Source organism: Microcaecilia unicolor, unplaced genomic scaffold (genome assembly GCF_901765095.1).
Source record: "Microcaecilia unicolor unplaced genomic scaffold, aMicUni1.1, whole genome shotgun sequence".
NCBI classification, from domain to species: Eukaryota; Metazoa; Chordata; class Amphibia; order Gymnophiona; family Siphonopidae; genus Microcaecilia; species Microcaecilia unicolor.
In genome coordinates this window covers 67,981-206,755 of record NW_021963914.1, presented here as the reverse complement: position 1 = coordinate 206,755, position 138,775 = coordinate 67,981, and the positions used below count along the sequence as shown (strand labels likewise).

Genomic DNA, 138,775 nt, shown 5'->3' with positions numbered 1-138,775 from the left:
AAGCCTGCCACCTGACACTACTGCCTGTGCACACTGATCTCTGGACATGCAGGGTTCTTTCAAGTATTATAGTTTCAAGGCTCAACTGTGTATTAAAATGTTTCCTGCTCAGTAACTTGACAAAGAGTCCTTAGTGATGCTCATCCTGTGCTGAATCCTCCAATCATACTTGTGTTTGGGCCTGCTGTCTGTCCTATGAGGGATGTAATTACTAAAAGGCTACTCAAAATCTGTCATACAGGTCTAAAGGCCAGTTGGATTTCAGGATAGCCCTAATACATATCATGAGAGAGATTTGCATATAATGGGGGTGACAGGCATTCAAATCTCTCTCATGCATATTCATTACTCCTCTGAAGTAACTACCCTCTCATTCTCTTATAACTCTTTATTGAAATACAACATTTTTACATAAAGTTTTAATAGCCCATAATGAAGAAAATGCCTCCCCTCATTATATTGCTCACACCATCACCACTCAGACTCTTACCAAATCACACAACCATCTTAAAATTGTACATATATTACACCATTTTAAAATGATTTTACATTCTCTCTGACCTGAATAATGAAAAAACTATAATACTGAAATTTTTCACAAATACAATGTTCTTGCTAAGAATGTACTTTTCATGCACCAGAGTGTCAGTTTCAAGTCCTCTCATTGCAGTCTTAGCATTTAGAAGTGATATATAAATCAGTGTGCATGTCCATGAATAACTCTGTGGTAACTGCTTGGTCTTCGAGCAGACCTCTGAAAATCCCAACTCCACTTGAATTAGCCATTGCTTCTGTTCAGCTCCCGTTTTGGTCATAAACCGTGAAGACTGGCTAATTCAAGTGGAGGAGTAGCGTAATGGTTAGTGCAGTGGACTTTGATCCTGGGGAACTGGGTTTGATTTCCACTGCATCTCCTTGTGACTCTGGGCAAGCCACTCCATTGCCCCAGGTACAAATAAGTACCTGTATATACTATGTAAACCACTTTGAATGTAGTTGCAAAAAAACACAGGTGGTATATTGAGTCCCTTTCCCTTTCCCTTTCCCAATGATAGGTCTTGAAAAGGAGACTGGTTTTTCCACATGAACAAATGACTATCTGAATTTCATTATTCAGGTCCAAGAGAGCATAAATGGTGTAATGTATGTGATACAATTTTAAGATGGTTATGTGGTTTGGTAAGATTTTGAGTGATGATTGTATGAGTGAGTAATACAATGAGTGGTTATTAAATTTATTTTATTTATTTATTTGTGGCATTTATATCCCACTCTTTCCTGCTCGATAGCGGGTTCAGTGCGGCTTTATGTAAAGATGATGTATTTCAATAAAGAGTTATAAGGGAATGAGATGGTAGTTACTTCAGAGGAGCATTTCTATTTGTAATTAGATTGAAATTTATTTGTACTTGAGTATACTAATAGTGCATATTCATTAGGGATATCCTGAAAACCTGACTTTGCCTGCCCCCTTTGAATACCCCTGAAATCCTATTTAACCGGTTTACTATTTAAAATGAACATGGGGTGCCCTTCTGTGACCTGGCTCTGTGTTCTCTAAGTTAGTGTGTAGTGGGGGCTGGGCAGCACCACGGAAAAGGGGAACCTGCAAGTCTAACAAAGCCAGGAGGAGCAGGTCCTCAGCTCCCAGCCTCAAGCCAATGCCATTTAAAGGGTTAAACAGGGTTTGCTTAGCCTTAAAGCAGCTATTTCATATGGCTACTCTTATGTTATGTTTGTGTTATCTGTGTCACAATGGGTCTGTGCTCAGATTTACCTTTTGGCTCCCTTAAGTCTGAATCTGGTACGTGTGAGGGATTTATTATGTTTTATTTCCATCTGCCAAATCTGAAGCAGTGTTTTCTGATGTTCTTTCATCTTAGAATGTTGGATAATGTGATGTTTTCCTTGGTCCTAGTCTTGTTCCTCCAACTTGTACACAGGTGGTCTTTGGTGCCATTTCTGTCATGTCAGTCTGAGGTGTTGATGATCTATAAACTGTCGTATTTTAAGGGTCGTAGTGCCCTGCTTCAGGGATTTTAGGAGAGATGTAGATTTTGTTTAAATTATCAATTTAGGTATTTAACTGTTTTTAGATATTTAACTGTTTTGTTATTTGAGGACAAGCTCCACCAGACATGAAGGCCTTTTTGAAGCACGCTATTCTCTTGGCGAAAATATAATCCTGCAACTGTGGTTAAGCTCTGAGTACCTGACGATTGCACATCGGTGCTCGCCTATGATTCATATGAGGTGTTTGGAGCACCCTGGAATATCGGACTTGTCATCTAAGAAAGGAGATGTGTTTTGCAGGATCTGGGTCCTATTTGGGGATTCACTGACCCCAACTTCTCGTAGTAAAATCTTGAATTCCTAAATGTGAGAATTGGGTTAGGGATTGGGGGGGGGGGGATTATTAAGATAGAAGAGGTTATCATGCTTGATAAGACGCTGTGTTTATGTATTATGAATACTGTCATTGATTCCAGAAGCAGTTTTGTTTTTTGATTAGAGCGATAAGTTATAACTTTTATCACAGTGTTAAAAAACATGAGATGGAAAAAAATTATTAATTTAGAAATCGGCCTGAAATATATTGATGAAGTTGAAATAAAAAGATGATGTGTACATTGGAATTTAATCTGGGAGGGACATTTTATGCATGGAAGGGGTTCTCTATAGGCATAAGTTTGAGGGGATTAGGGAGGGGATATCTTACACAGAAGGGGAGGAGGGCATGGAAATGCCATGCATTCGCATGCAGGAGGGGAAGCAAGCTATGGGCTCTCATCTGTGCTTAAGTTCCTTTAGGGATGGGACATCTTCCTACCCATGCCCAACCAAATTTTCCTTTTTGTCCAATCCAGACTGTATGAGTTATGCTTGTCAGGTGCAGACACAGAGCAATTAACTGCGGCCTGCAAACAAACACAAGTTTGAAAGTGAACACTTAAGGTGTAATATGATATTGTGCTCTCTTTTTTATTTCCTCTCTCCTTGCAGATTCAGACATGTCTACATATGGGAAGTGGCGTACCTAGGGTAGTTGACACCCGGGGCCGGTCATTTTTTAACACCCCAAATCCACTACTAGGCATGCCGAGAATACAAAACACTCAGGACCTATAGAGCAATTCTACCATACCATAAGCAGTCATTTCTACGAGTCACACAAGGAAAAGGAAAGCATCAAACACTACAGTGAGCACTAGAACATCAATTCACCTATTGTAAAACGAAACCAGACAGAATAGTACAGATCGTAGATCCTGCACAGTCAATGCCAACTGAAAGCCATGTCTTTTTCACAAACACAGATACACCCTAATCCACTATAGAATAAGTAATCATAAACTTTCTATTTAGACAAAAATTAAACTGAACCCCCCCAATGCCAGACTCTGCATACAATGCAACACCACAGAAACAGAAACTGTCCCCTAGTACTGTGCAAAATATAAAGACAGCAGATGTAAATTTGAAAAAAACTAACAAGTACCAATCACCACTTTACAAATTAACAAATAGAAATAAAACAAATATAGAAAGTAAAATAATACCATTTTATTGGACTAATACATTTAGCTTTCAGAGGCCAAAACCTCCGTCCTCGGGTCAGTACAGTATAGTGCTGTTACAGTATCCTATCCTGACCTGAGGAAGGGGGTTTTGTTCTCCAAAAGTTAGTCAAAATGTATTAAAATTAGTCCAATAAAAAGATTACCGTTCTATTATAAACATTTAACACATCTACAATACTTTATCCTAAAGCAAAAAAAAAATAAAAAAATATATTTTATTTACAGTTTGTTGTCTCTGGTTTCTGCTTTCCTCATCTTCTTTTCACCGTCTTCCTTCCATCCAGCATCTGTCTTCACTCTCTCTCTCTGCCATCCAGTGTCTGCCCTCTCTGCCGTCCCTTCCATCCACTGCCTGCCCTTTCTCTCTGCCCCTTCAATCCACCATTTGCCCTCCCTCTCCCATCCATCCAGGGTCTGCCCTCCCTCTCGCTCCCCCTTCCATCTAGGATCTGTCCCCTCTCTCTGCCCCTTTTTTCAGCCCCCAGTTCCAGTCCCCTTCTCCCCTCCCCTGTCTGAGACCCCCACCCCAGTCCCCTTCTCTCCTCTGAACACCCCCACCCCAGTCCCCTTCTCCCCTCCCCTTCTCCCCTCTGAGATCCCCACCTGAGTCCCTTTCGCCCCTCTCCTTCCCCACCTCAGTCCCGTTAAAACCGGCGAAGCAGCGTCGCAGGCAGCGCCTCGTGCCCTGCTTGTAAAAAAAAAAAATCAAATCTCCTTCCTTCTCCTCGTCTTGACGTTGACTCGGGCCTTCCAATCAAATTGATTGGAAGGCCCGAGTCGACGTCAAGACGAGGAGGAGAAGGAAGGAGATTTGATTTTTTTTTTTTACAAGCAGGGCACGAGGCGCTGCCTGCGACGCTGCTTCGCCGTTTTTTTTAATGTGCGGCGCCGCGGGAACGGCCACGGGAGGCGGCGGGAGCGGAGCACCCCCCACCCACTGGCACCCGGGGCGGACCGCCCCCACCGCCCCCCCCCCCCTTGGTACGCCACTGCATATGGGCAAAGGGGAGGAGAGACATGGTAGAATGTTTCTCAGTGGGCTAGGACCAGTTGTGGAAGTGACAGATGTGATTGCTGTTTGTCTATGGAAAGAGCATAGCTATGTGTTTGTGATAATGCATCTGGGAGGATGGGCTGAGCAGTTGTTTGGAGAGTTATGGGTGTGGTGGAGGGAGCGGGTAGTGGTTGTGTATGGTGGGGGAGGGTATCTAAATGGAGACAGGTCAGGAGAGTATGCATGTGTGTGTATACATATATTCCTCTGTGTGTAAACATGAAGGAAGGATTCTCTCCCCTATTCCTCCCCTCCCCTCCCTCTGTACTCTTCCCCTCCTTTCCTCTGTCTTCAATAAACTTACTAGTTTCTGTGGCCCCTTAGCCTCTTCGAGTAGCAGGCCTGGCTTCTCTGCCATTGTGTTGTTCAGGTGTGTCCTTGGCCACCTCGTTTACTGCTTCTAAGGTGGGCCCAGCCCAGCGCTACTGCACTGTTTTATTCTACTACTACTACTTGACATTTCTAAAGCGCTACTAGGGTTATGCAGCGCTGTATAATTTAACATAGAAGGACAGTCCCTGTTCAAAGGAGCTTACAATCTAAAGGACAAAGTACAGTCAGTCAAATAGGGGCAGTCTAGATTTCCTGAAAGGTATAAAGGTTAGGTTCCGAAAGCAACATTGAAGAGGTGGGCTTTGAGCAAGGATTTGAAGATGGGTAGGGAGGGGGCTTGGTGTAAGGGCTCAGGAAGTTTATTCCAAGCATAGGGTGAGGCGAGGCAGAATGAGCGGAGCCTGGAGTTGGCGGTGGTGGAGAAGGGTACTGAGAGGAGGGATTTGTCCTGTGAGCGGAGGTTACGGGCGGGAACGTAAGGGGAAATGAGGGTAGAGAGGTAATGAGGGGCTGCAGACTGAGTGCATTTGTAGGTAAGAAGGAGAAGCTTGAACTGTATGCGGTATCTGATTGGAAGCCAGTGAAGTGACCTGAGAAGAAGGGTGATATGAGTATATCGGTTCAGGCGGAATATAAGATGTGCAGCAGAGTTCTGAACAGATTGAAGGGGGGATAGATGGCTAAGTGGGAGGCCAGTAAGGAGTAGGTTGCAGTAGTCAAGGCGAGAGGTAATGAGAGCATGGACGAGAGTACGGGTGGTGGTCTCAGAGAGGAAAGGGCGAATTTTGCTGATGTTAAAGAGAAAGAAGCGACAGGTCTTGGCTATCTGCTGGATATGCGCAGAGAAGGAGAGGGAGATGACTCTGAGGTTGCGGGCAGATGAAACGGGGAGGATGAGGGTGCCATCAACTGAGATAGAGAGTGGAGGAAGAGGAGAAGTGGGTTTTGGTGGAAAGACAATAAGCTCGGTCTTGGACATGTTCAGTTTCAGGTGGCGGTTGGACATCCATGCAGCAATGTCAGATAAGCAGGCCGATACCTTGGCCTGGGTCTCCGCGGTGATGTCTGGTGTGGAGAGATATAGCTGGGTGTCATCAGCATAAAGATGATACTGGAAACCATGAGATGAGATCAGTGAGCCCAGGGAAGAGGTGTAGATTGAAAAAAGAAGGGGTCCAAGGACAGATCCCTGGGGAACTCCAACAGAGAGCGGGATGGGGGTGGAGGAAGATCCATGAGAGTGTACTCTGAAGGTGCGGTGGGAGAGATAGGAGGAGAACCAGGAGAGGACAGAACCCTGGAACCCAAATGAGGACAGTGTGGCAAGAAGTAAATCATGATTGACAGTATCAAAAGCGGCGGATAGATCAAGGAGGATGAGGATGGAGTAGTGGCCTCTGGATTTGGCAAGGAACAGGTCATTACAGACTTTAGAGAGTGCCGTTTCTCCTCAACCTCTTCCATTGGTAGGCCCAGACTCTACACCACCATGCTATTTCTTTGTTGTAGGCCAGTTCCTCAGCCTTATCTTCTGGCGTACATGGCCTCCTCACAATTGCACCATTTCATTATCTTGTAGGTTCCTCAACTTCTTTCAAGGGTGGGCCTGGACTCCTCCCCCTGCTCTTCTATAACTGGCTTTCTTCCCTCTTCTCTGTGCTTGTTGTGTGCATGGGCTCCTGAATCTCCACTTCTGGCCTTTTGATGGACTCTTCTTCTCTTTCCCCCCTCCCCACCCCAGTGGCATACACCTGTTTCTTTCCACATGTACAAAGAAGCAGATGTGTACAGACAGAATGACCCTCTGCAATAGGGCTCACACATGAAACATGCTTTATCAAGGGAAAGTACTAGGATTTCTGTCTCTCTGGTTAGTGAACCTCCAATGTTGGTTTAAAAAATAGTGAGAAATCTTGAGGAGGTAAAGAGTGTACCATTTATATGTTACCATTGTACCACCGCTATGCTGTCTACATAAACTGCACGCAAGCTCCTCCAGTCTGTAGTTAGTCAATCTCTGGATTTGCCTCTCAGGAAGAAAAAAAAGAATGTGGCATTCATGGGATGACCCTTGTATACCCCTAGTTTAGCTTCTGGTTCTAGGAATAATAGCTGTGGTACTCCAGCACAAACATCCATTAGTCCTGACTCAGTAAAACAATAAGTTCATACAGTGCATTTTTTTCTAGCAAAAAAAGTGCCAGTACTCACATGCTAGGCCACCTTTCAGGGGTGAGGTGATCACTGAGGAGCCCACCCCACACTAGCCAAGCCCCTTGCAACCAGTCACAGAATCTATAACAAGGCAGAATTGGTGTGTAGAGCCTGTGCTCTTTCATTACAACTTGGGGTCCATGGGTCAATTTTAGCAGATGATGGAATAGGTGCCGGTACTCAGTACCCCCTCAAAAAAAGCCCCGAGTTCATATGTCATGTGGCAATCCTTCCTGCTTGCAAACGTTAGTTAATATGTTACTGGTAGAGTCTAAGAATGGTGTGGGACTAGGGTAGTGGTTCCCAAACATGTCCTGGAGGCACCCCAGCCAGTCAGGTTTTCAGGATATCCACAACGAATATTTGTGAGAGAGATTTGCTTGCTCTGTCTCCACCTCATGCAATTCTCTTCATGAATAATCATTGTGGATGTCTTGCAAACCTGACTGGCTGGGCTGCCTCCAGGACCAGGTTTTGGAACCACTGGACTAGGGTGATTTATTTGTGGGTAGGTGACATATGGGTGTTGATAGTGCATACAGCTCTGTTTCTAAGAGGATCAATGCTAGTCTGTTGAGGCTAGCCTGGTTGAACTGGAGCTTTTAAGGCCATTAGGATTATAGGTACAGAGGGACAAATAGAACAGCCCTACATCTAATAAGATATAGTGAGCCTAATTTTATAAATCATTTTTAAGCATAAAGGGCTAGATTCTGTATATCATGCCTAAACAAATCGGCTCTGGAAAAAAAAATATGCCTAGGTGTATTCTATAATATTTAGGCGTGGTTTATAGAATATGCCTAGTGCCCCTCTGCGTGACTAAATTTAGTCGCGGACAGTTACACCAAATGCTGATATCTAAATTAGGCGCGGACCGGGTGTATTCTTTAACAACACGCATAGATTTTACAAATGCCCACAACCCGCCTATTCAGTGGCCGTGGCCATGCCCCTTTTTAAACTATGCAATTTAGAATTCATGTGCATCAATTTACAGAATATGTTTAGAAAGTTGTGCACGTAAGTTCTAGTTAATGCCAGTGTCAATAATTGCTTGTTAATTGGCAATTATCGGAACTGATTGGCATGTTAGCTAATTATGTTGCGCAAATCCACAATACAACTGAATTTGTTTGCGCAACCTTAGTTGCGCTATAGGGAATGCGGGGGAAAAGGCTGATTAACATATGTAAATGGTCTCATAAAATAGCTATATCATGCTAGTGTGTACAGGTGCAGAATTCAGGTGAAGTGTGGATGGAGCTTTCAGGTACAGATTTAGATGATAAAATACACAATCTGGACTAGATTCAATAAATAGCTCAGAAAAAATGAGCACTGTTCTTTAAATGACACTCAGAGTTGGGCGCTGTTTATAGAATCCTTGGTAAATCCAAGTTTATTGTGTCACTGTAAAGACTTGATACGGCAGTGTTTCAGCCAACCGGCCTGCCTCAGGAGTCTATAAAATCTCTCAGAGGTGTCTTGGATGAAGAGTACAAAATTGCTTGTAAAAAATGAAAGCCAATATACAGACTGGTATAATAGAGTCGTATATAGAACAGTACCTTTTGGCAGGAAAAGACCAAACTGTCAAATAATGACTAGAGAAACACTGCTCCGGATAAAACATCAGTCTTATCCGTAGCAGTGTTTCTCGAGTCATTATTTGTCAGTTTGGTGTTTTCCCGCCAAAAGATACTGTTCTATATATAAGTGATTTTGTCCTCTTCATCCAAGACGTTTAAGAGATTTTATAGGCTCCTGAGGCAGGCCAGTTGGCCGAAACACGGCCCTGTCAAGTCTTTACAGTGACGCAATAAACTTGGATTTACCAAGCATTGTCAAGAGCCTTATTTTTTGAGTCATCTTCGCTGTTTCTATTGTGCTTACGAGTGTGCAAAGATTTGTGTTCTGTGTCTACATTGGCTGTTTATAGAATATCACGTAGCGCCGGGATCTGCGCCCAAAGTTGGGTGTCAGGATTTACACCAACTGAAACCTGATGTGTAAATTAGATGCGGATCCCCTGCATTCTGTAATAATGCATGTATCTTTAGTGAATGCCCCTGACCTGCCCTTTCCCCTCCCATAGACGCCCCCTTTTTAGTTCAACACTCAAGATTTACACACACATTTTAATTTATGAAATTTGTAAATTTACAATAATTCAACAAGATCACTTGTATTAGAAATACATATTCAGCAGAAAAAAAGGAAAAGATAAAGTTCTCTATGCTTAAAGAAACAATTAGTGCACTACAGTCCACAACAAGGAGAAGAATCCAAAAGGAAATAAACCATTGAGACTAGGTTATAAAGGAAAGATAATGTATTGAGGACAATGTATTTCTCTCCAAATTACTTGAGCATGCTGTTCACCACCACTGCCTTGATTTTCTCTCACAGGCTATTCTTGACCCACTACAATCTGGTTTTCGCCCTCTCCACTCAACCGAAACTGCGCTTACTAAAGTCTCCAATGACCTATTACTGGCTAAATCCAGAGGTCTCTATATTCCATCCTATTAATAGGCCAGACAGGTAGCTTGTTTGGGGGGACAATGCCCCCCTCACCCCCCAAACTATGCCCATGACTGTGCCTCCCATGGGAGGGGGGCAGACTGTGGTGGAACTTCCTACCACAGGTCCCTCCCACCCCCTTTATAAAGTCACATAAAGCAGAAGCAGTTGGTGGTCTGGAAAGATGAATGTTGGGGTTCAGACATGGAAATTTTGCTGTAGGCGAGAACTGCCAAGGAACAGATATCAATCATTCTGTGTACACACAACAGGAATATGAATGTAATGTTCCTTCTGCAGCCTGTGTGCTTGTGTCGAGGTTGCACACTTGCTGTAGTGCTCTGCAGTACTGAAGCCACAGGAGCCAACTTTTCAGAATGATTGGGGTGCTAAACCCAATGGAAATTGCCCCTCCCTGGACACTATCAAGAAGTTTGCTCAATATTGAGGGTGCTCAAGTACCCACAGAGTTGGCTAGTTTGACTGGTCTATTTTCCCACCTCAGGATCTGTGTGTGTGTATATATATACAGTGGTGGAAATAAGTATTTGATCCCTTGCTGATTTTGTAAGTTTGCCCACTGACAAAGACATGAGCAGCCCATAATTGAAGGGTAGGTTATTGGTAACAGTGAGAGATAGCACATCACAAATTAAATCCGGAAAATCACATTGTGGAAAGTATATGAATTTATTTGCATTCTGCAGAGGGAAATAAGTATTTAATCCCTCTGGCAAACAAGACCTAATACTTGGTGGCAAAACCCTTGTTGGCAAGCACAGCGGTCAGACGTCTTCTGTAGTTGATGATGAGGTTTGCACACATGTCAGGAGGAATTTTGGTCCACTCCTCTTTGCAGATCATCTCTAAATCATTAAGAGTTCTGGGCTGTCGCTTGGCAACTCGCAGCTTCAGCTCCCTCCATAAGTTTTCAATGGGATTAAGGTCTGGTGACTGGCTAGGCCACTCCATGACCCTAATGTGCTTCTTCCTGAGCCACTCCTTTGTTGCCTTGGCTGTATGTTTTGGGTCATTGTCGTGCTGGAAGACCCAGCCACGACCCATTTTTAAGGCCCTGGCGGAGGGAAGGAGGTTGTCACTCAGAATTGTACGGTACATGGCCCCATCCATTCTCCCATTGATGCGGTGAAGTAGTCCTGTGCCCTTAGCAGAGAAACACCCCCAAAACATAACATTTCCACCTCCATGCTTGACAGTGGGGACGGTGTTCTTTGGGTCATAGGCAGCATTTCTCTTCCTCCAAACACGGCGAGTTGAGTTCATGCCAAAGAGCTCAATTTTTGTCTCATCTGACCACAGCACCTTCTCCCAATCACTCTCGGCATCAACCAGGTGTTCACTGGCAAACTTCAGACGGGCCGTCTCATGTGCCTTCCGGAGCAGGGGGACCTTGCGGGCACTGCAGGATTGCAATCCGTTATGTCATAATGTGTTACCAATGGTTTTCGTGGTGACAGTGGTCTCAGCTGCCTTGAGATCATTGACAAGTTCCCCCCTTGTAGTTGTAGGCTGATTTCTAACCTTCCTCATGATCAAGGATACCCCACGAGGTGAGATTTTGCGTGGAGCCCCAGATCTTTGTCGATTGACAGTCATTTTGTACTTCTTCCATTTTCTTACTATGGCACCAACAGTTGTCTCCTTCTCGCCCAGCGTCTTACTGATGGTTTTGTAGCCCATTCCAGCCTTGTGCAGGTGTATGATCTTGTCCCTGACATCCTTAGACAGCTCCTTGCTCTTGGCCATTTTGTAGAGGTTAGAGTCTGACTGATTCACTGAGTCTGTGGACAGGTGTCTTTCATACAGGTGACCATTGCCGACAGCTGTCTGTCATGCAGGTAACGAGTTGATTTGGAGCATCTACCTGGTCTGTAGGGGCCAGATCTCTTACTGGTTGGTGGGGGATCAAATACTTATTTCCCTCTGCAGAATGCAAATAAATTCATATACTTTCCACAATGTGATTTTCCGGATTTAATTTGTGATGTGCTATCTCTCACTGTTACCAATAACCTACCCTTCAATTATGGGCTGCTCATGTCTTTGTCAGTGGGCAAACTTACAAAATCAGCAAGGGATCAAATACTTATTTCCACCACTGTATATATATATATATATTTTTTTTTTTATATATATTTTTTTCCCCTCTCTAGCTATACAGTAAAAGAGCAGTTGCCTGTATTTTAATTCCAACTATCCTAATAAGTGGGTAGCACAGCACCTCATCTTTAGGACACTCTCAGCCTCTGTAAAAGCCTAGCTTCCTTTAAACCTGCACCCATCAGTGCAGTATGCTCTCATCTAGAACAGCATTTCCCAACTTCTTCAAGCCAAGTACTCCCTGTCAAACAAATTTCAACCGAGTACCCCTGGCCTCTGGTCAGCAGAGATTAGTGAGCTCTCATTTTGAGGGGACCGTGAACATAAAGGAATTTGGTGGACACAATATTTGTGGTCACTGCAATATTACTTCATCAAGCTTGCATAAAGCAGGCAGATAAGGATTACAAGTGTTCACATCTAGCGAAGAGTAGATTGGACTCCATTAAGGTGATCTGCCGTAACATATTGAATGGTTTTTAGAACAATATGCCCATTACAGAGCACTTCTTTTTCACTCTGCTTCTGCCCAAAACCTCAGCCTGGCCCTTAATCCCTACTTTTAATTTAATTTCATTGATTCAGTTTCTAATCCGCTTATTGAGAGCTGAAAGTGGAGGTACAGTCAAGCATCACGTTAATGATTTAAAATAGGTAAGAACATAAAACATTTTAAATCCATGAAAACATTTGCCCAATTCATTTCCTATGAGCTGCTTTTTTTTTGTTTTCCAAGAACCAAGTTGGCTCTCATTGGTTGTAACAAGGCTCAAGATAATATCTTTCCTACTCTAATCAGTGCAGAGATTTTTCCTGGAATAGATGATAAATATACTGGTCTGTGGTTATCAGGGCTGGTGTAGACATTTATTTTTAACTTTGCTTTAACTGCCCTCTTCCAATCTCACGTAACTATATCTGATCATATGGATTCCCCTGCATCACGGGTAATAATGCAGGGGAAATGGTTTGATCAGGTATGGGAAAATATTTTTTCACCCAATGCATAATTAAGCTCTGGAATTTGTTGCTGGATGATGTGGTAAAAGCAGTTAGTGTAGTCGGCTTAAAAAAGTTTTGGATAGGTTCCTGGAGGAAAAGTCCATAAACTATTATTAAGGTAGACCTGGGGAAAGCCACTCCTTATCCCTAGGGGTAGGTAGCATGGAATCTTGTCACTTTTTGGGATACTGTCAGGTGCTTGTGACCTGGATTGGCCAGTGTTGGAAACAGGATACCGGGCTTGATCAGTATTGCAATACTTATGCACTTACCCTTGGATTCTATGTAGTGCATCTAGAGATCAATGCCAAAATGTGTATTCTGTGTATTCTGTAAAAATGCGCGTAACTTAATTGGCTTAACAAGCTAATTAGCATTGATAATAGCACTTAACAAGCAATAATGAGCACTAATTGGCAATAATTATAATTTATGCACACAGCTCGCTAAGCGTATTATGTAACGCAGTGTGCCTAACGTCTAGTGTGCACAGGCAAAAAGGGGTGTGGTTATGGGTGGGAAATGGATGTTTCATGGCCATTCTGAAATTTACACGTGTAGTTATAGAATTATGGCCCAGTGTGCAAAAATCTATACACCGGGATTTACGCCATGTTTTCATTGATGTAAATGGAAGTGTGTAGTTTTAGGTGGTGGGATATCAACTAAGCGTATTCTATATACAGTGCCTAAATCTAGATGCCGATTATAGAATATGCTTAGTTGGCAATGTTTTCTGCACAGAGTTTTTTGGTGCCATATATAGAATCTCCCCCTTATCCCCGGATTCTATATAGCACGCCTAGAGTTATATGTGGTTCCATGCATAAATCTAGGCTTATTCTATACCTATGTGTGTAGATTAATTGTTTTAACAAGCTGTTAAGCTTTAACAGCTCTTAGCAAGCAATAACAAGCACTAATTGGCAAACATTAGAATTTACGTGCGTACAGTGCTATGCGTATTCTGTAATATACTGCTCCTAAATTCTAACGCGTGCAGGCAAAAAGGGGCGTGCTTAGTGGAGTGACCGACCTCATAGTCCTGCCAACCAGAAACACAACCCGATCATCATGAGCATACTTAAATCTTCACCACCCTAGCTGCAAAGGACTCAAGTACAAATCAATTTACGGATCCAGCTTCTCCTAAGCACGCAACTGTGGAATGCACTACCGAAAGCCATAAAAACAATGTACAACCACCTCATCTTCCGGAAATCACTAAAGACCAACCTGTTCAAAAAGGCATACCCTACTGATCCAACCTAAGTGCCTGAACCCAGCAACACAACGAAACCAAAGCTCGTATTGAACTCCTCATCCCTACGATTCCCAAATGTGTCCTTATTTGACAATAACATCACTTTGTATTTGTTTCATCACCGGAGGTGGTTAATGCCTCACGGTACTATGTAAGCCACATTGAGCCTGCAAATAGGTGGGAAAATGTGGGGTACAAATGTGGGGTACAAGCTTTCCGGAATTTGGTGCAATCCGCTGTACTTACCCATGTCGATTACTGTAATAGTATCTTCTTAGGTTGCAAGGCCCATATCCTGAAAAAACTTCAGACTGCCCAAAATATAGCAGCGAGACTCATTTTCGGCAAATCACGTTTTGAGTGCGCAACCCCTCTTCGTGCAAAACTTCACTGGCTCCCTATCAAAGAGCGAATCAACTTCAAGATCCACACATTAATCCATTGATCCTTTCATTGTTAAGTGTTGAGTTTAAACCTAAGTACTTTGTGCTTTCTGATCCTTTTCTGCTGTGTTGTTATGTTAAATAAGTTTGATGAAATGTTTCAGCTTAATGAGTTCATTAATTAGTTGATGTCCTGTGTGGTCTTATGACGTAAGTATGGATCTACAGCAAGAAATGTCTTGTCTCCTTCTCTTATGCATGGGCAAAAACTGACGATGGAGAACGCGAGTTAAAAGTATGTAAGATAGGAATCAGATTGAAATATTTTGACAGTAACATTGTCCCAGTCTCTGGATAATTAAGAGAGCATGGGAGTCAATCTTATTATTTTCTTAAGCAACTGGAATTTCTTACTGATGCCTCAGCACGTTGCAAGCAATCACTAAGTCTCTGTCGCTTATAATCCGGTTTTTGCTCAGGGCCAGAGATTAGGTGACTCAGGAGAGAACAACATCCCAGTTGAAAAGGGTGTACATATGTTCAAGGACTGAAAAACTGCAGTATTTGGTCTGAACAGCTGAGCAAATGTAGGACAATGCTTGGAAATCAGAACTTCTCTGTGCTCTGAAAATCACCAAGGGCAATGAGGGCATTGGTGAGGAGACGATCAAGCCTCTCTGCAAACCTGAAAATTGGTGAGCGGACGAGGACGGTGGATGAGCACTCCTTTCTATTTGCACAGGCAAGTTCAGTGAAGCCTTGGAGATCCATGCAAAACCTAGAAGGAAGGTCCCAGCAAAAGCATGGCACACCTCCAGCATCTGCCAGAGACAGCTGCTGCTTCCTCAACATCAATGTTGGAGGGACTGTATTCCAACTGGATATCTACATGTCTGCTCATTACCCCCTCACAAGAATTGGAAGGCTGGTTGCCTGTATGGACCCAATCAAGAAATTAGACCTCTGTGATGACTTCATTGTTGAAAGTAATGAATATTTTTTTGATCGTGATCCCATCGTCTTCTATTATATTATTCATTTTTACTGTACTGGGGTCCTGTGGATTATGGATGAGCTTTGCCCAACCAACTTTATTGAGGAAATTGATTACTGGGGAATCCCTTTGAGCTATTCTCAGAGCTGCTGCCACAATCTGTTCAGGGAACACCAGGATGAGTTGAAAGAATATCTTAAGATCCAAAGGGAGCTGCAAGCCGAGCTGGAGCCCCTTAATCAAGAAGAGCACTTTGAGGGGATGTGGCTGAGCGAGCTTCGAAAAAAGATATGGAATCTTTTGGAGAATCCCTACTCTTCAGTCTCTGCAAAAGTCATATCCATCCTTTCCAGCATCTTTGTCCTAGTTTCCATTGTGGCCATGTGCCTCAGCACAGTGGAGGAGCTGCAGCAGCTCCACATCCATGGGAAGTCCTGCATGGAGCAGGTGGAAGCTTTCTGCATAGGGTTCTTCACTGTGGAGTATCTGGCGCGGATGCTTTCCACAGCAGACATGAAGAAGTTCCTGACCACGGCCCTAAATGTTGTGGAATTGGTGGTAATCCTCCCATTTTACATCCACATTGTCTTTGAGCAACTGTCAGAAGAGGTGGAACTGGATGTCCACCATGATGACATCAAGAAAGTGGAGAGGGTAGGGCAGCTGGAAAAAGTAGTGAAAATCGCCCGGCTCATGCACATTTTCCGGATTCTGAAGCTTACAAGGTACTCCATGGGGCTGAGGGCTTTCGGGATCACCCTACGGCAGTGCTACCAGCAGGTGTGCTGCCTCTTCCTCTTCATCACTATGGGCATCTTCACCTTCTCATCTCTCATGCATTCAGTAGAGCACGATCATCCTGGCACCAACTTCACCAGTATCCCTGAGACCTTGTGGTGGGCAGCGGTCAGTCTGATCCAATTTCATTATCCTTGATCATAATATTTCAGAGTATTGCCAAGGATGATAACAAAAATGATGTGCTTATTAAAATCTGTCCCCCTGATATTCAGCCAGTGGTGGTTACCATTTTGCTGCCCGCCGCTGGTGTTATTGCCAGATATCAGTGCTGTGCCCTATCTGGGCTTCAGCATTGAATATCTATTTTTTTTGAGCCGGCTAACGCATAGTCGATTAAGTCAATATTTAGCCCTTGACCGCATAAGCCATACTGTTCAAAAAGATAGGACTGCTATTCATTTAAGCGGTTTACTTATGTGGTGAGAGGCTGAATATCGGCAGTTAACCACTTTTTAATTCAGTGCTAACTGGTCATTATCAGCGGAGATAACTACTTAAAGTAGTACTTAAAGTGACCGGATAGTCGCGAACAAAGCGATTCAACCAGTTGGTGACCATTTCCAACTGGTTAAATCATTTTGAATATTGTCCAGTGTATGTACATTTTAATTAAGCTAAATTATCTTGAGTTTTCAAAATACATTTGATGTAGTCTTCCATGAAATTTCAGAAAATAGGTTTTGCTAGTACCATTTGCAAGTGGATGAAGAAGTAGCTGAGGTATCGGCACTAGCTGTTCATAATTAACTGTTCAGATTTCAGTTGTTAAGTCAACCTTTTAAATTAGTGCTCAAGATCATTACAGCATTATTTGTATTCCAGTACAATAAGTCCCAACTAAGGTCTTGTGGTGCAAATGGTAGGTTGCTTGCCTACTGTGCCCATGACCTGTGTTCAAATCCCACACTGGAATTTTCCATCAGAAAGCCAACGTCTGGCCAACTCAGCCATCCATCCACTGGTGTGTAAAGATGATTGGGAAGGCGATGGCAAATCACCCTGCTAATAGTCTTCAACTTTGCAGACCCCATAGGTGAAACCCTTATGGAGAGAGGTTTTGAATGAGACAGGATTTGTTTGTTGAAGGCATACTGAGAGTTAGGCTAGTTCACTGACAGGCAGGGAAAAAGTTACATTCATTCTGAAACCTCAGTGTGGAGCTGAGGAGAAGGGTCAGTGGTGTTCCTAGCTTGTTCGCCACCTGGGGTGGGTCACCACAGTGCCCCCCTGTCCGGTGTACCACACCCCCCTGAAGTGCATCACCTGTCCTTTTCTCCCAGCAAGGGGGTGCACGGAGCAGGTGTGTGGCTGCCGGCTCTGCCGGTACCCTTGCCCTGGAACAGGAAATAACATTTGAGGGGGCAGAGGAATGGCAGAGCTCACAGCCGCACGCCTGCTCTGCGCACTTCCTTGCTGCCTGCACCCGGGGCGGACTGCACCCACCATCCCGCCCTTGGTATGTGTCACAAAACGCCTAGCCACCTTCATGGGGTTACTCAGTGGCCACTTAGAGGGTCTATCCCCAGCATAACTCAGGTCCACCTGCACCTGCTGCTTGTGCTCTACAATAGCTCCCTCCTGGGTCACAACCGCCTCTGGGTGAGTCTCCTGCTGTCGAATTATTATCCCTTAAATGAGTTTGAGTGATACCACTGGGCGAATCCATTTCTTTTTCTTCAGGTGCAGTGCAGTACTGCTGTCCATGGAGAATTATTTGGGGATTGTTGACATGGGCTGGGGCAGTTTGTCCTTAGAAAATAGAATGGAGTTGGAGTTCTTAGACAGTGGGGTGTGGCTGCTGTCCTGCTGTATGTGAAGGATAAAGTTGTCTCTAAAGAATGAAGCAGGGCCTTTGAATCTGGTGGGGGGAAGAGGGGGAGGTGTATGACTTTTATGCTGATTCTTCAGTGGGTCAGCAGCAGAATACACAAAGCCTCATATCCTATACCAAAGAAAAGTAAGCCTTGAAGTTAGTACTTGGGATTGCAGAATATTCAGTTATAACCATGTTGATCCATCATTCTATTATAATAAGCTGACTATTTTCAGATAACTATAATAATATCCAGGGTTGGTCCAACTATTAGGCAAGACTATGTGATTGCCTAGGGCAGCAGCTTCTTAGCAGCAACAGAGCAGCTTTTGTCTAAGCAAAACAATTGATCCTAAGAGCCACACGAACTATCAGCACATACTTTAACCAGCATTTTGATAGGATCTTTGTGTGATGATCATTATTACTCTGTTTAGTCATCAACGTCCTGAGGAGGTTCCCTTATTTGTCCTGTTTGTCTGTCCTGATTAGCAGGGACTGTCTCTTCATGTTCAATGTACAGCGCTGCGTATGTCTAGTAGCGCTATAGAAATGATAAGTAGTAGTAGTAAGGCTACTGGCTAGGGTCCTGAAAGCTAATTGACGTGGGGATGGGGTGGCTGAATGTTTACCTAGGGCACCACTGCCCTTGAACTGGCACTGACAGTAGCTTGGCATAGATAGCCAGATAAATTGTTTCAAAAAATTAAAAAAAATAAATCTAATTAAGATGACATAGCATGCACATTGCAATAATTCAGAAACCATGTAGGCAGGGAATTCCAACTCCTGTGCCTGAATATAGCATAACACTATAATCAACACCCATATTTCTCATGAAATCTCCAATACTTGCCCCATCCTTGATCATACATATCAGATGTCCCTGAAAGATATGAAACAGTTTTTCAATGGCTGCAATTTCTGCAACCTGTGTGAACCAGTATGTTAGAGGCGGGCATGTCTTCTAAAAAGTGGGTATCATAAACCTAGTGGGATGAACAGATAGATTTTGTCACACAGTGATGAGGGACTGAGGAAGTTAACACTTCTCATTTTCTGCTTTCAGGTCAGTATATCCACAGTGGGCTATGGTGACTGCGTGCCAGAAACGTTGCTGGGGCGAACTGTTGCTTTCCTCTGTATCTCCTTTGGTATCATCCTGAATGGAATGCCCATTTCCATCCTATACAACAGATTCTCTGATTTCTATACCAAGCTCAAAGCGCATGAAACTCCCAAAACCAAGAAACCCAGCATAGCAGTTCAGTTCCAGAAGTGCATGCTGGACCGGAAACTCAAGCCTAAGGCAGTGAAAAAGGCCAAGGAACCCTGAGACAGCAGGTGAAGTAGAACAATTAGGCAAGCAGAGTTTTCCGTGCATAAGCAGGGGCTGCAGAGATGCCAAGTTACCCAGTCCCAAGCTGGAAATATTGGGACAGTCCTGGATTTCTGACCACCCCATACTGTTGCACTAAGGGACTTGCAGCACTGATTTCAATGGGCAGGATCAGGCACTATTTATTTTATTTATCAGGATTTATTTACTGCCTTTTTGAAGGAATTCACTCAAGGCGGTGTACAGTAAGAATAAACAAAACATAAGCAATAGACAATTACAGCAGTAAAAATATTCAAATAACAATAAAAGTATGGCATAATATACTACTTACAATGTCAACACAATACGTAATAGAACATTTTAATTGACAATGTAGGGTATAAGCAAAAAATGGAACATATAGATAGGTAAAAGAGAGTAAGAGGAATTAGAAAATATTGTGACTAATTTAAAGAAAGTTGCACATGAGATCAGAGAGATGGTTAAATATTATCTCAGCTAGGGTAGGAGTGGATAAACAAATCGCACACAGCTTTGGGATGTAAATTTAAAACCAGGACTGACTCAAAATCTCCAGCCTGGAACTGGGTAACTTTGGTATTTCTGTCTGTTGTAGCATTACAAAGGGATAGCATGTTGGTAAGATGGTGACAGGTGCAGCACTACCATGGGATCTCATTCAGATGGTGCAGTTGCAGTAGTGATGTGCGTCTCATCCTATACTGCGAAGGTGGCACTTCTTGAGGTAGAAATCATGATGAGTGCAGTACTGCCATAAGATTTTATGTCATTTCACATAGCAGCTCTCAAAAACTCTTCTTGTTTTTATTACATTCATTTTTAAACCTTTTTTCTTTTATAAATTTTAATTCACTTCATTTTATTTAAAGGCTGCTTCCTATTTCTTTTGGGCTTCCAGTTCAATCAGAACTGGCCTCTTTTGCCCTGGGGATTTTCTCATTTTGACTTCCTCTCACTTAGCCCATCCTCAATGCAATGCTGGGTCAGCAGTAGGTGGCGCCATTGCACAATGCTTGGAACATCGTCCTGGGGATTTGCTTGTGAACGCTGCCTACAGAGCCCCAGCCAGCCAGAGGATCAGAAACCAGATCCAAGAATCAAGCCCTGGTCTCCTTCATGCTAGTGAGCAGATTGTTTAGACCCAGATATCCAAACAGAGATACCAAGTTACCTAGTTCCAGGCTGAATATTTTGGTACAGTCCTGGTTTTAAATTTACATCCTAAAGTTGTGTGGGATTTGTAGTGCCTGATCCTGCCCATTGAAATCAGTGCTGGAAGTTCCATGGTGCAAGAACATGAGGTGGTCAGAAATCCAGGACTGTCCTAAAATCTCCAGTCTGGGACTGGGTAATTTGGCATCTCTGTCCAAAGCATATTTTTTCCCATGGTCAGATGGAGGGTAGTTTTATTACAGGACCAGGCCCTGAGGCTGTCAGAGTTCAAAGGTGTATATGATTCTGTTATATAAAGGTAACATGTACCCCTATGAATCTTTATATAGTTACCCCAGGGAAAGCAGGCAGTACACATTTACACCTGGCCCAGTTGTATGCACCAGAGAATGGAAAAAATGGATGCTCTGGGGGGAAAACAGTGTTTGATGTTGGCACGGATGTTGAAGATCTGATTTCATCATGTGAACATCTTCTCACAAAGTGCTAGGAGTACAGGAAAAGTAAACTGTAATTATGTGGAGTGCTAGCTAGTAAATATAAATGAAATGCAAACATGTTTTATTTAAATGGGTCAGTTTTAGAAATATTTTTAGAAAACAACATACGACCACCTAAACTTCCGGAAATCACTAAAAACCAACCTGTTTAAAAAGGCATACCCTACCGATCCAACTTAAATGCCTAATCTCTGCAACACAACCAAACTAAAGCACATAATGGACATAACACAACTCTTCTGTTCTCTGATTCCCTAATGTGGCTGTGGCACATGAACTTGATCTTACCACAACATCACCCTGCATTTGTTCACACCGGAATCTGCAAAGGCCTCTCTGGTACTATGTAAGCCACATTGAGCCTACAAATAGGTGGGAAAATGTGGGATACAAAAGTAACAAATAAACAGGGTAAGTATTGACACTTGAGCACTTGCTCTCAGGCCTGATTGAGTTTGGAAGTGACCTCTTTGCAGCCTGTTCAGAGCAAAAAGAAAAAGATGCTCCTGAATTTTATTCCAGTATAATACGCCTTCTGTTTTATATCTGTTAGAAAAAGTCTAGCTACATGAGTGGAGGAGTGGCCTAGTGGTCAAAGCACTGGCCTTGAAATCCAGAGGTGGCTGGTTCAAATCCCACCACTGCACCTTGTGATCATGGGCAAGTCACATAACCCTCCATTGCCTCAGGTACAAAGTTAGATTGTGAGCTCTCCAGGGGCAGAGACATGCCCAGTGTACCTGAATGTAACTCACCTTGAGCTACTAGTGAAAAAGGTGTGAGCAAAATCCAAATAAATAAAATAAATCAGGCCATGGGGTTTATGTACTTCAAATGATAATGTGTTCTCTTCCTAATCCCTTCAGTTCTTTCATTTTTTTTTGTACTTATCCATGTTGTGTACCATTATGTGTACATATTAATGTAACCCTAAGGGGTTAAAATAATCTTACCTGAGCTCCTCCAGATGAAAAAAAGAAGGGTTCAATAGTGACATCACTCTGGGACAACAGCTGAGCAAGCTGAGACCTGGTTGCCTTGGCAACAGCTTGCTAGTCAGTTGAGAGTTAGGCAGGAAGAAGCTGCAGCACTGAGAGTGAAAGGATGTGTTTCTGAAGGGTCTGTGAGAGAAATAGAAAAAAAGTGGGAAAAGCTATCTAGGAAAGTTGTAGTGTGTAAGGGAATAATTGGGACCTAATTTGAGGGTGACTTGGAAGAGAGTTTAATTGTGTTTCAAGACTGTAAGTACACTGAATGAGAAATAGTTGAGTGTGACTGGGTGGAGAGAGAAAGAAAACGGGTTTCTGATTGGAATAGGGAACAGAGTGAAAGTGGGTTTTAAATTGAGGGGGGAAAAAACTGTTACTGGACCAAATCAGTGTGATAGTTGGTCTGAGGGTACCAGGGGCGTAGCCAGACCTCACTGGGAGGGGGGGCGAGAGGCCGAGGTGGGGGACACTGTTTAGCCACCCCCCCCACCATCGCCCCCACCAGCCGCCGCAGCCGCCACATTGGACACCCCCCCGCCACCAACCCCCCCCGCCGCCGCAGCCACATTGGACCCCCCTCCCGTCACCAACCCTCCCCCGCCACCATCACCGCCGCCGCATCAGATACCTCATTTGCTGCAGCCGAAGAGAGTCTTCTTTAGTTCAGTGCCGGAGTAGCGCCTTCATTCAAGGAAGTTCCTGCTGTGATCAGCTGTTTCTGACGCCTTACGTGCAGGACATAAGGCATCAGAATCAGCTGATCACAGCAGGAACTTCCTTGAATGAAGGCGCTACTCCGGCGTTGAACTAAAGAAGACTCTCTTCGGCTGCAGCAAATGAGGTATCTGATGCGGCGGCAGCGGGGTGGGCGGCGGCGGCGGGGGAGGGTTGGTGGCGGGAGGGGGGTTCAAGGGGATCGTCGCCAGGGCCAAATCTACGGGGGCCCAGGCCCCCTCAGGCCCCACGTAGCTACGCCACTGGAGGGTACTAAAAAATTAACAGTGACAGTAGATTGGAATATTCAGCACCTGGATGGTACAGTAAGGCTGAATTTCCTGGAAAAGGGGAAGAGAGTTTAAGCACTAATGTGATGATAAACAGAGTTTTAATCAAATTCTGTCAGACTTCTTTCTTGAGAGAAATCTTCTGGGGGTAATGAGAGATTTTACAATAGTTGGATATACTGATTGAGTGATAGAATGTTGAGTGACAGATTGAAAAGGGAAGGTTGTGCTGTGGGAGAAGCATGGAGATTGTGCTAAAGCCTTCTGCAGTACCTTAGAATAGGGACACAACAGTGAGAAATAGGCTTTGAAGTGAGAAATCCTTTAACTTATTTTGTTTTAATTAGAGTATGTGGCCACAGTATTGAAAGTTGATTAAAAGTCACCAGAGAGGAGACAGTTCCTGGACAAAGACAAGAAGTTTAAGGTTTTGCCTCCCAGTTTATTTTCTTTACAAGTCAGGTTTAGGGAGAAGAAAGCCGTGAAGTATTCCACACTCAAGACTTCTACAAGGGCCCCCCACACAAGAAAGAATCTGCTCTAATTGGCTACAAACTGATTTACAGATAAGTGCCAATTCTAAAGGAAAATTTTATTAATTTGAATTTGCATAAAGAAAAGGAGAAAGTTAATAAAATACTTACCTGAAGTGAAGATGGTTCTCTTCCAGAAGTGAAGGGGGACTGAAAGAAAAGAGTTACACAAAGAATCAAATTCTTGACAGATTCTGAGGAAAAGTGAAATAAATAAAAAGGTTGAGTGTGTTGTTCTTAAAAGGGAAAATACTTATCTGAGAGAGGTTGGGGGATGAGCTTGGTCCTGTAAAAAAAAAAAAATACAGATAAGATTAGATGAGAAATGTTACATTCCAAATTTCACATTGTTATATTCTGAGGAATGCTAGTTAAGGATTAGAAATATTGTTATTTATTCACTGTTCAGCCATAAATGTTAAAGTGTTGCTGGTTTTGGCATGGAATGCATGCAATAAGTATTTCATTATTAAAAGTTCTTTACTTGACTGAGAAGTGAGAGGGTGCTTATTACCAAAAACTGGAAAAATTCCTAAATTTAGCTTATTTTCCTCTCTTGCTTTCTTGAGGGCAAGAGACGGGGTTAGTATTCTTTTGTCCCCTCTCCACTCCTGAGCACTGGGTTTCTGGAAGCGCCGCCACGACTATTGACATCAGGTGAACCAGAACCTAGTGATCACCATAAATTTAACCCAGGCGTGGGGGAGGGGTAACATTAAGGGCGTGGAAGTAACATATTTTCATTTTCTTTAAATTAAAATATTAATATTCCACCAAGCCACATGTTCTAAGTAGATAATTGTTTATCTACTTACTTATAATGTATTTTTATATTTTCTGTACTTTAAATGTTATAATATTTTGTATTTCTCTTTCTGGAATGGCGATCACCATTACGGCACAATGTAAGCCACATTGAGCCTGCAAATGGGTGGGAAAATGTGGGATACAAATGCAGCAAATAAATAAATAAATAAGCAGAGGGTTACCTCCTAACAAATGATTTGCTAACAATACAACATATACGTGTTCTGCTAAAGCAGGCGTATACCAAGCAGAGGAAAACGTCTTTGTTTTAACCTTTTTATAAGGTGATATCACATCTAAAAGCTTAGCACACGCCAACTGTGTAGATGCCTATAATATTCCTACACAGCATGTGCTAAAAACGCCAACGCAGCTTAGTAAACAGAGCCGTTAGTAACTTCTATTTGCCAGTCTTTGATCATACTATCAATGTTTGTGGTGGGTAATTTGTCAAACAGTTGTCTAGCTTGTGCAATAAAAACATCTTTATTGAATCCTGTTCTAACCTTTTTCACACTTTCCTTATAAACTCGCTATGTAGGATTTGGAGGTAGATATAGAGTAAATTCAAGACAATAATGGTTAGACCCAGTGCGTTTTTTCTAGCGAAAAAGGTGCCGGTACTCAAATGCTAGGCCACCCTTCAGGGGTGGGGTAATCACTGAGGGACCCACCTCACAATGGCCAGCCCCCCTGCAACCAACCAGTCACAGAATCTATGGCAAGGCAGAATTGGTATGTAGAGCCTGAGCTGTTTCATTTTAGCAGACAATGGAAAATGTGCCGGTACTCTGTACCCCCAAGTACCCCCTAAAAAAAAGAAGCCTTGGTTAGACCATATAAGTGGATTAACAGCTGACATGTCTACTAGTGGATTAGTATTAGCTGGTGATTTTTCACGTCACTTGTTAGGATATCATTGTATAGTTAGTTGGTATGTGTTTACATTTGTAATTTACTGATTTTATTTGTAAACCATCTAGAGATAATGGTAAGGACGGTATATAAAAATCATGTTATGTTATAGGTGTACTAGCCGTTAAGCCCGTTAAAACAGGTGAGTATTGGTCTGTTCTATTTTCACATCTAATTCCCTCCCTCCCTCCCAGGAGCCTTCTTCTCTCCCTCCCTCCCAGGAGCCTTCTTCTCTCCATTGGTTAGCCTTGCCCAGGGACATTGCGGTTTTCTCCGTTGTTTAGCCTCGCCCAGCTCGCCACAGTGGCTCCGCCCAGGAACATCGCGGTTCTCTCCATTGGTTAGCGTCGCCCAACTCACCGCAGCGGCTCCGCCCAGGGACATGGTGCTTCTCTCCGTTATTTAGCCTCGCCCAGCTCGTCGCAGTGGCTCCGCCCAGTAACATTGGGCATGATGTGGCGCGCACTTGCGCCACCACCTTTGACCCCCCCCCGGCGTCGAACCCCCCTCTTTCCGCCGTCGCCGTGTTACCTCCCATGAGTCCTGTCATCAGTTCGCCTCCATTGCTCCGTCCCTCTCAGTTCCGCCCCCTCCTTCTCTCCTTCCTCCTCCGATTTCCACACCCATGTCCAAGACCTGCTCCCTATTGGGCTGTACTGCTGGTGGAGGCGGGGCTTGGACTCTATAAACGTTCGGTCTCTACTGCGCATTTGCAGGTGAGTCAGTCACGTCTCATTTATATAGATTGATATTTTATAAAATGTCAGTCTCCATTCCTGGGAACTCCTAGGTGTATATCACATACAAGTGTCTAAACTTGCAAGTCTGTTACATTGAACAGGAGACTCCCACTTCAGAGGGCAAATAAGGAAACTCCTGCAGAACACAGGAGGCTCTGGACTGGCCACTCACTTTTTACTCTCCTGTATGCAACCCTGAGCAATTTTAAATCTCGCCACAGTCACTTTCTACTGCAAGATTAACAGGCATGAGGTGTCCACAGGGGGAGGGATATAATCTGGATTGGAAAGTGAGTTCAAAATCTCCTATTTAAAATCCCCCCCCCCCCTTGGTATCTCTGCTTGTCTGTGTACCTACTTTGTGTGTTTCTATGCCCCCCCCAAGGCAATTTTATAAGCACCTAGCAGGCTAAAAAACACAGTTTGACACTGTTTGCGCCTGTTCCTGCTGCCCGCAGAGTCCAATCAGGCCAGCAGTACTACGCAGACAAATCCTCTTAACTGGTATCTTTAGAAACTCTGACAGCTGGATTACGCCTTTAAAACAATAACAAAAGAAAAGAGAGCCGAGGAAGCTTCCTGGGGTTAACACATGTTTATTCTTTATCCAGAAATAGGACAAAAAATAAGAAATAGAATAGATCAGAATAGAAAGAAGAGCATATTATAGAAATTGAAATACAAGGAAAATGGGAACAGGACATTCTTTCAGACTCCCTGGCTTGGGAGCCAAAAGAGATGTACACTGTCCATCTTTCCTGCCTTACAAAAAGGTTTAAATAGGGGTTTCTTTCCTTACAGCACAGAGAGCAAGAGGGAGGGGAAGACGTCTCCCCTCCTTAATTAGCATCTTACAGTCAGTCAGGATTTCCTGTCAATAAAGAAATACATAGCATCTGTTTACATTTCCTTTGAAGATGCAGTTGGTCTCTTGTCCAAATGTTTTGGATATTATATCTCTTCTATTCATCTTTACAGCTTTTCTCACACAAGAATATATTTCTCAGAACCTTTGATCTTTTAGTATTTCTTTTATATCCTTATTCTAAAAGTGGAGACAAGAGTTAAACTGTTTCCATTCAGATGTGATATATTTCTCACCTGATAGCCCTGCCTCTGTGTTTTGGAAAACATGTCAGAGAAGTTCAATTGCCTCTCCTTTGTGAGATACAGTATTGATCTTTTGTTTTAGACAGAAAGATGTCTTCTGCAAGTGTTATGTGTTATGTCCTCTTATAGTTACAACAAAAAGAGTAATTCTCTCCTGGATTGAAGTAGCCTTACTTCAAAGGGCATGGGAAAGAATTCTGTCTCCTGAGCTCCCTGAGGCCTGACCATATTCAATGGGAGAGATTGTGGGCAATCAGGTTCAATTACCTGATTTGGCAAGAGGAGGGGTAGAGAGTAATTGCTATTCCAGCAAGCTTTTCCCATGATTAGAAAGAGAGAAACCTCCATTTCTCTCTGTTCAGAAATATGAGGAATTAATTCTGTATATTAAATAATTGGAGGCCTTCCACCTCCTACAACAACACACTCAAATTCTGTACAAAATTACCTCCAAAAAGGGGAAAAAAAACCTTTTGGTATATCTCTTCCTTATCTTAAATTAAACTAATCCAAGCATTTTTGGCCACGCATACTGATATTTACACAACCAGAGTGAAAAGATCTACTTAAAGAAATCAGAAAGAATGGTTTCCCATTACAAATGTTCACATTATTATTATTGTTTCTCTTTTCTGTATTTAACAAAAGGGACAACATTTATGGATGCACGTCCTCTGTTACACTCAGAAAGATTTGCTTTGAGGTTTAAAAGGTAAGCACTAACACATGCTTACCACAGCACAAAATGGCTTACTGTGGGGTGTGCAGAGGCATAACATAAGTACATAAGTAGTGCCATACTGGGAAAGACCAAAGGTCCATCTAGCCCAGCATCCTGTCACCGACAGTGGCCAATCCAGGTCAAGGGCACCTGGCACGCTCCCCAAACGTAAAAACATTCCAGACAAGTTATACCTAAAAATGCGGAATTTTTCCAAGTCCATTTAATAGCGGTCTATGGACTTGTCCTTTAGGAATCTATCTAACCCCTTTTTAAACTCCGTCAAGCTAACCGCCCGTACCACGTTCTCCGGCAACGAATTCCAGAGTCTAATTACACGTTGGGTGAAGAAAAATTTTCTCCGATTCGTTTTAAATTTACCACACTGTAGCTTCAACTCATGCCCTCTAGTCCTAGTATTTTTGGATAGCGTGAACAGTCGCTTCACATCCACCCGATCCATTCCACTCATTATTTTATACACTTCTATCATATCTCCCCTCAGCCGTCTCTTCTTCAAGCTGAAAAGCCCTAGCCTTCTCAGCCTCTCTTCATAGGAAAGTCGTCCCATCCCCACTATTATTTTCGTCGCCCTTCGCTGTACCTTTTCCAATTCTACTATATCCGTGGCATGCCGTGGTCATTTTTGGATGTGTGCACACTACCCTTAGCACTGGAGGTGGATCTAGGGTTGGAGAGTGGGCGTGTTCTGTGCTAATCAGTGAACGTAGCTACATTGCCATGCACTAAGGGACCCTTTTACTAGGCTGAGGTAAAAGGGGGGCCCTGTGCTAGCGGTGGTGGCCATTTTTCCCACACACCAAGGCCTCTTTTACTGCAGCAGGTGAAAATAGCCAAAAATGAAATGGCCGTGCGGTAAGTTTGCACTTGCTGCGCAGCCATTTCAGGGGGGGAGCACTTACCACCACCTGTTGAGGTGGCGTTAAGGCAGTGGCGTAGGAAGGGGGGCAGGAGGGGCAATCCACCCCGGGTGCATGCCCTGCTGGGGGGTGTCAGCTCCGCTGGTTCCCTGCTCCCTGTGCCCCGGAACAGGTTACTTCCTGTTCCGGGGCAGAGAGAGCAGGGAACCAGCGGAACCGACGCAGCTCCCACCAGCAGGTAAGAATGCACTCCGGGGGGGGGGGTGTCGGGCTGCACCTGGGTGGGGGGTGCACAGCGGCGAACCACCCCGGGTGGCAGCCGCCCTCGCTACACCACTGATTTAAGGGCTCCTACATTAACCCGGCGGTAACCAGGCCCAATTACCTCTGGGTAACTCCCTGCAAAAATATTTTTTCAATATTTACATTAGCGCCGGAAATGGCTTACGCTGGGGGAGGAACTACCGCTGGCACCTGCATTGGGCTGGTGGTAGTTCTGGGTTGCCATGAGCCAACCCTATAATAAAAGGGCCTCTAACCAATAAGCGCATACGTAGCCCATGAAACCATACCACCAAAAATGGGTGGAAATAGGGGCTCACATGCTAATGGCTATTGAATCTTTTACTAAGCTGCGGTAGTGTTTTTAGCTTTGCGGTAGAAATCAGTTTGCGGTAAACACCGAGACACCCATAGGAATATAATGGGTGTCTTGGCATTACCAGCAGCTGATTTCTAATGCGAGCTAAAAAGGCTACTGTGGCATAGTAAAAGACCACCTATGTACTAATGAAAAAACACTTGGCCATTATTAGGGAAAATAGAAAAAATCATTCATTTTACCCTGGTGGTAAAAATGGTCTTAGTATGCAGTAATGTCCCACATAAGGATGTGCAGTTTGGCAAAAGGGCCCCAAACTATTATGTGATGAAATGTGAAGTGAGTTTACCTTTATTAACTGCAGTCATAAAAATGACCTCTTTTGTATTTTTGTATTAATGGTCATGAGTGCACAGCTATTAAAAAAATTTACTATGTGAACACTGATTGCCACTTCAAAGGGCATGGGAAAGAATTCTGTCTCCTGAGCTCCCTGAGGCCTGACCATATTCAATGGGAGAGATTGTGGGCAATCAGGTTCAATTACCTGACTTGGCAAGAGGAAGGGTAGAGAATAATTGCTATTCCAGCAAGCTTTTCCCATGATTAGAAAGTGAGAAACCTCCATTTCTCTCTGTCCAGAAATATGAGGAATTAATTCTGTATATTAAATAATTGGAGGCCTTCCGCCTCCTACAACAACACACTCAAATTCTGTACAAAATTACCTCCCAAAAGGGGAAAGAAAACCTTTTGGTATATCTCTTCCTTATCTTAAATTAAACTAATCCAAGCATTTTTGGCCACGCATACTGATATTTACACAACCAGAGTGAAAACATCTACTTAAAGAAATCAGAAAGAATGGTTTCCCTTTACAAATGTTCACATTATTATTATTAATTGTTTCTCTTTTCTGTATTTAACAAAAGGGACAACATTTATAGATGCACGTCCTCTGTTACACTCAGAAAGATTTGCTTTGAGGTTTAAAAGGTAAGCACTAACACATGCTTACCACAGCACAAAATGGCTTACTGTGGGGTGTGCAGAGGCATGCCGTGGTAATTTTTGGATGTGTGCACACTACCCTTAGCACTGGAGGTGGATCTAGGGTTGGAGAGTGGGCGTGTTCTGTGCTAATCAGTGAACGTAGCTACATTGCCATGCACTAAGGGACCCTTTTACTAGGCTGAGGTAAAAGGGGGGCCCTGTGCTAGCGGTGGTGGCCATTTTTCCCACACACCAAGGCCTCTTTTACTGCAGCAGGTGAAAATAGCCAAAAATGGAATGGCCGTGCGGTAAGCTTGCACTTGCTGCGCAGCCATTTCAGGGGGGGAGCACTTACCGCCACCCGTTGAGGTGGCGTTAAGGCAGTGGCGTAGGAAGGGGGGCAGGAGGGGCAATCCACCCCGGGTGCATGCCCTGTTGGGGGGGTGTCGGCTCCGCTGGTTCCCTGCTCCCTGTGCCCCGGAACAGGTTACTTCCTGTTCCGGGGCAGAGAGAGCAGGGAACCAGCGGAACCGACGCAGCTCCCACCAGCAGGTAAGAATGCACTCCGGGGGGGGGGGGGTGTCGGGCTGCACCTGGGTGGGGGGTGCGCAGCGGCGAACCACCCCGGGTGGCAGCCGCCCTTGCTACACCACTGATTTAAGGGCTCCTACATTAACCCGGCGGTAACCAGGCCCAATTACCTCTGGGTAACTCCCTGCAGAAATATTTTTTCAATATTTCCATTAGCGCCGGAAACGGCTTACGCTGGGGGAGGAACTACCGCTGGCACCTGCATTGGGCTGGTGGTAGTTCTGGGTTGCCATGAGCCAACCCTATAATAAAAGGGCCTCTAACCAATAAGCGCATACGTAGCCCATGAAACCATACCACCAAAAATGGGTGGAAATAGAGGCTCACGTGCTAATGGCTATTGAATCTTTTACTAAGCTGCGGTAGTGTTTTTAGCTTGCGGTAGAAATCAGTATGTGGTAAACACCGAGACACCCATAGGAATATAATGGGTGTCTTGGCATTACCAGCAGCTGATTTCTAATGCGAGCTAAAAAGGCTACTGTGGCATAGTTAAAGACCACCTATGTACCAGGGGCGTATTTGCGTGGGGCCACAGGGGCCTGGGCCCCCGCAGATTTCGCCCTGGCCCCCCTCCCCGCCGTCAACCCTCCCCCGCTGCTTACTTTTGCTGGCGGGGGGCCCCAACCCCCGCCAGCCGAGGTCCGACCCGCAATCTCCCTATTTCGTCTTCCTCCGTGGTCATGTGCTTCAAGGAAGTAACGCTGCAGTGCTGATTCGTTGAATCCAGTTCGGCGACGTCAGACGCTGAACTAAATTCAACGAATCAGCACTGCAGCGTTACTTCCTTGAAGCACATGGCCACGGAGGAAGACGAAATAGGGAGATTGCGGGTCGGACCTCGGCTGGCGGGGGTTGGGGCTCCCCGCCAGCAAAAGTAAGCAACGGGGGAGGGTTGACGGCGGGGAGGGGGTGGAGAGAGGGGGTGGAGAGAGGCGGCGGCGGCAGGGGGGGGGGGGAGGGAGGCAAAAATGTGCCCCCCCCCTCTCTGGCTCTGGCCCCCCCTACCGCCGGATTCCAGATACTCCCCTGCTATGTACTAATGAGAAAACACTTGGCCATTATTAGGGAAAATAGAAAAAATCATCCATTTTACCCTAGTGGTAAAAATGGTCTTAGTATGCAGTAATGTCCCACATAAGGATGTGCAGTTTGGCAAAAGGGCCCCAAACTATTTTGTGATGAAATGTGAAGTGAGTTTGCCTTTATTAACTGCAGTCGTAAAAATGACCTTTTTGTATTTTTGTATTAATGGTCATGAGTGCACAGCTATTAAAAAAATTTACTATGTGAACACTGACTGCCACTCATTTTGTAGGCGTTAAGGGCTCGCAGGCTTTCCGTGCACTAGCCAGTTAGCGTGTGGTAATGCAGCTGTGCTGATTATTCTATTCTATTCTAGTGCTTATGTCCCGCTTATATCTACTCAGGAATCAAAGCGGGTAACATAAAACAGATACCAAAGCAACTCATTTGCCATAAGAAAAGAACATAGATCAAAATTAAAATTCACTAGTTAAGATCATAGAATTTACTAAACAGAAAGGCTTTTAAATCCTTGTGAAATTGAAAATAATTAGACAAAGATCTAATTTGCAAAGGTACCATATTCCAAATCTTACTGGACAGATAACAAAAAGAGCTCACATGAAATTGTTTCAATTTAATATTCTTAACCAATGGAAATCCCAATTTGAGTGTAGAACTAAAATGAGAACTTAGTCTCGTAGAGGGGAAAGTATCACGCTTTCATAACAGGAACTAAGTTTGTGAGCCCTTGGGCCACTGCCGAGGAGCGGCAGCGGCAGGCAAAACCACTCCACACCAGAGACAGGGCAGAACTCTAACGAACAGTTAGGCTTCACCTGCACATGGCCACCTTTCACCAGGAGTTGAGCCCCTGGCTGCAGGCGACCAGCAGGACTTATAGGACAGGGTAGGAACAGGATCCCAACTAGGCTGAACAGGGACGGAGGGACATAGGGGAAAAGAATATACAGGGGCAGCAAGGCAGGGAAGGGATAAGCTAGGGAACAGAGACTAGAAGCTGCAAGCAGCCACTAAGACAGGAAACAAACACTAACAGACAAGAGAAAGAACTAAAAGCTGCAAGCAGCCACTGAAGACAGACAACACAGATAACTTAAGCACTACACAAAGAACTGCAAACAAGGAACAAGACTAAGAAACAAGCAAACCCTAAACTAAACATAGACTAACTAAAAACAGACAAGAATTTCAGGCAAGAACTTAACAGAAGTGCAACAAGCACCAACTACCAGGGCCTGAGGCGATGCAAAGACAAAGCAGAAAGGGTTCAAAATGGCTAATAACCCCAGCAGCAGCTGAGACTCAAGCTGCAGCAATCACCAGGCAACTACGGGTGCTGTGCAGGTTCAAACAAAAAGAGCAAGTCTGGCAGTCTGGAAGATCCGGACAGGACTGAAATCTGGAATGGGTGACAGTAACCAGACAGTCCATTGCAGCCACCAGGTCTGGCCACCAGGTGGCGAGAAGGAGAGCACGAAACATGGGCACAGCCGTGACAGAAAGTTAATAATTCAGTAAGAGATAATGGACAATTTTCCAAAATATACCCAGCATGTTACCTTGAACTCCACCCTAGCTTTCAACCAATATCGTTTACACAATAACGGAAATGCCCGCTCAAACTTTTTACAACTATAAATTAATTTTGCCTCTGTGTTCTGAAGAAGTTGAAATTTATATAAAAATTTATGATGTAATCCAGTATAAACAGCATTACAATAATCAAGCTGGGTCAAAATCAATGCCTGTACTAAGATTTGAAAATCCTCCTGAAAAAATAAAGGCCTCACTGTTCTTAACTGACATAATTTATATTAAAAAAAACCCCTTCCTACTGAAGTTATTAACCTGATTTTACACAGTTGGAATCCAGAATAAACCCTAAAATTATTGAAGAAACATCAAAAGGGAGTTCATCATCTGATTGTAATTTTATAGACTTAGGACTATCTGAAACTGAGGTACCAAAATATAACAATTTAGTTTTGGTGGTGCAAGAACTGACACCCCCCCCCCCCCCCCCCCCCACCACAAAAAAATATTTTTTAGTGCACAGTTAGCACACACATTTGGCAGTTAGAAATCAGCACGTCCCGAGATATGCCATTTTAAGCTGTATTAGGTGCACGTTAGTGGGCAAAGCAGGATCCCTGTCTCCCCCACCCCCTCTTTGAGTGCACAGAAAAAAAAGATGGGGAAGGGAAGACTTCTGAGAACAGTAGAGCTTCCAAAAGGAACCAGTTTTTTCAGTGGCAGATTTAAGGCGTGCCCCCTGCCCATCCAAGCTCTGCCCAGCCCCACTCATAGCTCCACCCCTGATACACCCCAATGGCAGCCTGCAACACCAATAGTTGCTTTCCCTTCCAGTGGCGGCAGGAGACATCTTAATAAAACATCATCTCCTGCTGCTGCTGGACCAGTCCCACTGTTCTTACCACAAGATTGGGTCAGTGGCAGCAGGAGATAACATAGTTGTCTCCTGAGGTTGCTGGAAGGTGAAGATGGTTTCTGGAACAATTTTTAAAAAGGTGTAAAACGACAGTGTTACTCATCGGCTCTTCCCTGGGAAAATTCTCATTAAAAAAACTGATCTAACTGAAGAGAACTAGCACATACTATTCTGCACTATTCTGGTATTGCACACTAATTGGCAGTAAACAGCAGGCCTCAGGTTCATTTATTACCAATTGTATAAATTGGTAACAAGAAAATTTGAACAGTAGCAACCCCAGCTACACTTAAAATATTATGACACAGACATCCACACACACTGGATTCTCACCTTGCCAGGCTTGAATTTCATAGCTCCACCTTGACAGCAAAAGTCCTGGAGCAGGCATGGGACCCTATGCACGGTAACCGGGTCTTGCGATCCACCATAATAAAGCATATCTTATACCTCGCTTCTTGTTATGACTCGTACCTCACGAGTCACAACCCCTATAAATTCGGGTGTCCACCCATTGTGACAACCCGAGCCACAGCCCCCTAAACACATACACACACACCCACACCATCCCCCCCTGATCCCTGCTCTACAAACTTATATCTTACAGACGCTTTGGAGTCCACCGGGACCTGGAGTCCCTCAGGAGGCGGTTCCGCCGTGTGAGGCGGGAGAGGCCCGACCTCATCCGGGCGGTGCGAAGGCACCTCAGGGCTCGCCGTAAGTATTCAAAAACAGGACACCTGTACAGATTAGTAAATACATTTCTTGAATAATGCAAATGTGTTGTACAATATCAATTCCCATGTGCCTAATAGCCAACTAGTAAGTAATAACATATCTGTCCCAGATCAAGGATGCAGGTTGCAGGGGTTCTCCCATGAGTGTGACTGCAACTTCCGACCATCCCCCCAAGATGAATGAGATGATATGCCTCACTTTACTATTTCCCTTTCTGTGGTGGCTTATTAGTGTGTCCTGGTAGACCTGCCTGAGGCCCTACTTTTACTGCATGTCATGGCCTAACTCACATAAAAGATTTGTGCTCAACACCCTTCCCACTGCTCCCCCCCCCCCCAATAAATCCTACAACAACTGCCCATCAACCCCTCGTTGCATCTCACAATGCAAACATGCTGGTCAGCAATGAATTTGGTATAGCAACATGTCCTGTGTGGTGTGTGTCAGAGGAGGTTCCAGGGTTCTTTGTCATGTCATCTGATGCAGCTCATTCCCCATGGGCATAGGCTACGCCTTACCACACCCTGCCCCATCTGTCATGACTCTCGGGGCTTGGTAACTAGAAGCCCCAATATCATAGAGCATAACCCTGGCGCAGCAATCACCTGAATTCTCTATTATTTTATAAAGTCTCTTTTATTGAATAAATCACAGATAATTTACTCACAGATAGATGTTCAGGATACAGAGACTTCTTAATCTGGAGGCTGTGGGAGGTGGAGATCTGAAGAGAGGTAGTTGTATTGCAGGGGGAGGGGAAGATAGTTGAACAGGCAGAAATAGTCCAAAGCTGGGTGACTGCAATGTGCGATATCTCATTTGGAAGGAGATATTTACAGGGTAAAAAATCCAGGTTCGTTACAGGGATTTTTAGCCGGACAGAGCTGTCTGGAGCGAGATGGGGTCATCTCCATGCCCCTGGCTGGATGGTGTTAGCATACCTCATGGCTGAAAGGACAAAGAGGTGATGGGGCTTTTTACAGGCTCGGGGGGGGGGGGGGGGTGCAGATAGAGGCCAATGGGAACAGAGCTTGCCATCGGGTGGCAAGGGGTGGTCCTAGAGATAGGAAGGAAAGGTCATACCTGGCTGACCTCTTAGGACAGAGATAGTAAGGCTGAACAGGAAATGGTAGCAGGGAGACAGAGGAGCCAAGTTTGGCAGAGAGAGAGAGGGGAGGTCCAGGCAGCCTTACAACCAGTGGTAACAACTCTTGCACAACCAAGCAAGTGTGGCTGCACTGCCTGTGAACTACATTAACCACAGTGCCTTGCTCATATATCTTTACAATGAGAGACTGCAGCAGCGAAAGTTCTTAGAAATGAGAATACCAGTAAAGACATTACTCACATTTTAGGATCACGTTATGAACTAGTGCAAGGCTGTCAGGGAACAGAACACTCCTCGCCTGATATCGGTAGATATCATCATCATTATCACAATTTATTAAATCAATCGCATGCGAGGTCCATTATTAACATTCAGGTTGTCCATCGGCTGTCGTGACACCAAGCTTGAACGGACAGTCACAAACTCTGGAACAGCGTGAGTCCTTGGCCTATTGTCGTCGGACAGCAGCAAGAGGCAAACCTCCCAGGCAGGACTGGACTGACGAGCTTGGCTTGGCTGGAACAGGTTTCAGAATACTCGAACGAGCTTGGCAGGAACGGGGTCCAGGACTTTCAACGAGCCGGGTAGGCACAGGGTCTGAAACGAGAGACAGACAACAACAACACAAGAGAGAGAGAGAGAGAGCCTTCGAGTCTCTGGTCTTCACAGGAGGTGGCAGATCACAGTGCTCGCGCCTCTTCATGTGGTACGAGGAGCACGACTTCAGCGATGGGTCTGCAGAAATTCTTCGCTATTCCTTGTTTCCCAGTTCTGACCTCGACCTTTCTGACATTTCCATCTTCGCTAGGGATGGCTCTGGTAACCACCGCCAAGGGCCACTCGTTGCGTTGGGCCTGGTTGTCTTTGAGTAAGACAATATCGCCTTCGCGGATGTTGCCCTTGCTGATCTGCCATTTGCTGCGGGTCTGTAGGGTCGGGAGGTACTCTCGTCTCCAGCGGCTCCAGAAGGTATTGGCCAAACTCTGGACTTGTCTCCATTGCCGTCTGCATAGGTCTTTCTCATAGAAATCCCCAGGCGGGTTTGGTGGCACACCTGTCTTTTGCGTTAGAAGTGTGGCTGGGGTCAAGATCAAGGGCGACTCTGGATCTGAGGACACTGGGATCAGAGGTCTCGCATTGATGATAGCAGATACTTCTGCCAGAAGTGTGGTCAGCACCTCATGGGTGAGGCGATTAGCCCCTGCTTCAGATAGCATAGAGTCGAGAATGCGACGAGCAATCCCAATCATGCGCTCCCAAACTCCTCCCATATGCGAAGCATGGGGGGGGGGTTGAATATCCACGTGCAGTGGTGATCGTTCAGGTACTTTTCGATAGCTGGTGTGTTGATCTTCTCTGAATGTATTTTCAGCTCTTTGCAAGCACTTATGAAGTTAGATCCACAATCAGAGCGAATCTGCTTGGCTGGGCCGCGGATTGAGAGGAACCTCCTGAGAGCGTTTATGAAGCTTGAAGTGTCCATCGACTCTATGACTTCGATGTGGACAGCGCGTATGCTCATGCACGTGAACAAAACGGCCCATCGTTTGCTGCTTGCACTTCCTCCTCTGGTTCGTCTCGAGACAACTGGCCAAGGTCCAAAGATATCCAGTCCCACATAGGTGAATGGTGGGTCAGTGCTCAGCCTTTCGGATGGCAGGTCTGCCATTCTTTGGTCTTGGTGTTTGCCTCGCAGTTTTCGGCACTTGACGCATCTGTGGATGGTTGCAGTGATGCACTGCTTCGCTCCGACGATCCAAACTCCTGCGGCCCTGATTGCTCCCTCGGTGAAGTGTCGACCTTGGTGCTTGACCTGCTCGTGGTAATGGCGCACGAGCAGGTTGGATACCGGGTGCCGGCCTGGGGTGATCAAAGGGTTCCTTTCGCTGTTGTCTATCTTGGCATGGGTGAGGCGGCCGCCTACCCTTAGCGATCCATCCTCATCCTTGAAGGGATCTAGTTTCCAGAGGGGGCTGTCCTTTGGGATCGTCTTCCCTTTGCTGATGCACATGTACTCTGCAGCGTATGCTTCTTGTTGTACCCAACGTAAGACTACCTTCTCTGCCCGGACAAATTCTTCAACAGCCAAGGGCTTGGAACAGAGATGCCAGTGATGACACTTGCCTGTTCTTCTATCGGGGCTCTGCTGGAAAGAACGCATGATGTGGATAAGGTGGGCTATGGCTCTTCTCAGCGTCACCCACCGTGAGAATCGGTTGAAGCGGTGCGTTCCCGGGGTGTCCTTGGGTGAGACACTCGTGGCGAGGACCTTGACTATCGGACGGACTTCGACATCATCTTCTGGGTTCACCAGTTCAAAGGAGTTTGTGGTAGTTGTAGTGGCGCTTTTTGGTTGCGTGAGGAATTTCGGCCCTGTCAGCCAAGTCGTTCGCGTCAGGTGCGTTGCTGGGACAGCCCTTGTGGCATGGTCCGCTGGGTTGTGGTCGGTTGACACGTAATGCCATTGGTTAGGTCTGGTGGATTTTCGGATGCGTTCCACTCGGTTACTCACATATACATGGAATCTTCTGTTCTGGTTGTATATGTAGCCGAGTACGACCTTGCTGTCTGTGTAGAACTTGACTGAGTCTATGTGGGTATCCATCTCGCTTACAACCAGTTCGGCTATTTCTACTGCTAGGACTGCTCCGCAAAGTTCTAAGCGTGGCACGGTCTGCCCACATTGCGGAGCTAGCTTTGATTTGCCGAAGATGAATCCCGCACGGATGGCATCGCAAGCATCTATGGTCTTCAGGTACGCCACTGCAGCTTTGGCTTTCTCCGAGGCATCAGAGAAGACGCAAACCTCCTTGCGGCGGGCGTTCGTGAGAGACACTGGGACATATGTCCGTGGGATGTGGAGTTCTTCAAGTGTCTTTAGGGAGTTTCTCCATGTGTCCCACTCTTGCCTTTTTCCTGGCAGCAATGGGGCATCCCATTCAGTTGAGCTTGAGGAGAGTTCGCGAAGCAGTGACCTCCCTTGGATGGTGACTGGTGCTACGAATCCTAGTGGGTCATACAGGCTATTCACCGTAGACAAGATGCCTCGTCGGGTGTACGGCTTCTCTTGCGTGCAAACTCGAAAGGTAAAGGTGTCTGTTTTTAGGTCCCAGCTTAGGCCGAGGCTGCGCTGTAGAGGAGGGGTGTCCACTCCTAGGTCCAGATCCTTCAAGTTCGTAGCGTGGTCTGCTGGAGAGAACGCTCTCATCACATTGGCGCTGTTGGTTGCGATTTTGTGGAGTCTCAGATTAGCTCCCGCTAGCATCTTCTGTGTCCTTTTCAGCAGGTCGATGGCTTCTGTTTCAGTGGGTAAGGACTTCAACCCGTCGTCCACGTAGAAGTCTCTCTCCACGAACTGCCTTGCATCAACGCCGTGTTCCTTCTCTCCTTCATGTGCTGTCCGTCTGAGCCCGTAGGCGGCCACTGCTGGTGACGGGCTGTTTCCGAAAACATGTACCCGCATTCTGTATTCCACCACGTCTCCGTTGATGTTGTCGTCATGGAACCACAGGAACCTTAAGTAATTCCTGTGGTCTTCGTGGACGGTGAAGCAGTAGAACATTTGCTGGATGTCAGCCATCACGGCAATGGGCTCTTTTCTGAAGCGGATTAAGATTCCCAGTAGGCTGTTGGTTAGGTCGGGCCCAGTGAGCAGCATGCTGTTCAGTGAAGTCCCTTGGAACTGGGCGCTAGAGTCGAACACAATTCGGATTTGTCGTGGCTTCTGTGGGTGGTATACCCCGAAGATAGGTAGGTACCAGCATTCCTCGTTATCTTTCAACGGTGGGGCGAGCTCCGCGTGGCCGTTGGTGAGCATGTTTTGCATGAAGGCTGTGAACTGTTGTCTCATCTCTGGTTTCCTCTTCAAGGTCCTTTGTAGCGAGGCGAGTTGGGAGAAGGCGTAACTCCTGTTGTTTGGGAGTCGGGCCCTGGGCTTACGGAATGGAAGGGGCGCTACCCAGCCGTTTGACTCGTCTTTCTCTAGGCCTTTGTCCATAATGTTCAGGAACTCTTTATCTTCTATAGAGAGTGCGAGTCTGTCATCGTCTTTAGTGGTCTGGAACACCGAGCTCCCCGGATGTTCTCCTAAACCTGCTGCGGAGCTGGTTTTACGGAGTGAGACGACGTTATGTTCTTTGTGTTCGTGAACCTCTTTGGTAGTCAGGTGATTGGCGCACGATTCAAATAGCATGGCGCGTCCACCTTCTAAGACACTGGTGGAGAGCACACGGATGTTCGGTCTTATCGTCCGGTTGAGGCAGACGCCGCCCACTATTGTCCATCCCAGATCGAGACGGTGCGCGTAGGGAGCACCCCGTGGGCCTCTGCGTGATTCTTGGATGTCCAGGAGTTCTGGTGCGTCACGACCCAGCAAGAGTAGGATCTCAGCGTCTGGATCCAAGGGTGTGAGTTGGTTGGCTATAGGTCTCAGATGAGGGTGACTCCACGCGACCTCTGGTGTAGGAATCTCATCCTTGTCATCTGGTATCTGGTCACATTCCATTAGTGCAGGTAGTTTTGACTTGGTGCTTCCATCTATTGCTTCTATCGTGTAGCCGCTTGCTACTCTCCCCAACACTTGTGTGACTCCTGCGCACGTTTTAATGCTATATGAGGAGTAGCTCTGCTGGATTCCAAACAGGTCGTAAAACTCTGACCTTGCAAGAGATCGGTTGCTTTGCTCATCTATGATAACATACATTTTGACTGCCTTCTCCAGCCATCCCTCGGGATACACTTTGGCCAAGCATATCTTGGTGCAGGATCTCCCTTCGCGGCCTTTACCGCATATTCTCGTGCACTTCGGCGTGGCTTGGAGTGCCTGTGGCCCTACCTCTCCCGTCTCCTCGCCGTGATTCACTTCGGGGTTGGGATGCAGTTCGGCATCACCCGGGCGTGAAATGTTGGTTTGCTGGCCACTGCCGCGTTCTGTATACTTGCTAGGTGCTCTGCAGTCCTTGGCGATATGGTCTGAAGAAGCCCAGCACCTGTAGCAAAGTCTGTACCTTGTGAGCAGTTCTCTACGTTCCTCCCACGGTTTCCTTAAGAACTCTCGGCACTTTCTGAGTGGGTGGGGCATCCCATGTATAGGGCATGGTTCTTTGGGATCCTCTACGTTCTCCGTGGTGAGAGAGGGGTCAGCCGATGTAGATGTTGCGGGCGACACTCCTGTCTTGTGCACAGATATGGGTCTTCGGCCTAGTTTGGCTGTTTTCCCTTCCAGGGATTGGCTTGATTCACATGGCTCAACCATGAACCATGGATCGTTTCTCCTTTTGGCTATGTCTCTTATGAACTTTGCGAAAATGTTGAAAGGGGGATATTTCCCCTGATTCTCTTCCTTGTAACGTGTGCCAACTACTGACCACTTCTCCCTTATGTCATATGGTAACTTCCCCAGGATACTTTTGGTGCCTCGAGGTGTGTCTAGCTGGCTGAGGTTTGGAAAGCTGTTCTCGGCCTTGACTGCTTCCAGCTCATGAAGGAGGTTTCCCAACTCTTGCAGCTTGAGGTTGTCTCTGCCGGATACCGCTGGGAATCTGTCCAACCTATTGAACAATGAATTTTCTATGGCTTCTGAGCTGCCGTAATACTCCTCGAGTCTTCCCCACATCTCTTTTAACCCCTCAGACGGGTTATTCAAGTATGAATGCTTCAACTCCTCCACACGTGCGGCTGTTCCCTTTTCCAGCCAATGTAACATCATGTTCATCTCTTGCTTAGGTGTGAGTCTCATGTCCACGATAGCGTCCTTGAAGTCTGATTTCCATGCTCTGTACCGCTCAGGACGGCCGTCGAACTGGGTAAGCCCTGAGCCCCCCAGATCCTTGCGTGCCAGATATCTCACTAGTTCATCTCTGGTTGAGGTTCCGGGCTGGTCAGTCATAACCATTGCGGGCTGGCTGGTCTCGGTCTCAGTGGGAATAGGTGCAGAATATGGCCACCCTGCCATTTCTTGTTTGTACGAAGTGCGTGTAGCTGGCGCTCTTCCGAGAGACGGTGACCCAGACTCTCCTTGCCTCTGGCTGCCGTATGGCACTGGAGCCCGTGGCTGGGGTGGGACATCCATTTCATCGGCTGCTCCCAGGGCATAAGCCAGCGGCGATGCATCGAAGCTTGTACGAGTGTGTAAGCTGGTACGGTGAGGCTTGATTCCCTTGGTGTGCTGTACTTCCGTGTTTGAGGGCTCATCGAAATTGAGCCGTTCCGCTGTCCTGACAGGCAGTGGGGAGTGCGTTGACACGTAAGTTTCGGTTCTTAGAGCAGGGTCTTCAAACCCGAGGTGGTTGAGTCGCTCGACCTCAACATGCTGTCCCACAGCATCCTCGCGGGCGTTAGCTCTCGCCTCCAGTTCGACCAATTCTCTATTTAGCCGGAGTGCTTCTATCATGATGTCTAGCTCAGATTTTTTACGAGCATCCTTGGCCTTTCTGTGTGCTTCCTCAGCCTTTCTGTGTGCTTCCTCAGCCTCTCTGTGTGCTTCTTCAGCCTCTAGCGCAACTCGTTTTAACTTCAGGGTGGTTTCTTGTTGAATGAGGGCCTTTTCTTGGGAGGTCACCTCGCTGATTTTCGACTGGTTGGAGCGATTTGTTGTAAGTGACCTGGAGGATCTTGAGCTTTTGGACGAATGTTTGGAAGAGTGAGAGCGCACGGAGATGCTGTCTTGTGCTTCTACAGTTGCATTTGTTGTTATCTCTTCGGCTTTGGCTACCTCTGTATAGCGCCCATGATCCATGGTCTCTTGTGTGTCTGGCGCGGAGGACGCTTCCTCCGGTACAATTTGTGAGACATTGAATTTTGCCATCGTGTACTGGTTTGCTTATCTGTCTTTATTAAGTGAAAAGTTAACTCTTGTGTGCAGGGGGGCTGGGGATGTAAGGATTACCCAGCACGAAGCAGTTTGTCTTTAAAGCTGTTGAAATCAACTGGATCAAGTTTCACTGTTATGTTACTGGGCAAAGGAGGAGGGAGGGGGGACTGGAGAGAGTAGCTCTGAGTCAGGGATGTGGCTTCAAGCAGTAACCTAGCAACAGATTGCTTCCCGCCCTCCTTGCCCAAAGACCTTCAGAGCTCAGATTTCTTAGGCTGGAGGGAGAGGGAAGGGGGACCTTCCAAGTGTCTTCAGTGATCACAGAGGTGTGATATTCAAACAAAGAGCTAGCTGCACATTCTTTGGCTCACTCTGATGTCTTGCTTGAAGGTTAAACGTTCACAGGTTTGTCAACACAAAACATTTTTCTTCTCTCTCTGACCTTTTAGCTGCTGGCTTCATTTACTGATGACCCAGAAAAGGGGGGGGGGGGCTGCTCTCGAGCAGGAGAGGACAATAGGACAGTGCTTTTGACTTAATGGCTCTCTGGAATGTGACCCATTGCTAGCACAGTCTTTTCAAAGCTTTGGTTTTGAAAACTCTGCAAATCCACTGCTTTTTCACAACTAAGTTCTTCTGATAAATGCTTTTAAACTTTAAACAGTCCAATGTTGCTTTCTTTAGCTGCAAGTTCACTTAAATGCATTTCAATTAACATAGTCAGTGCTTACTGGTGAGCCAGATGAGAAGGGGTCCCTTCTGTGCAGGAGAGGGTATTTAAATTAATCACTATCAAGAATGCAGGCAGACACTGGATTCAGTTTAAACCTCCATGATTTTCTGCTTCTTTCACAAGCTCCACTTATCTAGTAAATGCATTTTAACTTTAACAGAACATCCAACATTGCTTTCCTTATGGCTTCACTAGAATGCAGATCAATTAACATCCAGACAATGCGCAGTTACTGATTTTCCTTTTCTTTTCCACACACTTGACCCTTCTGTTCTCTTAAAGGCACAGTTGTCCTGCTCCAAACTTTCCTCACAGCTATTCAGTTATAACCACTGGATTTTTTACTGTCATGACTCTCGGGGCTTGGTAACTAGAAGCCCCAATATCATGGAGCATAACCCTGGCGCAGCAATCACCTGAAGTCTCTATTATTTTATAAAGTCTCTTTTATTGAATAAATCACAGATAATTTACTCACAGATAGATGTTCAGGATACAGAGACTTCTTAATCTGGAGGCTGTGGGAGGTGGAGATCTGAAGAGAGGTAGTTGTATTGCAGGGGGAGGGGAAGATAGTTGAACAGGCAGAAATAGTCCAAAGCTGGGTGACTGCAATGTGCGATATCTCATTTGGAAGGAGATATTTACAGGGTAAAAAATCCAGGTTCGTTACAGGGATTTTCAGCCGGACAGAGCTGTCTGGAGCGAGATGGGGTCATCTCCATGCCCCTGGCTGGATGGTGTTAGCATACCTCATGGCTGAAAGGACAAAGAGGTGATGGGGCTTTTTACAGGCTCGGGGGGGGGGGGTGCAGATAGAGGCCAATGGGAACAGAGCTTGCCATCGGGTGGCAAGGGGTGGTCCTAGAGATAGGAAGGAAAGGTCATACCTGGCTGACCTCTTAGGACAGAGATAGTAAGGCTGAACAGGAAATGGTAGCAGGGAGACAGAGGAGCCAAGTTTGGCAGAGAGAGAGAGGGGAGGTCCAGGCAGCCTTACAACCAGTGGTAACAACTCTTGCACAACCAAGCAAGTGTGGCTGCACTGCCTGTGAACTACATTAACCACAGTGCCTTGCTCATATATCTTTACAATGAGAGACTGCAGCAGCGAAAGTTCTTAGAAATGAGAATACCAGTAAAGACATTACTCACATTTTAGGATCACGTTATGAACTAGTGCAAGGCTGTCAGGGAACGGAACACCATCCCCTGCCTCACGCCACCCAGCTACTGCACTATGCAAGCCATGTTGTATGCGCTGATCTCAATCACACTCCTTTTACATACACAGGGCTCCACCAGCAGCAAGCCGAGCGGGCAGATGAGGAGGGCCACCACCTCCAGGAGGAGGAGGAGGAGGAGCAGGAGCAGGAGGAGCAGGAAAGCCAAGAGGAGGAGGAGGCGCCAGCGCCTGCACAGGAGGCGCAGGGGGAGGAGTCATCGGGCTCGGAGGAGGGGGTCCTCATCATAGATGAGGACTTTATGGAGGCCCCCTCCCCACCTGTACCAGCAGCAGAGCCCTCTCCCTCCCCTCAGCCATCCACATCCCCTGCGGCAGCAGCAGCACCATCACCTGCCCCACCGTGTTCCCCTGGGTCTGCTCTGTCCCCTGGGCCTGCTCCAAGCCCGTGCCCCACCTCCAGCAGCCCTAGGCGCAGGGGCCATGATGCGCCTCCTGCAGCAGCTGGTTGATGGCCAGCAGCAGCTTGTAGTTGGCCAGCACCAGCTGCTGCAGGAGGTGAGAGCCCTACGGCAGGGCAATGAGCAGCTCCAGGGCCCACTAAGGGTACTGCTGGGCCTGCTCATTGCCCTGCTACAGAGGGCCTTAGTCAGAGGGCGTGCCCGCCCTTAATTTAAATTGGGGGGGGGGGCCTGTTGGGGTTGTGTGTGTGGGGGGAGGGAAATGTTGGGGTTGTGTGTGGGGGAGGGAAATGTTGGGGTTGTGTGTGGGGGGGGAGGGATATGTTGGGGTTCTGTGTGGGGGGGAGGGAATTGTTGGGGTTCTGTGGGGGGGGGAATTGGTGGGGTTGTAGGGAGTTGTGGGGGGGAGGAGGGCATTGTTGGGGGTTATTTTGTAGGGGTGGGGGTGGGGGGAAATAAATGTTTTTCTTACACTATAACTATCAGGGTGTGTGTGTGTGTTTGTCTCCCTTGTGCATTACATATCAGCAAATGGTGCTGTTGAGTTGAGAGGAAGGAGGCAGCAATATGCATAGCATTAAATGTGCTGTGTGAATGAGAAGGTGATGTATGTCTGAGAATGTTGCCCATACAGAAGGCCACCTGTTCATTCCAACCTGCATGGCCATATGTGTAGGGGGGTTGGGCCGGGGAGCCTGGATGGATATTTGTGTTCATGAATACAAATGGCCAGCCAGCATCTCTCCCTCCCTCCCCTCCCCTCCACCATACTGACCCACAACACAGAGTGCCATCAATAAGAGATTAATAGTGTACCACGTGTGATCTGCCAAGTAGACACTTCCACATAACCCCAGGTAGCACATACACAGTGTTTGCTGTCTGACGGTCACATATCCTTACCCACAAGCCACATTGGTGGGGGGGGGGGGGGGGGGGGCCAAGAAGGACCTACAAACAGCTGGCTCATATTTTCACATTCATTACATCAGCTATGGTATATAATGCTGAGGAGAAAAGGGAAACAATGGGAAACCCAATAGATGGATGGTTACTTCATCACAGTTGCAATGTAATACTTGTGTTAGAGAAGGGCACAAATAAAAATGGTGCTCATTACTTTCTCCAGTAGTAGATCAAGGTGTGTTATATTCAGGTATTCTGGGTTTGTGTTAAAGTTTGTCCCTGAAGTGACTTGCCTTAGGTGGGATTTGAACCAGCAACCTTATGATTATAAGGCTGGTGCTCTAACCACTAGGCCACAGCAGCCACCAGGCTTTAGCCACCTGCAGGTACTTTGGGTTGAGACCTGTACACACACCCCTCTCCCTCACCACCACGTCTTAGGCCTCAGTGGCAGTACCTGTAGCCACCTTGAGCATTTTGTCCAGGCTACCGATTAAAAACAATGTTCATGTTCCCTACTACCTATGGAGGAATTTAGGAAGGTGTTCCATAATGTCCTAAACACATCCATTGCATAAATCATTCTCCCCTCCCCCGCCTATGGACCTTGAGAATGGGTGGCCACTTCATAAATGGGGTCTGGGGTACACCACATAAACAAGGAAGTTGGAACCTACCGGGAACCAATACAGCAGTTCCAACAGCTGGTCCACACCACTGAGGACCTGCCAACCCCACAGTACAGTGCACAGGAACCTGGTGAAAAGAGAGGTACCTAAGATCTGACTCCAGACTACATACATACAGTGAATGCACACTCCTTGACTATGAGCACAAAGAGAAGAGGTGGCAGACAAATGAGAGCTTACCATGAACGTCTGTTTGAAGACTGTGTAGTGCGCCTTTTATCTTCTGGAACATTAGCTGCACATCTCCCTGATTGAAATGACCCTTACCGAGGGGTGCTTGATTTGGGGCGAGTGTAGCAAATTCGTGGCCCCCACACACTGCCTGCTACAACTAGGCAGAGAGAATGGGAGAAAGGAAGGGAGCATCAGGGGATGTGGAAGAGAGGAAACGGAAGGCGTGGTGGCTGAGGGCCAACAATAATTCCCCCCCCCCCCCCTCTAAATACACAGGTGTACCCAAGCATACATTGCTAAACACAAACCTTAATATAAGTGAGGGTAAAACCCTGTAAATGATTATTACGAACAACCAGCAAGGTCTCAGTGCAGGAAATGGCAGGTTAAATGGCAATGAAGAAAGGGAAGGCAGGTGGAGCCCATACTTATCTACTCATAATCGAAATCATGTGCTCCTATTCGCTATCTCAGCTGGGCACGCTTAGGAATTATGTGTATAATTGAAAAACAAACGCCCATATCAGAAACGCCTATTCCCCCGTCTCAATGGGCGTTCTTGGCGACTATATAAACGCCCACTCCGTATTTTCGATAACCCCATTGGTACAATGCCACCGCGTATGCCCCCGACCCGGAAGGATAATTTTTCAGAAGGTGAGGCGGAGCTCCTGGTGCAGGAAATACAACAGCGGCACCGGAGTCTGTTTGCTCCCACAGGGCAGAGGCTGGCTGCAACCACAAAGCAGCGTGAATGGGAGGCAGTACGGGACAGCCTGAATGCTGTGTTCCATGCTGGGAGAGACGTGGAGGATTGCAAGAGGAAGTGGCGGAAGCTGAGGAGGGATGTTAGGAGGAAGGCGGGGGCCAATCCCCCAGGACATGACACAGCCAACCTCACCCCCATGGAGCTGATGGTGCACTCCATCCTACCCCAGGAGGGAATCCACGGGATTGGCTCCCTCGACACCTCGGCCCAGGCTGAGGACTCAGGTAGGTGTTTCATTATGCAGTTGGGGTATTTGTTGTGCTGCAGTACACTTGTGTTATAGAAGTTGGGGCCAGGGGGAGGGAGGTGAGGAGTGGGGGGCAGGAGGAGGGAGGTGGGGGGGGAGTGTCTCTGGCTGTCTTTATGTACATTAACAGGCCACCTTTATGATGCTGTTGTGACCTGGTAACCCCTACTCACTAGCTCTGTACCCTTACTCCCTATCCCTGCCGTTGTCATTGGGTTTCCTCTTACTTGTCCTGTGTGCGCATCTTAATTGAATTGTAAGCTCTATTTGAGTAGTGGTAGTGTTCATGTGTGTTATAGGAGCAGACTGGGTGGGTGCTGTGGGTGTGTGAGCACCCCCAATATTGAGGAAAGATCATGTAGCTGTGCAGGGAGGAGTTTTGTGCACTGGGCTTAGCACCCCCAATAATACTTTCCAGTTGGCTCCTATGGGTGTGTGTAGGTTACTACTGTGGCACAACTTTGGGGGCCTTCCTTCCCTACTACTCCCTCCTATTTTCCCATTAACAAACTGTGCCTAGTTCCTTCTGTCACCTCTGTGCTCTACTGAGTGTGGGCCACATGCATTCAACTGAAGGAGCCTGTAATGGGGGTCATAAAGCAGTTCTATGCAGTCTAGCAAGTCAGTAGTAACACAACACATGCTGCAATGTTCTTCAATTTAACAATTATACAACAAATAGCTTGTCCACAACGTTGTGAGTGGTGTCCTTCTCTTGGCTGATCATCCACCACCTCTACCCAGCTGCCTGTGGGGCTCTCTCTTTCACACCGGTGTCAATTCCATTCCTCCTCACCATCTCTTTGCTGGGTCATCAGGTTGGGGGACATGCCAATGTATATGAATGCTGAAAGACAAAAGTGGGTTATTTGCACCAACACTATTCCTCACTCTTGTGCTATACAGGTGATGACTCAGAGGAGGCTGGCCCTAGTGGCCTGCAAGGCCAACGCCCTACACCAGCAGTCCAGCCTCAACCTCCACAGCCTGCAGCACCAGCAGTCCAGCCTCTGCCTCCACCCCCTGCAGCACCAGCAGTCCAGCCTCCACCACCTGCACCAGCAGTCCAGCCTCTGCCTCCACCCCCTGCAGCACCAGCAGTCCAGCCTCTGCCTCCACCACCACCTGCACCAGCTGTCCAGCCTCTGCGTCCACCACCACCTGCACCAGTCCAGCCTCTGCCACCACCACCACCTGCACCAGTCCAGCCTCTGCCTTCACCACCTGCAGCACAGGCACATGCACCACCAGCAGAGGCCGCACCTCCAGCACCGGAGGACTTTGGTGAGGAGGAGGGGCCAGCTCCTCGCCAGAGGCCATCCGGCCAAAGGAGGCAACTCCTGCGGCTGGCCACGGAATTACTCCGCCACAACGTGCGCTTGGAGGAGTACCGGCACCAGAAACTCGAGCTGCAGCGTCAATCACTGGAGGCACAGCAGCAAGCCCACCAGGAACTCCTCCAGGCGCAACGTGAAGGCCACCAGGAGGTGCTCCAGCAACTGAAACGGCTGGAGCAGAGCATCCAACACCTGCGCCCTCAGGGCACAGCACCTACTCCACAGCCCCTGCCATCAACGTCCTCCTCCACTGACCACCAACCACCAGCTAAGAGGTGGGCGTTGCGATCATCGGCCTCCGCACCCACTCCTGCAGCACCCACCAAATCTGCTCCTATTCTGGGTCCTGTGGCCAGACTACAACCAACAAGGTGGCCCGATTTCCACGGTGCAGCCGAAGCCGCAGGCTGCTGTGGGGATAGGGAGGAGGACACTGGGAGCAGTAGCTCAGAAGAGGGTGAAGAGACTTCCCGTGCAGCACCAGCTGCAAAGGAAAGGCGTGGGAGGGGTAGGAAGGGACGGGGGAAGGGAAGGGGAAAGTGATGGGACATGCTGTAGGGTGAGGGTTGGTGGGAGGGGGGTGGGTGTGGGAGGGGGTGGTGGTGGTGGTGGGGTTGAACACAGTAACACATGCACTTAATGTAAATAAATAAATGTTCACTTACTTTCACCTAAAACTTGTTTCAATGAGTCTTTGTCTTGCTCTTACGCCAAGCTGGTAGGCATTGAGCTCTGCTCTGTGGGCTGGGGGTGGAGGGGGCTCCTCTTCCAGCTCATCTGGGGCCTCTTCTGGTGGTGGCTTTGGCTCCTCTGGGAGAGGCTGTCCTCTGCGCTGGGCCAAATTGTGTAACATGCAGCACGCCACAAAGATCTTGGCCACCTTTTCTGGACTGTAGAGCAGCTCTCCTCCAGACCGGTCCAGACAGCGGAACCGGTTTTTCAAGAAACCAAAGGTGCGCTCAATGATCCCCCGGGTGCTGCGATGTCTCCTGTTGTAGGTTTCTTCTGCCCCAGGTTGTGGGTGGATCAGGGGGGTCATGAGCCATGTCCTCTGCGGGTAGCCTCGGTCACCTTTGGAGAAAAGCAGAATGAGATAGATGAGTGTGTTGCTTGGAACAGGTACAGGGGGGGTGGGGGGATTTGGATAGTGGGTTGTGGAGTGAGGTGGAGGAAGCCAGGGTGGAGGGTTGCCCAGTGGAGGAGGTATAGTATGGGTGGTACATGCATGTTGCACTTACCTAGTAGCCATCTACCAATGAACTCCCCTCGCTCGAACCTGCGGAAGATGCCCGAGTGCTGTAGGATGTAGGCATTGTGGGTGGACCCGGGGTACCTGGCACACACGTCTAATATCTCCCCCTGGGCATCACATACAACTTGCATGTTCATAGAATGAAATGCCTTCCTATTTCTGTAGGTGGCTTCGTGTGCCCGGGGGGGTCTGAGGGCTACGTGTGTGCAGTCTATCACACCGATGACCGAGGGGAATCTAGCAAGAGCATAGAAGGCGGCCATGTTGTTGTGCAGGGCCTGGGGGGTGGTGGGGAAAGTGATGTAGTGTGAGGTGTGAGTTATAAAGGCATCCAGGAAGTGGGTGAGACAGTGTGAAATAGAAGCCTGGGTGAGGCCTGTGTTAGCAGCTAATACGGATTGAAAACTGCCAGTGGCCAGGACAGAGAGTGAGGAAGTGATTTTGAGGTGGGCAGGGATGGGGTTATTCCTACGTGTCTGGGGCTGAAGGAGGGGTTTCAGCTGCTCACACAGCTGACGAATGGTGGCCCTATCAAACCTGAACCTTGTTAGACACTGCTGGTCAGTGAGTTGTAGGAAGGTGGTGCGGGGCCTAAACACTCGGGGCCGTGAATACCTCCTGCGGTGGGTGGCCTCTTCGTGTAGCATGCATGCCACAAGTGCATTAAGTGCATCCATATCCCCACCACCAGTGCAAGTATTAGGACTAGTAGTCAAACACCAACACACACAGATCTGTCACTTCCAGCCACCACGCCCTCTGGCCACTCACTCGCCAAACAGTACAGGAACACAAACGGAGGTCAGGGAATAGAGTATACACGTGGGAAGAGTGAATGGGGAGGGATAGGGGAAGGGAAGGGGGCAATGGAGCAAAGCAGTAGGAGTAAGGAACGGTCAAAGGGTAAGACACAAAAAGAGGCAGGGCACACAGACGAACGTCACAGGTACTCAGCACGCTCGGCTTTCTCTCTGCAACCACCACTTCAGCTCTTCCACCAACAATGTCGCCACTCTCCAACTACGCACAATCGCTAATGGGTCTAAAGACGATTTCCCCCTTGCTCTGGTCGCTTTTATTTCGGGTCCATCATATTACGCCCATCTTCCCGCTCAACCAGAGCCATTTCGCTATTCGTTATACGTTGTACACGCCCACGTCGTATCACCGCCCCTAACACGCCCCCGACACGCCTCTTATTTGGACGTTTTTACGTGAACGTACGAGCGACACGGACGCACTGAAACATTCGTTTCCATTATATTGATTTACTCGTTTTTGTGAGATTTTATTTATTTATTTATTGCATTTGTTTCCCACATTTTCCCACCTTTTTGCGGGTTCAGTGTGGCTTACAATATGAGTTGAATATTGGAAATACAATTGTTACAGATAGTTGTGGATAATATTATGCAGGGTTATGCGAAACAATTGGGGTGTCGTTAAGGAATGTAATACTGGAACATAGGCATTGCAACTTTGGAAGGAAACAATGGGAGCTTAGAGGCGATAGAAAGGCATGAAGTCATATGGTATATAACTTTCTGTGAGAAAAGGTATGAGTGATGTGATAATACGGGGAATGGAGTTCCGAGGTGAATGTACGATGCATTAGTGAACAGTAAGTGTGGACTTTATGTGTTTTGTTTCAATCCATAGACTTGTTCGAAAAGATGAGTCTTCAATAATCTGCGGAAGGAAGCTTGCTCGTTGGTTGTTCTTAGGTTGCGCGGCAGTTTATTCCAATACTGCGTGCTCCTGTGAGAAAAGGTTGACGCGTGCAATGTTTTGTATTTCACGCCTTTGCTATTGGGGAAGTGGAGGTTGAGGAAGGTTCGGGATGATCTTTTGGCATTTCTGGGTGGTAAGTCTATTAACTCAGACATGTAGGATGGGGCTTCACCGTGAATGATTTTGTGGACTAATGTGCATACTTTAAAAGTGACGCGTTCCTTGAGTGGAAGCCAGTGCAGTTTTTCTCTTAATGGTTTTGCACTTTCATATTTTGGCTTTCCAAAGATGAGTCTGGCTGCCGTATTCTGGGCTGTTTGAAGTTTCCTCAGTGTTTGTTCTTTGCAGCCTGCGTATAGTTAGTTGCAATAATCCAAATGGCTGAGCACAAGGGATTGCACTAGGCTGCGAAAGACGGATCTTGGGAAGTACGGTCTTATCCTTTTTAGTTTCCACATGCTGTAAAACATCTTTTTTGTTGTTAGCATGAGTTTCAAGCGTTAGGTGGCGGTCGATGGTGATTCCAAGGATTTTTAGCGTTTCTGAGACTTGAAGGTTCAGGTTTGGAGTGTTTATGGTTGTGAATTCTTTTGTGTTGTATTGAGATGTGAAAATCAGGCATTGAGTTTTTTCTGCATTTAATTTTAGTCGAAATGCATCCGCCCATGTGTTCATGATGTGTAGGCTTTGATCAATTTCGTTGAGGATTTCGTTTATGTCCTGTTTGAAGGGGATGTATATTGTCACATCATCAGCGTAGATATATGGGTTAAGGTTGTGGTTTGATAGGAGTTTTGCCAAAGGGATCATCATTAAGTTAAAAATGGTTGGTGAGAGAGGTGATCCTTGTGGTACTCCACATTCAGGTATCCATGCCTTAGATGTGGTCGAATTTGATGTGACTTGATATGAACGTTGGGTTAGGAACCCTTCGAACCAATTCAGGACATTACCTCCAATGCCAAAGTATTCGAGTATGTGTAATAGGATTCCGTGGTCAACCATGTCAAAGGCACTTGACATGTCAAATTGAAGGAGGAGTATATTGTTGCCAGTTGCAATTGTCTGTTTGAATTTGGTCATAAGGGTGACTAATACTGTTTCTGTGCTATGATTCGACCGGAATCCTGATTGGGCGTCATGTAGTATTGAGTGTTTGTTTAGATAGTTTGTGAGTTGTTTGGTTACCATTCCTTCTGTTATTTTGGTTATTAAAGGTATGGATGCTACTGGCCTGTAGTTGGTTATTTCACTTGTGCTTTTCTTTGTGTCTTTGGGGATTGGGGTGAGTAAGATTTTTCCTTTTGGGAAAAGTCCATTTTGTAGCATGAAGTTTATGTGGCTCGTTAGGTCTGTTATGAATTGTTGAGGAGCAGATTTCATGAGGTTGTTCGGGCACATGTCTAGTTTGCAGTTGGATTTTGCATATCTTTTGAGAGTTTCAGATATGAGGTCTTCAGATAGTATTTCGAATTCGGTCCAAGTTCTGTCTGCAGGGTATGTTCCTTCTTCTGGGTCTAGACAGTCTAAAATTGTGGCGTACTCAATAGGGCTGGCAGGTATTTTGAGTCGTAGTTGTATAATTTTCTCCTTGAAGTATTTCGCAAGGTTGTCCACATCTGGTACATCTTTGCCATTGTTTGTAACTGGTGTGGTGTCTAACAGTTTGTTCACAAGGTTGAAGAGTTTATGTGTGTCTTTGTAGTTTGGTCCTATTATTGTTTTGTAATGTAGTCTTTTGGTCTGTTTTATGGTGTATTTGTATTTTCTCCGAAGTAGTTTCCATGCGTTCAGTGTTTGTTCGTTTTTTTTTTTTTTCCATTCTCGTTCTAGTTTTCTGACTTGTGTTTTAAGTTTTTTCAGCTCTTCGGTGAACCATGGATTTGTTTTCTTCCTGTGTGATGTTCTGGTTTGGATTGGGGCGATTTTGTCTAATGTTGTACATAGATCGTCCCATTCTTGGAGGAATTGGATGTTGTCAGTGTTTGTTGGCCATTCGTTCTGGTAGATCTTTTGCCAGAATATTGTGGGGTCTATTTTTCCTCTCGTTGTGTATGTTGTTCGCTCATGTTTATTGATTGTGTTAGTGTGTGTTTTTCGCCAGCAGAGAGACATTTGCTATCTCCCGATTTAGGTCGTAATATAGGCGTTTTTGTCTTTCGATTATAAGCTGGATAAAGTACCATCCGTGGGAATGAGGGGAAGCTGAACCAGAGCTGGATCATTCTTGCTCCTGGGAGGCATGCTGATTGCACACCTTCACACTCTAGAGTCGAAGGCTGGCTAATGTTGCAACTTTGGGGGGAGGGGGTACCCAAGCTAGAAGCACCTTCAAAGGAGGCCTTAGCATTCACTGGGTGGTCAGTGTTAGATCTATGCTCTCAAGTGCAGACCTGGGGGTTCAGGTTTCTTTATTTGCGACCCAAGGTATTTTGGCTAATCCGTGATTAATGTTTTATTGCTCGGAGAAGATACTGTAACAGTGGTGTGCTGGTAAATTTTTAACAACAGGTTCTCTCCCCGGTCCACCTCGGCGCCACCCCCCCTCCACCTCTGCACCCCCCCCCCCAAAATTGCAGAGCTGGCTATAACCCGGGGGGGGGGGGGGGGAATGCATTACTCTCTCCAGGAAAAAAAATTAAATGATCCCAGGTTCCAATCTAATTCATGTTTAATGTGGGATAAAATGCCTTAAATAAGTAAATAAATATAAACTTTTAATGTTGAGCACCTGATTCTCAAAGTGAACATATTCCAAACACTATAATGAAAATAAAATGATTTTTTTTCTACCTTTGTTGTCTGGTGACTGTTTTTCTGATCATGCTGGCCCAGTATCCGATTCTGCTGCTATCTGTCCTCTTAACTCCGTTTCCAGGGCTTCCTTTCCATTTATTTCTTTCCTCCTTTCTTCTTCATTTCTGGTCCTCAGCTTTTGCCTATTTTCTTCATCCATGTGCAGTTTTTCTCCTCTCTTCCTTTTCCCTCATCTCATCTCCTTCCTCACTCTTTTCTCCCCTCCATCCATGTCCAGCATTTCTTCTCTCTCCCCTCCTCTCCCCTGCATGCACCCATGTCCAGCAGTGTACCCTCCTCTCCCCTGCCCTGCATGCACCCATGTCCAGCAGTGACCCTCCTCTCCCCTGCCCTGTATGCACCCATGTCCAGCAGTGACCCTCCTCTCCCCTGCCCTGCATGCATCCATACCCAGCGACCCCCTCCATCCACCCATGCCCAGCAGTGACTACCTTTCCCCCCTGCCAACCCCTCCCGAGTTGTTTCGCAAATTCTTCTCCTCCCTCCCCGATCCCTCACCACCTGCTTGTTTTTTGAATTCTTCGGGGCAGTCAGTCTTGCCTGCCTGCTTCCAGCGCTGACTGTGCTCCCTTGCCGATTCGCGCTTCAAAATTGCCGCCGACACTTTAGCCGAAGCCTCGCGAGGCCGCCTCTGGTAGTCTCGGTGGCCATTTTTAAAGCGCGAATCGGCAAGGGAGGACAGTCAGCGCTGGAAGCGGGCAGGCAAGACTGCCTGCACCGAAGAATTCAAAAAAACAAGCAGGCGGTGAGGCAGATCAGGAGGGAGGGAGGAGAGCCAGAGCTGGCTCGCTATTTTCAACAACCGGCTCGCAAGCCGGAAGAAAATTTAACAACCGGCTCTTGCGAGCCAGCTCCAGCACACAACTGTACTGTAACCACCTTTGAAGAGAAGCTGCAGCTTTGTGTTTTATACCAATAAATGCTTGTTAAAGTTAATGAAATTTTCTAGCCATTTACAGTGGTTTAATTATTTTCAGGTATAGGAGATGCCTGGCATCCCCTGTTAAGGCTTTTCTGGCCTTAAGATGAGAAATGCTATCCTTGGTGGTGGGGGTGTCATTTTTGCTGGCATATCCTTGTTAATGTATGATAAAATACCTGGGTGCAAAATATATGTATTTTCTGCCAGAGCAATAAAGAACCATACAGGACTTAAATTAAATCACAACAAGAGAGTTAATTCTCACTAAGGCCTTTTGGTGTTATTTAGAAAGTTACATATATAATCTCCTTATCAATTTGTTACTCCCCTTTCCTTTTTATGGGCTGAAAGGATTTGATACATTTTTTTTCTTGTGGAGATTGCTTTCTTTCCTTGTTTTATGTTTTGTTTTAGCAAGTGTTAACTTGTACATTATTTTCTATGAATGCACCCCAGGCAACACTTGAGCACCTAAACTAGGGTTTTGATTATTAAGACAACAAACGTTTAATAGGTTTAATACCAGGATAGTGCAGGATAGTATGTGCTAGTTCTCTTCGGTTAGATCCGTTTTTTTAATGAGAATTTTCCCAGGGAAGAACCGATGAGGAACGGTGTCGTTTTACACCTTTTAAAAAATTGTTCCAGAGAGTTTATATAAATGTAGAGCCAGAGATCGCTTTAATTTTCACAAATCAAAATGTTTGTTTTATTTTTTGGGAGCTGAAGAAGACTGAAGGAAGCAGTTAGTGCGCTCTTTTCAACGTTATTAGCCCACATCTAGATCACAAACCACGGTTTCTCCACACTGTAAACTCTTCTTTTGAGATCCGAATGAGAATGTTTGTGGAAATGAAAGTCATTTTGTTATAAAAACATAATTTCGGGTGCTGAAGAAACACAGAGCTAGAAGAGCTGTAGACTAGTGACTGTAGTATGCAGGCATTGAGTGGGCAGCCAATCAGAGGGCGGCTGCTATTATAAATAAGAGGAAGAGCGGGGCGGTTCTAGTTCAGCAAGTGAAGTGAAGGAAACGCGGAGCTTTAGTAATTTGCTTTTTCTAGAAGTCCGACTCCTTTTATTTTGTTGTTAAAAAGGGAGAATGGCAGAAACGGCTCCAGCGGCAACAGCTGCACCAACGGCGGCTCCAGGCGCGGCCAAGAAAAAGGTGAAGAAGCCGGCTGGAGCGGCGAAAGCGCGCAAGTCATCATCGGGCCCCAGCGTCTCCGAGCTGATCGTGAAGGCCGTGTCAGCTTCAAAGGAGCGCAGCGGCATGTCCCTGGCTGCCCTGAAGAAGGCTCTGGCGGCGTCGGGCTACGACGTGGAGAAGAACAATAGTCGCTTGAAGCTGGCCGTCAAGAGCCTGGTGAGCAAAGGCAGCCTCCTGCAGACCAAGGGCAGCGGAGCTTCGGGCTCCTTCAAACTGAACAAGAAGCCGGAGAGCACGAAGAAGAGCGCTCCCAAAAGCAATAAACCGGCCGTGAAGAAGCCGAAAAAGGGGGCATCGGTGGGAGTGAAAAAGAGTCCGAAGAGAGCCAAGAAACAGTCAGCAGCCGCTACCAAGAAAGTAGCCAAGAGCCCCAAAAAGCCCAAAGCGGTTAAAGCCAAGAAAGTAGCTAAAAGCCCGGCTAAAGCAGTAAAACCGAAGGTGAAAAAAAGTCCAGCAAAGGCTGCGAAACCCAAAAAGGCCGGAAAGGGGGCGCCTAAGAAAAAGTGAAGCTTTCAAAATGTGTTCATTCTCATATAAACCCAAAGGCTCTTTTCAGAGCCACTACCACACAGATCAAAGAAAGAGTAAGATGAGTTTGGTTCTTATTAAATGACATGGAAAAGCCCAAAGCGGTTAAACCCAAGAAAGTGGCTAAGAGCCCGGCTAAAACTAAAGCAGTGAAACCGAAGATGAAAAAAAGCCCAGCAAAGGCTGCCAAAGCCAAAAAGGGGGCACCTAAGAAAAAGTGAAGCTGTGCGTCTTTCTTGATTCTCTTATAAACCCAAAAGGCTCTTTTCAGAGCCACTACCACACAGATCAAAGAAAGAGTAAGATTCTTACTAAATGGCTTGGAAAAGCCTGCTTCTGCAGTTATGTATTATAGAAGCGGAGCTTCGGTACACCAAAGGATATGCGTAGCCACCACCAAGTTGGTTTAATTCAGCAGAAGCAGGTACTCTCTGAATAAAAGTTACGCTCCTTTGGCCTTTTCTCTGCACAAAAAAAAAAACCCATTGCCACAATTCAGTAGAGGAGAACAGCCCAAGGGAGGGAGCAGGGCTTGTTCAATACTGTAGTTGGGAGGGGGGGGGGGGGGGAAGAGAGATTGCAAGATGCTGCCTACAATCCTTAAACCTCCAACAGCCTGGAAATCGGGAGCTTAATAACCATAGAGCAGACTGACTCGTCAGCTCTTTTTGTGTAGGGATGTGGTGGCTCTTAAAAGAGCCTTTTGGTTGTGTGTAGCTGGAGCATAATGCTTTCTAAGCCCTCTCACCACGAATACGACGGGCCAGTTGGATATCTTTGGGCATGATGGTGACTCTCTTGGCGTGGATAGCGCACAGATTGGTATCCTCGAAGAGCCCCACCAGGTAAGCCTCGCTAGCCTCCTGCAGGGCCATGACAGCCGAGCTCTGGAAGCGCAAGTCGGTCTTGAAATCTTGCGCGATCTCTCGCACCAGGCGTTGGAAGGGCAGCTTGCGAATAAGTAACTCAGTAGACTTTTGGTAGCGGCGGATTTCCCGCAGCGCTACAGTACCCGGTCGATAGCGATGAGGCTTCTTCACACCGCCTGTGGCTGGGGCGCTTTTACGAGCGGCCTTGGTCGCCAACTGCTTACGAGGAGCTTTTCCTCCAGTAGACTTACGGGCAGTCTGTTTAGTACGGGCCATGCTGGACACAAGCTCTTCTGAATACTCTTCTGCTTTCAAAAGATACCACCCACTGTATAAAAGCAGATCGCACCGTTCTGCTCTTTTATAGGTTGCTCCATGGCTGCTGATAGGCTCCGAGAACCGTTAATGAAGGTATGAAAAGCCCGCCCTGTAGCGGGATTGGTGCTTTGCTTAGTGGTGCATCTCGCCCTTTTAGAACACGGCTCAGAAACCGTTTGGGTTCACGTTTGGTATGCTTTTTGTTTTTAGTGAACCTGATAAAAGAGCGTCTTACTTAGTTTTGTTTTTTTTTTTTTTTTTGGGGGGGGGGGGGTCGTTTTTGTTTCGTATTCTCCACATTCTTATATTAAGGTAACCATTTTGAAATCTTGTAAACGAATGAGTAGGCCGAACCCGAGGTTTGAAATTCCCGCCCTTTGCAGTGATCGGAAAGAATCTCTTCTCAGTTACCAGCCGCAAACCTGAATCCCGGGGACCAACAAATGTTCAAACGTCTTGGGATGTTGCTGTTAAGTATGCTTACCGAAGGGATTTTTCTTATTTTAGGTCGTGGGGGGAGGTGGTTGCACCTGGACATAAAAATGAAGTCTTGACAACTATCTTATTCGCTACAACAGTGTTAGAAGAGGGAATTGGTTGTTAAAATGTGCAAAAGTTGTGCACAGAAGCAAAGTCTGCCTTGTCTTCCCCTGATACCCTTTTTTTCCGGGCTCAGTTCTAAAACAGATAAGGAAGGCTCTACAAGCAAAATTCACAGACCCTATCTGCAAAAGTTGTGCACAGAAACCGTGTTTCTACGAAGTATACTTGGCATGCACCCTACTTTATTTGCACTGGCCCCATTCAGCTTTTGGCAAAAACTAGCCTTTGGACCAGCAGAAGCCAAGCTTGCCTTGTCTTCCCATGATACCCCTTTTTTTCCGGGCTCAGCTCTAAAACAGATAAGGAAGGCTCTACAAGCAAAATTCACAGAAAGGGACTTTCTGCTGGATAGCAAATCAAGGCTGTTAGATGGTAGGTATGACCCTATCTAGCCCATTATATGGGCTGAGGCCAGTAGGTGGAGATTGCCACCATTTTCGCTTCCCCAAAACAATAGCAAAAGATTACTAGAAATAAGGGGCTTCCTATATGTAGATATTTAATTTTTTATTTCATGATATTTATATCACCACAGCTTAAGATATTATTGTAGCTGGTAGAAACAGCAGTTATAAACTCTGTATTTTGTGCTCATTTTTCTACACTGTTCAATACAATACAGATAGCGAAATGTCATTGAGGATATCCTGTTTACTGATGGGTTCATCTTAACAATTGTTGTAATCTACCTTGGGAAGCCTGTATTATAAAGATGGAATATATGAAATGGAAGTAAAATTAAACTCTCCTTTCATTGGGACACATGGAATCACAACCACAGCTAATGAAAACTGAAACTAAAAACCAGAGTGTTCTTTTACAGTGGCTGACTTTGCTTCACAATCCAAGTCACAGCTGATTTCATAACTTCATGCCAAATTTAGGACTCCTTTTACAAAGCCATGATAGCGATTCTGGCATGTTAAATGCGACGAAGACCATAGGAATGAAGTGGGCTTCTTCACATTTCTGCCCTGGAATCACTAGTGTGGCTTTGAGAATGGAGCCCTGAAATTCCTGCTACAATTTTGTATCAAAGCAATGATTTGGAGCACTCTATTTAACAAACTATTGTGCGAGATTAAACCGGCATTACTTAAAAATAAATACAACCCCACCACCCCACAAGAATACAAAGAATAGCCCCACCCACCCTGGACTACTTGATAATCTCAGGTGGTATAGTCAGGGCAGGAGCGATTTTCCAGCTCCAGTAGACATTTTGAGTGCAGTCAGAATGGGCAGGAGTAAATGGGGATGACCCCTTCCCCAACAACACCCTTAGACTACCAGGGATTGTAAAATAGACCAAAGGGGCTTACAGATAACGGAGGGGGAGGATGAAGGGAGACAATCGGGACAAAGCATATATTTCCGGTCAGAACTGAAATTAACCGAAAATTAAAATAACACCTTAAATTGAATCCCTTGTCTCATTCACACCCCTGATGAAGCTCCTCCATAGACTCTTGTTTATCACTTTCATATACTCTTTGATCTTTTTGTTCACAACCCACTGCCCTTGGAATATCTTGTCATTCTCTTCTTATCTCCGTCCTGTCCTCATTTATAGGTGCCCCGTATCCCCCAGAGCCCCAAACATGACCTTTCACGGACACACTGCCTCTCCTAGCCCGACTATGCTGTTTCTCTATTCCTCTCCTTTTATGCACTGCTGCAATGTAGCACAATATCCCACCCATTGCACCTTGCTGGGACCACGGTAATAAACAAGCAAGGCAGATGCGCGAGACTGTGGCTCTCTACCTGCTGCTACTACCGTTTCCTGCGCCTGTCTTGCTTCCTTTGAGGTAAACCTCAGGGGCCTGCACAGTAAGCTGTAGTGGCAAGCAGAGACCAGCGGTACCTCACCTCAGCCTTGCTCATTTATTAGCGCAGACCCGGCGAGGTACAATAAGTGAAATGGGAAATCTGGAATAAGGGGAGAAAGAGAGTAATATTAGATTGAGGGAGGTGAGGGAGAGATAGACAGTGCAATACTGATGGGGAAACACTAGATGTGCTGGAGAGCAAGAGACAGAGGGACAGTACTGCACAGTAGGAGGGACAGAGGTGTATTTCTGGATGCGGTGGAATAGATTGGCATATGCAATTCTAAATGATTGAGTTGTGGGGGGGGGGGGGGGGGGGGGGACGAAAACAGAGACATGAGCATTGCTGCATGCCAGAGGTTGAGAAACAGGTAATGTTGGATGGGCTGGCGAGAGGCTGCAGAGAGAGGAAATACTGCATAGGAGGGGAAGGGGGCAATGTTACCTGAGGAAAGAGAGATAGGCAGTATCAATGCTGAATGGTGGGGAGAGTAGAGAGGGGAAGGGAAGAAGACAGGGTCAGGGGAATCTCCATTGAAAAAAAGAGACAGATAAATAGGTAATGCTAGTTGATGGGGATAGGGTGGGGGAGGGAAGGACAGGGGATATATTGCATGGGGGGGGGGGGGTGAGAGAGAAAGAGAGATAGGGCAATGCTTGATGTGCGGAGAGAGAGAGGGCAATACTGAATGGTGCACTATTCAGCATTGCTACTTCCTATCTCTCTTTACCCTTCATGGAGTATAGGAGCAGCACAAGGCCTCTACTGCATTTTGATCCCCCTTCTCCAGTGGGGCTTGGGGTGAAATGTCCTGCCTTTGTGCCCAATTGGGTGGCAGAAGGTGAAGAGGATTGTGGCAGAGGCAGTGGAAGGAAAAGAGATGAGTAGAGAAATTCCCAGTCTGTCAGCCACTAACTCCGCCTGCTGTGTACCATGAGTTCAACTGGCATCTCATCTATGTAATGTGATCAAGGCTGATGGGGTCTTTTTTTGCACATAATTTTCTGTGACGTGCTCTGGGCAAAGTAGTACACATTCATAAACCACCCTAGAGGGCTCCTTCCGCAGTAGGGGTGAATTAACAGAAGGTTTTGAGGTAAAGGGCCAGTGAACTCTCAACCTGATAGAAGAGAAGCCTACAAATCAGGAGAGTAAGTTGATCTTATGTAAACTCTACACTAGAGGGTATCACGTTTATACCTCTCATTCTCTGGATATTGGCACATTTTGGTTCAGACTTTTTAAAGTCATTTTCATCTACGCTGGGCCTCTACCACTTTGGAAGCTTGAAAGCTGGTCTGAAATGTGGTATGGAGATGCTACAGCTGGAAGAATCTCTTCAATCCCCTAAGGCGCGCCTCTAAAATCCAGCAGTAGGAAAATACTGTGACATTAACAATGTACATATGACACCCAGAGGCGGGGCTGGTGTTTGGGGGGCGGGGATAGTGCTGGGCAGACTTATAGGGTTTGTGCCCTGAAAAAGACAGGTACAAATCAAGGTAAGGTTTACACAAAAAGTAGCACATATGAGTTTATCTTGTTGGGCAGACTGGATGGACCGTGCAGGTATTTTTCTGCCGTCATCTACTATGTTACTTTGTATGAAAGGAAATTTTTAAAGAAAGCCTTAAATGTGATGAAGGATTTGTCTTCAGGTAGAAGCTTATGGAGTTGGTTCCATATAAGCGTTGCCAGGAAATAAAAAACACTCTGCTGTGTAGTAGCAAGCCATACCAACAATGGGGATGGAAAAACAAGGTGATGGTCATTGAGAGGGTCAGTACTGCAGAGGGAACAGTTCAGGAAGCCAAATAACTGGGGGAGTAATCACGAAAAGTCCTGAAAGAGGAAGAAGCTGGTACTGTAATCAAAAGACAATGGATAACCAAAGCAGACCAGCAAATAGGGAAGAGACACACTCAAATTTACAGGCACCTCATAAGAAACATAAGAATAACCACACTGGGTCAGACTAATCATCCATCTAGCCCAGTTTCCTGTTTCCAGCAGTAGGCAATCCAGGTCACAAGTATCTGGCAGAAACCCAAATAGTAGCATCATTCCATGAGACCAGTTCCAGGGCCTGCAGTGGCTTCGCCATGTCTGTCTCAATACCAGACTATGGACTTTTCCTCCAAAAGTTGTCCAAAACTTTTTAAAACCCAGATATCTAGTTTTGCAAGTAGGTGAACATTAAGGCCTGTGGTTTACTGCACACAATACTGGTTGTGCTCTAAATCCGAACGTGACATTAGAGATATGCTTTCTTGGATTGCTGCACCCCCAGTTGCAGAGTCCTCTTGGCATTTAAATCGTGGCCTCCCTGCTCTGTGAGTGTCTTTTGTGAGGCAAATTTGATATGATTGGCATTACCAATTTTTATTCCACATTTTTCCTGAAAGCAGATAATAGTCTGCTAATACCACATTTGAGAATATTGGAAAAATAAATCAGTTTAAAGCAGCAATGGGAAAAACAAGTAGAGAACAACAAAAGAAGTTTTAGTATGGAATGAGTGGAGACTGAGGAAGGGCAGGTTAGATGGTACTTTATATGTCCCTACTCGTCCTCATATTCCATGTAAATATCCTTCACGAGGCTTCTAATATAGCAACATTTTATGTGAACGGTATGTACACATAAAATAGACATACGGCATTGGATCAGTTAAGTTCATTTCTCTTCTTCTCACATGAAACCTTGAAGAAGTTGAAGAATGAACAAAGAGTCGGAGGCACGAATTGTGGGGGAGGGGAGGATTCAGCAGTCCCGCCTTTGTTTCAGGATCCAGTTCTCCATAAGGTCCGCTTCACCTCTATATTAGTGGCAGTTGGAAGTCTCCGTTTGTCATTTCTGTAGAGCTTTTCAGTTTGCACTGCAGGCTTAAAATGTCTGGTCGTGGTAAAGGTGGGAAGGGTTTAGGGAAAGGGGGTGCTAAGCGCCATAGAAAGGTGTTACGCGATAACATCCAAGGGATCACTAAGCCCGCTATCCGGCGCTTGGCTCGCCGAGGCGGAGTCAAGCGTATCTCCGGTCTCATCTACGAAGAGACTCGTGGGGTGCTGAAAGTTTTCTTGGAGAATGTTATCCGAGACGCCGTCACCTATACTGAGCACGCCAAGAGAAAGACAGTAACAGCTATGGATGTGGTGTATGCCCTGAAGCGCCAGGGCCGTACCCTGTATGGTTTCGGAGGCTAAAGGACCTGACTTATTTGAATCTATCCAACCAACCCAAAGGCTCTTTTAAGAGCCACCCACACATTCAGTAACAGAGCTGTGATGTTAGCTTTTTCTTTAAAAGCTGTTATATTCAGAGTGGGGTGTGGGAAAGTAAAAAACTCTTCCTCTTCAGCAATAAGGTAAAGGAGTAGTGCTAGTGTTAGCTTTTTCTTAATTTTGTCCGTATGTATGTTGAATAATTTTAGAACACAGTTACGATTTCATGTGTAGCCAGTTCTGAAGGGAAAAGTTTGTTATATTTGTGGTGCGTGGGAATGTGGGAAAGATATGTTTGGAAAGTGAAAAACTCGATCTCCTTTCCTCTTTAGCAATAAGGTAAAGGAGTAGTGCTAGTGTTGGGCCAGCTCTACTCGGTCGTGCAGCAAAATTTTAACGCTTTAGATAGAGTAAATTGGGTGGCTCTGAAAAGAGCCTTTGGGTTGTGTGTGTGCGGAAGCTGTAGGCTGAGCCCGCCATTACTTGGAGCTGGTGTACTTGGTGACGGCCTTGGTACCCTCGGACACGGCGTGCTTGGCCAGCTCACCGGGTAGCAGCAGACGCACTGCGGTTTGAATTTCCCTGGAAGTGATGGTAGACCGCTTGTTATAGTGAGCCAGGCGGGAGGCTTCTCCAGCGATGCGCTCAAAGATGTCATTCACGAAGGAATTCATGATATTCATGGCTTTGGATGAAATGCCGGTGTCGGGATGAACCTGCTTCAGCACTTTATACACATAGATAGCATAGCTCTCCTTCCTGCTTCTCTTGCGCTTTTTGCCGTCCTTTTTCTGGGTCTTGCTAACGGCTTTCTTCGATCCCTTTTTGGGCGCGGGAGCAGATTTGGCTGGTTCAGGCATGACCACAAGCTCAGCAAAGTCGCTATCTAAAATGGACAAAGCACAGAATCGATCGTACTAGTGGAAAAGCTTGTTCGGATGGCAATTTATAGGGTCCCCATTCAAATTGCTGGCGCTGAGTTTCTCTCCTTGCTTTTTGGTCTAGACCAATGAAACGTCATCAGACCGCCTGGCAGCCCTGGGATTGGCCTATTTGCCTGCCCATTATGATAATAGCGGAGACAGGCAGGTTTCAGGACGGTTGGTTCTTAACCAATCGCGAAGGAGTGTAAGAAACAGTGGTAGAGAGTATAAAAGCGGTTCGATCTGTGAAAGCTTCAGCTATTTTTTCTAAAAACAACTGATCGAAATGTCTGGACGTGGCAAGCAAGGGGGTAAAGCTCGGGCCAAGGCTAAGACTCGCTCGTCCCGAGCGGGGCTGCAGTTCCCCGTGGGGCGTGTGCACAGACTGCTGCGGAAAGGTAACTACGCTGAGCGTGTGGGCGCCGGCGCCCCAGTCTATCTGGCGGCAGTGCTGGAATATCTGACCGCCGAGATCCTCGAACTGGCTGGTAATGCTGCGCGCGATAACAAGAAGACCCGCATCATCCCCAGGCACTTGCAGCTGGCCATCCGCAACGACGAAGAGCTGAACAAACTGCTTGGGAGAGTCACTATCGCGCAAGGCGGCGTGCTGCCCAACATCCAGGCGGTGCTTCTGCCTAAGAAAACCGAGAGTCACAAGGCGGCCAAGAGCAAGTAAAGCTGTCCCGCAGAGAGGACGAAACCAGGAACCCAAAAGGCTCTTTTCAGAGCCACCTACTTTTTCTCGTAAAGAGCCAGATTTCAGCGGATTATTAAGTGTTTCTCTAGGTTAGGTATTCCCCTTAGAGGCTGGTGATAATAGCCCTGAGTACCTGACTAGGGGGAAAAGAAATCAATGATTTGAGAACACACGGAGTTAAAAAAAAAAAAAAAAAAGGTATGCCGGGAGTTCTGAGACGACCAGTGAAGACAGAAAATTTGAAATAAAAGCTCCTAATACAGCTTTTGGACAGGTCCCCTCCGCGCTCTCCTAACTCCCAGCATTTTTAAGATCTCGACCTGGAAAGATTTTCTGACCAATCCCTGCACAGGGCGGCCTTTTCAAACTTTGCCACTTTTTCGCTCTGCATATATGAAACAGCTGTGTGTGTGAGTGAGAGAGAGAGAGAATCCAGAGAAGGAATGTACATGTGATGACATTTCAAACTGTGTGCAGAATTGCCTAATTACTCTGATCAAGGGATTAAAAGATATAGCATAGTGAGAGAAAACTTGCATTGGAAAATCATGTAATTTGATCTTCTGTGATCCAGCCAGCCTCCGGAATTTTAGGTCAAATGCCAATTCTCGCCAGACCCTCTTGACCCCATTGGGCACGTGTCCTTAAGGGGTGGGCTGTGGGGCAAGAATACTTAAGCAGCCCACTCTGTGGATCAGGGCTTTCCAGCTCCTTGAAGGAGGCTTGCCCACCCCCCCACCCCCTCCTTTTGTCCTGGGCCTGGTTTCTGAACTGATGGGAAGGGTGTGGGTGTGTATGTGTTTAGGTGGGGGTGTGTGTGTGTGTGGGGGGGGGGGGTTTAGGGTTGTCACTATGGGTGGACACCCGAGTTTATAGGGGTTGTGACTCATGAGCTACCAGTGATAACAAGAAGGGAGGTACAAGATATGTTTTATTATGGTGGGTCGCAAGACCCATTACCAGGCATGGGGTCCAATGCCTGCTCCAGGACTTTTGCTGTCAAGGTGGAGCTATGAAATTCAAGACTGGCAAGTTGAGAATCCAGTGTGTATGAATGTCTGTGTCATAATATTTTAAGTGTAGCTGGGGTTGCTACTATTCAAATTTTCTTGTTACCAATTTCTACAATTGGTAATAAATGAAACTGAGGCCAATTAGTGTGCTGAAGAAGAAAAGCTATGAGTGGGTGAGGGGTTCACGTTAACCTAAGGTGTGTAATAGTGGGGGTTACAGTAAACCGTAGGTAAGTCAGTCCCAGCTCCACAGGTTAAATACTTTATGGGAAGAGGTTGAAGGATCCCCACTGACCAAATAAGAGAACAATGGGAGGAGAAAGTTGCACCCTGAGAGACCTCACAAGCTCTGTATGTGATAACTCACAAGTGACGTCCCATATGAATGGTGGACTGCTCGGAGATGCAGAGATGGGAAAAGCGCGTGATGCCTTTTCATCGCTAAACCGGGAACTTATGCACTTTGCTGTTCATAACAGGGGCGTAGCCACGGGTCAGGCCCGCCCAGCAGCACAGCGATTCCGGAGGCTCCGGTCCCCATCATCATCCATTCCCCCGTGGTGCCGCAACTTTCACCCCATCTTCCCTCATCCTCGCAGGCCCGCCCAGCAGCGATTCCGATCGCAGGCAGCTCCTTCGGCTCGCACACGCTGCCTGCCAGCTGCCGCTCAAATCTCCTTGCAGCTACTAGCAGCGCTAACCCGGAAGCTCAGAGGAGAGGCATGAAAAGGTAAATAAATGAGATATTTTCCCATAATTCTTCTTCCCACAAACGGTAGTAGTAACCACGATTGTGTAGACAAAGAGCTTTCAATGAGAAGTGCATAAAAAGTGTTTTTATTTCCCCTCTGCTAGACCTCTATCTGACTCCTTCACACGGAGGACTAATAGTACCTATTTCATATATCAGGTTCTGTATAGTTTCTCTAACCTCCATTGTCACCCAATCATAAGGGGGTCTGTTCTGGGGTGGCATTAGGAGCCGTAATTGAAAACTAATTCCCATAACTACTGCTTTCTGTTTTTCTAGATCTAGGTATATTCTGGACCATTTATGTTCCCACATAAATCTTATTAAACATCTGTCTAAGTTTCTGCAAAGACTGAGTGTCACTTGTATATGATCTACCTTGTAGGCTAAATGTTAAGTAAAGAGAAGACAGAATCTATAAAAATAGAGACAGAGATAGGTTTAGATAAATAGATACATTTTATTTCTTACCCAAAGACAAATCTTCAAATTGGTACAAATACAGACATCAGATTCTGGTTTCAACCGCACAGGGCTTCGCCGTCTGACTGAAGCCTTGGAGAAGAGACTCTCAAACTGAGCCAAACTCTCCCCTCTTTTATACTCTATCTTCTCCATAGAAGTGAATGGTGAGATACCTAGCTCCTAATATGTCTCAACTTCCGGAGATCATACTTTCCCATGTGATCTGCTATCTGATGTGCCCACCTCCTTCCGTTCTCAGCTACTGCTAATTATCAACATGTTTTGGGAAGCGTTGAGATAACAGTTTCACATCTTCCGGCTGCAATACTTTTCATACCTTTCTCATGAACTCTGTATTACCTCTGTATCATTGTATACCAAAACTAATAAGCTCCATTTTATTCATCTGATCCATCATTCTTTCATTACAAGTGCAGTATTTGAATTAAAAATTGTACCAATTTGTGGCAGGACTCATTGTTCAGACCTGCTTTTTGCAGATTGTCAAATATTAAATCATTTACTTGTTGTTTGGCCTAGTCAGTACTTTTTCAGTTGTTTTAGCTGTTAAAGGTATGTAAATTGACCCATCACTATTCCAGTGGATGGATCCCAAGCGGGGACACATATTAACTTACAGGAAAAGCAAGTCCTTGCGCAGCCAGTCATAGATTCTTAAACCTAGCTGGTATTTTTACAGCCTGAGTCCTAAAATCTGGCCTTCCACCCTTCCGGTGGGCATCTTGCTGTAGTATAATTATACAAAAGGTAAATAAATGAGTTATTTTTCCGGTAATTCGTCTTCGCACAAAAAGTAGTAGTAACCACGATTGTGTAGACTAATGATGTGCATCAGACAAAGAGCTTTCAATGAACCATCTAGGCTGATGAACTGTCAGGTCGTCCAGTAGCAATCTGCTATGGGTCTTTGTCTTGTTTACTGACAAATTCTCTCTTATGGAGACAGCAGACCATAATTGGAGGTTTGACCCCCCAGAATTATGTAATAGCCAAATCCCTGACTAAGAAGAGGCTATTCAACACCATTTCTTGGTCACCAGAAGGTAAAGCACTCTTTTCAGTTCCAAAGACCTGCATTGGTGACTGCTCCAGTACTGGCTAATGCTGAACTTCATCTTAAAACTCATGTGATACACACTTGCAGCTGAGATTATGCCATTAGAAAGTGCACTTGGGCAAACAAACCGATATGGAGAAGAGCATTCTGTTGTGTACCTGAGACACAAAATAGAGGTACCCTTGGTCGCTATTGAGAAAAGTGACTGTCCTTGATGCGATCAGACTGAAAAGCGTTTACCTGCTGGTCCTCCATAATCTTTATAAGGAAAGGACTATGCTTGGTGAGTCCAGTAAACCCTGCATCTCCCGTGAACTGCCTTTCTGTGCGACGAGGAGAGGATTTGCAAATTATGTACGAGTCCTAGGTGGGACTTTAAAGTGCCAGCACAAACAGGACAGACCATAGATCAGTAGGGAGATAAATGTATCCCCCCATCTCCTCCCCACCCAAGGTCATAAAACATGGTGCTAAAGCCGTACAGTTTAGCACTAGTATTTTCGCTCTTCAAAATTTGGTACGCGGTTAGCTGCCTATATTTGAATTCAGGTCTGAGGACTCCACCCTTTGCTGCTAGAATGTGAGACACTCATTTGTGGTTTTTCACATTTAAGGCTCTGTCTATTTTCAATTTCTTTCCTTTTTTTTTCTTTTGTGGTGGAGAGTTCTGGCTCTGACTCATTTCATCTAATAAACCTTTTTTGTGTGTGTTTATTTAAAAACAAAACAAAAAGGTTATGTCTAGGAAATTGATCCATTACGGCAAGGACACTTCATTAGAGGAGTCCATAAAAGGTACCCTAGGCATTTAAAACTCATTCAGAACCAAAAGAAACTATTAGTGTCGCTCTGTCCAAAACCTCAAAGATGTTTCTTATATTGCTGACAAAACAGCACAGAGAGGTTTCAAAGCACAAGGCACAGTCCAAAAAACAAAAAATGCACCAAGAGCCTCCAAAATCGGGACAAATTCTTTAATTCCACAGCAAAGATCTAAATGGTACATCAATTTCCTACAGGGGTGGTTGGATATATGGTTTCTAATGATAAAGAACCAGCTGGAAAGCTTAGGTTCATCAATAAAGAGGAATTTATCCCAGCGTAACTGAAGCCGAATAGGGCCAGGAATCTGCTGACACATTTAGAGCCTCCGATCCAATGTCTAACTCCATCGATGTTCTTCTTGGCATTTCTTTCGAGAGAATATAGTAAAAGCAGTGATGAGGCTGTTCTTTCAAAATTCTGAGACTTTAACCAAACAAACACAAGAGCGTAGAATAAGGGCGATTGGCCAGTCTGGGACCCGCAGTCGATGGGGGTGGATTGGGGCGGTGTGAGCATCTCTTTATCTCTGACAACAGCCTAGGTGGATGCGGAGGTATCCGGCTTAAGACCTCGCTTGCCCAGGCAACTGGAAGAGTAGCATGTGTCAGGGATGGGATAGTATCGTTCAAGCTGGCAACACCCTCGAATAGCGGCTGTTTCATATATGCAGAGCGAAAAAGTGGCAAAGTTTGAAAAGGCCGCCCTGTGCAGGGATTGGTCAGAAAATCTTTCCAGGTCGAGACCTTAAAACTGCTGCCTGGAGTTAGGTTAGAGCGGAGGAGACCTCTCCAAAAGCTGCTGCTCTGTATTAGGAGCTTTTATTTCAATTTTTCTGTCTTCACTGGTCGTCTCAGAACTCCCGGCATACCTTTTTTTTTTTTAAACTCCGTGTGTTCTCAAATCATTGATTTCTTTTCCCCCTAGTCAGGTACTCTGGGCTATTATCACCAGCCTCTAAGGGTAATACCTAGCCTAGAGAAACACTTAATAAAGGATTCCTTATTTTATTTTAAGGCGATACTCCGCTGAAATCTGGCTCTTTACGAGAAAAAGTAGGTGGCTCTGAAAAGAGCCTTTTGGGTTCCTGGTTTCGTCCTCTCTGCGGGACAGCTTTACTTGCTCTTGGCCGCCTTGTGACTCTCGGTTTTCTTAGGCAGAAGCACCGCCTGGATGTTGGGCAGCACGCCGCCTTGCGCGATAGTGACTCTCCCAAGCAGTTTGTTCAGCTCTTCGTCGTTGCGGATGGCCAGCTGCAAGTGCCTGGGGATGATGCGGGTCTTCTTGTTATCGCGCGCAGCATTACCAGCCAGTTCGAGGATCTCGGCGGTCAGATATTCCAGCACTGCCGCCAGATAGACTGGGGCGCCGGCGCCCACACGCTCAGCGTAGTTACCTTTCCGCAGCAGTCTGTGCACACGCCCCACGGGGAACTGCAGCCCCGCTCGGGACGAGCGAGTCTTAGCCTTGGCCCGAGCTTTACCCCCTTGCTTGCCACGTCCAGACATTTCGATCAGTTGTTTTTAGAAAAAATAGCTGAAGCTTTCACAGATCGAACCGCTTTTATACTCTCTACCACTGTTTCTTACACTCCTTCGCGATTGGTTAAGAACCGACCGTCCTGAAACCTGCCTGTCTCCGCTATTATCTAATGGGCAGGCAAATAGGCCAATCCCAGGGCTGCCAGGCGGTCTGATGACGTTTCATTGGTCTAGACCAAAAAGCAAGGAGAGAAACTCAGCGCCAGCAATTTGAATGGGGACCCTATAAATTGCCATCCGAACAAGCTTTTCCACTAGTACGATCGATTCTGTGCTTTGTCCATTTTAGATAGCGACTTTGCTGAGCTTGTGGTCATGCCTGAACCAGCCAAATCTGCTCCCGCGCCCAAAAAGGGATCGAAGAAAGCCGTTAGCAAGACCCAGAAAAAGGACGGGAAAAAGCGCAAGAGAAGCAGGAAGGAGAGCTATGCTATCTATGTGTATAAAGTGCTGAAGCAGGTTCATCCCGACACCGGCATTTCATCCAAAGCCATGAATATCATGAATTCCTTCGTGAATGACATCTTTGAGCGCATTGCTGGAGAAGCCTCCCGCCTGGCTCACTATAACAAGCGGTCTACCATCACTTCCAGGGAAATTCAAACCGCAGTGCGTCTGCTGCTACCCGGTGAGCTGGCCAAGCACGCCGTGTCCGAGGGTACCAAGGCCGTCACCAAGTACACCAGCTCCAAATAATGGCGGGCTCAGCCTACAGCTTCCGCACACACACAACCCAAAGGCTCTTTTCAGAGCCACCCAATTTACTCTATCTAAAGCGCTAAAATTTTGCTGCACGACCGAGTAGAGCTGGCCCAACACTAGCACTACTCCTTTACCTTATTGCTAAAGAGGAAAGGAGATCGAGTTTTTCACTTTCCAAACATATCTTTCCCACACCCCACTCTCTAACAGCTTTTATTATAGAGCAAAAAAAAGATATATTTCCCACACACCACAAATATAACAAACTTTTCCCTTTAGGCCTCAGAACTGGCTACACATGAAATCGTAACTGTTCTAAAATTATTCAACATACATACGGACAAAATTAAGAAAAAGCTAGCACTACTCCTTTACCTTATTGCTGAAGAGGAAAGGAGTTTTTTACTTTCCCACACCCCACTCTGAATATAACAGCTTTTAAAGAAAAAGCTAACATCACAGCTCTGTTACTGAATGTGTGGGTGGCTCTTAAAAGAGCCTTTGGGTTGGTTGGATAGATTCAAATAAGAGTCAGGTCCTTTAGCCTCCGAAACCATACAGGGTACGGCCCTGGCGCTTCAGGGCATACACCACATCCATAGCTGTTACTGTCTTTCTCTTGGCGTGCTCAGTATAGGTGACGGCGTCTCGGATAACATTCTCCAAGAAAACCTTCAGCACCCCACGAGTCTCTTCGTAGATGAGACCGGAGATACGCTTGACTCCGCCTCGGCGAGCCAAGCGCCGGATAGCGGGCTTAGTGATCCCTTGGATGTTATCGCGTAACACCTTTCTATGGCGCTTAGCACCCCCTTTCCCTAAACCCTTCCCACCTTTACCACGACCAGACATTTTAAGCTCGCAAAGTGCAAACTGAAAAGCTCTACAGAAATAACAAGCAGAGACTTCTAACTGCCACTAATATAGAGGTGAAGCGGACCTTATGGAGAACTGGATCCTGAAACAAAGGCGGGACTGCTGAATCCTCCCCTCCCCCACAATTCGTGCCTCCGACTCTTTGTTCATTCTTCAACTTCTTCAAGGTTTCATGTGAGAAGAAGAGAAATGAACTTAACTGATCCAATGCCGTATGTCTATTTTATGTGTACATACCGTTCACATAAAATGTTGCTATATTAGAAGCCTCGTGAAGGATATTTACATTGAATATGAGGACGAGTAGGGACATATAAAGTACCATCTAACCTGCCCTTCCTCAGTCTCCACTCATTCCATACGAAAACTTATTTTGTTGTTCTCTACTTGTTTTTCCCATTGCTGCTTTAAACTGATTTATTTTTCCAGCATTCTCAAATGTGGTATTAGCAGACTATTATCTGCTTTCAGGAAAAATGTGGAATAAAAATTGGTAATGCCAATCATATCAAATTTGCCTCACAAAGGACACTCCACAGAGCAGGGAGGCCACGATTTAAATGCCAAGAGGACTCTGCAACTGGGGGTGCAGCAATCCAAGAAAGCATATCTCTAATGTCACTCTGGATTTAGAGCACAACCAGTATTGTGTGCAGTAAACCACAGGCCTTAATGTTCACCTACTTGCAAATCTAGATATCTGGGTTTAAAAAAGGTTTGGACAACTTTTGGAGGAAAAGTCCATAGTTTAGTATTGAGACAGACATGGCGAAGCCACTGCAAGCCCCGGAACTGGTCTCATGGAATGATGCTACTATTTGGGTTTCTGCCAGATACTTGTGACCTAGATTGCATACCACTGGAAACAGGAAACTGGGCTAGATGGATGATTAGTCTGACCCAGTGTGGCTATTCTTATGTTTTTTATGAGGTGCCTGTAAATTTGAGTGTGTCCCTTCCCTATTTGCTGGTCTGCTTTGGTTATCCATTGTCTTTTGATTACAGTACCAGCTTCTTCTTCTTTCAGGACTTTTTGTGATTACTCCCCCAGTTATTTGGCTTCCTGAACTTTTCCCTCTGCAGTACTGACCCTCTCAATGACCACCACCTTGTTCTTCCATCCCCATCGTTGGTATGGCTTGCTACTACACAGCAGAGTGTTTTTTATTTCCTGGCAACGCTTATATGGAACCAACTCCATAAGCCTCTACCTGAAGACAAATCCTTCATCACATTTAAGCCTTTCTTTAAACATTTCCTTTCATCTCTTTTCCTGCTACTGCCTCTGCCACAATCCTCTTCACCTTCTGCCACCCAATTGGGCACAAAGGCAGGACATTTCACCCCAAGCCCCACTGGAGAAGGGGGATCAAAATGCAGTAGAGGCCTTGTGCTGCTCCTATCCTCCATGAAGGATAAAGAGAGATATGAAGTAGCAATGCTGAATAGTGCACCATTCGGTATTGCCCTCTCTCTCCGCACATCAAGCATTGCCCTATCTCTCTTTCTCTCTCACTCACCTCCCCCCCCCATGCAATATATTCCCTCTCCTTCCCTCCCCCACCCCATCCCCATCAACTAGCATTACCTATTTATCTGTCTCTTTTTTTCAATGGAGATTCCCCTGACCCTGTCTTCTTCCCTGCCCCTCTCTACTCTCCCCACCATTCAGCATTGATACTGCCTATCTCTCTTTCCTCAGGTAACATTGCCCCCTTCCCCTCCTATGCAGTATTTCCTCTCTCTGCAGCCTCTCGCCAGCCCATCCAACATTACCTGTTTCTCAACCTCTGGCATGCAGCAATGCTCATGTCTCTGTTTTCGTCCCCCCCCCCCCCCCCCCACAACTCAATCATTTAGAATTGCATATGCCAATCTATTCCACCGCATCCAGAAATACACCTCTGTCCCTCCTACTGTGCAGTACTGTCCCTCTGTCTCTTGCTCTCCAGCACATCTAGTGTTTCCCCATCAGTATTGCACTGTCTATCTCTCCCTCACCTCCCTCAATCTAATATTACTCTCTTTCTCCCCTTATTCCAGATTTCCCATTTCACTTATTGTACCTCGCCGGGTCTGCGCTAATAAATGAGCAAGGCTGAGGTGAGGTACCGCTGGTCTCTGCTTGCTGCTACAGCTTACTGTGCAGGCCCCTGAGGTTTACCTCAAAGGAAGCGAGACAGGCGCAGGAAACGGTAGTAGCAGCAGGTAGAGAGCCACAGTCTCACGCATCTGCCTTGCTTGTTTATTACCGTGGTCCCGGCAAGGTGCAATGGGTGGGATATTGTGCTACATTGCAGCAGTGCATAAAAGGGGAGGAATAGAGAAACAGCATGGTCGGGCTAGGAGAGGTAGTGTGTCTGTGAAAGGTCACGGTTGGGGCTCTGGAGGATATGGGGCACCTATAAATGAGGACAGGACGGAGATAAGAAGAGAATGACAAGATATTCCAAGGGCAGTGGGTTGTGAACAAGAAGATCTAAGAGTATATGAAAGTGATAAACAAGAGTCTATGGAGGAGCTACATCAGGGGTGTGAATGAGACAAGGGATTCAAATTAAGGTGTTATTTTAATTTTTGGTTAATTTCAGTTCTGACCGGAAATATATGCTTTGTCCCGATTGTCTCCCTTCATCCTCCCCCTCCGTTATCTGTAAGCCCCTTTGGTCTATTTTACAATCCCTGGTAGTCTAAGGGTGTTGTTGGGGAAGGGGTCATCCCCATTTACTCCTGCCCATTCTGACTCTGCACTCAAAATGTCTACTGGAGCTGGAAAATCGCTCCTGCCCTGACTATACCACCTGAGATTGTAAGGTAGTCCAGGGTGGGTGGGGCTATTCTTTGTATTCTTGTCGGGTGGTGGGGTTGTACTTATTTTTAAGTAATGCAGGTTTAATCTCACACAATAGTTTATTTGTTAAATAGAGTGCTCCAAATCATTGCTTTTATACAAAATTGTAGCAGGAATTTCAGGGCTCCATTCTCAAAGCCACACTAGTGATTCCAGGGCAGAAATGTGACGAAGCCCACTTCATTCCTATGGTCTTCGTCACATTTAACGTAAAGGAATCACTATCATGGCTTTGTAAAAGGAGTCCTAAATTTGGCATGAAGTTATGAAATCAGCTGTGACTTGGATTGTGAAGCAAAGTCAGCCACTGCAAAAGAACACTCTGGTTTTTAGTTTCAGTTTTCATTAGCTGTGGTTGTGATTCCATGTGTCCCAATGAAAGGAGAGTTTTGTTTTACTTCCATTTCATTTCAGTATATTCCATCTTTATAATACCAGGCATCCCAAGGTAGATTACAACAACTGTTAAGATGAACCCATCAGTAAACAGGATATCCTCAATGACATTTCGCATCTGTATTGTATTGAACAGTATAGAAAAATGAGCACAAAATACAGAGTTTATAACTGCTGTTTCTACCAGCTACAATTGTGCTTTTTTTGTGTCGGTACGCAACGGTACGGCGTACCGGCACCTTTTTTTTTTTTGCTCCCCCCGCCCCGTGAGTCCATGTCCTGTTGAGCAGCAGCGGCCGCTACACAAAGAAAAAGATTTTAAAAATAACTTCAAACCTGGCTGAAACGCGGCACCCCGGCACTGTAGACAGCCATTAGGCATTGGCTGTTGCCCCGCAGCCGCTCCTCCTCTTGCCTCTACGTCACTGCGCTCCTCCGGGGTCTTCCTCCAGGGGCAGTGACGTAGAGGCAAGAGGAGGAGCGGTTGCGGGGCAACAGCCAATGCCTAATGGCTGTCTACAGTGCCGGGGTGCCGCGTTTCAGCCAGGTTTCAATTTTTTTTTAATCTTCTTTTTCTTTGTGTAGCGGCCGCTGCTGCTCAACAACAGGAGAAGCAGCAGCGCCCGGAAATAGGGGCTGGTGCTGCGTGCGTCGCGTCTTCGCGCCAAACATGGCAGGGAGAGGGAAACCAACAGAGGGAAGGATTGGGGAGAGAGAGAAAGAGGGAAACCAACAGAGGGAAGGATTGGGGAAAGAGGGAAAACAACAGAGGGAAGGATTTGGGAGAGAGAGAGAGAGGGAAAACAACAGAGGGAAGGATTGGGGAGAGAGAGAAAGAGGGAAAACAACAGAGGGAAGGATTGGGGAGAGAGACAAAGGGAAAACAACAGAGGGAAGGATTGGGGAGAGAGAGAAAGAGGGAAACCAACAGAGGGAAGGATTGGGGAGAGAGAGGGAAAACAATAGAGGGAAGGATTGGGGAGAGAGAGGGAAAACAATAGAGGGAAGGATTGGGGAGAGAGAGAAAGAGGGAAACCAACAGAGGGAAGGATTGGGGAAAGAGGGAAACCAACAGAGGGAAGGATTGGGGAGAGAGGGAAAGAGGGAAACCAACAGAGGGAAGGATTGGGGAAAGAGAGAAAGAGGGAAAACAACAGAGGGAAGGATTTGGGAGAGAGAGGGAAAACAACAGAGGGAAGGATTTGGGAGAGAGAGGGAAAACAACAGAGGGAAGGATTGGGGAGAGAGAGGGAAAACAACAGAGGGAAGGATTGGGGAGAGAGAGGGAAAACAATAGAGGGAAGGATTGGGGAGAGAGAGAAAGAGGGAAACCAACAGAGGGAAGGATTGGGGAAAGAGAGAAAGAGGGAAAACAACAGAGGGAAGGATTTGGGAGAGAGAGGGAAAACAACAGAGGGAAGGATTGGGGAGAGAGAAAGAGGGAAACCAACAGAGGGAAGGATTGGGGAGAGAGGGAAACCAACAGAGGGAAGGATTGGGGAGAGAGGGAAACCAACAGAGGGAAGGATTGGGGAGAGAGGGAAAACAACAGAGGGAAGGATTGGGGGGAGAGAGAGAGAGAGAGGGGGAAAACAACAGAGGGAAGGATTGGGGAGGGAGAGAAAGAGGGAAAACAACAGGGAAGGATTGGGGAGAGAGAGGGAAAACAGATGGAAGGATGGGGATAGAGAGAGAGGGAAAACAGGGAAGGATTGGGGAGAGAGAGAAAAGGAAAACAACAGAGGGAAGGATGGGGAGAGAGGGAAAAACAGATGGAAGGATTGGGGAGAGAGGGAAAAACAGATGGAAGGATTGGGGAAAGAGAGAGGGAAAACAGATGGAAGGATGGGGAGAGAGAGGGGGAAAACAGATGGAAGGCTGGGGAGAGAGAGAGGGAAGATGCTGGATGGAAGAATGCAGAAAGAAATAGGGGAGACACTGGAAGGATGGGGAGAGAAAGCAGAGCTGCTGGATGGAAAAGGGGAATAGAGAAAGACTGGCGAATAAGAGGAAGGGGCATGGGGAGAACAAGGGTGAGGAAAAGATGAAAAGCCACAGGTAGATGAAGGAAATTAAAGAATGGATAGTAAGAATGAATTAAATCTGGACAGAGAGAGAGCCTGAAAAATATTGAAGAAAGCAAAGAAAAAGGAGACAAAAATGACAAATGGCACAGAAGAGTTAAGCGAAAAGAAAAGAAAGCAGAATCACAGACTGGGACCAATATGGAAAGAAAAACAGTCACCAGACAAAGGTAGAAAAAAATCATTTTATTTTCATTTTAGTGTTTGTAATTATGTCCAATTTGAGAATTTACATTGGCTGTCTTATTTTGCACTGGGTATACTGGAGCTGTAAGAGCTTACAGAGATTATTTATAATGAAAAAAATCACGTTATTTTTTTCTCCTATAGTACTATAATATTTTCAATGATGTCTGTTTATATGCGCCATGGCTGGTATAGGGGGTGTGGTTAATGTGGGTGTGGCTATCAGGGGTGGAGCCATATGTGGTGACCCCGCCCATAATGAGTACCGGCACCTTTTTTTCTACAAAAAAAGCACTGTATAAATATCATGAAATAAAAAATTACATATCTACATATAGGAAGCCCCTTATTTCTGGTAATCTTTTGCTATTGTTTCGGGGAAGCGAAAATGGTGGCAATCTCCAACTACTGGCTTCAGCCCATATAATGGGCTAGATAGGGTCATACCTACTGTCTAACATCCTTGACTTGCTATCCAGCAAAGTCCCTTTCTGTGAATTTTGCTTGTAGAGCCTTCCCTATCTGTTTTAGAGCTCAGCCCAGAAAAAAGGGGTATCAGGGGAAGATAAGGCAGGCTTGGCTTCTGCTGGACCAAAGGCTAGTTTTTGCCAAAAGCTGAATGGGGCCAGTGCAAATAAAGTAGGGTGCATGCCAAGTATACTTCGTAAAAACACGGTTTCTGTGCACAACTTTAAGGAGGCAAGCGAAGCGAATGCGGAGCAGCCGGACATAACATGGCGGCTGCCGCATGCTTGCCCCCTGGTCCGAATCGCCCCCCGCTTCCGGCTTCCCCGCCATCCCAGGTGACGTAGCGGGGTCACAGCGGGTGGGCTCCAGACATAGGTTAAAAGACTGCCGAGGGGGCCTGAGCGGGTCTTTTGAAGCAGACGGTACACAAGTTTTTCTTTTTGTTCGGTACATGGGCGTACAGCATCTTTGTTCTTTGTTTCCCCACGTGCAGTGAAGGCACCGGGAGTGAGACCAGCAGACTACGATCGCAGCAGCTCAGCAAGTAAAGAATTTTACTTTCGTTTTCAGCTGAGCCCCGTGGCAGATCGGCAGGAAAAAGGTTTTCTTTTCCTTGCAGCTCAGCAAGTAAAGAATTTTACTTTCGTTTTCAGCTGAGCCCCATGGCAGATCGGCAGGAAAAAGGTTTTCTTTTCCTTGCAGCTCAGCAAGTAAAGAATTTTACTTTCGTTTTCAACTGAGCCCCGTGGCAGGTCGGCAAGTAAGAGGTTTTCTTTTCCTTTTGAGTGTCTGGCTTTTTGCGCCCGTGCTAGACCTTAGACTCGCGTTTTTTGTTTAGTTTTGTTTTGTTCGAGTGTTTAGTCGACGGGCATTGCGCATTGCTGTTGGACTTTCTTTAGAGGAGCCCTCAGACTTTTCTGGACTTTCTTTAGAGGAGCCCTCAGACTTTTCATTGCACCATGCCTCGACGTGTGCAAGCTACTCAGCCACCCCCAAGTCGGGCAGAGGAGGGACTACCCGAGGCAGCAGTCACATCTCCCCGCATATCAACGAGACGCCGGAGGCACCCGGAGAGATACATTGATTTGGCTGACCTGCCCCTGCCACGTGCATCCGCGCCTGCAGCTACAGAGGCCCGCGGTCGACCGCCTGCTTTGCCACTACAACCTGCGGAGCTATCCTTCCCAGAACTGCCTGACCTGCACAGCACGGACAATGCTGCTTCAGCCTTGACATCTCCAGGCAGACGGGGGGGGGGGGGGGGGGGGGGGGGGACACGGCGCAGAAGATGGTCCTTCTCCAACAGCAGTTCAGATGGGTCTCGGCGTACCGATCAGCATCCCCAAGTTCAGACCCCCCGCCTGCTTCAGGGTGCAAGATCCAGCAGATCCAGGAGCAACACAGGGAATCACAGATCAGCCGAGCGGCCCAGGAGCCAACGATCCCGCTCCCGTCCTAGACGGTGTAGATCACCGTCGTACTGCAGGCTCCGACACCACTGTGGATACCACCCAGCTTCACGCCTGTCACGGGGACGACCATTGCAGGTCACCTCCTGCTTGCTTTGCCCCCTGTGGACATGCACCTCATCGCGGACTCCCAACGACAGCTACCCAGTCTGAGGGAGACAAGGTGGCACATGGACCTACAGCTTCACCCCACTGCAGACCCATGACTGATGACGCCCGTATGGTACGACACGACCCCCGGCGCACACCGGGCCGCGAGGCGGTGCAGGAAGTAGCGGGGACATCAAGCAGCCACCAGGTGGCCCCCGGAGTGACTCCCAGGGGCCGCACCCTATCTGATGGAGACAGCAACCTCCACTTAGCAACACGGAAGCACCGGGAGGTCAAACGGAGGAAGAAAGGTAAGAAACGTAGGCGATCTGGTCGCTCCAGTTCCACATCGTCTTCTGACTCCTCCTCCTCTTCTTCCTCGTTTTCTTCATCTTCTTCCTCTGTCTCCCCTACCGGAGACACTAACGCGCTCACCCACGGTGTCCCCACAGAGCGGCTATGGCAGAGAGTTCCCAAGTCCCTTCGAAAAAAGGTCATGCGTCGGAGGTATTTCGACATTTTCAAGCTGGTAGAGGACGGACGCAGGCGACATGCGAAGAAGCGAGCAAAAAGGGGCGACCTGTTACCAGACCACACCAGAGAGCTCCCACGGAACCTTGCGTGCTGTGTAATATCCTATGCACGCATGATGAGCATCGTGTACAGGAAGCAGCGTGATCAAATGGACCCCATGCTCTGTTACCTAGAAACAGTTTTAATCATCTACCGTGAACACGAGGGTTATGCCTGGTTAGCATATGACGAGCACTTTAGGGACAAGATGGAGGCAAACCCTAGGAAGGCTTGGGATAGACGACGGCGGCTTGTGGCTGCGGAATGTCCTCACGCGACCCCACAACGCACCGAGGCATGCCCCCCAGCACAAAGCACCCATGGCAGGGAACAGGCATGGGAGGCCTACCACGCTTTCTCGAGAGGTCTGTTGGAAGTACACAAAGGCACCTGCAACATTCACGACTGCAAATTCAAGCACCTGTGTGCCACATGCGGAGCCCCTTGCCGTTTGCCCAAGAAAACCAACACAAAGGCAAGGAGGCCAGCAAAAACCTTGAGCTATTCACCAGGGCCCCCACCCCCACCAGGCTGAATGCCATGATGCCTTGATTGGAGAGGTACCCCAAGCGGCAGGCCGCAACATTACTTTTGCAGATTTTATAGACCAATTCCCTCTTCTAACACTCCTGTAGAGAATAAGATAGTTATCAAGACTTCATTTTTATGTCCAGGTGCAACCACCTCCCGGCCACGACCAAAAATGAGAAAAATCCCTTTGGTAAGCATACTTAACAGCAACATCCCAAGACATTTGTTGGTCCCGGGATTGGCTGGTAACTAAGAAGAGTTTCTTTCCGATCACTGCACAGGGCGGGAATTTTAAACCTCGGGTTCGGACTACTCATTCGTTTACAAGATTTCAAAATGGTTAACTTAATCTAAGAATGTGGAGAATACGAAACAAAAACGAACCCCCACCCCCTCCAAAACTAAGTAAGACACTTTTTTTTATCAGGTTCACTAAAAACAAAATGGATACCAAACGTGAACTCAAACCACGGTTTCGAGCCGTGTTCTACGAAGGCGGCCATTTTCTAGCAAGAGAAAGAGATGCGCCTCTATGTAAAGCACCAATCACGCCACAGGGCGGGCTTTTTATTCCTTCATTAACGGTTCTCGGAGCCTATCAGCAGCCATGGAGCAACCATAAAAGAGCAGAACGGGGGGGATTGGTATCTTTTCTGTTCTGGCGCTTTACCCAGTGGTATCTTTTTGAAAGCAGAAGAGAACTAAGAAGAGCTTGTGTCCAGCATGGCCCGTACTAAGCAGACTGCCCGTAAGTCTACTGGAGGAAAAGCTCCTCGTAAGCAGTTGGCGACCAAGGCCGCTCGTAAAAGCGCCCCAGCCACAGGCGGTGTGAAGAAGCCTCATCGCTATCGACCGGGTACTGTAGCGCTGCGGGAAATCCGCCGCTACCAAAAGTCTACTGAGTTACTTATTCGCAAGCTGCCCTTCCAACGCCTGGTGCGAGAGATCGCGCAAGATTTCAAGACCGACTTGCGCTTCCAGAGCTCGGCTGTCATGGCCCTGCAGGAGGCTAGCGAGGCTTACCTGGTGGGGCTCTTCGAGGATACCAATCTGTGCGCTATCCACGCCAAGAGAGTCACCATCATGCCCAAAGATATCCAGCTGGCCCGTCGTATTCGTGGCGAGAGGGCTTAAAAAGCATTCTACTCAAGCAACACACCCAAAAGGCTCTTTTAAGAGCCACCACATCCCTACACAAAAAGAGCTGACGAGTCAGTCTGCTCTATGGTTACTACTTAGCTCCCGATTTCCAGGCTGTTGAAGGCTTAAGGATTGTAGGCAGCATCTTGCAATCTCTCTTCACCGCTCTCTTCCCCCACCCCCTCCCAACTACAGTATTGAACAAGCCCTGCTCCCTCCCTTGGCCTCTTCTCGTCTACTGAATCGTGGTAACGCCGCCCCCCCAAACCGCTGTTCAGGCTGCATTATTGAAACACCCGTGTTCCCTTGCTCTGTTCTCGTCTGCTGAATTGTAGCAATGGGGATTTTTTTTTTTTTTTGCGCCCAGAAAAGGCCAAAGGAGTGCAACTTTTATTCAGAGCGTACCTGCTTCTGCTGAATTAAACCAACTTGCTGGCGGCTACGCCTATCCTTTGGTGAAGCTCTGGCTTCTATAATACATAACTGCAGAAGCAGGCTTTTCCATGTCATTTAATAAGAACCAAACTCATCTTACTCTTTCTTTGATCTGTGTGGTTGTGGCTCTGAAAAGAGCCTTTGGGTTTATATGAGAATGAACAAATTTTGAAAGCTTCACTTTTTCTTAGGCGCCCCCTTTCCGGCCTTTTTGGCTTTGGGTTTCGCAGCCTTTGCTGGACTTTTTTTCACCTTCGGTTTCACTGCTTTAGCCGGGCTTTTAGCTACTTTCTTGGCTTTAACCGCTTTGGGCTTTTTGGGGCTCTTGGCTACTTTCTTGGTAGCGGCTGCTGACGGTTTCTTGGCTCTCTTCGGACTCTTTTTCACTCCCGCCGATGCCGCCTTTTTCGGCTTCTTCACGGCCGGTTTCTTGCTTTTGGGAGCGCTCTTCTTCGTGCTCTCCGGCTTCTTCTTGTTCAGTTTGAAGGAGCCCGAAGCTCCGCTGCCCTTGGTCTGCAGGAGGCTGCCCTTGCTCACCAGGCTCTTGACCGCCAGCTTCAAGCGACTATTGTTCTTCTCCACGTCGTAGCCCGACGCCGCCACAGCCTTCTTCAGGGCAGCCAGGGACATGCCGCTGCGCTCCTTTGAAGCTGACACGGCCTTCACGATCAGCTCGGAGACGCTGGGGCCCGATGATGACTTGCGCGCTTTCGCCGCTCCAGTCGGCTTCTTCGCCTTTTTCTTGGCCGCGCCTGGAGGAGCCGCCGTTGGTGCAGCCGCTGGAGCCGTTTCTGCCATTCTCCCTTTTTAACAACAAAGGACTCCAGTCGGACTTCTAGTGCAGAGAAAAAGCAAATTACTAAAGCTCCGCGTTTCCTTTACTTGCCTGAACCGCCCCGCTCTTCCTCTTATTTATAGTAGTAGTCGCCCTCTGATTGGCTGCCCACTCAATGCCTGCTTTCTACAGACTCTAGTCTACGGCTCTTCTAGCCCTGTGTTTCTTCAGCACCCGAAATTATGTTTTTATGACAAAATGACTTTCATTTCCACAAACATTCTCATTCGGATCTCAAAAGAAGAGTTTACAGTGTGGAGAAACCGTGGTTTGTGATCTAGATGTGGGCTAATAAAGTTGAAAAGAGCGCACTAACTGCTTCCTTCAGTCTTCTTCAGCTCCCAAAGCCATAAAACAAACATTTTGATTTGTGAAAATTAAAGCGATCTCTGGCTCTACATTTATATAAACTCTCTGGAACAATTTTTTAAAAGGTGTAAAATGACACTGTTCCTCATGGGCTCTTCCCTAGGAAAATTCTCATTAAAAAAAACCTGATCTAACTAAAGAGAACTAGCACATACTATTCTGCACTATCCTGGTATTGAACCTATTAAACGTTTGTTGTCTTAATAATCAAAATCCTAGTTTAGGTGCTCAAGTGTTGCCTGGGGTGCATTTATAGAAAATAATGTACAAGTTAACACTTGCTAAAGCAAAACATAAAACAAGGAAAGAAAACAATCTCCACAAGAAAAAAATGTATCAAATCCTTTCAGACCATAAAAAGGAAAGAAGAGTAACAAATTGATAAGGAGATTATATATGTAACTTTCTAAATAACACCAAAAGGCCTTAGGGAGAATTAACTCTCCTGTTGTGATTTAATTTAAGTCCAGTATGGTTCTTTATTGCTCTGGCAGAAAATACATATATTTTGCACCCAGGTATTTTATCATACATTAACAAAAATATGCCAGCAAAAATGACACCCCCCACCAGCGCCACCAAGGATAGCATTTCTCATCTTAAGGCCAGAAAAGCCTTAACAGGGGATGCCAGGCATCTCCTATACCTGAAAATAATTAAACCACTGTAATTGACTAGAAAACTTCATTAACTTTAACAAGCAGCCCTCAGGGTAGCAATCCACATTTGCATGACCTGCACGATGAAGGTAGCTCTGTGCATCGGGAGCCCTTGGGGCTTCTTAAGCAAGAATGAGCAAGCATTAACAGAAAGGTGAGAAAGGGTAGCAGCTGAGTCATAAAAGGGGGAAGGAATATGGGTATAGCCAATGATTTGTCAACCGTATGCATGCAAATCACACAGCAGGCAACCGGGTAATCCAGCCTCTGCCGCAGCACTTGAGGTGGAGACATGCGCGTGTTATAAAGTGAACAGTATCACAAAGAGCAGCAGTGGGATATGAAGCCGCCACCTTTGTACTGCAAGACTTGTGCTCTAACCAAAGATCACAAGGAGCAGCAGTGCGCTATGAACCCGCTACCTCTGAATTGCAAGACCGGTGCTCCAACCAAAGGTCACAAGGAGCAGCAGTGCGCTGTGAACCCGCTACCTCTGAATTGCAAGACCATTGCTCCAACCAAAGGGGACAGGAAGGAATACGGGTATAGCACGATTTGTCAACTGTATGCCTGTAAACCCACAGAAAGCAACCGGGTCACAGCAAGCCTCGGGCGTAGCACTTGAGGCGGAAACATGAGAGTGTTATAAAGTGTACGATATGAAAGGAACCCCTGCTAGAGATACACCTGTAAATTGGCCCAGATGTAGAGGTGGCTGAAGCAATAGGGAGGGGCTGCATGGGAAAATTTCTGGCATGCAGGAGAATTGCTCCCATGTTCCCATACCAGGCCGAAAGCATGGTGACCCTGGAGAAATACGTGGCAACGGAACATTTATCCAAGTACAGAAATTTATCCAAGTTGGTAATCAATACAGTTACTTTGACGCCCCAACCAGACCCCGAGGAACTGAAATTTATTGTGGCCATCTGGTGAGGAGCCGGCAGGTCGACAGACCTAAGGGCAGGGCCTAATGGCGCCGCATCCAACAAGAGCTCCTGAGCCTTGGGTGGTCACGGTCCTCACCGCGTCTTGGGGACCGCGAGCAAAGAGGGGCGGAAGAGGCGAGCGGCCATCCTGGACCCTCCCCAAGCACGCGCAGGAGGTGAAGGCACCGGAAAAACAAAACGCAACTTCACTGGAAAGAGCAGGGGGATGAAAGCGCGAACTGAAGCAACTACTACTACTATTTAGCATTTCTATAGCGCTACAAGGCGTACGCAGCGCTGCACAAACATAGAAGAAAGACAGTCCCTGCTCTACCTCATGGTCTGCCACACACGAGGTGGCCCCCCCGGCCAGGCCCTGACTGTGGACAAAGCGCGCGGCCGGCCTGTGGCACGAGCAGGACGGGGCATGCTGGCCCCAGAGCCAGGTAGGATCGAGGGGCATGCTAGATGGCTGAAAAGGAGGGCTGCAAGGGGAGACCGCTAAAATGCACGACTCGAGACAAATCCACAAAGAAACAGCAAATGGCCGCAATGTACAAAAGCATTAGTGGGATTTGAGCTCACCACCTGAAAACGGGCAAAAGACGCCTGCGGAACCGGGTTGTCAACATACGCGCCCGCGAAGCCGGCCAAAGTGGACGGCATTGGGGAAAACGCCAAATGGCCAACCATGCGAAGAAACCGGCCAGTATAAAGGCGGCTGCGAAACCAGCTGAGCAGAATGGGTGATCGCAACCCCTCTTAACCAACATCTGACCTGATCCAATGCTGACCTGATCACGCGGCCAACGGAGAGCGCAGTGGTGGACACAGCCCGTGACCCACAACCATGTGGCAGGCCAGAAAAAGACCCGACCGCATGGCTGCAGGCAAGGAGCTTGCGGAGCCAGCTGTAGCCGCTGCAAATAAGTGCCCACAACCACGTTGCGGTCTCACAGGACTCCGGTTTTGGGGTGCGGGAGAACTGCGAGCAAATACAACAGGGCCGGATCACCCTGAAGGCTGACTTCGAACCTGCCACCTGAATCCGGCGCTGTTCAAGCCCCGACCCAGTGTCCGGTTACCAGAGGATTAGCAGCACTCACCTGCAGCGACCCAGGCACCGACAACCACGTGAAAGATCTAGTGAAAAGCACGGATTGGTTGAGAGGCATCGGAAGAGCCAGACTAGGCCGACCAACAACGACACGAGTCACATCTACCCGGTAGGGTCTATTCCTAAAGGAGGCACTCGTGCGATCGAGAGTCCAGCCGGAGGACTGAAAGGTCCAAAGCCATGCGATCTGACCGGACTTTTCAGGTCAGCTAAAAATTGGGGCTGAAAATTCCCGCACCGCTAACCACCGACCAAGAGACTCCCATTGTCTCGTTGGCGACCCTTAAGCAGTGCGAGAGGGCGTCCCCTGAAGCCCTGCCCCTTCCAGCCACCCAGCCAATGACGGGTGAGGTTCTCCCCTACGTCATTCAGAGGGAAGCCGGAAGGGAAGGGTTGCTCGGTTCGGGGAGCTGCTGCGTGGCAGCCGCCATGTTATTGGCGGCTGCTCGGCATACTCCTCGCCGGCCTTCTTTACTGACTGTGTTATAAGAAATGATTTACTTGGGGAAAAGAGCACTAGAGCACTCGCTACTGTTTATAATTTAAGAGCAGGTGCTGTATTTATAAGTTTTAGGATATTAATTTCTCCACCAATCACCAAAGGTGATAATTGCAATAAATTAAATAAATTAAGTATATATAAAAGATACCATATACTCAGAACACAAAGAGACCATATTTTTAGCTTCAAAAAGGTTGATTTAATATACAATTGCACACGAGAGGTAGGTTTTTTAAAGAGATCTTTACAGATAATCTGTGCTTAAGTAAGGTAAAGTAGAGTAGCAGGTCTAGATCAAAAGTTATAACTTACAAAGCAGTCTGTTGCAAAGCATTTTGTGGTCCATTGAAGAGCCATGAGGCAGGTGGACTGCAGATCAGGAGCAAGGCATCTGGATTGGTGCTGAAGAGAGAATCTCCTGGAGGGAGAGTCTTGAAGAGAGAAGAGAGTCTCCTTCTTGGGGAAACAGCTTGTCCTTTTATACTCTTATTTTGCAGGGAAGCAGGCCATGTGCATCTGGTTTCCTGGTTTCCACACGACCCTTGGGCATTTGCAAAGCATTGTGGTATCTTGGTCTCATGTCTTATGACATCACAAGACTTGCTGTCTGGATTTTACTGACAAATGGTTTATTGTAGTGCAGGGTTTGCCCCTGCTTGAATCTCTGTGATAGATATTCTGATAAGATTTGTCTGGGGCGGCCAGCAGGTGTACTTTGTTTTTAGTAGCTGTATTTCATACCTTTCCCACCTGCTTGTCTCCTTGCCTCTACTGGATACCTTTTATATTTGTTGTGTTGATCAGCCAGGCTTTTTTGATCAGAGGAAGAGAGTCAATTTAGCCTTGAGGCAGTCTCTTACTTGAGGAGTCTTTTGTTAAAGGGGGAAGTGAGGTCAGTAGTACTTTTGTCTTTTAAATGTCTTTTAAATATTCCCCAAAGGGAGAGGGAAGAGGGCTTTTGGAATGAAAGCCAGTTCTGCTGCAGTGTCAAATATATATTTTTTAAAAGCTGCACAAATATATTGGTGTATATATAGGTATCTGATCCAACACAACATCATGCTACACATTTAATTCTGATGATTGGCTTATACCATAACAACTGGACCAGGGAAAATCCACAGTGCCAGGAATAGCATCATAGAATGTTGCATGTCTGGAAGCTGGCCAGGTGCCCTTGGAGGGACTGGTCACAGTCGTGGACAGGATGCTGGGCTCGATGCCCCCCTTGGTCTTTCCCATTTTGGCATTACTTATGTACTTATGACTGTCTACCAACCACTATTTTATATTGCAGGGTGAAATGTTGGACACTCGGAAACACATGGTGGGATTGGCCGCCGTCATAGACAGGATGCTGGGCTCGATGGCCCCTTGGTCTTTACCAGTCAGTGTGGCATTACTTATGTACTTACAACTATCTACCAACCACTATTTTATTTGCAGGGTGAGATGTTGGACACGCAGCAACACATGGCGGGATTGGCCGCCGTAGTGGAAAGGGTGCTGGACTCGATGGCCCCTCGGTCTTTCCCAGTGTAGCAGTACTTATGTACTTATGATTATCTACCAACCACTATTTTACATTGCAGGGATAGATGTTGGACACTCAGTAACACATGGTGGGATTGGCCGCCAGTTGTGGCCAGGATGCTGGTACTTATGACTGTCTACCAACCACTACTTTATATTGCAGGGTGAGAAGTTGGACACGCGGCAAAAATTGGGCAGCTCTCGGACCGTACGGCGTAAACTCGGCCTGAACACTGAAGGCGAAGGAGTAAGAACACACGAGACGGGAGTCAGAGGGACATAATGGGCCCAGGGCTATCCCCGTATCCCAGTAATCCAACGCCGGCAGGCCCAGAAAGAAAGTGAATCGGAAAATCGGCATGTGACGCACGATCGGGCAGAAGAGATCTGCCCAGGGTTCTTTCAAAGAGATGGGCCCATCTTATCTGCCAGTCGGAATGACCTGTTGCAGAATGTGCTAGACCCTGTTAATTGGCACAACTGGCCGCAGCGGTGGTGGGGGGGCCCGGGGCAAGCTGTGCTACCCCGGGCTGGTGGCGGGGTACCCAAGCCTGATGGTATAAGCTAGGCAGCTGGGGTAGCAGCGCTTACGGTTGAGCTCCCTTGCTGTGCGGCGGGGAGCTCTGTTTACGATTGGTCAGTCTTGCTATGACGGCGGACTGGGTTTGGATAATGAGCCAGAGGCTGGATCGGCTTGGGTATACCCATGGTTATGATGTTTTGTATATAAATAAAGCTGCGGCCGAGTTGTGCCATGTTAAATAAATAGGTTACAATTGTGTCATAGCAAAGTGATACAGAAGGAATGTCCAGGGATATTCCCAGTGGTGTGATACGGTGAGGTAGCTGAGATAAGAATGCCTGGGGCGAGTCTTTATTCCCTACACAGTGATACACTGAGATAGGTTGGAAATGCCAGAGGGTGAAGGGTTGGCGGTTTTTTTTCGCCACTATAGCATTTTCACAGGACTCCGGAGTCCCAACGTGTGTATGAATGTCTGTGTCATAATATTTTAAGTGTAGCTGGGGTTGCTACTATTCAAATTTTCTTGTTACCAATTTCTACAATTGGTAATAAATGAAACTGAGGCCAATTAGTGTGCTGAAGAAGAAAAGCTATGAGTGGGTGAGGGGTTCACGTTAACCTAAGGTGTGTAATAGTGGGGGTTACAGTAAACCGTAGGTAAGTCAGTCCCAGCTCCACAGGTTAAATACTTTATGGGAAGAGGTTGAAGGATCCCCACTGACCAAATAAGAGAACAATGGGAGGAGAAAGTTGCACCCTGAGAGACCTCACAAGCTCTGTATGTGATAACTCACAAGTGACGTCCCATATGAATGGTGGACTGCTCGGAGATGCAGAGATGGGAAAAGCGCGTGATGCCTTTTCATCGCTAAACCGGGAACTTATGCACTTTGCTGTTCATAACAGGGGCGTAGCCACGGGTCAGGCCCGCCCAGCAGCACAGCGATTCCGGAGGCTCCGGTCCCCATCATCATCCATTCCCCCGTGGTGCCGCAACTTTCACCCCATCTTCCCTCATCCTCGCAGGCCCGCCCAGCAGCGATTCCGATCGCAGGCAGCTCCTTCGGCTCGCACACGCTGCCTGCCAGCTGCCGCTCAAATCTCCTTGCAGCTACTAGCAGCGCTAACCCGGAAGCTCAGAGGAGAGGCATGAAAAGGTAAATAAATGAGATATTTTCCCATAATTCTTCTTCCCACAAACGGTAGTAGTAACCACGATTGTGTAGACAAAGAGCTTTCAATGAGAAGTGCATAAAAAGTGTTTTTATTTCCCCTCTGCTAGACCTCTATCTGACTCCTTCACACGGAGGACTAATAGTACCTATTTCATATATCAGGTTCTGTATAGTTTCTCTAACCTCCATTGTCACCCAATCATAAGGGGGTCTGTTCTGGGGTGGCATTAGGAGCCGTAATTGAAAACTAATTCCCATAACTACTGCTTTCTGTTTTTCTAGATCTAGGTATATTCTGGACCATTTATGTTCCCACATAAATCTTATTAAACATCTGTCTAAGTTTCTGCAAAGACTGAGTGTCACTTGTATATGATCTACCTTGTAGGCTAAATGTTAAGTAAAGAGAAGACAGAATCTATAAAAATAGAGACAGAGATAGGTTTAGATAAATAGATACATTTTATTTCTTACCCAAAGACAAATCTTCAAATTGGTACAAATACAGACATCAGATTCTGGTTTCAACCGCACAGGGCTTCGCCGTCTGACTGAAGCCTTGGAGAAGAGACTCTCAAACTGAGCCAAACTCTCCCCTCTTTTATACTCTATCTTCTCCATAGAAGTGAATGGTGAGATACCTAGCTCCTAATATGTCTCAACTTCCGGAGATCATACTTTCCCATGTGATCTGCTATCTGATGTGCCCACCTCCTTCCGTTCTCAGCTACTGCTAATTATCAACATGTTTTGGGAAGCGTTGAGATAACAGTTTCACATCTTCCGGCTGCAATACTTTTCATACCTTTCTCATGAACTCTGTATTACCTCTGTATCATTGTATACCAAAACTAATAAGCTCCATTTTATTCATCTGATCCATCATTCTTTCATTACAAGTGCAGTATTTGAATTAAAAATTGTACCAATTTGTGGCAGGACTCATTGTTCAGACCTGCTTTTTGCAGATTGTCAAATATTAAATCATTTACTTGTTGTTTGGCCTAGTCAGTACTTTTTCAGTTGTTTTAGCTGTTAAAGGTATGTAAATTGACCCATCACTATTCCAGTGGATGGATCCCAAGCGGGGACACATATTAACTTACAGGAAAAGCAAGTCCTTGCGCAGCCAGTCATAGATTCTTAAACCTAGCTGGTATTTTTACAGCCTGAGTCCTAAAATCTGGCCTTCCACCCTTCCGGTGGGCATCTTGCTGTAGTATAATTATACAAAAGGTAAATAAATGAGTTATTTTTCCGGTAATTCGTCTTCGCACAAAAAGTAGTAGTAACCACGATTGTGTAGACTAATGATGTGCATCAGACAAAGAGCTTTCAATGAACCATCTAGGCTGATGAACTGTCAGGTCGTCCAGTAGCAATCTGCTATGGGTCTTTGTCTTGTTTACTGACAAATTCTCTCTTATGGAGACAGCAGACCATAATTGGAGGTTTGACCCCCCAGAATTATGTAATAGCCAAATCCCTGACTAAGAAGAGGCTATTCAACACCATTTCTTGGTCACCAGAAGGTAAAGCACTCTTTTCAGTTCCAAAGACCTGCATTGGTGACTGCTCCAGTACTGGCTAATGCTGAACTTCATCTTAAAACTCATGTGATACACACTTGCAGCTGAGATTATGCCATTAGAAAGTGCACTTGGGCAAACAAACCGATATGGAGAAGAGCATTCTGTTGTGTACCTGAGACACAAAATAGAGGTACCCTTGGTCGCTATTGAGAAAAGTGACTGTCCTTGATGCGATCAGACTGAAAAGCGTTTACCTGCTGGTCCTCCATAATCTTTATAAGGAAAGGACTATGCTTGGTGAGTCCAGTAAACCCTGCATCTCCCGTGAACTGCCTTTCTGTGCGACGAGGAGAGGATTTGCAAATTATGTACGAGTCCTAGGTGGGACTTTAAAGTGCCAGCACAAACAGGACAGACCATAGATCAGTAGGGAGATAAATGTATCCCCCCATCTCCTCCCCACCCAAGGTCATAAAACATGGTGCTAAAGCCGTACAGTTTAGCACTAGTATTTTCGCTCTTCAAAATTTGGTACGCGGTTAGCTGCCTATATTTGAATTCAGGTCTGAGGACTCCACCCTTTGCTGCTAGAATGTGAGACACTCATTTGTGGTTTTTCACATTTAAGGCTCTGTCTATTTTCAATTTCTTTCCTTTTTTTTTCTTTTGTGGTGGAGAGTTCTGGCTCTGACTCATTTCATCTAATAAACCTTTTTTGTGTGTGTTTATTTAAAAACAAAACAAAAAGGTTATGTCTAGGAAATTGATCCATTACGGCAAGGACACTTCATTAGAGGAGTCCATAAAAGGTACCCTAGGCATTTAAAACTCATTCAGAACCAAAAGAAACTATTAGTGTCGCTCTGTCCAAAACCTCAAAGATGTTTCTTATATTGCTGACAAAACAGCACAGAGAGGTTTCAAAGCACAAGGCACAGTCCAAAAAACAAAAAATGCACCAAGAGCCTCCAAAATCGGGACAAATTCTTTAATTCCACAGCAAAGATCTAAATGGTACATCAATTTCCTACAGGGGTGGTTGGATATATGGTTTCTAATGATAAAGAACCAGCTGGAAAGCTTAGGTTCATCAATAAAGAGGAATTTATCCCAGCGTAACTGAAGCCGAATAGGGCCAGGAATCTGCTGACACATTTAGAGCCTCCGATCCAATGTCTAACTCCATCGATGTTCTTCTTGGCATTTCTTTCGAGAGAATATAGTAAAAGCAGTGATGAGGCTGTTCTTTCAAAATTCTGAGACTTTAACCAAACAAACACAAGAGCGTAGAATAAGGGCGATTGGCCAGTCTGGGACCCGCAGTCGATGGGGGTGGATTGGGGCGGTGTGAGCATCTCTTTATCTCTGACAACAGCCTAGGTGGATGCGGAGGTATCCGGCTTAAGACCTCGCTTGCCCAGGCAACTGGAAGAGTAGCATGTGTCAGGGATGGGATAGTATCGTTCAAGCTGGCAACACCCTCGAATAGCGGCTGTTTCATATATGCAGAGCGAAAAAGTGGCAAAGTTTGAAAAGGCCGCCCTGTGCAGGGATTGGTCAGAAAATCTTTCCAGGTCGAGACCTTAAAACTGCTGCCTGGAGTTAGGTTAGAGCGGAGGAGACCTCTCCAAAAGCTGCTGCTCTGTATTAGGAGCTTTTATTTCAATTTTTCTGTCTTCACTGGTCGTCTCAGAACTCCCGGCATACCTTTTTTTTTTTTTTTTTTTTTAAACTCCGTGTGTTCTCAAATCATTGATTTCTTTTCCCCCTAGTCAGGTACTCTGGGCTATTATCACCAGCCTCTAAGGGTAATACCTAGCCTAGAGAAACACTTAATAAAGGATTCCTTATTTTATTTTAAGGCGATACTCCGCTGAAATCTGGCTCTTTACGAGAAAAAGTAGGTGGCTCTGAAAAGAGCCTTTTGGGTTCCTGGTTTCGTCCTCTCTGCGGGACAGCTTTACTTGCTCTTGGCCGCCTTGTGACTCTCGGTTTTCTTAGGCAGAAGCACCGCCTGGATGTTGGGCAGCACGCCGCCTTGCGCGATAGTGACTCTCCCAAGCAGTTTGTTCAGCTCTTCGTCGTTGCGGATGGCCAGCTGCAAGTGCCTGGGGATGATGCGGGTCTTCTTGTTATCGCGCGCAGCATTACCAGCCAGTTCGAGGATCTCGGCGGTCAGATATTCCAGCACTGCCGCCAGATAGACTGGGGCGCCGGCGCCCACACGCTCAGCGTAGTTACCTTTCCGCAGCAGTCTGTGCACACGCCCCACGGGGAACTGCAGCCCCGCTCGGGACGAGCGAGTCTTAGCCTTGGCCCGAGCTTTACCCCCTTGCTTGCCACGTCCAGACATTTCGATCAGTTGTTTTTAGAAAAAATAGCTGAAGCTTTCACAGATCGAACCGCTTTTATACTCTCTACCACTGTTTCTTACACTCCTTCGCGATTGGTTAAGAACCGACCGTCCTGAAACCTGCCTGTCTCCGCTATTATCTAATGGGCAGGCAAATAGGCCAATCCCAGGGCTGCCAGGCGGTCTGATGACGTTTCATTGGTCTAGACCAAAAAGCAAGGAGAGAAACTCAGCGCCAGCAATTTGAATGGGGACCCTATAAATTGCCATCCGAACAAGCTTTTCCACTAGTACGATCGATTCTGTGCTTTGTCCATTTTAGATAGCGACTTTGCTGAGCTTGTGGTCATGCCTGAACCAGCCAAATCTGCTCCCGCGCCCAAAAAGGGATCGAAGAAAGCCGTTAGCAAGACCCAGAAAAAGGACGGGAAAAAGCGCAAGAGAAGCAGGAAGGAGAGCTATGCTATCTATGTGTATAAAGTGCTGAAGCAGGTTCATCCCGACACCGGCATTTCATCCAAAGCCATGAATATCATGAATTCCTTCGTGAATGACATCTTTGAGCGCATTGCTGGAGAAGCCTCCCGCCTGGCTCACTATAACAAGCGGTCTACCATCACTTCCAGGGAAATTCAAACCGCAGTGCGTCTGCTGCTACCCGGTGAGCTGGCCAAGCACGCCGTGTCCGAGGGTACCAAGGCCGTCACCAAGTACACCAGCTCCAAATAATGGCGGGCTCAGCCTACAGCTTCCGCACACACACAACCCAAAGGCTCTTTTCAGAGCCACCCAATTTACTCTATCTAAAGCGCTAAAATTTTGCTGCACGACCGAGTAGAGCTGGCCCAACACTAGCACTACTCCTTTACCTTATTGCTAAAGAGGAAAGGAGATCGAGTTTTTCACTTTCCAAACATATCTTTCCCACACCCCACTCTCTAACAGCTTTTATTATAGAGCAAAAAAAAGATATATTTCCCACACACCACAAATATAACAAACTTTTCCCTTTAGGCCTCAGAACTGGCTACACATGAAATCGTAACTGTTCTAAAATTATTCAACATACATACGGACAAAATTAAGAAAAAGCTAGCACTACTCCTTTACCTTATTGCTGAAGAGGAAAGGAGTTTTTTACTTTCCCACACCCCACTCTGAATATAACAGCTTTTAAAGAAAAAGCTAACATCACAGCTCTGTTACTGAATGTGTGGGTGGCTCTTAAAAGAGCCTTTGGGTTGGTTGGATAGATTCAAATAAGAGTCAGGTCCTTTAGCCTCCGAAACCATACAGGGTACGGCCCTGGCGCTTCAGGGCATACACCACATCCATAGCTGTTACTGTCTTTCTCTTGGCGTGCTCAGTATAGGTGACGGCGTCTCGGATAACATTCTCCAAGAAAACCTTCAGCACCCCACGAGTCTCTTCGTAGATGAGACCGGAGATACGCTTGACTCCGCCTCGGCGAGCCAAGCGCCGGATAGCGGGCTTAGTGATCCCTTGGATGTTATCGCGTAACACCTTTCTATGGCGCTTAGCACCCCCTTTCCCTAAACCCTTCCCACCTTTACCACGACCAGACATTTTAAGCTCGCAAAGTGCAAACTGAAAAGCTCTACAGAAATAACAAGCAGAGACTTCTAACTGCCACTAATATAGAGGTGAAGCGGACCTTATGGAGAACTGGATCCTGAAACAAAGGCGGGACTGCTGAATCCTCCCCTCCCCCACAATTCGTGCCTCCGACTCTTTGTTCATTCTTCAACTTCTTCAAGGTTTCATGTGAGAAGAAGAGAAATGAACTTAACTGATCCAATGCCGTATGTCTATTTTATGTGTACATACCGTTCACATAAAATGTTGCTATATTAGAAGCCTCGTGAAGGATATTTACATTGAATATGAGGACGAGTAGGGACATATAAAGTACCATCTAACCTGCCCTTCCTCAGTCTCCACTCATTCCATACGAAAACTTATTTTGTTGTTCTCTACTTGTTTTTCCCATTGCTGCTTTAAACTGATTTATTTTTCCAGCATTCTCAAATGTGGTATTAGCAGACTATTATCTGCTTTCAGGAAAAATGTGGAATAAAAATTGGTAATGCCAATCATATCAAATTTGCCTCACAAAGGACACTCCACAGAGCAGGGAGGCCACGATTTAAATGCCAAGAGGACTCTGCAACTGGGGGTGCAGCAATCCAAGAAAGCATATCTCTAATGTCACTCTGGATTTAGAGCACAACCAGTATTGTGTGCAGTAAACCACAGGCCTTAATGTTCACCTACTTGCAAATCTAGATATCTGGGTTTAAAAAAGGTTTGGACAACTTTTGGAGGAAAAGTCCATAGTTTAGTATTGAGACAGACATGGCGAAGCCACTGCAAGCCCCGGAACTGGTCTCATGGAATGATGCTACTATTTGGGTTTCTGCCAGATACTTGTGACCTAGATTGCATACCACTGGAAACAGGAAACTGGGCTAGATGGATGATTAGTCTGACCCAGTGTGGCTATTCTTATGTTTTTTATGAGGTGCCTGTAAATTTGAGTGTGTCCCTTCCCTATTTGCTGGTCTGCTTTGGTTATCCATTGTCTTTTGATTACAGTACCAGCTTCTTCTTCTTTCAGGACTTTTTGTGATTACTCCCCCAGTTATTTGGCTTCCTGAACTTTTCCCTCTGCAGTACTGACCCTCTCAATGACCACCACCTTGTTCTTCCATCCCCATCGTTGGTATGGCTTGCTACTACACAGCAGAGTGTTTTTTATTTCCTGGCAACGCTTATATGGAACCAACTCCATAAGCCTCTACCTGAAGACAAATCCTTCATCACATTTAAGCCTTTCTTTAAACATTTCCTTTCATCTCTTTTCCTGCTACTGCCTCTGCCACAATCCTCTTCACCTTCTGCCACCCAATTGGGCACAAAGGCAGGACATTTCACCCCAAGCCCCACTGGAGAAGGGGGATCAAAATGCAGTAGAGGCCTTGTGCTGCTCCTATCCTCCATGAAGGATAAAGAGAGATATGAAGTAGCAATGCTGAATAGTGCACCATTCGGTATTGCCCTCTCTCTCCGCACATCAAGCATTGCCCTATCTCTCTTTCTCTCTCACTCACCTCCCCCCCCCATGCAATATATTCCCTCTCCTTCCCTCCCCCACCCCATCCCCATCAACTAGCATTACCTATTTATCTGTCTCTTTTTTTCAATGGAGATTCCCCTGACCCTGTCTTCTTCCCTGCCCCTCTCTACTCTCCCCACCATTCAGCATTGATACTGCCTATCTCTCTTTCCTCAGGTAACATTGCCCCCTTCCCCTCCTATGCAGTATTTCCTCTCTCTGCAGCCTCTCGCCAGCCCATCCAACATTACCTGTTTCTCAACCTCTGGCATGCAGCAATGCTCATGTCTCTGTTTTCGTCCCCCCCCCCCCCCCCCCCCCACAACTCAATCATTTAGAATTGCATATGCCAATCTATTCCACCGCATCCAGAAATACACCTCTGTCCCTCCTACTGTGCAGTACTGTCCCTCTGTCTCTTGCTCTCCAGCACATCTAGTGTTTCCCCATCAGTATTGCACTGTCTATCTCTCCCTCACCTCCCTCAATCTAATATTACTCTCTTTCTCCCCTTATTCCAGATTTCCCATTTCACTTATTGTACCTCGCCGGGTCTGCGCTAATAAATGAGCAAGGCTGAGGTGAGGTACCGCTGGTCTCTGCTTGCTGCTACAGCTTACTGTGCAGGCCCCTGAGGTTTACCTCAAAGGAAGCGAGACAGGCGCAGGAAACGGTAGTAGCAGCAGGTAGAGAGCCACAGTCTCACGCATCTGCCTTGCTTGTTTATTACCGTGGTCCCGGCAAGGTGCAATGGGTGGGATATTGTGCTACATTGCAGCAGTGCATAAAAGGGGAGGAATAGAGAAACAGCATGGTCGGGCTAGGAGAGGTAGTGTGTCTGTGAAAGGTCACGGTTGGGGCTCTGGAGGATATGGGGCACCTATAAATGAGGACAGGACGGAGATAAGAAGAGAATGACAAGATATTCCAAGGGCAGTGGGTTGTGAACAAGAAGATCTAAGAGTATATGAAAGTGATAAACAAGAGTCTATGGAGGAGCTACATCAGGGGTGTGAATGAGACAAGGGATTCAAATTAAGGTGTTATTTTAATTTTTGGTTAATTTCAGTTCTGACCGGAAATATATGCTTTGTCCCGATTGTCTCCCTTCATCCTCCCCCTCCGTTATCTGTAAGCCCCTTTGGTCTATTTTACAATCCCTGGTAGTCTAAGGGTGTTGTTGGGGAAGGGGTCATCCCCATTTACTCCTGCCCATTCTGACTCTGCACTCAAAATGTCTACTGGAGCTGGAAAATCGCTCCTGCCCTGACTATACCACCTGAGATTGTAAGGTAGTCCAGGGTGGGTGGGGCTATTCTTTGTATTCTTGTCGGGTGGTGGGGTTGTACTTATTTTTAAGTAATGCAGGTTTAATCTCACACAATAGTTTATTTGTTAAATAGAGTGCTCCAAATCATTGCTTTTATACAAAATTGTAGCAGGAATTTCAGGGCTCCATTCTCAAAGCCACACTAGTGATTCCAGGGCAGAAATGTGACGAAGCCCACTTCATTCCTATGGTCTTCGTCACATTTAACGTAAAGGAATCACTATCATGGCTTTGTAAAAGGAGTCCTAAATTTGGCATGAAGTTATGAAATCAGCTGTGACTTGGATTGTGAAGCAAAGTCAGCCACTGCAAAAGAACACTCTGGTTTTTAGTTTCAGTTTTCATTAGCTGTGGTTGTGATTCCATGTGTCCCAATGAAAGGAGAGTTTTGTTTTACTTCCATTTCATTTCAGTATATTCCATCTTTATAATACCAGGCATCCCAAGGTAGATTACAACAACTGTTAAGATGAACCCATCAGTAAACAGGATATCCTCAATGACATTTCGCATCTGTATTGTATTGAACAGTATAGAAAAATGAGCACAAAATACAGAGTTTATAACTGCTGTTTCTACCAGCTACAATTGTGCTTTTTTTGTGTCGGTACGCAACGGTACGGCGTACCGGCACCTTTTTTTTTTTTTGCTCCCCCCGCCCCGTGAGTCCATGTCCTGTTGAGCAGCAGCGGCCGCTACACAAAGAAAAAGATTTTAAAAATAACTTCAAACCTGGCTGAAACGCGGCACCCCGGCACTGTAGACAGCCATTAGGCATTGGCTGTTGCCCCGCAGCCGCTCCTCCTCTTGCCTCTACGTCACTGCGCTCCTCCGGGGTCTTCCTCCAGGGGCAGTGACGTAGAGGCAAGAGGAGGAGCGGTTGCGGGGCAACAGCCAATGCCTAATGGCTGTCTACAGTGCCGGGGTGCCGCGTTTCAGCCAGGTTTCAATTTTTTTTTAATCTTCTTTTTCTTTGTGTAGCGGCCGCTGCTGCTCAACAACAGGAGAAGCAGCAGCGCCCGGAAATAGGGGCTGGTGCTGCGTGCGTCGCGTCTTCGCGCCAAACATGGCAGGGAGAGGGAAACCAACAGAGGGAAGGATTGGGGAGAGAGAGAAAGAGGGAAACCAACAGAGGGAAGGATTGGGGAAAGAGGGAAAACAACAGAGGGAAGGATTTGGGAGAGAGAGAGAGAGGGAAAACAACAGAGGGAAGGATTGGGGAGAGAGAGAAAGAGGGAAAACAACAGAGGGAAGGATTGGGGAGAGAGACAAAGGGAAAACAACAGAGGGAAGGATTGGGGAGAGAGAGAAAGAGGGAAACCAACAGAGGGAAGGATTGGGGAGAGAGAGGGAAAACAATAGAGGGAAGGATTGGGGAGAGAGAGGGAAAACAATAGAGGGAAGGATTGGGGAGAGAGAGAAAGAGGGAAACCAACAGAGGGAAGGATTGGGGAAAGAGGGAAACCAACAGAGGGAAGGATTGGGGAGAGAGGGAAAGAGGGAAACCAACAGAGGGAAGGATTGGGGAAAGAGAGAAAGAGGGAAAACAACAGAGGGAAGGATTTGGGAGAGAGAGGGAAAACAACAGAGGGAAGGATTTGGGAGAGAGAGGGAAAACAACAGAGGGAAGGATTGGGGAGAGAGAGGGAAAACAACAGAGGGAAGGATTGGGGAGAGAGAGGGAAAACAATAGAGGGAAGGATTGGGGAGAGAGAGAAAGAGGGAAACCAACAGAGGGAAGGATTGGGGAAAGAGAGAAAGAGGGAAAACAACAGAGGGAAGGATTTGGGAGAGAGAGGGAAAACAACAGAGGGAAGGATTGGGGAGAGAGAAAGAGGGAAACCAACAGAGGGAAGGATTGGGGAGAGAGGGAAACCAACAGAGGGAAGGATTGGGGAGAGAGGGAAACCAACAGAGGGAAGGATTGGGGAGAGAGGGAAAACAACAGAGGGAAGGATTGGGGGGAGAGAGAGAGAGAGAGGGGGAAAACAACAGAGGGAAGGATTGGGGAGGGAGAGAAAGAGGGAAAACAACAGGGAAGGATTGGGGAGAGAGAGGGAAAACAGATGGAAGGATGGGGATAGAGAGAGAGGGAAAACAGGGAAGGATTGGGGAGAGAGAGAAAAGGAAAACAACAGAGGGAAGGATGGGGAGAGAGGGAAAAACAGATGGAAGGATTGGGGAGAGAGGGAAAAACAGATGGAAGGATTGGGGAAAGAGAGAGGGAAAACAGATGGAAGGATGGGGAGAGAGAGGGGGAAAACAGATGGAAGGCTGGGGAGAGAGAGAGGGAAGATGCTGGATGGAAGAATGCAGAAAGAAATAGGGGAGACACTGGAAGGATGGGGAGAGAAAGCAGAGCTGCTGGATGGAAAAGGGGAATAGAGAAAGACTGGCGAATAAGAGGAAGGGGCATGGGGAGAACAAGGGTGAGGAAAAGATGAAAAGCCACAGGTAGATGAAGGAAATTAAAGAATGGATAGTAAGAATGAATTAAATCTGGACAGAGAGAGAGCCTGAAAAATATTGAAGAAAGCAAAGAAAAAGGAGACAAAAATGACAAATGGCACAGAAGAGTTAAGCGAAAAGAAAAGAAAGCAGAATCACAGACTGGGACCAATATGGAAAGAAAAACAGTCACCAGACAAAGGTAGAAAAAAATCATTTTATTTTCATTTTAGTGTTTGTAATTATGTCCAATTTGAGAATTTACATTGGCTGTCTTATTTTGCACTGGGTATACTGGAGCTGTAAGAGCTTACAGAGATTATTTATAATGAAAAAAATCACGTTATTTTTTTCTCCTATAGTACTATAATATTTTCAATGATGTCTGTTTATATGCGCCATGGCTGGTATAGGGGGTGTGGTTAATGTGGGTGTGGCTATCAGGGGTGGAGCCATATGTGGTGACCCCGCCCATAATGAGTACCGGCACCTTTTTTTCTACAAAAAAAGCACTGTATAAATATCATGAAATAAAAAATTACATATCTACATATAGGAAGCCCCTTATTTCTGGTAATCTTTTGCTATTGTTTCGGGGAAGCGAAAATGGTGGCAATCTCCAACTACTGGCTTCAGCCCATATAATGGGCTAGATAGGGTCATACCTACTGTCTAACATCCTTGACTTGCTATCCAGCAAAGTCCCTTTCTGTGAATTTTGCTTGTAGAGCCTTCCCTATCTGTTTTAGAGCTCAGCCCAGAAAAAAGGGGTATCAGGGGAAGATAAGGCAGGCTTGGCTTCTGCTGGACCAAAGGCTAGTTTTTGCCAAAAGCTGAATGGGGCCAGTGCAAATAAAGTAGGGTGCATGCCAAGTATACTTCGTAAAAACACGGTTTCTGTGCACAACTTTAAGGAGGCAAGCGAAGCGAATGCGGAGCAGCCGGACATAACATGGCGGCTGCCGCATGCTTGCCCCCTGGTCCGAATCGCCCCCCGCTTCCGGCTTCCCCGCCATCCCAGGTGACGTAGCGGGGTCACAGCGGGTGGGCTCCAGACATAGGTTAAAAGACTGCCGAGGGGGCCTGAGCGGGTCTTTTGAAGCAGACGGTACACAAGTTTTTCTTTTGTTCGGTACATGGGCGTACAGCATCTTTGTTCTTTGTTTCCCCACGTGCAGTGAAGGCACCGGGAGTGAGACCAGCAGACTACGATCGCAGCAGCTCAGCAAGTAAAGAATTTTACTTTCGTTTTCAGCTGAGCCCCGTGGCAGATCGGCAGGAAAAAGGTTTTCTTTTCCTTGCAGCTCAGCAAGTAAAGAATTTTACTTTCGTTTTCAGCTGAGCCCCATGGCAGATCGGCAGGAAAAAGGTTTTCTTTTCCTTGCAGCTCAGCAAGTAAAGAATTTTACTTTCGTTTTCAACTGAGCCCCGTGGCAGGTCGGCAAGTAAGAGGTTTTCTTTTCCTTTTGAGTGTCTGGCTTTTTGCGCCCGTGCTAGACCTTAGACTCGCGTTTTTTGTTTAGTTTTGTTTTGTTCGAGTGTTTAGTCGACGGGCATTGCGCATTGCTGTTGGACTTTCTTTAGAGGAGCCCTCAGACTTTTCTGGACTTTCTTTAGAGGAGCCCTCAGACTTTTCATTGCACCATGCCTCGACGTGTGCAAGCTACTCAGCCACCCCCAAGTCGGGCAGAGGAGGGACTACCCGAGGCAGCAGTCACATCTCCCCGCATATCAACGAGACGCCGGAGGCACCCGGAGAGATACATTGATTTGGCTGACCTGCCCCTGCCACGTGCATCCGCGCCTGCAGCTACAGAGGCCCGCGGTCGACCGCCTGCTTTGCCACTACAACCTGCGGAGCTATCCTTCCCAGAACTGCCTGACCTGCACAGCACGGACAATGCTGCTTCAGCCTTGACATCTCCAGGCAGACGGGGGGGGGGGGGGGGGGGGGGGGACACGGCGCAGAAGATGGTCCTTCTCCAACAGCAGTTCAGATGGGTCTCGGCGTACCGATCAGCATCCCCAAGTTCAGACCCCCCGCCTGCTTCAGGGTGCAAGATCCAGCAGATCCAGGAGCAACACAGGGAATCACAGATCAGCCGAGCGGCCCAGGAGCCAACGATCCCGCTCCCGTCCTAGACGGTGTAGATCACCGTCGTACTGCAGGCTCCGACACCACTGTGGATACCACCCAGCTTCACGCCTGTCACGGGGACGACCATTGCAGGTCACCTCCTGCTTGCTTTGCCCCCTGTGGACATGCACCTCATCGCGGACTCCCAACGACAGCTACCCAGTCTGAGGGAGACAAGGTGGCACATGGACCTACAGCTTCACCCCACTGCAGACCCATGACTGATGACGCCCGTATGGTACGACACGACCCCCGGCGCACACCGGGCCGCGAGGCGGTGCAGGAAGTAGCGGGGACATCAAGCAGCCACCAGGTGGCCCCCGGAGTGACTCCCAGGGGCCGCACCCTATCTGATGGAGACAGCAACCTCCACTTAGCAACACGGAAGCACCGGGAGGTCAAACGGAGGAAGAAAGGTAAGAAACGTAGGCGATCTGGTCGCTCCAGTTCCACATCGTCTTCTGACTCCTCCTCCTCTTCTTCCTCGTTTTCTTCATCTTCTTCCTCTGTCTCCCCTACCGGAGACACTAACGCGCTCACCCACGGTGTCCCCACAGAGCGGCTATGGCAGAGAGTTCCCAAGTCCCTTCGAAAAAAGGTCATGCGTCGGAGGTATTTCGACATTTTCAAGCTGGTAGAGGACGGACGCAGGCGACATGCGAAGAAGCGAGCAAAAAGGGGCGACCTGTTACCAGACCACACCAGAGAGCTCCCACGGAACCTTGCGTGCTGTGTAATATCCTATGCACGCATGATGAGCATCGTGTACAGGAAGCAGCGTGATCAAATGGACCCCATGCTCTGTTACCTAGAAACAGTTTTAATCATCTACCGTGAACACGAGGGTTATGCCTGGTTAGCATATGACGAGCACTTTAGGGACAAGATGGAGGCAAACCCTAGGAAGGCTTGGGATAGACGACGGCGGCTTGTGGCTGCGGAATGTCCTCACGCGACCCCACAACGCACCGAGGCATGCCCCCCAGCACAAAGCACCCATGGCAGGGAACAGGCATGGGAGGCCTACCACGCTTTCTCGAGAGGTCTGTTGGAAGTACACAAAGGCACCTGCAACATTCACGACTGCAAATTCAAGCACCTGTGTGCCACATGCGGAGCCCCTTGCCGTTTGCCCAAGAAAACCAACACAAAGGCAAGGAGGCCAGCAAAAACCTTGAGCTATTCACCAGGGCCCCCACCCCCACCAGGCTGAATGCCATGATGCCTTGATTGGAGAGGTACCCCAAGCGGCAGGCCGCAACATTACTTTTGCAGATTTTATAGACCAATTCCCTCTTCTAACACTCCTGTAGAGAATAAGATAGTTATCAAGACTTCATTTTTATGTCCAGGTGCAACCACCTCCCGGCCACGACCAAAAATGAGAAAAATCCCTTTGGTAAGCATACTTAACAGCAACATCCCAAGACATTTGTTGGTCCCGGGATTGGCTGGTAACTAAGAAGAGTTTCTTTCCGATCACTGCACAGGGCGGGAATTTTAAACCTCGGGTTCGGATCTACTCATTCGTTTACAAGATTTCAAAATGGTTAACTTAATCTAAGAATGTGGAGAATACGAAACAAAAACGAACCCCCACCCCCTCCAAAACTAAGTAAGACACTTTTTTTTATCAGGTTCACTAAAAACAAAATGGATACCAAACGTGAACTCAAACCACGGTTTCGAGCCGTGTTCTACGAAGGCGGCCATTTTCTAGCAAGAGAAAGAGATGCGCCTCTATGTAAAGCACCAATCACGCCACAGGGCGGGCTTTTTATTCCTTCATTAACGGTTCTCGGAGCCTATCAGCAGCCATGGAGCAACCATAAAAGAGCAGAACGGGGGGGGGGGGGGATTGGTATCTTTTCTGTTCTGGCGCTTTACCCAGTGGTATCTTTTTGAAAGCAGAAGAGAACTAAGAAGAGCTTGTGTCCAGCATGGCCCGTACTAAGCAGACTGCCCGTAAGTCTACTGGAGGAAAAGCTCCTCGTAAGCAGTTGGCGACCAAGGCCGCTCGTAAAAGCGCCCCAGCCACAGGCGGTGTGAAGAAGCCTCATCGCTATCGACCGGGTACTGTAGCGCTGCGGGAAATCCGCCGCTACCAAAAGTCTACTGAGTTGCTTATTCGCAAGCTGCCCTTCCAACGCCTGGTGCGAGAGATCGCGCAAGATTTCAAGACCGACTTGCGCTTCCAGAGCTCGGCTGTCATGGCCCTGCAGGAGGCTAGCGAGGCTTACCTGGTGGGGCTCTTCGAGGATACCAATCTGTGCGCTATCCACGCCAAGAGAGTCACCATCATGCCCAAAGATATCCAGCTGGCCCGTCGTATTCGTGGCGAGAGGGCTTAAAAAGCATTCTACTCAAGCAACACACCCAAAAGGCTCTTTTAAGAGCCACCACATCCCTACACAAAAAGAGCTGACGAGTCAGTCTGCTCTATGGTTACTACTTAGCTCCCGATTTCCAGGCTGTTGAAGGCTTAAGGATTGTAGGCAGCATCTTGCAATCTCTCTTCACCGCTCTCTTCCCCCACCCCCTCCCAACTACAGTATTGAACAAGCCCTGCTCCCTCCCTTGGCCTCTTCTCGTCTACTGAATCGTGGTAACGCCGCCCCCCCAAACCGCTGTTCAGGCTGCATTATTGAAACACCCGTGTTCCCTTGCTCTGTTCTCGTCTGCTGAATTGTAGCAATGGGGATTTTTTTTTTTTTTGCGCCCAGAAAAGGCCAAAGGAGTGCAACTTTTATTCAGAGCGTACCTGCTTCTGCTGAATTAAACCAACTTGCTGGCGGCTACGCCTATCCTTTGGTGAAGCTCTGGCTTCTATAATACATAACTGCAGAAGCAGGCTTTTCCATGTCATTTAATAAGAACCAAACTCATCTTACTCTTTCTTTGATCTGTGTGGTTGTGGCTCTGAAAAGAGCCTTTGGGTTTATATGAGAATGAACAAATTTTGAAAGCTTCACTTTTTCTTAGGCGCCCCCTTTCCGGCCTTTTTGGCTTTGGGTTTCGCAGCCTTTGCTGGACTTTTTTTCACCTTCGGTTTCACTGCTTTAGCCGGGCTTTTAGCTACTTTCTTGGCTTTAACCGCTTTGGGCTTTTTGGGGCTCTTGGCTACTTTCTTGGTAGCGGCTGCTGACGGTTTCTTGGCTCTCTTCGGACTCTTTTTCACTCCCGCCGATGCCGCCTTTTTCGGCTTCTTCACGGCCGGTTTCTTGCTTTTGGGAGCGCTCTTCTTCGTGCTCTCCGGCTTCTTCTTGTTCAGTTTGAAGGAGCCCGAAGCTCCGCTGCCCTTGGTCTGCAGGAGGCTGCCCTTGCTCACCAGGCTCTTGACCGCCAGCTTCAAGCGACTATTGTTCTTCTCCACGTCGTAGCCCGACGCCGCCACGAGCCTTCTTCAGGGCAGCCAGGGACATGCCAGCTGCGCTCCTTTGAAGCTGACACGGCCTTCACGATCAGCTCGGAGACGCTGGGGCCCGATGATGACTTGCGCGCTTTCGCCGCTCCAGTCGGCTTCTTCGCCTTTTTCTTGGCCGCGCCTGGAGGAGCCGCCGTTGGTGCAGCCGCTGGAGCCGTTTCTGCCATTCTCCCTTTTTAACAACAAAGGACTCAGTCGGACTTCTAGTGCAGAGAAAAAGCAAATTACTAAAGCTCCGCGTTTCCTTTACTTGCCTGAACCGCCCCGCTCTTCCTCTTATTTATAGTAGTAGTCGCCCTCTGATTGGCTGCCCACTCAATGCCTGCTTTCTACAGACTCTAGTCTACGGCTCTTCTAGCCCTGTGTTTCTTCAGCACCCGAAATTATGTTTTTATGACAAAATGACTTTCATTTCCACAAACATTCTCATTCGGATCTCAAAAGAAGAGTTTACAGTGTGGAGAAACCGTGGTTTGTGATCTAGATGTGGGCTAATAAAGTTGAAAAGAGCGCACTAACTGCTTCCTTCAGTCTTCTTCAGCTCCCAAAGCCATAAAACAAACATTTTGATTTGTGAAAATTAAAGCGATCTCTGGCTCTACATTTATATAAACTCTCTGGAACAATTTTTTAAAAGGTGTAAAATGACACTGTTCCTCATCGGCTCTTCCATAGGAAAATTCTCATTAAAAAAAACCTGATCTAACTAAAGAGAACTAGCACATACTATTCTGCACTATCCTGGTATTAAACCTATTAAACGTTTGTTGTCTTAATAATCAAAATCCTAGTTTAGGTGCTCAAGTGTTGCCTGGGGTGCATTTATAGAAAATAATGTACAAGTTAACACTTGCTAAAGCAAAACATAAAACAAGGAAAGAAAACAATCTCCACAAGAAAAAAATGTATCAAATCCTTTCAGACCATAAAAAGGAAAGAAGAGTAACAAATTGATAAGGAGATTATATATGTAACTTTCTAAATAACACCAAAAGGCCTTAGGGAGAATTAACTCTCCTGTTGTGATTTAATTTAAGTCCAGTATGGTTCTTTATTGCTCTGGCAGAAAATACATATATTTTGCACCCAGGTATTTTATCATACATTAACAAAAATATGCCAGCAAAAATGACACCCCCCACCAGCGCCACCAAGGATAGCATTTCTCATCTTAAGGCCAGAAAAGCCTTAACAGGGGATGCCAGGCATCTCCTATACCTGAAAATAATTAAACCACTGTAATTGGACTAGAAAACTTCATTAACTTTAACAAGCAGCCCTCAGGGTAGCAATCCACATTTGCATGACCTGCACGATGAAGGTAGCTCTGTGCATCGGGAGCCCTTGGGGCTTCTTAAGCAAGAATGAGCAAGCATTAACAGAAAGGTGAGAAAGGGTAGCAGCTGAGTCATAAAAGGGGGAAGGAATATGGGTATAGCCAATGATTTGTCAACCGTATGCATGCAAATCACACAGCAGGCAACCGGGTAATCCAGCCTCTGCCGCAGCACTTGAGGTGGAGACATGCGCGTGTTATAAAGTGAACAGTATCACAAAGAGCAGCAGTGGGATATGAAGCCGCCACCTTTGTACTGCAAGACTTGTGCTCTAACCAAAGATCACAAGGAGCAGCAGTGCGCTATGAACCCGCTACCTCTGAATTGCAAGACCGGTGCTCCAACCAAAGGTCACAAGGAGCAGCAGTGCGCTGTGAACCCGCTACCTCTGAATTGCAAGACCATTGCTCCAACCAAAGGGGACAGGAAGGAATACGGGTATAGCACGATTTGTCAACTGTATGCCTGTAAACCCACAGAAAGCAACCGGGTCACAGCAAGCCTCGGGCGTAGCACTTGAGGCGGAAACATGAGATGTGTTATAAAGTGTACGATATGAAAGGAACCCCTGCTAGAGATACACCTGTAAATTGGCCCAGATGTAGAGGTGGCTGAAGCAATAGGGAGGGGCTGCATGGGAAAATTTCTGGCATGCAGGAGAATTGCTCCCATGTTCCCATACCAGGCCGAAAGCATGGTGACCCTGGAGAAATACGTGGCAACGGAACATTTATCCAAGTACAGAAATTTATCCAAGTTGGTAATCAATACAGTTACTTTGACGCCCCAACCAGACCCCGAGGAACTGAAATTTATTGTGGCCATCTGGTGAGGAGCCGGCAGGTCGACAGACCTAAGGGCAGGGCCTAATGGCGCCGCATCCAACAAGAGCTCCTGAGCCTTGGGTGGTCACGGTCCTCACCGCGTCTTGGGGACCGCGAGCAAAGAGGGGCGGAAGAGGCGAGCGGCCATCCTGGACCCTCCCCAAGCACGCGCAGGAGGTGAAGGCACCGGAAAAAACAAAACGCAACTTCACTGGAAAGAGCAGGGGGATGAAAGCGCGAACTGAAGCAACTACTACTACTATTTAGCATTTCTATAGCGCTACAAGGCGTACGCAGCGCTGCACAAACATAGAAGAAAGACAGTCCCTGCTCTACCTCACTGGTCTGCCACACACGAGGTGGCCCCCCCGGCCAGGCCCTGACTGTGGACAAAGCGCGCGGCCGGCCTGTGGCACGAGCAGGACGGGGCATGCTGGCCCCAGAGCCAGGTAGGATCGAGGGGCATGCTAGATGGCTGAAAAGGAGGGCTGCAAGGGGAGACCGCTAAAATGCACGACTCGAGACAAATCCACAAAGAAACAGCAAATGGCCGCAATGTACAAAAGCATTAGTGGGATTTGAGCTCACCACCTGAAAACGGGCAAAAGACGCCTGCGGAACCGGGTTGTCAACATACGCGCCCGCGAAGCCGGCCAAAGTGGACGGCATTGGGGAAAACGCCAAATGGCCAACCATGCGAAGAAACCGGCCAGTATAAAGGCGGCTGCGAAACCAGCTGAGCAGAATGGGTGATCGCAACCCCTCTTAACCAACATCTGACCTGATCCAATGCTGACCTGATCACGCGGCCAACGGAGAGCGCAGTGGTGGACACAGCCCGTGACCCACAACCATGTGGCAGGCCAGAAAAAGACCCGACCGCATGGCTGCAGGCAAGGAGCTTGCGGAGCCAGCTGTAGCCGCTGCAAATAAGTGCCCACAACCACGTTGCGGTCTCACAGGACTCCGGTTTTGGGGTGCGGGAGAACTGCGAGCAAATACAACAGGGCCGGATCACCCTGAAGGCTGACTTCGAACCTGCCACCTGAATCCGGCGCTGTTCAAGCCCCGACCCAGTGTCCGGTTACCAGAGGATTAGCAGCACTCACCTGCAGCGACCCAGGCACCGACAACCACGTGAAAGATCTAGTGAAAAGCACGGATTGGTTGAGAGGCATCGGAAGAGCCAGACTAGGCCGACCAACAACGACACGAGTCACATCTACCCGGTAGGGTCTATTCCTAAAGGAGGCACTCGTGCGATCGAGAGTCCAGCCGGAGGACTGAAAGGTCCAAAGCCATGCGATCTGACCGGACTTTTCAGGTCAGCTAAAAATTGGGGCTGAAAATTCCCGCACCGCTAACCACCGACCAAGAGACTCCCATTGTCTCGTTGGCGACCCTTAAGCAGTGCGAGAGGGCGTCCCCTGAAGCCCTGCCCCTTCCAGCCACCCAGCCAATGACGGGTGAGGTTCTCCCCTACGTCATTCAGAGGGAAGCCGGAAGGGAAGGGTTGCTCGGTTCGGGGAGCTGCTGCGTGGCAGCCGCCATGTTATTGGCGGCTGCTCGGCATACTCCTCGCCGGCCTTCTTTACTGACTGTGTTATAAGAAATGATTTACTTGGGGAAAAGAGCACTAGAGCACTCGCTACTGTTTATAATTTAAGAGCAGGTGCTGTATTTATAAGTTTTAGGATATTAATTTCTCCACCAATCACCAAAGGTGATAATTGCAATAAATTAAATAAATTAAGTATATATAAAAGATACCATATACTCAGAACACAAAGAGACCATATTTTTAGCTTCAAAAAGGTTGATTTAATATACAATTGCACACGAGAGGTAGGTTTTTTAAAGAGATCTTTACAGATAATCTGTGCTTAAGTAAGGTAAAGTAGAGTAGCAGGTCTAGATCAAAAGTTATAACTTACAAAGCAGTCTGTTGCAAAGCATTTTGTGGTCCATTGAAGAGCCATGAGGCAGGTGGACTGCAGATCAGGAGCAAGGCATCTGGATTGGTGCTGAAGAGAGAATCTCCTGGAGGGAGAGTCTTGAAGAGAGAAGAGAGTCTCCTTCTTGGGGAAACAGCTTGTCCTTTTATACTCTTATTTTGCAGGGAAGCAGGCCATGTGCATCTGGTTTCCTGGTTTCCACACGACCCTTGGGCATTTGCAAAGCATTGTGGTATCTTGGTCTCATGTCTTATGACATCACAAGACTTGCTGTCTGGATTTTACTGACAAATGGTTTATTGTAGTGCAGGGTTTGCCCCTGCTTGAATCTCTGTGATAGATATTCTGATAAGATTTGTCTGGGGCGGCCAGCAGGTGTACTTTGTTTTTAGTAGCTGTATTTCATACCTTTCCCACCTGCTTGTCTCCTTGCCTCTACTGGATACCTTTTATATTTGTTGTGTTGATCAGCCAGGCTTTTTTGATCAGAGGAAGAGAGTCAATTTAGCCTTGAGGCAGTCTCTTACTTGAGGAGTCTTTTGTTAAAGGGGGAAGTGAGGTCAGTAGTACTTTTGTCTTTTAAATGTCTTTTAAATATTCCCCAAAGGGAGAGGGAAGAGGGCTTTTGGAATGAAAGCCAGTTCTGCTGCAGTGTCAAATATATATTTTTTAAAAGCTGCACAAATATATTGGTGTATATATAGGTATCTGATCCAACACAACATCATGCTACACATTTAATTCTGATGATTGGCTTATACCATAACAACTGGACCAGGGAAAATCCACAGTGCCAGGAATAGCATCATAGAATGTTGCATGTCTGGAAGCTGGCCAGGTGCCCTTGGAGGGACTGGTCACAGTCGTGGACAGGATGCTGGGCTCGATGCCCCCCTTGGTCTTTCCCATTTTGGCATTACTTATGTACTTATGACTGTCTACCAACCACTATTTTATATTGCAGGGTGAAATGTTGGACACTCGGAAACACATGGTGGGATTGGCCGCCGTCATAGACAGGATGCTGGGCTCGATGGCCCCTTGGTCTTTACCAGTCAGTGTGGCATTACTTATGTACTTACAACTATCTACCAACCACTATTTTATTTGCAGGGTGAGATGTTGGACACGCAGCAACACATGGCGGGATTGGCCGCCGTAGTGGAAAGGGTGCTGGACTCGATGGCCCCTCGGTCTTTCCCAGTGTAGCAGTACTTATGTACTTATGATTATCTACCAACCACTATTTTACATTGCAGGGATAGATGTTGGACACTCAGTAACACATGGTGGGATTGGCCGCCAGTTGTGGCCAGGATGCTGGTACTTATGACTGTCTACCAACCACTACTTTATATTGCAGGGTGAGAAGTTGGACACGCGGCAAAAATTGGGCAGCTCTCGGACCGTACGGCGTAAACTCGGCCTGAACACTGAAGGCGAAGGAGTAAGAACACACGAGACGGGAGTCAGAGGGACATAATGGGCCCAGGGCTATCCCCGTATCCCAGTAATCCAACGCCGGCAGGCCCAGAAAGAAAGTGAATCGGAAAATCGGCATGTGACGCACGATCGGGCAGAAGAGATCTGCCCAGGGTTCTTTCAAAGAGATGGGCCCATCTTATCTGCCAGTCGGAATGACCTGTTGCAGAATGTGCTAGACCCTGTTAATTGGCACAACTGGCCGCAGCGGTGGTGGGGGGGCCCGGGGCAAGCTGTGCTACCCCGGGCTGGTGGCGGGGTACCCAAGCCTGATGGTATAAGCTAGGCAGCTGGGGTAGCAGCGCTTACGGTTGAGCTCCCTTGCTGTGCGGCGGGGAGCTCTGTTTACGATTGGTCAGTCTTGCTATGACGGCGGACTGGGTTTGGATAATGAGCCAGAGGCTGGATCGGCTTGGGTATACCCATGGTTATGATGTTTTGTATATAAATAAAGCTGCGGCCGAGTTGTGCCATGTTAAATAAATAGGTTACAATTGTGTCATAGCAAAGTGATACAGAAGGAATGTCCAGGGATATTCCCAGTGGTGTGATACGGTGAGGTAGCTGAGATAAGAATGCCTGGGGCGAGTCTTTATTCCCTACACAGTGATACACTGAGATAGGTTGGAAATGCCAGAGGGTGAAGGGTTGGCGGTTTTTTTCGCCACTATAGCATTTTCACAGGACTCCGGAGTCCCAACGTGGGGGGGTACTTTTTCGATCGAGAGTTTTCCTGAGGGTGATTTATCTGGATTAAGTTAAGTATATTGCAGAGGGTTTTCCTCAACACTGTTTAAAATCTACTTAATCTATTTAAAGCTGTATGACAATTGAACTTCAGGTGCCCTTCCCATTAGGGGGCTCATCTAGATAGTCCTTTACTGACTTAGGTCAGTTTTTTAGTGGTAGTTTGGTTTGTGGTGTCCGTTTGAATTTATAATTACAATATAGTTTGAGAGAGGTAGTGAGTTTTTTATCCCATACGGTTTTCTCATGTAGCATGAGTTTTTGCGTTGGGGTTTTTTTCTCTTTCCTCTCTCAAACAGAACCTATGATATTATCCTACTCCTATTTATGCAAGTGATTGTGAATACTTTTGTATGGTTCCTTGCTAGGAGATTTGAGGTTCCTTTTGTTAAAACTTAATTGTTTCAAGGGGTGAATTAATTTGTTTTTTCACCAATTTGAAGGGACACCTCCATACTATCGCTATATATTATAGTCAAACTCCTCTTATTAGGTTGATATGTTAAATAAATACCATGTGTCATGTCATTATTGTATGATTATTGTTATATCAAAGAACCTATAGGCCCGAGGGGTCTCGGCTGCCTATGTTATGGGGAACTGGATCCTGAAACAAAGGCGGGACTGCTGAATCCTCCCCTCCCCCACAATTCGTTCCTCCCACTCGGTGTTCATTCTTCAACTTCTTCAAGGTTTCATGTGAGAGGAAGAGAAATGAACCAAGCTGATCCTATGCCGTATGTATATTTTATGTGTACATACGTTCACATAAAATGTTGCTATATTCGAAGCCTCGTGAAGGATATTTAAATGGAATATGAGGATGAGTAGGGACATATAAAGTACCATCCGTGGGAATGAGGGGAAGCTGAACCAGAGCTGGATCATACCTGCTCCTCGGAGGCATGCTGATTGCCCACCTTCACACTCTAGAGTCGAAGGCTGGCTAATGTTGCAACTTTGGGAGGAGGGGTACCCAAGCTAGAAGCACCTTCAAAGGAGGCCCTTTGAAGTAGGCCTTAACATTCACCAGATGGTCAGTGTTAGATCTATGCTCTCAAGTGCAGACCTGGGGGTTCAGGTTTCTTTATTTGCCCTTGCGACCAGGCAAGGTATTTTGGCTAATCCGTGATTAATGTTTTATTGCTCGGAGAAGATACTGTAACCACCTTTGAAGAGAAGCTGCAGCTTTGTGTTTTATACCAATAAATGCTTGTTAAAGTTAATGAAGTTTTCTAGCCAATTACAGTGGTTTAATTATTTTCAGGTATAGGAGATGCCTGGCATCCCCTGTTAAGGCTTTTCTGGCCTTAAGATGAGAAATGCTATCCTTGGTGGCGCTGGTGGGGGGGGTGTCATTTTTGCTGGCATATCCTTGTTTATGTATGATAAAATACCTGGGTGCAAAATATATGTATTTTCTGCCAGAGCAATAAAGAACCATACTGGACTTAAATTAGATCACAACAGGAGAGTTAATTCTCGCTAAGGCCTTTTGGTGTTATTTGGAAAGTTACATATATCCTTATCACTTTGTTACTCCCCTTTCCTTTTTATGGTCTGAAAGGACTTGATACATTTTTTTTCTTGTGGAGATTGTTTTCTTTCCTTGTTTTATGTTTTGCTTTAGCAAGAGTTAACTTGTACATTATTCTTTATGAATGCACCCCAGGCAACACTTGAGCACCTAAACTAGGGTTTTGATTATTAAGAGGGGCATAATCGAAAGATCGTCCAAATACGAATTAGGACGTTCTTACGAAAGCGTCCAAAAATAGACATGTAAAACCGAAAAATAGTATGTGCATTTTTCGATAAACGATTATCCCTGTAGCAAAACAATCAAATGAGGAGTGCATAAGCGTGACAAAATTGGGCGCCCTAACACGGTCGATTATTGCAGGTGCAAACGACCAAATCAGAAAGTGTGTAAAAGAATGCACATAGGTGTACCGCAAGTACAGTACATGTTGTTCTGGCCATCTTACTGGAAAATATGAGGAACGCGTATATGTGTCAACTACAGAAATATCATGCTGCTCCACCCATACTTTCATCATATGTGCCCATCTGCATGTCCGGATCTGCATGCACTGTACACCTACTGAACATGCAGCTATATGCATATTGTGTATATGTGAAAAGGGTCGGGTGGGGTGCGTCATACTCATCTATATAAGGCACGTTCCACACACATAACCAGGCATGTGCACGTCAAAGACATCTATGCTTACGAGGGCGTCCACATGCTGATAGGGGCCATATATGGAATGGTCATCCATATATGGAGCTGTGCATGAAACGACGTCCCTCACGCAAGGTCGTCTATATAAGGCACTTGTTTTCCAACACGTGGAAAAATGGCGCAGCGACGGGAGCCGAACTTCGGGCAGGAGAGCCTTTTGCTGGTGCGCCTGTGCCTAAGGCACCGGCACAGGCTCTTTGTACAACACCACCACCTGCCCCCCAGGCTCCAGGCCATGCGAGCCTGGTCCCGCATCAGGGACAGGCTGGAAAGGTAAGGTTATGGGCCAACCCCCCTCCCCTCCTGTACCTACACATATAACAGCTCCGTCATCAATGTTACCACCAGTAACTGGAGTGTCCATGCAAGGATAATGAGTAATATAGGAACATGCACAATCACTAATAAATTGTATGTTATTGAAACGACGACCATTCCCACATCCCTACAAGAATGTATTTCGTTAGTTATGTATGTCTTGCCTGTGAAGGCCACATTTTCCAACCCCTCATTGCAGCCTCTATGTGGCTTACAACGCATCCGAATAGTGGAAACATGAGACCAATGAAACGTATACCATACTTTATAACATGGTCATAGTAACATAGTAACATAGTAGATGACGGCAGAAAAAGACCTGCACGGTCCATCTAGTCTGCCCACGATAAACTCATGTGTATACCTTACCTTGATTTGTACCTGTCTTTTTCAGGGCACAGACCATATAAGTCTGTGCAGCAGTATTTCCCGCCTCCCAACCACCAGTCCCGCCTCCCATCACCGGCTCCGGCACAGACCCCGTATAAGTCTGCCCTCCCCCATCCTAGCCTCTCAACCACCAACCCCTCTTCCCCCCGCCACCCAATTTCAGCTAAGCTTCTGTGGATCCATTCCTTCTGCACAGGATTCCTTTATGCCTGACCCACGCATGCTTGAATTCCGTTACCGTTTTCATCTCCACCACCTCCCGCGGGAGGGCATTCCAAGCGTCACCACCCTCTCCGTGAAGAAATACTTCCTGACATCTTTCCTGAGTCTGCCCCCCTTCAATCTCATTTCATGTCCTCTCGTACTACCGCCTTCCCCTCTCCGGAAAAGATTCGTTTGCGGATTAATACCTTTCAAATATTTGAACGTCTGTATCATATCACCCCTGTTCCTCCTTTCCTCCAGAGTATACATGTTCAGGTCAGCAAGTCTCTCTTCATACGTCTTGGAATGCAACTCCCATACCATCCTTGTAGCTTTTCTTTGTACCGCTTCCATTTTTTTAACATCCTTCGCAAGGTATGGCCTCCAAAACTGAACACAATACTCCAGGTGGGGCCTCACCAACGTCTTATACAGGGGCATTAAAACCTCCTTTTTTCTGCTGGTCACACCTCTCTCTATACAGCCTAGCACCCTTCTCGCTACGGCCACTGCCTTGTTGCACTGTTTCATAGGCTTTAGGTCCTCAGATACTATCACCCCAAGATCCCTCTCCCCGTCCGTGACTATCAGGCTCTCCCCACCTAACACATACGCCTCCCTTGGATTTCTACTCCCTAAGTGCATCACTTTGCATTTCTTCGCATTGAATTTTAATTGCCAAACGTTAGACCATTGTTCCAGCTTCTTCAGATCTTTTTTCATGTTTTCCACTCCCTCCGGGGTGTCCACTCTGTTGCAAATCTTGGTGTCATCCGCAAAAAGGCAAACTTTACCTTGTAACCCTTCGGCAATGTCACTCACAAATATATTGAACAGAATGGGCCCCAGCACCGATCCCTGAGGCACTCCACTACTCACCTTTCCCTCCTCCGAGCGAACTCCATTCACTACCACCCTCTGGCGTCTGCCCGTCAACCAGTTCCTAATCCAGTTCACCACTTCGGGTCCTATCTTCAGCCCTTCTAGTTTATTCAAGAGCCTCCTGTGGGGAACCGTGTCAAAAGCCTTGCTGAAATCTAAGTAGATGACGTCCATAGCACGTCCTTGATTTAATTCTCCCGTCACCCAGTCAAAGAATTCAATGAGATTCGTTTGGCATGACTTCCCTTTGGTGAAACCATGTTGTCTCGGATCTTGCAACTTATTGGCTTCCAGGAAATTCACTATCCTTTCCTTCAGCATGGCTTCCATTACTTTTCCAATAACCGAAGTGAGGCTTACCGGCCTGTAGTTTCCAGCTTCTTCCCTATCCCCACTTTTGTGAAGAGGGACCACCTCCGCCATTCTCCAATCCCTCGGAACCTCTCCCGTCTCCAAGGATTTATTAAACAAATCTTTAAGAGGACCCGCCAGAACCTCTCTGAGCTCCCTCAGTATTCTGGGGTGGATCCTGTCCGGCCCCATGGCTTTGTCCACCTTTAGCTTTCCAAGTTGTTCATATACACTCTCTTCCGTGAACGGTGCTCTATCCACTTCGTTTTCAGGTGTACTTTTGCCAGTCCCTCTCGGTCCTTCCCCAGGATTTTCTTCAGTAAAAACAGAACAAAAGTATCTATTTAGCAAATTGGCTTTTTCTTCATCATTTTCTACATAGCGTTTTGCTGTATCTTTTAGTCTCACAATCCCCTTTTTAGTCTTTCTCCTTTCACTAATATACCTGAAGAAGTTTTTGTCTCCCCTCCGTACATTTCTAGCCATTTGTTCTTCCGCTTGCGCCTTCGCCAGACGTACCTCTCTCTTGGCTTCTTTCAGTTTCATCCAGTATTCCTCCCCGTGTTCCTCTACTTGAGATTTTTTGTATTTCTGGAACGCTAACTCTTTAGCCTTTATTTTCTCAGCCACTTGCTTTGAAAACCATATCGGTTTCCTTTTTCTCTTGCTTTTATTTACCCTCCTTACATAAAGGTCTGTGGCCCTGTTTATTACTTCTTTTAGCCTGGACCACTGTCCTTCCACTTCTCTTATGTCCTCCCAGCCCATCAGCTCCTTCCTCAGGTATTCTTCCATTTTGTTAAAGTCAGCTCGCTTGAAATCCAGGACTTTGAGTTTGGAGTGGCCGCCATCCACATGAGCTGTTACATCAAAACAAACCGTTTGATGGTCACTGTTTCCCAGGTGTGCAGCCACTCGGACATTTGACACACTATCCCCATTCGTGAGCACCAGATCCAACGTGGCTCCCTCCCTCGTGGGTTCGTTCACCATTTGTCTGAGCAGAGCACTTTGGAAAGCATCCACAATCTCTCTACTTCTTTCCGATTTTGCAGACGGAACCTTCCAATCTACATCCGGCAGATTAAAATCTCCCAACAGCAGCACCTCTCTTTTCTTCCCCAACTTTTGAATATCAGCGATCAGATCTTTATCTAGTTCTTCCAATTGTGTCGGGGGTCTATAGACAACACCCACGTGGACCAAGGTTCTATCCTCTCTTTTTAAGGTGATCCATATTGCTTCTTCCTTTCCCCACTTCCCTGTCATTTCAGTTGCTGCGATATCATCTCTCACATACAGAGCTACTCCTCCACCTTTACGTCCCTCTCTATCCTTCCTAAAAAGATTATAGCCTGGTATGTTTACATCCCATTCATGGGAACAATGGAGCCATGTCTCTGTGACTGCAACTATGTCCAAGTCAGTCTCCAACATCAGGGCTTGAAGGTCATGAATTTTATTGCTTAGACTGTGAGCATTTGTGGTCATTGCTTTCCAACTACATTTCCTAGTATGTGTTTTGGGTTTAGTGATTTGTGAGTGTCTTTTGTCTTTGGGTACCTTCTCCACATAGAGGCTGCAAAGAGGGGTTGGAAAATGTGGCCTTCACAGGCAAGACATACATAACTAACGAAATACATTCTTGTAGGGATGTGGGAATGGTCGTCGTTTCAATAACATACAGCTTATTAGTGAGTAATATAGGAACATGCACAATCACTAATAAATTGTATGTTATTGAAACGACGACCATTCCCACATCCCTACAAGAATGTATTTCGTTAGTTATGTATGTCTTGCCTGTGAAGGCCACATTTTCCAACCCCTCTTTGCAGCCTCTATGTGGCTTACAACGCATCCGAATAGTGGAAACATGAGACCAATGAAACGTATACCATACTTTATAACATGGTCATAGTAACATAGTAGATGACGGCAGAAAAAGACCTGCACGGTCCATCTAGTCTGCCCACGATAAACTCATGTGTATACCTTACCTTGATTTGTACCTGTCTTTTTCAGGGCACAGACCATATAAGTCTGTGCAGCAGTATTTCCCGCCTCCCAACCACCAGTCCCGCCTCCCATCACCGGCTCATGATAACACATATAAAGTAGTTTAACAAGCATACATTATAATGTATACAAACGGTACTTTCTGGCCTCATGCCCACCTCTCTGGCATCATCTGCATAGGAACCAACTCGGTGGCTGCTGTGGGTGCTTGACCACCCCCAATATAAAATAAATGCCTTGTATGTATGGAGGGAGGGGTAATCTCCACTGGGGGTTCCACCCCCCAAAATGGTAAAAAGGTGGCTCCTATGATTCAGTACCAATGGAGGTGGTCCCCCCCCCCCCAACACTGTTGACCCTCTCTCTCTGGTATTTGAATAGCTAATGAATGTGTGCAGAGGACAAAAAGGACCATCCCCCCCTGACCCCTGCTCTACAAACTTATATCTTACAGACGCTTTGGAGTGCACCGGGACCTGGAGTCCCTCAGGAGGCGGTTCCGCCGTGTGAGGCGTGAGAGGCCCAACCTCATCCGGGCGGTGCGAAGGCACCTCAGGGCTCGCCGTAAGTATTCAAAAACAGGACACCTGTACAGATTTGTAAATACACTTCTTGAATAATGCGAATGTGTTGTACAATATCAATTCCCATGTGCCTAATAGCCAACTAGTAAGTAATAACATATCTGTCCCAGATCAAGGATGCAGGTTGCAGGGGTTCTCCCATGAGTGTGGCTGCAACTTCCGACCATCCCCCCGAGATGAATGAGATGATATGCCTCACTTTACTATTCCCCTTTCTGTGGTGGCTGATTAGTGTGTCCTGGTAGACCTGCCTGAGGCCCTACTTTTACTGCATGTCATGGCCTAACTCACATAAAAGTTTTGTGCTCAACACCCTTCCCACTGCCCCCCCCCCCCAATAAATCCTACAACAACTGCTCATCAACCCCTCGTTGCATCTCACAGTGCAAACATGCTGGTCAGCAATGAATTTGGTATGGCAACATGTCCTGTGTGGTGTGTGTCAGAGGAGGTTCCAGGGTTCTTTGTCATGTCATCTGATGCAGCTCATTCCCCATGGGCATAGGCTACGCCTTACCACACCCTGCCCCATCCCCTGCCTCACGCCACCCAGCTACTGCACTATGCAAGCCATGTTGTATGCGCTGATCTCAATCACACTCCTTTTACATACACAGGGCTCCACCACCAGCAAGCCGAGCGGGCAGATGAGGAGGGCCACCACCTCCAGGAGGAGGAGGAGCAGGAGCAGGAAAGCCACGAGGAGGATGAGGAGGCGGCGGCGCCTGCACAGGAGGCGGAGGAGGAGGAGTCGTCGGGCTCGGAGGAGGGGGTCCTCATCATAGATGAGGACTATATGGAGGCCCCCTCCCCACCTGTACCAGCAGCAGAGCTCTCTCCCTCCCCTCGGCCATCCACATCCCCTGCGGCAGCACCATCACCTGCCTCACCGCCTTCCCCTGGGTCTGCTCCGTCCCCTGGGCCTGCTCCAAGCTCTGGGCCTGCTCCAGCCCGTGGGCCACCTCCAGCAGCCCTAGGCACAGGTGCCATGATGCGCCTCCTGCAGCAGCTGGTAGATGGCCAGCAGCAGCTAGTAGTTGGCCAGCACCAGCTGCTGCTGGAGGTGAGAGCCCTACGGCAGGACAATGAGCAGTTCCAGGGCCCACTAAGGGTACTGCTGGGCCTGCTCATTGCCCTGCTACAGAGGGCCTTAGTCAGAGGGCATGCCCGCCCTTGACTTAAATTGGGGGGGGGGGATTGTTGGGAGTGTGGGGAGTGGGTGGGGGAGGGAATTGTTGGGGTTCTGTGTGTGGGGGGCAGGGAATTGTTGGGGTTCTGTGTGTGGGGGGGAATTGGGGTTGTGGGGAGTTGTGGGGGGGAGGAGGGCATTGTTGGGGGTTGTTTTGTAGGGGTGGGGGTGGGGGGGTAAAATAAATGTTTTTGTTACACTTTAACTATCAGGGTGTGTTTGTCTCCCTTGTGCATTACATATAAGCAAATGGTGCTGTTGAGTTGAGAGGAAGGAGGCAGCAATATGCATAGCATTAAATGTGCTGTGTGAATGAGAAAGTTGATGTATGTCTGAGAATGTTGGTCATACAGAAGGCCACCTGTTCATGCCAACCTGCATGGCCATATGTGCAGGGGGGTTGGGCCGGGGAGCCTGGATGGATATTTGTGTTCATGAATACAAATGGCCAGCCAGCCTCTCTCTCTCCCTCCCTCCACCATACTGACCCACAACACAGAGTGCCATCAATAAGAGATTAATAGTGTAGCACGTGTGATCTGCCAAGTAGACACTTCCACATAACCCCAGGTAGCACATACACAGTGTTTGCTGTCTGATGGTCACACATCCTTACCCACAAGCCACATTGGTGGGGGGGCCCAAGAAGGACCTACAAACAGCTGGCTCATATTTTCACATTCAATACATCAGCTATGGTATATAATGCTAAGGGGAAACAATGGGAAACCCAATAGATGGATGGTTACTTCATCACAGTTGCAATGTAATACTTGTGTTAGAGAAAGGCAGAAATAAAAATGGTGCTCATTATTTGCAGGTGTGATCACATTTTCTCCAGTAGTAGATCAAGGTGTGTTACATTCAGGTATTCTGGGTTTGTGTTAAAGTTTGTCCCTGAAGTGACTTGCCTTAGGTGGGATTTGAACCAGCAACCTTATGATTATAAGGCTGGTGCTCTAACCACTAGGCCACAGCAGCCACCAGGCTTTAGCCACCTGCAGGTACTTTGGGTTGGGACCTGTACACACAACCCTCTCCCTCAACACCATGTCTTAAGGCCTCAGTGGCAGTACCTGTAGCCACCTTGAGCATTTTGTCCAGGCTACCGATTAAAAAAAATGTTCATGTTCCCTACTACCTATGGAGGAATTTAGGAAGGTGTTCCATAATGTCCTAAACACATCCATTGCATAAATCATTCTCCCCTCCCCCTCCTATGGACCTTGAGAATGGGTGGCCACGTCATAAATGGGGACTGGGGTATACCACATAAACAAGGAAGATGGAACCTACCGGGAACCAATACAGCAGTTCCAACAGCTGGCCCACACCACTGAGGACCTGCCAACCCCACAGTACAGTGCACAGGAACCTGGTGAAAAGAGAGCTACCTAAGATCTGACTCCAGACTACATACAGTGAATGCACACTCCTTGACTATGAGCACAAAGAGAAGAGGTGGCAGACAAATGAGAGCTTACCATGAACATCTGTTTCAAGACTGTGTAGTGCGCCTTTTATCTTCTGGAACATTAGCTGCACATCTCCCTGATTGAAATGACCCTTACCGAGGGGTGCTTGATTTGGGGCGAGTGTAGCAAATTCGTCGCCCCCATAGACTGCCTGCTACAACCAGGCAGAGAGAATGGGAGAAAGGAAGGGAGCATCAGGAGATGTGGAAAAGAGGAAACGGAAGGCATGGTGGCTGAGGGCCAGCAATAATCCCCCCCCCCCCCTAAATACACAGGTGTACCCAAGCATACATTGCTAAACACAAACCTTAATATAAGTGAGGGTAAAACCCTGTAAATGATTATTACGAATAACCGGCAAGGTCTCAGTGCAGGAAATGGCAGGTTAAATGGCAATGAAGAAAGGGAAGGCAGGTGGAGACGCCCATACTTATCTACTCATAATCAAAATCATGTGCTCCTAATCGCTATCTCAGCTGGGCACGCTTAGGAATTATGTGTATAATTGAAAAACAAACGCCCATATCAGAAACGCCTATTCCCCTGTCTCAATGGGCGTTCTTGGCGACTATATAAACGCCCACTCCGTATTTTCGAAAACCCCATTGGTACAATGCCGCCGCGTCTGCCCCTGACCCGGAAGGGTAATTTTTCCGAAGGTGAGGTGGAGCTCCTGGTGCAGGAGATACAACAGCGGCACTGGAGTCTGTTTGCTCCCACAGGGCAGAGGCTGGCTGCAACCACGAAGCAGCGGGAATGGGAGGCAGTACGGGACAGCCTGAATGCTGTGTACCATTCTGGGAGAGACGTGGAGGATTGCAAGAGAAAGTGGCGGAAGCTGAGGAGGGATGTCAGGAGGAAGGCGGGGGCCAATCCCCCAGGACATGACACAGCCAACCTCACCCCCATGGAGCTGATGGTGCACTCCCTCCTACCCCAGGAGGGCATCCACGGGATTGGCTCCCTCGACACCTCGGCCCAGGCTGAGGACTCAGGTAGGTGTTTCATTATGCAGTTGGGGTATCTGTTGTGCTGCAGTACACTTGTGTTATAGAAGTTGGGGCCAGGGGGAGGGAGGTGAGGAGTGGGGGGCAGGAGGAGGGAGGTGGGGGGGAGTGTCTCTGGCTGTCTTTATGTACATTAACAGGCCACCTTTATGATGGTGTTGTGACCTGGTAACCCCTACTCACTAGCTCTGTACCCTTACTCCCTATCCCTACCGTTGTCATTGGGTTTCCTCTTACTTGTCCTGTGTGCGCATCTTAATTGAATTGTAAGCTCTATTTGAGTAGTGGTAGTGTTCATGTGTGTTATAGGAGCAGACTGGGTGGGTGCTGTGGGTGTGTGAGCACCCCCAATATTGAGGAAAGATCATGTAGCTGTGCAGGGAGGAGTTTTGTGCACTGGGCTTAGCACCCCCAATAATACTTTACAGTTGGTTCCTTTGGGTGTGTGCATGTTACTACTGTGGCACAACTTTGGGGGCCTTCCTTCCCTACTACTCCCTCCTATTTTCCCATCAACAAACTGTGCCTAGTTCCTTCTGTGACCTCTGTGCTCTACTGAGTGTGGGCCACATGCATTCAACTGAAGGAGCCTGTAATGGGGGTCATAAAGCAGTTCTATGCAGTCTACCAAGTCAGTAGTAACACAACACATGCTGAAATGTTGTTCAATTTAACAATTATACAACAAACAGCTTGTCCACAACGTTGTGAGTGGTGTCCTTCTCTTGGCTGATCGTCCACCACCTCTACCCAGCTGCCTGTGGGGCTCTCTCTTTCGCACCCGTGTCAATTCCATTCCTCCTCACCATCTCTTTGCTGGGTCATCAGGTTGGGGGACATGCCAATGTATATGAATGCTGAAAGACAAAAGTGGGTTATTTGCACCAACACTATTCCTCACTCTTGTGCTATACAGGTGATGACTCAGAGGAGGCTGGCCCTAGTGGCCTGCAAGGCCAACGCCCTACACCAGCAGTCCAACCTCAACCTCCACAGCCTGCAGCACCAGCAGTCCAGCCTCCACCACCTGCACCAGCTGTCCAGCCTCTGCCTCCACCACCACCTGCACCAGTCCAGCCTCTGCCTCCACCACCACCTGCACCAGTCCAGCCTCTGCCTCCACCACCTGCAGCAGCAGAACCTGCAGTACAGGCACATCCTCCACCAGCACCACCAACAGAGGCCGCACCTCCAGCACCGGATGACTTTGGTGAGGAGGAGGAGGAGGGGCCAGCTCCTTGCCAGAGGCCATCCAGCCAAAGGAGGCAACTCCTGCAGCTGGCCACGGAATTACTACGCCACAACGTGCGCTTGGAGGAGTACCGGCAGCAGAAACTAGAGCTGCAGCGCCAAGCACTGGAGGCACAGCAGCAAGCCCACCAAGAACTCCTCCAGGCGCAACGCAAAGGCCACCAGGAGGTGCTCCAGCAACTCAAACGGCTGGAGCAGAGCATCCAACACCTGCGCCCTCAGGGCACAGCACCTACTCCAGCCCCCGTGCTGCTGGAGCAGGGCCTGCCATCAACTTCCTCCTCCACTGACCACCAACCACCAGCTAAGAGGTGGGCGTTGCGATCGTCCGCCTCCACACCCTCTCCTGCAGCACCCACCAAATCTGCTCCCATTCTGGGTCCTGTGGCCAGACTAGAACCAACAAGGTGGCTGGATTTCCACGGTGCAGCCGAAGCCGCAGGCTGCCGTGGGGATACGGAGGAGGACACTGGGAGCAGCACCTCAGAAGAGGGTGAACAGACTTCCCGTGCAGCACCAGCTGCAAAGGAAGGGCGTGGGAGGGGTAGGAGGGGACGGGGGAAGGGAAGGGGAAAGTGATGGGACATGCTGTAGGGTGAGGGTTGGTGGGAGGGGGGGTGGGTATGGGAGGGGGGTGGTGGTGGTGGTGGTGGTGGTGGGGTTGAACACAGTAACACATGCACTTAATGTAAATAAATAAATGTACACTTACTTTCACCTAAAACTTGTTTCAATGAGTCTTTGTCTTGCTCTTACGCCAAGCTAGTAGGCATTGAGCTCTGCTCTGTGGGCTGGGGGTGGAGGGGGCTCCTTTTCCAGCTCATCTGGGGCCTCTTCTGGTGGTGGCTTTGGCTCCTCTGGGAGAGGCTGTCCTCTGCGCTGGGCCAAATTGTGTAACATGCAGCACGCCACAAAGATCTTGGCCACCTTTTCTGGACTGTAGAGCAGCTCTCCTCCAGACCGGTCCAGACAGCGGAAGCGGTTTTTCAAGAAACCAAAGGTGCGCTCAATGATCCCCCGGGTGCTGCGATGTCTCCTGTTGTAGGTTTCTTCTGCCCCTGGTTGTGGGTGGATCAGGGGGGTCATGAGCCATGTCCTCTGCGGGTAGCCTCGGTTACCTGTGGAGAAAAGCAGAATGAGATAGATGAGTGTGTATTGCTTGGAGCAGGTACAGGGGGGGGCGGGGGGATTTGGATAGTGGGTTGTGGAGTGAGGTGGAGGAAGCCAGGGCGGAGGGTTGCCCAGTGGAGGAGGTATAGTATGGGTACATGCATGTTGCACTTACCTAGTAACCATCCACTAATGAACTCCCCTCGCTCGAACCCGCGGAAGATGCCCGAGTGCTGTAGGATGTAGGCATCGTGGGTGGAGCCGGGGTACCTGGCACACACGTCTAATATCTCCCCCTGGGCATCACATACAACTTGCATGTTAATAGAATGAAATGCCTTCCTATTTCTGTAGGTGGCTTCGTGTGCCTGGGAGGGTCTGAGGGCTACGTGTGTGCAGTCTATCACACCAATGACCGAGGGGAATCTAGTAAGAGCATAGAAGGCAGCCATGTTATTGTGCAGGGCCTGGGGGGTGGTGGGGAAAGTGATGTAGTGTGAGGTGTGAGTTATAAAGGCATCCAGGAACTAGGTGAGACAGTGTGAAATAGAAGCCTGGGTGAGGCCTGTGTTAGCAGCTAATAGGGATTGAAAACTGCCAGTGGCCAGGACAGAGAGAGAGGAAGTGATTTTGAGGTGGGCAGGGATGGGGTTATTCCTACGTGTCTGGGGCTGAAGGAGGGGTTTCAGCTGCTCACACAGCTGACGAATGGTGGCCCTATCAAACCTGAACCTTGTTAGACACTGCTGGTCAGTGAGTTGTAGGAAGGTGGTGCGAAGCCTAAACACTCGGGGCCGTGAATACCTCCTGCGGTGGGTGGCCTCTTCGTGTAGCATGCATGCCACAAGTGCATTAAGTGCATCCATATCCCCACCACCAGTGCAATTATTAGGACTAGTAGTCAAACACCAACACACACAGATCTGTCACTTCCAGCCACCACGCCCTTGTAAATAAACCACGGTTTTGAGTGATATTTTATATAAAACTTATATTATCTGCAACTTTGACAAAGTGATGTGTTCCGTTGATATTTTGTAAACAATTTATATTATCTGCCGTTTTGATAAAGTTATGTGTTTTAACCTATGTCCTCTGTGTCATGCATACCATAATGATTGTGTTGGGGGTTCTGACAGACATACGGTGAATGAAACGGCAGTGTGCTCCGCTTCCTTGATAATAATTATTTTTGAAACTTATGTGTCTCGCGCCGGCAGCAATCGCCGCGCGAATGTGCTGGGTCCATGTTGTTTCTGGTTGGCTGCGTACAAGTGTGACGTCAAAATCGTGCGCTTGAATATAACGAAGGTGCTCGCGTTTGTGTCACACATTGCAGTGGCAAGCAATCTGGCTTTTAGGGCGACGGCCAATGAAACTGGCAGCGTGCTGCGCTTCCTATTTTCTAAACTTATGTGTGTAGCGTCGCCAGCAAGCACCGCGCGAATGTGCAGGGTCTGTGTTACACGCGAGACAGGGTTGCTTGGCGGCGCATATGTATGACGTACACAGTGCACGCAGGAAACGAACGGTGGATCCTCTTTTGGGCTGTTTGGTGTACCGCTGGAATAAGGAAATGGATGGTGGTTTTTTCCTGGCACAGTTGGACTTTTGCCCTGACATGATTTATGATCACGTCACTGACAGGCAGGGACAGGATCAAAGGGGACCAGATGTTGAACAGCTTCCCCCCCTGTTCCCTCGCCGGCTGCCAAGGCCACGTGTGTTTCGAACACGGCTGGTGTTAGATCAGATATCGGACAGGAAAATCATAGATGACTACCGCCTATCAAGAACAGCCATTTATGAGCTATATCAGGAAATTAGAGAGGATATTGATCCTACCACTGCAAGATCTCACGCAGTACCTGGCATAGTCAAGCTGCTGACTGTTCTGCAGTTCCTTGCAACAGGGACATTCCAGCATGTATTAGGGGGTAACAGTGGCGTTGACCAGTCCACTGTTTCACGACATCTTACACAGGTACAACTCTTTTTTTGCAATTGCCAGTCCCCCAGCCACTGCACACCACCACTGTGTTCCCTTTCCCACCTCCTATGTAACCCTACCTCCCAAAAATGTTTTTTTCCATTACTGCATTGCCAAACAAACACCTTTGACATATATGTTTCAGGTTCTGCGCGCACTTAAAAAGTGCGTCCGTAAGCACATTGCTTTCCCAATGGGGGTAGAGGAGCATAGGAAGATCAAGACCGGATTTTTCAAGATAGCTGGTATGCCTAACGTCCTGGGAGCTATTGACTGCACACATGTTGCCTTCACCCCGCCGTCCGATCAAGAGATGCAATACCGCAACCGCAAGATGGGATACTCGTTGAATGTGTAGGCGGTCTGCGATGCGAACCTTAAGATCCTGGATGTTGTGACACATTATCCTGGGAGCTGTCATGACTCCTACATTTTGTCTAACAGTGCGCTGGGAAGGAAGTTTGCCGAGGGGCGGATTGCCCAAGGATGGCTTCTCGGTAAGTGCCCGTTTTTGATAATAGACACGTCAGCGGTTCAGGGTGGTTGCATTTTCAAGGTTGCATGGCTGTGTCTCGACTACTTTCGCTATAGCCCTGATTCTGATGAGTGCACTTTGCAAAAGTAAAGTGACCTCTTTCACCAGGACATGTTAGGGCACATCCCCAAATATGCAGAAAAAAAAAAAATTTAACCATGATTGCAATTTATTGTTGTCTCCCTGCTGGGGATGCAGGTTATGGATCAAAAACATGGCTACTTAAACCTATACCGATCCCCCGTTCTGATGCTGAGAAGCGCTACAACGAGTCACACATCTCAACAAGATGTACGATCGAGCGTACTTTTGGAGTACTGAAGAGCAGGTTTTGCTGTTTGCACATTTCCGGTGGATCCCTTCAATATTCCCCAGAGAAGGTTGCTGATATAGTGCTTGTATGCTGTATGCTTCATAACTTAGCGCTGAGGCATAACCTTGACATTGACATCGACATTGTAGTCCCTCCTGAAGTTGACATAACCCCCTTGGCCACAGGATCAGACGTAAGCAGGGGGAATGCTGTGCGCAGGCAGGTGATCAGGGAATGGTTTTCGCAACCCCGTGAGGCAGTGTAGCCATGTTACAGTTATATGCTTTAACAAACAGTTTGCATATGTGCAGAGCTGTCAAGCTACACCTCCAAGGCGGATAACATCAAGGTATCGTAGAACCGCATCCTTGAGCGTCATCGAACCGGGTGGTAATCATTTAAATGTTTTAAATGTTGGTGGACAGGTCACACATGCCCTTCCCTGCACGTTTTAAAAACTGAAAGTAATCTTCCCGCCGTGAAGGTGTAACATGTCAGTGCCGAATAAGCATAGCCCTTGCAGCCCTGTGCAAATGTTTTTTGGTTGTTATTGTTAGGTAATGCCACCGATAACATGAACAGTTGCACGATAACAATAAAATCTGTTTCAATCAGTATCATGTGTCGATTCAGAGAGTACCGTGTGCTCGAGGCAATACTTGGAATAAAATCCCATTTTTTGTTGAGGAGCAAGAAGAAAGCTATTATGTCTTTCTCACAACCTACATTAAACCCTCCGTTCATGGCCTCTACTGATATGTGGTTAACAAATGTACCCTTTTTTGTTGTACTTGCCCATTTATTCAAGGTCCACGGACTGTCAGCATGTGACCATTTTAATTTGTACATAAGCTTTTAAACATGGAGGAAAATAATACCTTCAAATGATTAAGCTTTGATTCTTTATTACAACATACGTCAAAAAAGAAAAATCGTGTCCATAAGATGTTACGTACACATACATGGCCTGGAAGCCAAGCACAGAAAATGGTTACATAATTCAAACAACCAATTCCAACAATACCAAATAATACCTTCAAATGAATAAGCTTTGATTATTTATTACAGCATACGTAAAAAAAGAAAAATCGTGTCCATAAGATGTTACGTACACATACATGGCCTGGAAGCCAAGCACAGAAAATGCTAATTCCAACATATTACAAATGAGGCTGAACACATGCACCGGCAAGCAGGTAGACTGTGTGTCCTCTAGATGTGTTCTTTGCGCTGGAACACAGGATGCTGCTGTTTCTCTGCATCTATGTGAAAATAAAAGTAATGTTGAGAATTCTTATTTTTCAGTGTGTGCTAATGGGGAGGTTCAGAAGGGGGATGGGAACACCAGTATCGCCCAGGTAATGCACAACAAACACAGAGTAGAACAAAGTTAAAACGTAAGCAATGCATTCTTCCACATTGTTTTGGAGTACATATCTCTACACCTCAAGGACAGAGCTGTGGTAGCCGTGTCATGGTATCGATAGAAATGGAACAAAATAATAGATGCCAACATGAAACTCACCATGCATAGTATGCCCGCCAAACGTGGGAGGAACAAGAGGGTCTCCTGCTGTTCTGTGGCTGCTAGGGAAATCCAAAACAAAACTTGCAATGTAAAACACAAACGTAAAAGTTACACATTATGATACCAAACCCTTCCAGTTTGGACAGTAGAAATTGTATAACAAAGCAGTGAAACATACGTTGGCAAACATTCTATTCCAGTATATCTGTATGCCATACTTACAAATGAGAGGGTGGCTGCCACACAGGGGTGGTAAAGGGGGTTGTCCTGATGTCCCGTTGTCCTGTCCGTGGTGTACTGTGGCACAGCCTGTGTTAAGAAAACAGAATTGAACAGTCAAGTAAATGTGGCCCTCCACCGAGGTATATATACTATACGGGCCGGCGAACAGCAAACACATCGTAACGCGTGACACTTACTCATGAAAGAGGTCCCTCGAGACAATGGTTTGCCCTGTGGCGGCTGCAAAAAGGAAACACAACAATACGTGGGACAGTGAATAAAAAATGCAATGGCAGAAACAGAAGAAGCACCTAAAATGTCTACGTACTTTCAAGAGGTGTACTACTGGTATGAGCTGTATGAGCCGCGTGAGTCATGTTGTACAAGGAAGGGAGCGTAGAAGGAACACTTGTTGTCCTTGCTGTAGGACATGAAGTATATGTAACATTTGTGCGCATGCATGTGTAGGATTTGACAGGATTTCACAAGCAGCACCAATACTTACCTGAATGAGAATGGTTTATAGCCCAGGGCAGGCCCGACGTAGAGGCTGAAATGATATAAGGGAAAAAGAAGAGGCACATTAGATGGACACATAGTAACCGGGGTGCTGTAGAATATACATCAGAGGCAAACGTATTGTTTTTTGGGGGGGGAATACACGAGGAAAATATACCACCAGCAGCGCGGTAAATGCATGCAGAGTCATCATGCGATATGTCAAGCTCTTTCCTCCCGAGCTCTTGCCGATACTGCTGGGCAGACTCTCTCATGCGCAGCTCACGCAGATGGGTGTTGTTTTGTTCCATAAGGGCGTTGTTTTGTTCCATAACGGCATACATTTTCTCTAAGAGGGCAATGGTCTTCTCTGATTGGGCGTTGGTGCTCTCCATCACCTTCTGCACCTGCGCACATATTGCGTTAGAGGAATGCTGGAGACCCTCTGCCGCTTTTCCTAGCAGAGAATGTATCCCGTCATTCCACTTGCCCTGCATCTCCCACAAATGACGACGAGCCTGCCATTCTTCCATGGGTGTTCTGCGCGGACGGCCTGTGGGCATCTGCATAGCGGCAGATAGGGGGGTGGCATGACCATCCAGGGGGGGTGTGACATCAAGTAGGTCTAGTGTGACAGTTTCATCGTCATCCACCTCATCTCCCCCCTGTGTCGGTGTCAACAAACAAACACCTAAAAAATAGAAAAGGGAGAACTGCAACGAAGTTACACAAACGTTCTCATCTTCCCACAACATACAATCAGAAGAAAGTACACACGTGATTCCTCTTCATCGTGTTGCGTGGGACATGGTGTTGCAGGCCCTGTTGAAAATGTTGAAAATGTAAAAGTTCCCGGCACCGGACGTCGTGTGGCACATGGTGTTGCTGAGGGGAGATATGATAGAAGTTTAAAACCTATGGTGTAATTGGCCATGTAGGCTTCAATCGCCTTAAAAAGCCAAAAAAAAGAAAAGGAAACAACCAGCACAAAAATTGATAGGACACAACATGCAGTACGGACACAATACTTACGCGGAACCACGTCACTACTAGCCGAGGAAGGGGAAGAGGTGACCTGCCTTGTTCCCGGCTGAGCAATGCCGAAAGAACAGGAAGGTGCAGAGGGGGGTTGGCTTCTCGCACACACTGTAATACAGGGAACAAAAGAACACACGCTCAATGGCCCTCGGTGTCTCCCACTATAGCAATAGTTATGTACCTATTTTTCTTTCCAGCACACCAGCTGGACATCACAGCACAACTCACCACTGTCTGTGTCCTCTGGCGTGGGGCCTGATAATGCGGACTCCTCCAGAGGTACACCTGTAAACGTAGACAGAGACGAGGTTGACCCAAACAGTCCACAACGGAAGTTGTCACGCACACACATATCCCATTGCTTGCGCAACATTATACATACTCACCTTCCAGCACACCACTGGCATCCTCCGACGTGTCGCCACCAGCAGGAAGTCCGACAACCTGCGCCTGACCAAGGGTGGACAACACAGCATCCTCCAGGGGGGTCAGCTCCACATCACATGGAGGACCACCCCCTGTACCCCTTGCATGTTCCCACTTCCGCTGTGCCTACACTTTCACCATGCCCCTGAAGTCGTGCCAGCGGTGCCTACATTGCTGTACACTGCGCATACGCACACTGAGAGCATTCACCTCTGCCACGATGTTCCGCCATATCTTGTTCTTTTGTCCAACCGTCAGCCTGCCCTTCTTAAAAAGCCTCCCAAATTCGGCACATACACCACGAACCAACACCTCCAGCTCTTCTTCCGTAAATTTTGGAGCACGCTTCCGCTTACCATGCCCCTCACTGCCAACTGTCTCCTGTTCCTCACGCCACGAGACATTATCCTCCATTGCTTCCAGAGACATAAAATTTTGGAGAAGTTAAGAGCTTGAAATTGAACACTTATCAACCCGCCACCACCCTGCCACACCGATTGAAATGAGAACTGGAAACCAGAAAGGTGAAAACAACAAAAAGGGAGCCACACACCACATCCACACACCACACACACACCGAAAAGGATAAATCGGAGTACCTAACAGCAATAGGATGACATGAAAATCACATTGGTAAACAACCATACGCTCATGTGAACTTCTTACCCAAATATTAACACGTGTAAGAAACAGAATGAAGAAGCAAGGTGGCACACAAATAACACCTAAAAAAAAAGTTTAAAACAGAAGGAGGAAAAGACGTTAAAAACTGTTAAATGGGATGAACAGCAGAATTTTTGCTAACAACATTTCACACTTACAGATTGAAAATCTCAATCTCAGGAAAAGCTGCGTGAAATCAGCTCCACTAGTACTCGGCAGGAACCTGTGATTAAAAAAAAACAGTGCAGCGACTTGATTCTTTTACACTGTCGACGCACGCCTATGACATCACAGGCGTGCGACAGCCACGCCTACAACACACGCTTTCCGAATGGACCAGTGCGCATGCGTTCCGTATGCTGCTACGGCACATTAGCAAAACATTCGGGAATCAGGGTTTGCAATACCGCACCAAACTTTTTGGGGCTGTGTTTTTGGAGCATGCTTCGTTATTTGAGATTCGGTAAAGGTTTTTAAGTTTCTGATTTTTTTTTACGTTTGCTTGATGCATCTACCCCAGAGGGACAGTACTGCACAGTAGGAGGGAGAGAGGTGTATTTCTGGATGCTGTGAAATAGATAGGCATATGCAATTCTAAATGATTGAGTTGTGGAATGGGGGGGGTGGGTGGGAACGAAAACAGAGACATGAGCACTGCTGCATGCCAGAGGTTGAGAAACAGGTAATGTTGGATGGGCTGGGGAGAGACTGCAGAGAGAGGAAATACTGCATAGGAGGGGAAGGGGGCAATGTTACCTGAGGAAAGAGGAAGGCAGTATCAATGCTGAATGGTGGGGAGAGTAGAGAGGGGAAGGGAAGAAGACAGGGTCAGGGGAATCTCCATGGGAAAAAAGAGACAGATAAATAGGTAATGCTAGTTGATGGGGATGGGGTGGGGGAGGGAAGGAGAGGGGATATATTGCATGGGGGGGGGGGGTGAGAAAGAAAGAGAGATAGGGCAATGCTTGATGTGCACAGAGAGAGGGCAATACCGAATGGTGCACTATTCAGCATTGCTACTTCCTATCTCTCTTTACCCTTCATGGAGGATAGGAGCAGCACAAGGCCTCTACTGCATTTTGATCCCCCTTCTCCAGTGGGGCTTGGGGTGAAATGTCCTGCCTTTGTGCCCAATTGGGTGGGAGAAGGTGAAGAGGATTGTGGCAGAGGCAGTGGCAGGAAAAGAGATGAAAGGAAATTTTTAAAGAAAGGCTTAAATGTGATGAAGGATTTGTCTTCAGGTAGAGGCTTATGGAGTTGCAGTGGCGTACCAAGGGGGGGGGGGGCGTTCCCCCCCGGGTGTCAGTGGGTGGGGGGTGCTCCATTGCTGACTGCAGTCAGCCCTCATCTCCTCTCCATCCTGTGCCTTTAAAAAAAATTTGAAAAGCAGCATGGCAGGCAGCGCTTCGCGTCTGCCCTGCCTGCTTGTAAAAGAAAGCGCTGGCAAACCTCCTCGTCGACGTCGCGTCGGGTCTTCCCTCACTGGGTCCCGCCCTTGAGGGGCAGACACTGGATGGCAGAGAAAGAACGAAGACAGATGCTGGATGGAAGGAAGACAGTGAAAAGAAGATGAGGAAAGCAGAAACCAGAGACAACAAACTGTAAATAAAATATATATTTTTGTGGGGTTTTTTTGCTTTAGGATAAAGTAGTATTGTAGCTGTGTTAATAAATGTTTATAATAGAACATGTAAATAAGGTAATCTTTTTATTGGACTGATTTTAATACATTTTTGACTAACTTTCGGAGAACAAAACCCCCCTCCTCAGGTCAGGTTAGGACACTGTAACACACTATACTGTATTGACCTGAGGAAGAAGGTGTTGGCCTCTGACAGCTAAATGTATTAGTCCAATAAAATGGTATTTTATTTTCTATATTTGTTTTATTTCTATTTGTTAATTTGTAAAGTGGTGATTGGTATTTGTTAGTTTTTTTTTCCAAATTTACATCTGCTGTCTTTATATTTTGCACAGTACTAGGGGACATTTTCTGTTTCTGTGGTGTTGCATTGTATGCAGAGTCTGGCATCTTGGGGGTTCAGTTTAATTTTTGACTAAATAGAAAGTTTATGAATCTCTGCTTAAAAGTCACCTCTTCAATGCTGCCTTCGGCGCCTAACCGCTTGAGAAATATAGAATGCCCCAATCTATCCACCCTATCAGATTAACTGTTCACTTGTCCTCTAGATTGTACACTTGTCTTTAGATTGTTCTCTTGTCTTTTAGATTGTAAGCTCTTTGAGCAGGGACTGTCCTTCTATGTTTAAATTGTACAGCGCTGCGTAACCCTAGTAGCGCTTTAGAAATGTTAGTAGTAGTAGTAGTATGATTACTTGTTCTATAGTGGATTAGGGTGTATCTGTGTTTGTGAAAAAGACTAGACTTTCAGTTGGCATTGATTGTGCAGGATTGACGATCTGTACTATCTGTCTGGTTTCGTTTTACAATAGGTGAATTGATGTTCTAGTGCTCACTGTAGTGTTTGATGCTTTCCTTTTCCTTGTGTGACTCGTAGAAATGACTGCTTATGGTATGGTAGAATTGCTCTATAGGTCCTGAGTGTTTTGTATTCTCGGTATGCCTAGTACTGGATTTTGGAGGGGGGTGTTAAAAAAAGACCGACCCCGTGTGTCAACTACCCTAGGTACGCCACTGTGGAGTTGGTTCCATATAAGCGTTGCCAGGAAATAAAAAACACTCTGCTGTGTAGTAGCAAGCCGTACCAACGATGGGGATGGAAGAACAAGGTGATGGTCATTGAGAGGGTCAGTACTGCAGAGGGAACAGTTAAGGAAGCCAAATAACTGGGGAAGTAATCACGAAAAGTCCTGAAAGAAGAAGAAGCTGGTACTGTAATCAAAAGACAATAGATAACCAAAGCAGAGCAGCAAATAGGGAAGAGATGCACTCAAATTTACAGGCACCTCATAAGAAACAAAAGAATAGCCTAGGGGCGTAGCCACGGGTGGGCCTGGATGGGCCCAGGCCCACCCACTTTCCCTCCAGGCCCGCCCCAACATCATCGTACCAAGGCGGGGCAATCCGCCCCGCCGGCGTCGCAGCTCCGTTGAGGAGCAGACCACACGGAACCCAACCTTAAAAGACGAATCTTACGGTGAAGCGTCTCGCGTTAGCTGCTCTCTCTACCCTGCTCTGCGCTGCTGCAGCTGTAAAGCGATTTGCGCGTCGGCCCTTCCTTCACCGTGTCCCGCCCTCTGATGTAACTTCCTATTTCCGCGAGGCGGGGACACGGTGAAGGAAGGGCCAACGAGCAAATCGCTTACAGCTGAGTGCAGGCAGAGCAGGGCAGACAGAGCAGCAGACGCGAGGTGCTTAAGATGGAGCATTAGCAGCAGTGGGGTGTCAGAGGGAGGGGAAGGGAAAGAGGTCAGATGCTGGAAGGAAAGGGGAAGATGGCAGAGGGGACAGGAGCTGGATGGGAGGGTCAGAGTGAGAAAGGGAAGGGACACGTGCTGGTTGGAAGGAGGAAGAGAGGGGCTGGATGGGATCCTGAAAGAAAGAGTCAGAAAGAAGGGGAGGAGGAAGATTTGGAAGAGACAGTTACTGAATGGAGAGTGGGAAGGGACAGGTGCTGGTTGGTTGGAAGGAAGGGAGAGAGCTACTGGACATGGGAGGGAGAGGAAGAAGGGACTGGAGGGAAGGGAGAGAGCTACTGGGACATGGGAGGGAGAGGAAGAAGGGACTGGAGGGAAGGGAGAAAGCTGCTGGGACATGGGAGGGAGAGGAAGGGACTGGCTGGAAGGGAGAGAGCTACTGGACATGGGAGGAAGAGGGAAAGGGGCTGAGAGCTGCTGGACAAGGGAAGACGAGGAAGAAGGGACTAGTGGGGAAGAGAGCTGCTGGACATGGGATAATAGGGAGAGAAAGAGGGGAGATGGATGAAAGGATGCAGAGAAAAAGCAGAGAAACTAGAAGGATGTGGAGAGAGGGAGGAGACTGAACAGAAAAGGGTAGAGAGATAGACACTGGATAGAAGGAGAGGGGAGATAGAGACACTAGATGGAAGGATCAGGAGAGAGGGTAGATGAGTGGAAGGATAAGGAGAGAAAGAGGGAAGACACTGGATGGAAGGGTAGGGAGAAAAAGGAGACGCTGGATGCAAA

The 138,775-nt window shown here is 47.1% G+C and overlaps 13 protein-coding genes and 1 pseudogene across 15 annotated transcripts; 7 read left to right on the top strand and 7 right to left on the bottom strand.

Annotated features, from left to right (window-relative positions):
* The first annotated feature begins 57,486 nt into the window (after positions 1 to 57,486).
* LOC115459711 (histone H1.5-like) lies at positions 57,487 to 58,343 on the top strand. Of its 3 annotated transcripts, none has more exons than XM_030189514.1 (2): positions 57,487 to 58,017; positions 58,218 to 58,343. In XM_030189514.1, exons 1-2 carry the CDS (start codon positions 57,487 to 57,489, stop codon positions 58,341 to 58,343), a joined length of 657 nt encoding a protein of 218 aa, XP_030045374.1. The 3 variants fall into 3 exon arrangements, with proteins under 3 accessions (XP_030045374.1, XP_030045373.1, XP_030045372.1); XM_030189513.1 differs by having other exon boundaries at positions 57,487 to 58,020; XM_030189512.1 differs by having other exon boundaries at positions 57,487 to 58,053.
* Positions 58,344 to 64,636: 6,293 nt separating this feature from the next.
* On the top strand, positions 64,637 to 64,950 carry LOC115459743 (histone H4). Its single transcript, XM_030189544.1, has one exon. It carries the CDS (start codon positions 64,637 to 64,639, stop codon positions 64,946 to 64,948), a length of 312 nt encoding a protein of 103 aa, XP_030045404.1. The 3' UTR covers positions 64,949 to 64,950.
* A 489-nt stretch (positions 64,951 to 65,439) lies between these two features.
* Positions 65,440 to 65,837, bottom strand: LOC115459734 (histone H2B type 2-E). The gene has a single exon (XM_030189536.1). The coding sequence runs from the start codon at positions 65,824 to 65,826 to the stop codon at positions 65,446 to 65,448; it is 381 nt and encodes a 126-aa protein (XP_030045396.1). The 5' UTR covers positions 65,827 to 65,837; the 3' UTR covers positions 65,440 to 65,445.
* Positions 65,838 to 66,175: 338 nt separating this feature from the next.
* Positions 66,176 to 66,619, top strand: LOC115459726 (histone H2A type 1-E-like). Its single transcript, XM_030189527.1, has one exon. It carries the CDS (start codon positions 66,176 to 66,178, stop codon positions 66,566 to 66,568), a length of 393 nt encoding a protein of 130 aa, XP_030045387.1. The 3' UTR covers positions 66,569 to 66,619.
* A 5,162-nt stretch (positions 66,620 to 71,781) lies between these two features.
* On the bottom strand, positions 71,782 to 72,226 carry LOC115459727 (histone H2A type 1-E-like). The gene has a single exon (XM_030189528.1). It carries the CDS (start codon positions 72,224 to 72,226, stop codon positions 71,834 to 71,836), a length of 393 nt encoding a protein of 130 aa, XP_030045388.1. The 3' UTR covers positions 71,782 to 71,833.
* A 340-nt stretch (positions 72,227 to 72,566) lies between these two features.
* Positions 72,567 to 72,955, top strand: LOC115459733 (histone H2B type 2-E). Its single transcript, XM_030189535.1, has one exon. The coding sequence runs from the start codon at positions 72,575 to 72,577 to the stop codon at positions 72,953 to 72,955; it is 381 nt and encodes a 126-aa protein (XP_030045395.1). The 5' UTR covers positions 72,567 to 72,574.
* Positions 72,956 to 73,474: 519 nt separating this feature from the next.
* On the bottom strand, positions 73,475 to 73,813 carry LOC115459739 (histone H4). The gene has a single exon (XM_030189540.1). It carries the CDS (start codon positions 73,811 to 73,813, stop codon positions 73,502 to 73,504), a length of 312 nt encoding a protein of 103 aa, XP_030045400.1. The 3' UTR covers positions 73,475 to 73,501.
* Positions 73,814 to 83,160: 9,347 nt separating this feature from the next.
* Positions 83,161 to 83,685, top strand: LOC115459720 (histone H3). Its single transcript, XM_030189522.1, has one exon. The coding sequence runs from the start codon at positions 83,209 to 83,211 to the stop codon at positions 83,617 to 83,619; it is 411 nt and encodes a 136-aa protein (XP_030045382.1). The 5' UTR covers positions 83,161 to 83,208; the 3' UTR covers positions 83,620 to 83,685.
* A 508-nt stretch (positions 83,686 to 84,193) lies between these two features.
* On the bottom strand, positions 84,194 to 84,858 carry LOC115459714 (histone H1-like). The gene has a single exon (XM_030189518.1). It carries the CDS (start codon positions 84,856 to 84,858, stop codon positions 84,238 to 84,240), a length of 621 nt encoding a protein of 206 aa, XP_030045378.1. The 3' UTR covers positions 84,194 to 84,237.
* A 10,287-nt stretch (positions 84,859 to 95,145) lies between these two features.
* LOC115459730 (histone H2A type 1-E-like) lies at positions 95,146 to 95,590 on the bottom strand. Its single transcript, XM_030189532.1, has one exon. The coding sequence runs from the start codon at positions 95,588 to 95,590 to the stop codon at positions 95,198 to 95,200; it is 393 nt and encodes a 130-aa protein (XP_030045392.1). The 3' UTR covers positions 95,146 to 95,197.
* A 340-nt stretch (positions 95,591 to 95,930) lies between these two features.
* Positions 95,931 to 96,319, top strand: LOC115459736 (histone H2B type 2-E). Its single transcript, XM_030189538.1, has one exon. It carries the CDS (start codon positions 95,939 to 95,941, stop codon positions 96,317 to 96,319), a length of 381 nt encoding a protein of 126 aa, XP_030045398.1. The 5' UTR covers positions 95,931 to 95,938.
* Positions 96,320 to 96,838: 519 nt separating this feature from the next.
* Positions 96,839 to 97,177, bottom strand: LOC115459741 (histone H4). The gene has a single exon (XM_030189542.1). It carries the CDS (start codon positions 97,175 to 97,177, stop codon positions 96,866 to 96,868), a length of 312 nt encoding a protein of 103 aa, XP_030045402.1. The 3' UTR covers positions 96,839 to 96,865.
* Positions 97,178 to 106,533: 9,356 nt separating this feature from the next.
* On the top strand, positions 106,534 to 107,058 carry LOC115459717 (histone H3). Its single transcript, XM_030189520.1, has one exon. It carries the CDS (start codon positions 106,582 to 106,584, stop codon positions 106,990 to 106,992), a length of 411 nt encoding a protein of 136 aa, XP_030045380.1. The 5' UTR covers positions 106,534 to 106,581; the 3' UTR covers positions 106,993 to 107,058.
* Positions 107,059 to 107,565: 507 nt separating this feature from the next.
* LOC115459715 lies at positions 107,566 to 108,277 on the bottom strand (annotated as a pseudogene).
* Positions 108,278 to 138,775: the final 30,498 nt, after the last annotated feature.

Coding starts and splice junctions, on each gene's coding strand:
- LOC115459711 (XM_030189512.1), top strand. CDS start 57,487: ATGGCAGAAACGGCTCCAGCGGCAACAGCTGCACCAACGGCGGCTCCA. Junction 58,054..58,217: donor TGAAAAAAAGTCCAGCAAAG/GCTGCGAAACCC, acceptor GACATGGAAAAG/CCCAAAGCGGTTAAACCCAA.
- LOC115459743 (XM_030189544.1), top strand. CDS start 64,637: ATGTCTGGTCGTGGTAAAGGTGGGAAGGGTTTAGGGAAAGGGGGTGCT.
- LOC115459734 (XM_030189536.1), bottom strand. CDS start 65,826: ATGCCTGAACCAGCCAAATCTGCTCCCGCGCCCAAAAAGGGATCGAAG.
- LOC115459726 (XM_030189527.1), top strand. CDS start 66,176: ATGTCTGGACGTGGCAAGCAAGGGGGTAAAGCTCGGGCCAAGGCTAAG.
- LOC115459727 (XM_030189528.1), bottom strand. CDS start 72,226: ATGTCTGGACGTGGCAAGCAAGGGGGTAAAGCTCGGGCCAAGGCTAAG.
- LOC115459733 (XM_030189535.1), top strand. CDS start 72,575: ATGCCTGAACCAGCCAAATCTGCTCCCGCGCCCAAAAAGGGATCGAAG.
- LOC115459739 (XM_030189540.1), bottom strand. CDS start 73,813: ATGTCTGGTCGTGGTAAAGGTGGGAAGGGTTTAGGGAAAGGGGGTGCT.
- LOC115459720 (XM_030189522.1), top strand. CDS start 83,209: ATGGCCCGTACTAAGCAGACTGCCCGTAAGTCTACTGGAGGAAAAGCT.
- LOC115459714 (XM_030189518.1), bottom strand. CDS start 84,858: ATGGCAGAAACGGCTCCAGCGGCTGCACCAACGGCGGCTCCTCCAGGC.
- LOC115459730 (XM_030189532.1), bottom strand. CDS start 95,590: ATGTCTGGACGTGGCAAGCAAGGGGGTAAAGCTCGGGCCAAGGCTAAG.
- LOC115459736 (XM_030189538.1), top strand. CDS start 95,939: ATGCCTGAACCAGCCAAATCTGCTCCCGCGCCCAAAAAGGGATCGAAG.
- LOC115459741 (XM_030189542.1), bottom strand. CDS start 97,177: ATGTCTGGTCGTGGTAAAGGTGGGAAGGGTTTAGGGAAAGGGGGTGCT.
- LOC115459717 (XM_030189520.1), top strand. CDS start 106,582: ATGGCCCGTACTAAGCAGACTGCCCGTAAGTCTACTGGAGGAAAAGCT.